At 32.6% G+C, this 144179-nt stretch overlaps 7 protein-coding genes and 1 pseudogene across 12 annotated transcripts; 3 read left to right on the top strand and 5 right to left on the bottom strand.

The window, feature by feature from the left end:
- Nucleotides 1–40367: 40367 nt before the first annotated feature.
- Nucleotides 40368–42876, bottom strand: LOC107950335 (laccase-2). Its single transcript, XM_016885159.2, has 6 exons — nucleotides 42695–42876; nucleotides 42454–42605; nucleotides 42139–42383; nucleotides 41915–42043; nucleotides 40871–41830; nucleotides 40368–40788 (listed from the first exon to the last, which is right to left on the bottom strand). The coding sequence occupies exons 1-6, from the start codon at nucleotides 42809–42811 to the stop codon at nucleotides 40658–40660; spliced, it is 1734 nt and encodes a 577-aa protein (XP_016740648.2). The 5' UTR covers nucleotides 42812–42876; the 3' UTR covers nucleotides 40368–40657.
- Nucleotides 42877–66715: 23839 nt separating this feature from the next.
- On the bottom strand, nucleotides 66716–69674 carry LOC121215539 (laccase-2). The gene is made up of 6 exons (XM_041090281.1): nucleotides 69489–69674; nucleotides 69248–69399; nucleotides 68933–69177; nucleotides 68269–68397; nucleotides 67225–68184; nucleotides 66716–67142 (listed from the first exon to the last, which is right to left on the bottom strand). Exons 1-6 carry the CDS (start codon nucleotides 69603–69605, stop codon nucleotides 67012–67014), a joined length of 1734 nt encoding a protein of 577 aa, XP_040946215.1. The 5' UTR covers nucleotides 69606–69674; the 3' UTR covers nucleotides 66716–67011.
- Nucleotides 69675–75130: 5456 nt separating this feature from the next.
- On the top strand, nucleotides 75131–76823 carry LOC121215538 (NADH dehydrogenase [ubiquinone] 1 alpha subcomplex subunit 6). 2 transcript variants are annotated; one of them, XM_041090279.1, is made up of 4 exons: nucleotides 75148–75514; nucleotides 75695–76034; nucleotides 76343–76397; nucleotides 76676–76823. In XM_041090279.1, exons 1-3 carry the CDS (start codon nucleotides 75486–75488, stop codon nucleotides 76352–76354), a joined length of 381 nt encoding a protein of 126 aa, XP_040946213.1. In that variant the 5' UTR covers nucleotides 75148–75485; the 3' UTR covers nucleotides 76355–76397; nucleotides 76676–76823. The 2 variants fall into 2 exon arrangements, with proteins under 2 accessions (XP_040946212.1, XP_040946213.1); XM_041090278.1 differs by lacking the exon at nucleotides 76676–76823 and having other exon boundaries at nucleotides 75131–75514; nucleotides 76343–76646.
- A 1878-nt stretch (nucleotides 76824–78701) lies between these two features.
- Nucleotides 78702–82959, top strand: LOC107950333 (uncharacterized). Of its 3 annotated transcripts, none has more exons than XM_016885154.2 (11): nucleotides 78702–79333; nucleotides 79503–79608; nucleotides 79713–79930; nucleotides 80339–80420; nucleotides 80571–80656; nucleotides 80909–81053; nucleotides 81144–81286; nucleotides 81362–81418; nucleotides 81510–81590; nucleotides 82456–82484; nucleotides 82735–82959. In XM_016885154.2, exons 1-9 carry the CDS (start codon nucleotides 79283–79285, stop codon nucleotides 81585–81587), a joined length of 966 nt encoding a protein of 321 aa, XP_016740643.1. In that variant the 5' UTR covers nucleotides 78702–79282; the 3' UTR covers nucleotides 81588–81590; nucleotides 82456–82484; nucleotides 82735–82959. The 3 variants fall into 3 exon arrangements, with proteins under 3 accessions (XP_016740643.1, XP_016740644.1, XP_016740645.1); XM_016885155.2 differs by having other exon boundaries at nucleotides 78719–79333; nucleotides 82732–82959; XM_016885156.2 differs by having other exon boundaries at nucleotides 78720–79333; nucleotides 81147–81286.
- Nucleotides 82960–89136: 6177 nt separating this feature from the next.
- LOC107950334 (chitinase 2) lies at nucleotides 89137–90388 on the top strand. Its single transcript, XM_016885157.2, has one exon. It carries the CDS (start codon nucleotides 89340–89342, stop codon nucleotides 90258–90260), a length of 921 nt encoding a protein of 306 aa, XP_016740646.1. The 5' UTR covers nucleotides 89137–89339; the 3' UTR covers nucleotides 90261–90388.
- A 342-nt stretch (nucleotides 90389–90730) lies between these two features.
- LOC107949972 (laccase-2-like) lies at nucleotides 90731–93310 on the bottom strand (annotated as a pseudogene).
- Nucleotides 93311–100532: 7222 nt separating this feature from the next.
- On the bottom strand, nucleotides 100533–104968 carry LOC107950331 (E3 ubiquitin-protein ligase SDIR1-like). Of its 3 annotated transcripts, XM_016885152.2 has the most exons (10): nucleotides 104753–104968; nucleotides 103355–103511; nucleotides 103197–103251; nucleotides 103025–103077; nucleotides 102704–102932; nucleotides 102453–102567; nucleotides 102299–102347; nucleotides 101659–101784; nucleotides 100775–100914; nucleotides 100533–100680 (listed from the first exon to the last, which is right to left on the bottom strand). In XM_016885152.2, the coding sequence occupies exons 2-9, from the start codon at nucleotides 103430–103432 to the stop codon at nucleotides 100789–100791; spliced, it is 831 nt and encodes a 276-aa protein (XP_016740641.2). In that variant the 5' UTR covers nucleotides 103433–103511; nucleotides 104753–104968; the 3' UTR covers nucleotides 100533–100680; nucleotides 100775–100788.
- A 14266-nt stretch (nucleotides 104969–119234) lies between these two features.
- LOC107950330 (E3 ubiquitin-protein ligase RDUF1) lies at nucleotides 119235–120900 on the bottom strand. The gene has a single exon (XM_016885147.2). It carries the CDS (start codon nucleotides 120533–120535, stop codon nucleotides 119450–119452), a length of 1086 nt encoding a protein of 361 aa, XP_016740636.1. The 5' UTR covers nucleotides 120536–120900; the 3' UTR covers nucleotides 119235–119449.
- Nucleotides 120901–144179: the final 23279 nt, after the last annotated feature.

The raw sequence follows: 144179 nt of genomic DNA, 5'->3' as shown, positions 1-144179 counted from the left end.
CCGAAGCAAGGTCGTATATTCTTCCACGGTGGGCACCAAGTCCACTTTTCCAAAAGTGAAACAACTGTAAGTAGGATTCCAAAACTGGGCTAGGGCTCGGAATAAATGCTTGTCCACTTTGACACCAAGTAGGTGAGGCAAGTCCCCGTAATCACAGTAAAACATCTGCTTGGTCCCGTCGTCCCATTGATCCCATATTTCCTTCATTTCTCGAAGATCATTTTGGACTACGCTGATACGGGTGAAGTCCCATAACTCTGATACGTACCCTTCTGCAAGACTATCGCCTTTCTCTCTCCACATCGTCTCAGCCCATAATCGTACAGCTGCATTGTCTTCTACTTTATCAAGAAACCTCTTTTCCATGATAAGCTTTCTATCTATACTGAACGTGAATCGACACCTCTTTTGAAATGAAAATGCCATGCAATCACAAACAAAGCAAATTAGATCTAGGATTTAAAGTAAACAATAATAAATAAAGCATCTATTCGGTAAGCACTAGGGTCTGGAATAGCTCTATCTCGGTGGGTTCTTATGGCTCGCTATGTGTGGTTTGGTTCTAAAGTAAGGGTACCTGAACCAGCAGATTCCTCGATCCTCACCCATTATAGGCTCATATGGACCGAGTTCAGTTCAGGGGAATACATTTCCCTATGGCCATGCGGAGATGAAAATCTCATGAAGACATAGGTACGGATGTATCCCGGAAGCGATTCACTATCCCATGCGGAGGTGAAAACCTCACGAAGGCGTAGTTTCTCACTCCCACTTAAAAGGTGTGACCAACGGTCATGCAATGGAATGTGCAGAAATATACACCTAAACTCTAAACAAAGCAGTAATTATAAACAAATAATAAAAGCCAAAATAAAGGCAAAAAGCAAGTTTTCAATTTTGACACAAAGACAAAAAGCAATCAACTCGTGGCTTGACTCTCTTATTTAATTTCCCCAGCGGAGTCGCCAAGCTGTTGACACCATTTTTTTTGATGAAAACGGGGTCGACTTGGATTTAAAAAAAGAATGAAAACGGGAGTCGCCACCAATCTTTTTTTGACGAGGTGTGATCGGGTCACCTCAAAAAGTGGTTGTTTTTAATAAATGATTTAATTTTATTAAAACAACGATTTTGGTCTACGAAATTCAGAAAAATGAGTGCGGGAGCCGGTTACGCACGAGGAAGGATTAGCACCCTCGATAATCCCAAAATTGGTACCTAGTTGATTAATTAGTGTTTTAGTGTCGAAAATTGAAAATTTGAAGAGTTTTTAAACAATGCGATCCTTAAAAGAAAATCTGATATCGTGAATTGAAACATAAGATTCTCTTGTTCCGAAGGAATATCACATCCAGCACGTTAGGACACGATACTCTAAACCATCGAAACCAAGATCACCTTATAGTTTAATGAAACCATACTTTGAAGCTTTAAGAGGATATTTGGCTATTTAGTCAAACGAGAAATCGAAACCCAGCACGTTAGGGCACGTTTTCTCGAGTTTCCAAACGCGAAATATTACCTTATTTAGAAAAATTTTCCTTTTGGTGTTTAGTGTCAATGCTTGACAAAACAATAACAAATGCGACAAGGTGAGCAAAGTAAAATGAGTAACAACAATGCAATAGGCAAAATGAAATGACGAGGCGATTACATAAACAAAGCATACAAATAAATAAATAGAACTAACATTTTAGAAAAAGCACAAGTGTGCATGGATAAATAAACAAACACCAAATAACAATGATGACAATAAATACAATTATGTAAAAAATGTATATATATATGCATGTATAATTTAAACCATAAAATAAGAAATATATATAAATTACAGAATATGAAAACATAGATAAGTATGTACATATATAAAATCGGTAAATATTATAAAAAATGTAAATGTGTATTTATATATTTACAAATCGTGATAATATAAAATATATGTATGTGAATTATAAAATATGTGAAATATACAAAAAGCATTTTTAAGAGTATAAAATATATAAGTATGTATATGATGTAAAATATGCATAAATATATGTAAGTATATAAGAATTATGAAATGTGAAAAAATATATTTAAGTAGGTATAAGTACGTATATCTACATATATATGTAAAAAATATAATATTAAAAAAGGGGTATATATATATGCGTAATATATATAAATACATATATAATATAATATTAAAACATTCACATAATATACATAATAATAATGTTGAAAACATCTATTAATAATAAATATATACTTATATGTATTAAAGATATATTCATAAATACAAAAACATATACTAATAATCACAATAGTAAAGATAAAAAATGTATACGTAACATAATGCGAAAATATATAAATGTTGTGATATCTAAAAACATATACATAAAAATGAAAGAAATATATGACGAATAATGCAAAGATATTTGTATGAGATAATGGGAAATATACGAATAGCACGATATTTACAAGTGTATACTTAATATAATTATTTAAAAAAATGATATAAATAAATGAATACATGAAAATAATACCCTATACACAAAAATACCTATACATATATACGTAATGAAATATGTGAACAAATATTAATATTAAAGAATATATAATATATGTATATAATAGTAGAAACGAAACAAAATATATATATATAGTTAAATATAATACAATAATAATAAAACAACAATGATAATAATATTATATATATAACAATTAATATTTAAAATTGAATTAAACAGCAAAAATATTATGAAATTTAAGGAAAAAAAAATAGATGAAAAAGGGATGAGATTGGATTAAAACCAAATCTTTGGGGCGAATTTTGAAAGAAATTAAAGGAGAATGGACTTATCAGAACGCGCGTTAAACTATGGGGGATCGAATAAGTAATTTATCCAAACACTTGAAACGACACCGTTGGAAGGGGGACTAAATCGCAAAGTGTAATGGATTTCAGGGTCAATTTATAAACAACGAATAACTTGATTGCGAAATATAAAAATGCGGAAGGGCCAATTGCGCAAATAGCCCTTCCGCTCAAAAACACGCGGATCCTGCCCTGGTGCGGGTCGGGTCGACCCGCCCCACGTCCGAAACGACGTCGTTTTATCATTAAACAGGGGGGACCAAAACGGTGCGTTTTGGTCCCCTATAAAAGCTAAGTTTTTTTTGAAAAATTCATTTGAGACCAGGTGAGGGAAAAAAAAAGAAAGAAAGAGGGAGAGGGAGGGCACGGAGCGATTTCCGCCCAAGGGGGGGTCACCGGACGGCCACCGGAGGCTCGCCGGAAAGGTAAAAATTTTTATTTTTTTGTTGACTCCTTTTTTATAAACTTATGCTATGTAAAGATATATGATAGATGAGTTTTTGAATAATAAAAAAATAAAAGAAACCTTAGATCTGACTGCCTTTTCTGTTTTCGGGTGTTTTTTCTTGCTTGAATCTGCTTTTACTCTCGTATTTTTAAGTAATGTTACAATCGAAAATGAAAGGAAAAAATCCCCAAAAAATCAAAAATCCCCCCTGATACAATTTTTGATTCGGGTTTTTATAACCCCTTTTCATCCTATTTCCTATTGTTTCTGTTCTGTCCCTTTGCATGGGATGGGCACAATGGAGGTAACAGAGGCATGGTGGTACAGAGGAGCAGGTGGCCGAAATGGTGGCATGGAGAGCTGGGCGTGGCAGACGAGGAGGCCACGCGAGGCATGCGGCGCTAGGGTTTGGGGCATCTTTCTGCCGAAAATGTTAATGTTGTATGGGCTGGGTTTTTAATTTTTGTTTCGGGCCATAGGCTACATTGGGCTTGTTATTTTCCTTTGTAATTGGACTGTTGTTTATCTTGTTTTAATATTCGGGCCTGGGCATAAAATTGGGCCTTACAATATGTATATATATAAATATGTTTCTTTTGCATGTATTTACACCTTAAAAAAAACTAATATTTTTCGTATATTTTAGACACATGTTTTATTAATTTTGATATTATCTTAATTATTTTAAACTTATATATTTTCATGGATGTATGTATATTTTTTTTTATTTCAGTTATTTGTCTATTAATTTATGTTTACATATATTTTTTATTATCTTGTCCATTTATTTGATATTTTGCAGGCCATTATTTTACTTATTTGTTCATATATTTGCATTATTTCTGTGCTATCGTAGTATTTATTATTGCATTATATATTTAATGTAGCATAACATTACATTTTACTCGATTTTTAAAATTAAACTTTTTCAAAATGGATATTCTTTTAATTAAAATAAAAACTCATTATTGGGAATTCAACACGTTGTGTCCTAACGTATTGGATGTGACGCATTGATTTCTCGAAATGAAGATTTTTTTTAAAAATCATGAAGGAAATATTCCGAGTTTGAGATTCTAAAGGAATTGTGCCCTAACGTATTGGGTGTGATTTCTTAAATCTTGGATAAGTGGATGTTCTTTTAAAGTAAAGGAAATATTCCGAGTTTGGGATTCTAAAGGGATCGTGCCCTAACGTATTGGGTGTGATTTCTTAAATCTTGGATGAGTGGATGTTCTTTTAAAGTTTTATTGTATAAGTATTCTGATCTAATTCATTTTGGGGGAAATTAGAATGTTGTGCCCTAACGTATTGGGTGTGGCATTTTTGCTTCTCTAAATTGAAAAGGGTCTTAATATGCAACGTTTTAAGTTTTTAAAGATTATATTTTTAAAATTTTCGACCTTAAGACATTAATTAATTAACTAGGTACCAATTTTTGGGCGTAATGAGGGTGCTAATCCTTCCTCATGCGTAACCGACTCCCGGTCCCGTTCTTTTAAAATTCGTAGACCAAAGTCGTTTTTAGGTGACCCAATCACACCTTAATAAAAGATTGGTGGCGACTCCCAACTTTCATTTTCTTTTTTTTTAAGTCGACAACCTAAAATTTTTTGTTTTCAAAAAAAAAAAATGGTTTCGACAATAATATTATGTAATTTTGAATAATAAATAAATTATTTTTTCATATAATTTTACTTATTTACATAATTAAGATGCTTAGAATTCTATTGAAGTGATAATTCTATGTTATATCAATAAAATTAGCACAACTTCTTTTTGTTATTTGCTTGTTTTGGATAGGTGTTTGTTATGTAATGTTTGACTCTGAGTTATGCTTTGCTATTTTGTTGTAACGTTGTATGTTGCCTTTACCTTGCTTTGTTTATGAAAGTAACCTTTCTGATAATTTAATTGGTAGGGGACTGATTCTCACTTTGGATAGGGATAATGTAAATTTCTTTTTGATTTACGAGAATGTTATTTCTTAAATAAAGGTAAGAATTGAGAAATTAATTTTTTTTATGTAATTGGAATGTTAAAATATACTTTTAAGATAAAATTATCTATTTTTTCTTATTTATTTTTCAATATTCTCATACAATATTTCTAACTAAAAATAAGAAAAATTATTTAATTTTTCATGAAAATTTAATCTAGATTCTAATTAAAACACATATCAAATACTTTAAACTTATTTTAAATTTAATCATATATTTATTTTGGATAAATATATTTATTTTATTTAAAATAAATAAATATTATTTAAATATAAATAGATTAAATTACATGTTTGTTAATAAAAAAAACCTTCAAAAATGTTAAATTTAATAAAAATTATTTTTTTATTTGATGAAGATAATTTCAAAAATTACTATATTTTTGTACTTTACCATGTGTACCAAATATTGATAAAAAAAGAGAGAGAGAGAGTAATATACACTTGTTGTCACACAACTATTACTAATTTTATTTTTTGGTCATCTAGCTATACGATTTTTTCTTTTTTGATCATTAGCGACTAAATGACTAATGAAAAAATGACGTGTTGGCTTTTAAAATTAACATAATAGCAACTTTAGCCATTAACATTTATACATTGTGTTAATTTAATCTTGATTCTTAAAGTTTTAACCTTCAATGTTTACACATTGTGTAATTTGATCCTTTTTGTAGTTTTTTCTTTTACGTCCATTTCACCTAAAAAGTTCTAAAAATTTAACAACTAATTTTGATTGAAAATATACAAAAAAAATTAGAAACACCAAAAACCCCATGATCATAATTTTCATATTTTCTCATTCTTTTCTCTTGATACTCCAATTCTTTGCCATTGAGTTGAAATCTAATAGCTAAGATGACTCGGTCTTCACCGGTTCACTCTTTAATAATCTTAGGCTCTGTTTGTTTGACTGAAAATGGTTTTTGAAAAATGATTTCTGGAAAATGAATTAATTTTCTAGTGTTTGGATGAATCAGTGTAAAATATTTTTTGTTGTTTGGCAGATTTCCTGAAAATATTTCAGGAAAACTGTTTTAAACGAAACAAACATACATTTGAGAATTTATTATTTTTTCATTGTTTAATTGAGTTTATTTTATATCTATTAAATTTATATTTTACATTATTTTTACATATATTGTAGCAATTTATTTATAAATACATCAAATTAAATACATTAATAATCATAAATTAAAAACAACCAAAGCAGATAGATGATTCTTAATTGAGTTATAAAAAAACAAAGAAAAACAAAGATTGAATAATAATAAATTAACTTCCAAACCATAATTAATATTACAAATTAGTAGTACACCGCATGATAACTACAATATTTTCCAAGTGCATAACTAGTAGTACACCACATGTTAACTACAATATCGTCCAAGTGCATAACTAGTATTACACCATATAATTGGTACTACATCACATTAAAGCATATATATCTTCAACATTGAGAAAATTTTTGAAGCCAAATTTTTCTATGCTTCGTACTTTTGACTAAGAAAGCTTTGGCCTCGGATTCACGATTTATAAGATAATCAAACACACTACAAATGAAGCCGTCATCAAATCCTTCCGCCTCCATCGACATCACTTCTTCGTAAAGATGTGATGTCTTATTCGCAGTAAATTGTTCCAATGCATTTACAATCTTACCAAGTTGTTCACCCACAAATTTAATTTGTTCATCAACAACACTTTCTTGAATATTTTTCTTTTACATTTAGATGTGCCAGATGAATATACATTTGTTTTTACCTCAACCTCCTCATTGTTCAGTCTACATACACTAAATCTTAGTTACTATCCAAGTCTATGTCAGCAAATGTTCTAGCAAAACTCTTTGTCGCCATATCTCTGCCAACATCCAAAGCCATTTCATCATAATGGACAATGCTTTTGTTCAAAAATGGTTCATACTTTTTGTGTTCCTATTGGATATTATACAAAATTAGGATAACAAGTAAAGAATATAATGCTGAGATATATTTAACATATATATAAATATATTATCATCACTGTCGTATCATATGCCGATTTATCACATGTGATCGTTTTCATGTTATCATCCCATCTAAAATCACATTCGGCTCGAATTGTGCATATAATTTGCTATTTATCACATACAAAATTAGGATAACAAGTAAAGAAGATAATGCTGAGATATATTTAACATATATATAAATATATTATCATCACTGTCGTATCATATGCCGATTTATCACATGTGATCGTTTTCATGTTATCATCCTATCCAAAATCACATTCGGCTCGAATTATGCATATATTGATTTTTTACAGTCCTCAAATGATTTTCTACATACTTAGAATCACATTGAATTTGGAATTTTTCAAAAATAACTGTGGTGGTATCAATAATTTATTGTATAAAAATTGGATTTAATTTAAAAATTGTAGATGGCAAATTATAAATTATAAAAGTAAAATATTTTGGAGAAATCATCTCAAGATTTCATTATACAATACATTCATTGGAACAAAATAATTTGTATTGCATTCTTGAATTATTCTAATTTAGAATGAATTTAGAAAAATACTCAAAAAAAGAAAAGAAAAACATTTAATGATAATTTCAATCACAAACTAAATGGAATAAATTCAAAAAAAATAAATAAATTACTTTTAACTCTCCAAAAAAATCTATGTATAGAACATGAAAGATTGCTTATATGACATTTTGTAAAATGGTACAATTATTTAAAAGAAAAATGCTAAATAAACACAATGTTTCAAGAAACTGAAACGTTTATTCCTTCCTCACCTTTCATAATACATATTTCTTTCCCTTTCTTTCCACTTCAGATTGGTGTATATAAACACACATATTTTAAATGTTTAAATATGTTATATTCTTTTCAAATTTCAAATTTAATTTTTATATTTTAATTTTGATATTTTGAGTCCTCCTCCCCTTTTTATTTAAAAATTTTGATCGTTCAATTTTACAATTATAAAAATAAAACAGAATAACTTTTTTATCCCACAATTTTTAGTCTTTTTATCAATTCAATCCTTACTCATTAAAGTACATTAATTTTATCACAAAATTAAATTTTTTATATTTTCTAAGAAATCCTAAAAATTTATAAATTATATTTTTTAAAATTTCAAAAATATGAAGAAATAAAAATTCAAATTCAAAAATAAAAAATTTTAAAAAATTCATTTAAAAAATTATTAAATTATAAAATATATATAAAAAAATTCCAATAGTTTTTTTAAACAAATGTGTTATTTACTTATTTAATGGTAAAATCTTGCCAAAGTTTGAGTTATTTGTTCAAGACATATTAAAGTCTAATTTGGACAAGTACTTTAATTTAATTAAAAAATTATACAAAAATCTAATTTAATATTCACGGAATGAATAGCTCAAACTTTGAAGAGATTGTATTACAATTTAAAAAGTAAATAACATAATTTTTTGAAAATTTGAAACCTTATATATATATTTTTTGAATTTTTTGAATTCTAAATCATTTTAAAAAAAGAATATATCTTAAAAAAACTTATTAGGATTTGTATTGAAAAAATATATATTTTAATTTTTTATAGCTTTATCTACTTTTAAAAAGTAAGGACCAAATTGACAACAACTTTAATGGTTGAGAGTTAAAAAATTATTCTTCCTTTTTCATACTTACAAAGTTAGACAAGAGGATGAATATTTTAAAATCGAAAAAAAATACAGGACTGAATATCTCAAAATCAAAGTATAGGGGTTAAATTTTAAAATTCATTATAATGTAGGGACCTCTGAAATATTTAAACCTATATATTGTATATATACACAAAAATGCCTTATTTATATTTGAAAATATTGACTGTATATATATTATTTGAAAATGATGATTATACATATATTTTAAACATACAACACATTCCACTTGTCTTTCTTTGAAAGTCGTGTCAGTGTTATTAGTTTTAGTGTTTTTTTTCCCTTAGTTGTTACTTTTGGTTTTCGTTTCCGGGAAGACGCAGAGGATGTTGATGCATTTGGGATTTGGTTTCGTGTCTGTGATATTGTTTCTGTAGTTTGATGGTGGCAGGGTTAAGATACAATTATTAATGGTTGATCAAAGTGATGCATGTCTTACAATCTAGCACTGGCAATATATTGGTGATTGCAGTTTATATCTCTTCTTCACTAGGCTTTTCAGGATGGACGCAAGATGCAACAATTCAATCAAAGTCTATTGATTTCCTGTAGTGGTTTCCTCCTGGCGGCTATACAAATGGGAACGAGTGGTTCAAATTGTCATTTTCAACTTGGCTTTCTCGGTTGTAATTAACTTTTGTTGCTTTGTTTTTGTCTATTAATTAAATTAATAATTTTTTCTTTTAAAAGAATTAAAGCAATAATGAATGGATTGGGCAAGAAAAATTGAAAACCGACCTTAATCCAAGTGTTTGGATGATTTTTAGAATACAAATTAAAATCACAATTAAATCACATTAATTTTTATTTAATTTAAAATTGACTTTAATTTTATATTAAAACTATATAAAAGAATGCCAGATAAAAGTTATTGACAAATTACTATTATTATTATTAAATATTTATGAAAAGAACTTTACTAATTAATGTCGAACCATAAAATAAAGCTTGAAAAAGTACATAGTTTGTCTTTGTTGAAGTTTTTTTTCGTCCAACAAAATCTTTGATAGAACTATTTTGCAAACTAACCAAGGAAATAAGAAGATCAAATTTACTAACGTCAAACAATCCTACCTTAGAGCAACCTAGTTCATAGAATGAATTCATTAAACAATCTTCTAACCCTTAATATTGCATAATTACTTACATTTACTCTCGCCAAATATCTTAATTTATAAATATAACCTCTTTTAAGAACACATAACTTAGCATTTTTAACAACCTATTTTTATCCAAAATTTTGAAAGAAGGTAAGACATGTTACTGCTTGAAATTCGAATGCGAAACAAGTCATCTGGAAATAAGCTTCATTCCTTAAAATCACGACAAATTTGAACTCGTCTTGTCCTTCAAATTTTATCCAATGATCATGTGACATTTAAACAATTATAAAATTATGTTATGACAGAATCAATTTGAAGCTGATTTTTATTAAAAATAGAGAAGCCTGAAAAAGGAAAATCAAAGAATCCAACTGACTCCTAATGCTGAGGGGATGGGACTTCCTCATGCGGCATATACCCTAATTAACAAATACAGATTCTCTCTCATTCATATTAGTAGGCTAATTAAGGGTGTTATAAGACGGTTAAACAATGTGTGTAGTTTGGTAAATACTAAATCAATGATTTGATTTTTCATCCTAGGTATAGGGTCCACCACACTTATATTCATAATCATATCATTGTGAATGGGACTAATTAGGCTAAGAATATGGATATTTTTGCAAACTAAAAACTTTTACAGCCATTAAAATCTATGTTTAGAGTAAAGATGTATGTAAATTAGATTTAATAAGTATAAATGGTAAAATTAAATATTGAATAGAATTTAAAATTTTTTTGATATATTATTTGAAATTAATTACGGAAAATTTAAAATTTTTATAAGTTAATATAATATGAAAATAAATAAAATAAATAGAATTAGTTGAAAATATTCTCCATTAAGTGATAAATTGTTTTTGTAACACCCCAACCCGTATCCCTCATCGGAACCGGGTTACAGAGCATTACCGGAGTTTGCAGATCAAACAGACAGAAATTTCAAACATTTCATATCATCAAAACAAGTCATCAAAGCATCATTTTAATCTAAATTATAAACATACCAAATCCAAATCAATTTGCCCAGTTCATGAGCACTTAAATATAGAATTAAATTCACATGCACCTATCTAGATTTAGTTCAATTTATCATGTTATAATATGGCTTCAAAAATAAACACATATTTATATGTATAAAACCAACCAAAATTAAACTTATAACCTCGTTTACAATCAAACCACAAAATAACTATTATTTAGATACCCTAAGTACATGCCGACACAAAGGATAAACATCACCATATTTGAGTTTGGGATCATTGTTGGATGCTGAATCGGCGATCAAAAGTTAAGTACCTAAATTGCGCATGGAAAACAAAACCGTACGCTGAGTATAAACTCAGTGCTATTTCTATAATCCGATATCAAAAGATATGAATTCACAAATATACAATCTAAATATTACAATAACCATATCACATTTCATTTGTTTCACAATATCTCAATTCTCATACTTACTATATAAATAGCTTTTCACATTTCATTATACAATTGCAATATTCATTCCATAGTCATTTCATGAGTATATGACTCATATATTCCATATATTTGCAACATATTTCACATTCTATTTTCAATTCACTATTTCACTTCCATTTCTCTTACCATACCATTTCAATATCAATTATAAAACTTTATTACTTATTTACCCCTATTAACACGACTTAGACTCGGAAGGATACACGGATCCAACCAAAACACACTAGTTTGGCACCCAGTGCCTCATTGGATAATTCAAAGTAATAATTTGACACCCAGTGTCTCATTGGTTAAACCGAAGTAAATTGGTACCTAGTGCCTCATCGAATTAACCTGAAGTAGTAAATTGATACCCAGTGTCTCATCGACTCGAAATTGAAGAAATCCCTGAACTCTTCCAATCCTATGACATGCCATCTATATCTGACTCAGCCCGATACAGTTAATAGGGTTTCAATTTACTTTTCAAATACAACCAATATTCATTTCAATTCAAATAATTAACATATTCAATATATATATCAATTCAATCAATATAAATTCAATAAATTCATCACATACTAAATCAATCTATTTCAATTGCAAAACACAATAATTCTCACCTCAACACTTACCGTATACATTAAATTGAATTATAACAATTAACAACTAAATTCGGATTATAGAAATACAAACCAAAACTTCCGAGCTATTCCTCGTCTACTTTATCTTTTCCCTTTTTAGTTGAGGATTCCGGTACAATGTTAGCTATGGAATTAAAACAATTAAAATTCATCAATACAATACAATTCAATTTCATATTGCCTATTTCAATTTTTACTCAACATTTGTCTAAATTCCAATTTAGTCCCTAAACCGAGACTAATTTTATTTCTTCACAATCAATTCTATATTTTCATTCAATTTCCACTTTAAACTAGATTTAACTTTCTAATTTCACTTAAATCCCAAAATTTCAAATTTTTCACAATTTATTCCCTATTACTCAAAATTTACAATATACTCTACATTAATTCAATCATTTTTCATTTCTAACTTGAAAATCTATCAATTTAGTCCCTAATACTAAAATTATTCAACATGAACAACACCTAAAAACTCAATGATTCCTAAAACTTTGACAGGGTCGGGTAGTATTTAATACCGGAATTTTAAAAACATAAAAATTACAAAAAAATGGACTAAATTAACTAACCAATTGAGCTTTGAACAATTGAAACCCTAACTTTCTCCTTTCTCCTTCTTTCTTTTTTCTTTCTGTTTCGTTTCACTTTGTTTCTTTTTCTTTTTCTATTTCTTTTATTTTGTTTTATTATACATTAATATAATATAATATAATATATATACTTAAGATTTTTATTTTATAATATATAATAAATTCACAAATATCTTACTTATGTCGCCTCAATTAATGTCAATGGCATAATTGCTTCTTTAGTCCCTTTAATTTTTCTTTAATCTATAATTCAACTTTCACCCTATATGCAATTTAGTCCTTATACCTAATTACTTTTAATTCAAGCAAATTCACTTAACTAAAACCTAATTAAATACACAACTAGCTTCTTAAATATTTTATTTACGAGCCTGATTTACGGGAACAGAGTCTCGAGAATGCACTTTTTTTAATTTGATCCTTTTTAATTAATTAACCATCGAAACATTAAATTTTCTTAACGAAACTTTAATACCACCTTAATGAAACTCCGTAAATATTTATAAAAATATTTACGCCTCAGTTTATAAAAACAAGGTCCCGATACCTTATTTTCTAAAACCACTTGAACTTAATAAATCACTTATATAACATAAATTATCAAATCAAAAACCTTTTTAAAAATCACATTTGACTCATAAATATTAAATAATAATATTTACGAACTTACTCGTCAGATTTGGTGGCCCCGAAACCACTATTTCCGACACCAATAAAAAAAACGAGCTATTACAGTTTTTATCTACTTATTATTTTTCACATTTTTTATAATTTTTTTTTATTTTAGACTATCAAATATGTGTAAAATATCAAACCATTGAAAAAAATTTCATTTTCAATTGATTTAATTTTTTTTCAACCGCGTATTAAATAGAGCTTGAGTTATTTCTCAATTATACAAAAAATTTCAAAATTTGACCCGAATTTGGTTTCATCATGTCCACTCAAATAGCTTATTTTACTATTTAAGAAATAAAAAAAATATTTAAAATATATAGTTTTATAATTAAATTTAAATAAAAATGATTTAATTTAAAATTTTACTCGAGCGGACACAAAGCTCAAGCCAAGCTTTTAGCCTAAGGTGTTTTATGATATGATCAATTAGTCAAAGATAAAGATAATGATGTGAGACCCAAGACCTAAGGTTCGATTCTATGAGTTGAATTCGAATCAGCTTCAACTTTCAGTTTGGATTTTAAAAGTACTCAAAAATAATTACAGAAATAGAAGAAAAGAAAAAAAAATTAACAAAAAAATTAAGGATGCATATTGTCACTCGAGCCCTCCAACTAATCATGTGAATTGGCAAATTCGAACTAAACAGCTTGTACCACCATCTCAACTAGACACATGATATTCCTCACCCTCCATCTACTTAGCCATCCTCAAATGTTCGACCTCCCAAATCAACCACTTGTCGTAGAATTGCTCGAATATAGATGAGACATCCTCTTTCCACGTGATCACTTGCTTGTTGGACGTGATGTATGGTTTGTGGGAATAACCCCCACGTTTGCTTTCATTCTCACATTTTGTTCCACTTTCACTTTGTATGTGTAGTAGTGGGACATGTTTTGGAGACTTTTGATGAGGAATAACCACGATAAATACTTCAAGCATAAGGTCTCTGCATACCAAAAATTAAAAAAAAATTCATCTAGTGAGATTTTTGAGTGTTTAGGAAACTTTGGCGATTTTTGTATTTTTGTATAGCTAAATTCGACATCCTCGTCAGTTGTTTGACACGCTCAAAAATGATGTTACAACGTTTGGATTTTTGACGTTTGGTTCAAGCAATGGACGGAATTATTTACGTTTGATCTTTTTCAGTGCACTTTAATATTTAAACTGTAATTTATGCTTGCATTTGGTATTAGAGTATAGTTAATCTCTACCTTGTCTGATTTTAAAAGTTTATAAATTTTCTCAAAATAACGATGTCATATTTCTTTGAATTATTTTTAAATATTTTTTTGAGAATTTTTATTACAAAATTTTGTACAAATTCATTGGATTTTATTAAAGTGAAATTTTTAAAATTAATTATGTTATAAATAATTTAGTGAAAGTTTTTAGAAATTTGTTGTTTGAATATTTTGTGCCTGAAGTAAATGTTTGTATGTGAATTATTTGATTATTAGTTACATACATTTTTTAGGTGCATAAAAATGTTTTTTAGACTGATTATATAAGGTATTTAGCAATAAAACTTTAGAATATATGTCCAGGGATCTAAATAATTTTATTTAATTAGAGAATTAGCCACAATAACTTTAATTAAATGAAATTATTCATTATAGTAAGGATCGCATAAGGTTGATAGATATTAATGTTGCATAACGTCTTAGCAACAATCTTAAATAAAATTTAAGGATTAATATCTAGTTAAGTGATTTTCATAATTTTATATAGTAAAAAACTAGCCACAACATTCTTAGTTAAATAAAATTATTAAAGTTAAAAATCACATATGGAAAGCATAGATATTAAATCTCATTGCATAATTTATTAAGATAAAATTATTAAATGATATTTCATAGTTACCCACAAGAATTATGAAAATGAATTTAATAATTTTTATCAAAATGATAGTAAATAATTCTATCATAAAACAGATCTAATTGAATTAAAAATTTAGACCACATGCAATTTTGCCGTCACTAGATTCATTATTTGCATAATTTGCATTGGTAAATTATAATTTATGTTTGCTTTAAAATTTTTTTAAGCATATATGTTCATTTATTTTGTAGTTTTACAACCTATAAATATGTCTGATAATAAAGTAGATATCCCTGAATTAACTAGTGAGAACTTTAAGTTTTGGAAGGAGAGTATTCTTCTCCAATTAGGGTGTTTGGATATTGACTATGCCATAAGGAAATCTGAGCCACACATTACTGAAACCAACACTTTGGTTGATCTTGCTCTGTATGAAAAATGGGAACGATCTAATCTCTTAAGTATCATGTTCATAGAGTGTAAGATTTCTATTGATGTTTCTTGGCTCAATTGAGCATTATGAGAATGTCCAAGAATTATTAATGACTATTGAGAAATAATTCAAAACTTCTCAAAAGTTATTAGTCAACATCTTAATCATGAAGTTCACATTAATGAAGCTCACTATCGTGAAATGTGTACCTTAAGAATTGAAAAATGTAATTGGGGTGCTCCAATTACACTAAATTCGGTGAGACTCACCAATTACAATAGTTACTAAATATACCATCATTGTGTAATTACAAGTAATTACACCGAAATTCAATTTTCATTTAAATCCCAACATTTTTCCAAGCAATTAAAGTGACAATGACCAATCAAATCACTTTCAACCAATCATAATTAAAGAATCACGTGACTGGAAATAATATAAGATAAATATTTTAAAAATAATTTTAATTAAAGTAAATTATCTAAGTAATCACCTAATCCCAAGATAAAAAATTATTTACAAAGCTGAAAACAATCCACTTATGATCAGATTGGTAAGCTGGCCTACTTGACCTTGGTGGCTTGACTCACCGTCTAACAGCTAAGCAAATGGAGTGTTTAAATCCTTATGGGTTTAAGCTTTCTTTAAACTCCAACTTGTTAGCTTCGGGTTTTCAAAATTTGTTCAATCATGAATTTCTCAACAGATCAAAATCGAAAAATTGCTTGAAGAGATCATAAATGAATTATCAATTTTTAAGAGAAGTCAAATGTAATTTTATTATTATATTACTTTGTAATTTCATAACTAATCTATTGTGTAATTATTTTTTGAAAATAATATTATATTTCTAATAAAATATTTGAACTTCAATATTTATAAAAGATTAGCCTAGAAAATAAAGTTGTTGGTAAACCATAGAGTTGTTGAGTACGTAACGTGAACGAGCTTAAGATCACTTAAATATAGGAACCAAAGAAGTGGACAACGATGACCGCTCAAAAGAGGGGGAAAAACATAGTTGGCAATTGGCAACCATCACAATCCTTTTATCCATATCATTATGGTTCCACTAAAGCAATATATGTATAGGAAGTGGTCACTTTTATATAATCATATAGAGAGACTTGAAAAGGATATTTATATATTACTAAAAGAATTCGTCATAAATTCGAATCTCCACTTTGTACTTTTAATTATTATTTGCATAAAATTAAGATGAATTTGAAATATTTGTAAAGTCCAAGACTCCATGTTGCTTAGGAAGTTACGAACTTTTAGTCATATAAATCATCATCTTAGAGTTGAGATAACCTAATAATAATAAATTTAATATAATTAAATTAAAAAGAGATAATGTTATATTTGGTATCTATATTTTTATAAAATGTGTAATGTAGTACCTTTTTATGGGGGATTAACTCTTTTGAGAGAACTCTTTGAACTATCGTCTTCGAGGATGTTGACCTAGCCCTTCAACAATGAAAGGTATTGTTCCTCTGTAACACCTCAAACCCAGCCTAGACGTTATGGTCAAATCTGGCGATGTCACATGGAATGGGATTTAAAGGCAAGATTGTCGAGTTAAAACCATTACAGTTAGTTAGCTTTTATTTAATTCGGAAAAAAAATAAGTACTAGTTGATTTGCGTTAAAACTTGTCTCTTAGCGGAAGCTTTTGTAACCAATTAATTTAGGAAAAATCGTTTCTATTTACAAAACCTTAGTTTTTACAAAAATCATGTTTCGCTGAGTAAGTTTTTTTAAAAAAATCCATAAAAACAGTATAAAGTCAAAAATTTAAAGCCAACTAGCCCATAATCCAAAAGTTACATCAAAAACCCCAAACAAGTAATAAATTCTATACATTAACGGAAAACAGTCTAAAATTTACGTGTGGCCACCACCGAGTCCTCTGCTGCACCGACCTGTCAAGTCTGGGGATTACCTGTATAGATTAAATAGAAAAAGAGTGAGTTTTCGCAAACTCAGTGTGTAATCCCCACAGAAAACATGCATACAGATATTCAATAGCATTCAGTTAGATACAGTTTGGGGCTTGAGCCCATCACAGAATGAGTTTGGGCCTTAGCTCGTTCAGATACAGTCTCAGAAATACATTAGGGCCTTGGCCCATATCAGATACAGAATGCAGATACAGTAAATCAGAATCCTACCCACCAGCCTCTTCACACTATCTCCGTCCAACCCTACACACCATGTGGGGATTAAATCAACCCACCCATCCCTACGCACCATGCTGTACCGAAATGCGACACATAATCAGAAGGTTGCAGCTAAGCTACTAGATAACAGGCTTAATAGCCTTTCAAACACTTCCTCCAAATATCATCAACCCACCCCGATGCAATACAACATGCAACATATGTCATGCCATTTTGAAATTAATAGTACATACATTCAAATATCATAAGTCATGCTCGATATAGAAATCAGATAGACAGATCACATATATAGGGGTCTAAGTAAAGCTTACGACCCTACAGTAGGTCCACAGTCGACTTGGGCGACCTGTGCAACCTTACAGAACTTTTCAAAAAAAATGGGCTCACATGTCTATGTGGCTTGCCCGTGTGGTCCCACACGCCCATGTGGCCCACTCGGCCCAAATTGGCCTTAGTTGCGTGATCCATTTTTAATGTAACCTGTGCTAGCTAAATATTCATATATGTTTTCAATATTTACTTATATGCTCCTTCAAAGCTGTCTACTTGAGTCAATGTTGCTAAATTATTTATATCTTAAGCTAAAAAATTCCAAATTAAGATCCGCTTGATGTTTTTGAAACTAGACTCAAATACCTTTCTACCATAAAATTTTTAGAGTTTTTGGTTCATCCAATAAGTACAGTAAAATCTTCAATCTTACCCCTATTCTGCTGTTTGACAGCTTCGACCTTTTTTTGCTAAAAATTAATTATCTATCAGTAAAAAATTTGGATGATGTTACCATTTGTTTCTATTGAAAATAGACTCATTAATAGTTTAAACATGTAAATTTTATCCCCTAATTATTTGTCTCCAATTTTTGATGATTTTCCAAATTCAGAACAGGGGAACCCTAATTCATTCTAATGTTGTCTCACAAAACTTATTATATCTCACGATTTACAATTCCATTACTTACACCGTTTCTTCTATGAGAAACTAGACTCAATAATATTTAATTCTATATATTTTTCATCCTATAATTCTATTTCCACAATTTATGGTGATTTTTCAAAGTTAGCCTACTGCTGCTGTCCAAACAACAAGCAATTTTCGCTTTTCGCCAATTTTTTTTTTTTTTTGCGTTTCGGGTACACACCTGGTTTTGTTTGATGCCAAACCAGTCCCCGAGCACTCCAAAGCCTCAAATTGAACAAATAACACTAATTTAATCTCACATAATGTGATCCCAAATCGAACTCGTATCGAGGTTTTAACCCATAAGTGACTAAACCTTACCTTCAACCGATGAACAATAATTCCCACACAAACTAAGACTCCGATTGGTGATTACGAGCCTTTGAATCCTCCCCTAATTGGCATAAACAAAACACTTCAGAAGAAAGTTAACAAACGAAGACAAATCACTTATCTAAAACTTACCAAACGATCGCAGACAAACATAGAGCTACACGAGGCAAAGTGGGAAAAGGAAAATCAAGAAGATGAAGGGTGAAAGAGAGCAAAAATTTGGTAGCAATGAAGAGAAAAACGGCAAGAGGGAGGAAGGATTTTGGGGAAAGTAAAAAAAAGATGAACGGAATATTTGATAATCACCCTAATCCCTTATTTCTCTCCATCAAACTCCCCACTAAATCCACTACTCAGATTTTTAGTCTATCTTAAACTCTCCTGGACGCACGAGCAAAAATAATGCCCACGCCAAGATTCGAACATAGGACCTCCTTCACACCAACACTCCACTTATCCACCAAACCACTAGGCCCATTCTGTTAATTATTTGCCAACTTTTACTTAAAAGCCTACTGACCAAAGATATGTCTTATTCATAAAAATACCAAAATTTGCCCAAGTCTTGACTTGAACTTTGGACCTCCCAAACACACCTAGAACACATAACCACTAAAGCAGAAAGATATTTTGTGTCACACATTCACAATACCCAAAAATAAAATTTTGGGGTGTTACAATTCTACCCCTTAAACAAAATTTCGTCTTCGAAATTTACCTGATCAGAACAGATGAGGACACTGCTGACACATTGCATCCTCAAGCTCCCATGTGGCCTCCTCAGTGCTATGATTACGCCATAGAACCTTTACCAGTGGAATGAATTTCCTTCTTAGAACCTTAACATCGTGATCCAGAATCTGAACTAGTTATTCCTCAAAGGTCAAATCTGACCTAACCTCAATCTCTTCAACAGGGACAATATGAGTAGGATCAGAGCGGTAGCGCCTCAACATGTCCTCCAGTATCTGAATCACCCTCTCAGACTGACCAGCGATTTGAGGATGGAATGCAATACTAAAGTCCAACCTTGAATCTAGAGCCTCATGTAACTTCCTCCAAAATCGAGACGTTAAACGAAGATCTCTATCAGAGGTGATCGAAATCGGTACTCCATGCAGTCTCACTATCTCAGAAATATAAAGCTTCGCCAGCTTCTGCAGAGAATAACCAGTACGAACAGATATGAAGTGGGTGAATATGGTCAATCGATCCACGATGACCCATATTGAATCCTTCTTAGTGGGTGTTAGAGGCAACCCATTAATGAAATCCATAGTTACGTGCTCCCATTTCCAAAGAGGAATCTTAACCGGCTGCAGTAAACCCGAAGGTAACTGGTGCTCAGCCTTATCCTGTTGGCAAGTCAGACATCTGCCCACAAAATCAGTAATCTCACGTTTCATTAAATGTAACACCCCAAACCCTAGCCACCAATATAACTCATGGAGGTCTCGGTACATCTTATTTCTGGCAGTATGCATAGCATAAGGGCTACTATGCGCCTATCTCAGTATAGCTTTCTCAAATCAGTATTATTTAGAACATAGATTCTCCTACGAAAATAGAGTACCCCGTCACTGTTCAGTCCAAAATCTGTAGTACAACCACCCTCAATCTGTCAGAATCGAAGACCCAACGACTCATCCTCTAACTGCTTACCCTTAATCTGCTCAATCCATGATGGCTTAACCTGAAGCTCGGCTAATAAACTACCATCATCAAATAAACTTAGGCGAGCAAATATCGCCCTCAAATCAGTCATAAGCCTACGGCTCAGTGCATCAGCCACCACATTAGCCTTACCAGGGTGGTACTCAATGAAGTAGTCATAGTCTTTAAGCATCTCAATCAATCTGCGCTACCTAAGCTTAAGTTCCTTCTGAGTGAGGAGATACTTGAGGCTCTTATGATCAGTGTAGATGATAAACTTCTCACCATACAAATAATGCCTCCAGATTTTCAATGCGAATACCACAACGGCCAACTCTAAGTCATGCGTCGGATAATTCACCTCATGGGCCTTAAGCTAATGAGACGCATAGGCTACCACCTTACCATCCTACATCAACACACATCCCAAACTGACATGTGTTGCATCACTATAAACAGTAAACTCCTTTCCAGACTCCAACTATATCAGTACAGGGGCCTCAATTAGTACAGTCTTGAGCTTCTCAAAGCTCTCTTGCTGCGCATCAGTCCAGTTAAACGATACACTCTTACGTAGCAGCTTAGTCAAGGGTGCTGCAATCAATGAAAAATCTTCTACAAATCATCGATAATATCCCGCTAGTCCTAGAAAACTGCATATCTCAGATACGTTCCTAGGTTGCTTCCACTCCAACACAGCCTCAATCTTTCGAGGTCAACTTGAATCCCCTCAGCTAAAACTACATGACCAAGAAATGTTTCCTCACGCAACCAAAACTCGCACTTACTAAACTTAGCATAGAGCTTTTTTCCCTGAAAGGCTGAAGAACGACTCGAAGGTGCTCATCATGCTCATCCTCAATCCTCGAGTAAACTAGTATATCATCGATGAATACTACCACAAAACGATCTAGATAAGGTTGGAACACTCGATTCATTAAATCCATGAAAGTTGCCAGTGCATTAGTTAGTCCGAATGGCATCACTAGGAACTTGTAGTGACCATAACGAGTCCTAAATGTTGTCTTATGAACATCAACCTCCTTAACCCTTAATTGATGAAATCCAGATCGGAGGTCAATGTTGGAGAAAACTAAAGCTCCTCGAAATTGGTCAAACAAATCATCTATCCTCGGTAATGGGTACTTGTTCTTAATGGTAATTTTATTCAATTACCAGTAGTTGATGTATATACGCATGGATCCATCCTTTTTCTTTACAAACAGTACCGGTGCGTCCCGTGGAGACATACTAGGGCAAATTAACCTACGATCCAATAACTTCTAAATCTGAGCCTTAAGCTCTGTAAACTCTTTCGATGCTATTCGGTAGGGGGCAATAGACATAGGAACTGTACCAAGAAGGAGCTCTATCCCAAAATCCACTTCACAATTTGGTGGTAAACCTAGTAGCTCCTCAGGAAAGACGTCCGAAATATCCTTTACCGTTCTGAAATCCTTAACTGTAGAGTCCCTAGAACCCGAAACACTTACATAGGCCAAGAATGCGTCACATCCCTTACGAACCAACTTCTCCACCACTAGTGCAGAGATCACATTAGATAAGTAGTTTCGATGTTCTCCAATCATGACTACCTCCATATCCTTCTCGACCAGGGCAGAAAGATCTCACTCCCTCTACGGGGCTATCAGAACTCTCAAATTATCTCTGAGGCCATCCACAAAGTGGATACATCGCTCATACTTATATGCCACCATACCTCGCACATAACGGCTCAGTCTCAGAAACTCGACCTCATACTAGGCCACTAATCGTTCCCCCTGTGTAAGATTCAAAAACTCCATCCTATGTGCATCCACACAACTAGCTCCGACATATTTCACCTGAAAGGCGGTTTTAAAGAACTCCCAGGTCAGACATTCGGGCTGAGTGCCCTCCTTAATGGTCAGCCACCACTGATAAGCCTCGTCTCGTAGCAGCGAGACTGTACCCTTAATTTCTGCTTAGGGGTGCAATCTAGATCATCCAAGATCCTCTCCGTGGCCTTAATCCAATACTCTGCCACATTAGGTGTGACCCCAGTGACACCCCTGAAGAGCTCAACTCTATTGGACTGGAGTCGTTCTGTAACAGACCCTCGGCCCTCAAATCCAGTATTGGGCCCAGCGACCCTCTCCAAAATCCTTAACGTAGCTTGTGACAATGCATCATCCCTAGTCATGCAATCTTGAGACCCAGTCTCAGTATCGAACAACATTGGCATCTCACCGTATCCAAATTTGGTAGGCTGCCCAATGACGAGGACTTAGCTTAAGCCCATCTACGGCCTTTACCTTAGCCTCTATTACCCCGTCTGCGGATACCTCGTGTGTTCATATCTAATCGAATTTATCTAGTATTATAAGTTTTATGAATCAGTTACAGTTTCAGTATTTATTAACAAATTTTTTATGTAAAACAGTATCAGTTATTCTGAGTTTGTTTTCGTAAATCGCAATTTCAATACAGTTTTCAGTTTCTCTACAATTTTCAGTATACACTAACTAAAGTATTTTCAGTACAGTTTACTATCTATAGTAGTTTAAGAATATACTATCCATAATAGTTTCAATTTAAAACAAATCATAGTTCAAAATACTTACAGGATCGACGCTGGAGATTCGGTGTACTATTTACTCAGTAAAAATATTTCAAATCATTTAGAAATCAAACAATTTTTCAAAAGCCCAATTTTTATAAAACCCATAATCCACAGTTGAGTTCTGCAACTTGGCTCTAATACCACTAAATGTAATACCCCAAACCCGACCTAGACGTTATGGCCGAATCTAGTGATGTCACATGGAATGGGATTTGAAGACAAGATTGTCGAGTTTAAACCGTTACAGTTAGTTAGCTTTTATTTAATTAAGAAAAAATAAGTACTAGTTTATTTGCTTTAAAACTTGTCTTTTAGCGAAAGCTTTTGTAACCAATTAATTTAGGGAAAACCGTTTCTATTTACGAAAACCTTAGTTTTAGAAAAAAATCGTGTTTTGTTGAGTTACAGTTTTAAAAAAAATCAATAAAAACAGTATAAAGTAAAAAATTTAAAGCCAACTAGTCCATAGTCAAAAAGTTACATCAAAAACCCCAAATAAGTAATAAATTCTATACATTAACGGAAAATAGTCTAAAATTTACGTGTGGCCACCGTCGAGTCCTCCGCTGCACCGAATCGTCAAGTCTGGGGATTACCCGTACAGATTAAACAGGAAAAAGGGTGAGTTTTCGCAAACTCAGTGTGTAATCCCCACAGAAAACATGCATACAGATATTCAACAACATTTAGTTAGATATAGTCTAGGGATTGGGCCCATCACAGAATCAGTTTAAACTTTAGCCCGTTCAGATATAGTCTCAGAAATACATTAGGTCATTGGCCCATATCAGATACAGAATGCAGATACAGTAAATCAGAATCCTACGTACCAGCCTTTACACACCATCTCCGTCCAACCCTACACACCATGTGGAGATTAAATCAACTCACCCATCCCTACACACCATGTTGTACCAAATTGCGACACATAATTAGAAGGTTGCAGCTGAGCTGCCATATAACAGGCTTAATAGCCTTTCAGACACTTCATCCAAATATCAGTAACCCACCCCAATGCAATGCAACATGCAAAATATGTCATGCCATTATGCAATTAATAATACATACATTCAAATATGATAAGTCATGCTCGGTATAAAAATCAGACAGACAAATCACACATATAGGGGTCTAAGTAAAGCTTACTAACCCTACATTAGGTCCACAGTCGACTTGGGCAACCCGTGCAACCTTACAGAACTTTTTAGAAAAATGGGCTCACATGCCCATGTGGCCTGCCCGTGTGGCCTACTCAACCCAAATTAGCCTTGGCTGCGTGATCCATTTTTAATGTAACCCGTGCTAGCTAAATATTCATATATGTTTTCACTATTTACTTATATGTTCCTTCAAATTTGTCTACTTGAGTCACTGTTACTAAATTATTTATATCTTAAGCTACAAAATTCCAAATTAAGATTCGCTTGATGTTTTTGAAACTAGACTCAAATAACTTTCTACCATAAAATTTTCAAAATTTTTGGTTTAGCCAATAAGTACAGTAAAATCTTTAATCTTACCATTGTTTTGCTGTCTGAAAGCTTCGACCTTTCTTTGCTAAAAATTAATTATCTATCAGTACAAAATTTGGATGATGCTACCATTTATTTCTATTGAAAATAGACTCATTAATAATTTAAACATGTAAATTTTAACTACTAATTATTTGTCTCCAATTTTTTATGATTTTCCAAAATCAGAATAGGGGAACCCGAATTCATTCTGTCCTTGTCTCACAAAAGTTATTATATCACGATTTACAATTTAATTACTTGCACTGCTTCTTTTATGAGAAACTAAACTCAATAAGCTTTAATTCTATATTTTTTTCATCCTTTAATTTTATTTCCACAATTTATGGTAATTTTTCAAATTTAGCCTACTGCTGCTATCCAAACAGCAAGTAATTTTGGCTTTTCACCGAATCCCATTTTCTACGTTTCAGGTACACACCTACTTTTCTTTGATGCTAAAACAGTTCTCGAGCACTCCAAAGCCTGTAATTGAATAAATAACACTAATTTAATCTCACATAATGTGATCCCAAATCGAACTCGTATCGAGGTTTTAACCCATAAGTGACTAAACCTTACCTTCAACCGATGAACAATAATTCCCACACAAACTAAGACTCCGATTGGTGATTACAAGCCTTTGAATCCTCCCTTAATTGGCATAAACAAAACACTTCAGAAGAAAGTTAACAAACGAAGACAAATCACTTATCTAAAACTTACCGAACGATCGCAGACAAACATAGAGCTACACGAGGCAGAGTGGGGAAAGGAAAATCAAGAAGATGAAGGGTGAAAGAGAGCAAAAATTTAGTAGCAATGAAGAGAAAAACGATAAGAGGATAGAGGGATTTTGGGGAAAGTAAAGAAAAAAAAAGAATAGAATATTTGATAACCACCCCCATCCCTTATTTCTCTCCATCAAACTCCCCACTAAATCCACTACTGAGATTTTTAGTCCATCTTAAACTCTCCTGGACACATGAGCAAAAAGAATGCCCACGCTAAGATTCGAACACAAGACCTCCTTCACACCGACACTCCACTTATCCACCAAACCAGCAGGCCCTTTCTGTTAATTATTTGTCAAGTTTTACTTAAAAGCCTACTGACCAAAGATAGGGCTTATTCATAAAAATACCAAAATTTGCCCAAGTCGTGGCTTGAACTTGGGACCTCCCAAACACACCCAGAACACATAAACACTAAAGCAAAAAGATATTTTTTGTCACACATTCACAATACCCCAAAATAAAATTTTGGGGCATTACATCCTCGGGGGAGAGTTTTACCCCCACTTTGCGGAGAGTTGTTTATGGTTTACGGAGGGGACACCTCGACCATATGTGGACGTACTGCCACCCACAGAAAGGCAACATGAAAGTGTCTTACCCTTGGTGAGATTCAGACCCTTGACCTTTTGGATATAGGTCAATTGTTGGGGTATATGGTCAATTGACCTATATCCAATAGGTCAGGGGTTTGAATCCTACCAGGTTTAAGACACGCTTATGTCACCTCTTGGTGGGTGGTCGTATGTCATGTATGGTCAAGGCGCCCTTCTCTGTGAATCGTATATGACTCTCTGCAAAGTGGGGGGAAAAATCCTCCCCCAGGGGACAATACCTTCCATTATTAATTGTCCGAGTTGGTGTCCCAGAAGACGATTTTACAAAGACTTCTCCCGGAGGAGTGGATTACATCATCAACATACCTATACTATTATGTCCAATATGGTATATGAACTATCAATTTGTGTATTATTTGGTACGTATACTTTCATAAAATGTTCAATGTGGTACTTGGACTATCAATTTGTGTACTATGATGGTACCAGGAGTTAACAACCTTAATAAATACTAAACCAACCAATGAAAATTCAATATTTTTTTTTCAAATCAACAATTTCACATGGATAAGTAAAATTATTAAAAAGTTAAGTAAAACAAAAAATGGAATTAAATTAAAAACAAATAACTAAACTTAAACAATGTGAGTTTAACTTAAAAAAAATCAATTTCATTGCTTGAAATTTTTCTCAATGGAGATTTGAACAGAAAAGTAGTTCTAGGTTTGGACTTACAATTTTTAACTCAAAACTGCTTCAATTTTTTTTAAAACCCTCAAATTTTTAATTTTTTTCTGAAATTTATACAAGGCAAAAATTTCCAAAATTCATGTCTCTTGCGGTTGAATAAAACTTGATTTCAACTATCATGGAATTCTCTAAATTTTGTTTCTGATATGTTTGGGTTCATCTTAAGCTAAGAAGGTAAAATTTTTGAAAATTTTGTTGGAGAAAATCAAGAATAAAATTTTGCAATTAAGATTTTATGGGAAGGAAACTTGATTTCAAATGGGAAACTCTTTGGAGAAGATGACTTTAGTATTTACTTTAATGGAGAATATGACTTTTTTTGCTTATGTAAGTTTGGTATTTATTTCCTTTTTTTATTAACTTATTGTGGTTTAGATTTAGTTATTTTTTTAAAATTAATTTAGTTTAATATTTTTTATTTACTTTTTCACATAATGATATATTATTCATGTGGAATTGATGATATGGAAAAAGAAAATTTTTCACATGCTGAATTTTAATTTGTTGGTTTAGCATTCACTAACAGTGTTAACTCTAAGCACCATAATAATATACAAATTGATATTGCAACATTAGTATGCAAAATGCCACAAAAAAGTATGACCTTTATTGGCGTTTCAAAACAAAAATGTCACTTGTAACACCTTATACCCGACCCGGTCGTCAGGTCCGAACTACAGGATGCTACATTCGTTGTTGGAGCAACTACGTTCAAATACAATTCAATTTAACCATTAATACATGCTAATAATTATATTACTTATTTAAAATATATTATACAATCATTTTTTGGTCTTAAACGAGCTTACTAAAGCTCTTAAGATGACTCGAAATCGAATAAGGACCAACTTGTAAAGTTTTCAAATTATTGGGATGATGTCACGACTTCGGAGGTTCCTCATTGCAACACAACTCACTTTCGATTCCTCGTTGCAGTGTTAAAGGCTCGATACCATGGCATGACTATCTGTTTTCAAATGGTACAAATTTTGGGACATCTAAGACAAAGTTTAAACACCTCAATTTCAGCCATTTCAATGATATGTCAATTCTATACATGCCAAAATTTGCCAAAATAATGATTCAAGTTAACATTAATCAACCACCTTTCAAAAACGACCAATTAGGATACAAAATTGGTTCAAACCTTAGGTACATGCCATTTATCGGAACAAAAAAACTATACAAACATTGGTGAGTCGAGTGTCGCGTTCTAGATGCTGGATCACTTCTCACAACCTCGAAATTCACCTATACTTGCGCACTAAACAACAAACTGTTCGCTGAGTGATAAAGATCAATGATATTTTCATAATTCAAGTCAATTAAACATTAATACCATCATGTATAACATATCTCTTGTAACATCTAATTTTCAAACAAAAATCATTACCATTCATGTGTCAAAATTGAGATTATGCACATTTATATATAAAACAAATCCATGAACAAGCACTATTAGCAATCAATGTAACACATCATATTTTTCTATCTATTTAACAACAATACATTCAATTTGAATACAATTACAACCATTTATTCGTATCATTATTCCATTTTCGTATTGAATCTATTGATTCTCCATGTTTCTATATCAGCCCTCTCGGCTCGTATAACTAGTTCCATTGGTCTTTCACATGCTATCGATATTCGTATATCTCATATATGCATTTATAAAATCAATCATTATTAAAAAATCATTATAAACATCATCTTACAAATTCACATTTTTTATTCCCTATTAACCTAACTCGGACTCGAACGGATACATGGATTTCAACCAACACACCAATTTGACACCCAATGCCTCATCAGAACGTTCGAAGTATATAGATTGTACCCAACGCTTATTAGTATAACTGAAGTAAAAGGTATGTAACGCCCCTAACCCGAATCCGTCGTCGGAACAGGGTTACTAAGCATTACCAGGGTTTACAAATTAATTATCAGACATTTTATTTCATCTAGCATTCATAATTGAAACCAATCAAAATCATACATATTTTCCCTTGAACGAGCCCTCAAGGCCCAAATTTACGCATTAGAAACACATAGGGACTAAGTCGAAAACTCATAAATTTTTTCGAAAATATTTAAAGTTTCTAACATTGCAGGGGTCACACGGCCATGTTTTAGCCCATGTCCGTGCTTGTGTGAGTATACTGACTTGGGTCACACGCCCGTGTGCTAAGCTGTGTGAGCATTTTGTTTTGTGCAAATTTAAGATACAGGGGACACACAGCCATGTCACCTGGCCGTGTGTCACACACGGTTGAGACACACGCTCGTGTCTCTGCTCGTGTGGATGAAAATAGACCATTTTACAAACCATATTTCTCACTCAATTTTGTGTCTATCTACAATCAACATTACACATATCAACAAGCCATAATTAGACATTCAAAATAAGCCAAAATAAGTGACTAAACTCAACACACTACATATAAGCCATCATTAAACAAAATACTTATACATGCCATTATAACCAAAATAAAAACATTGAAAAATACCGATAGAACCGATGGATAGTGTAATATATATCTGATAAGCTTCCAACCTAATCGAGCTTCCGATAATCTGAAAAGTAGAAGAAAACAAATACATAAGCAATGAATGCTTAGTAAGCTCATATAAACTTTAATCATAATACTTCCTTTTCAAATATAAAATTTAAACTTATCAAGAATAATCTAATATTGCTACCACAATACTCATGAAGTTATATTTAACAATTCACTAAGTGAATAAATCTACAGTATCACTTATACATAATATTCCTAGTATAGTAGGATTTTAAACAACTTTAACTCTTCCAAAATTTCTTTATAAGAAATTGCATAACTTAAAACTTACCACTCTTTCATGAGCACAAATATATTTTCATTTGAGCACTTACCCTTTCAACGCATCATATAATAAACATATTACCATTTAACCAGTAACTTGGCACTTATTTAAGCGTCACCAACAACACTTGTTAGCATACTTGAACATATTTCATACCAATTCAACATTGATAAACTTATTTTATCAACATAGCACACTTGAGTTTATTACTCATCACATCTTACATAATTTTCATGTATCAACATATCAAGATATTGATATATATACATATCATGACACATATCATTCTTTTACTATTTCTTCATATACATATATCATCCAAAAACAACTCCTATTATTTTACCATTCGAGAACAACTTACGAATATGAGTACATCGTTTTCAAAATCTCGAAGGCTAAATAGAAAGTAAACATGAAAGTTCGCAACAAATGCTGAACCTCGTTTTACTTGGGTAATTTGCCGTCAATTCATCCTTTACATTTTCTGTCAATCCATCCTTTACATTCGTAGTGCCATAACTCAATTATAGTCTTATCATTAGAATGCCATAGCCCAGCTATGATCTTACATATAAACACTGTCATGGTCTAACCATGGTCTTACGTTCATAGTGCCATAACCCAGTTATGGTCTTATCATCAGAATGTCATAGCCCAGCTATGGTTTTACATATAATCATCAAGAATTTAAAAATATAAATTTAAACCCCTAATTACCTTTTTACAATTTTTGATCATTTTCCAAAGTCAGAATAGGGGAACTCAAAATCAATTTGACCCTGTCTCACAAAAATTCATATATCTCATAATATGAAATTCTTTTACTTACACCGTTTCTTCTATGTAAAACTACACTCAATAGGATTTAATTTAATATTTTAATTAACCTCTAATTCAATTTCTACAATTTTTGGTGAATTTTCAAAGTTAAACTACTGCTGCTATCCAAAACTGTTTTAATGTAAAAGGTTAATAACCAAATTTATAACACCCTCCTTTCCTTTCTCTACAATATTTCCCATCACTTCCTGTTATTTCCCTTCACTAACATATCAAGAACATAGAACCTTATATAATAAAATTTTACTTTAACATCATTTTCATACTTTTTCAATAATATCAAACTCAAAAATACATTGAAATCTTAATGTTCTTACCTTATCCTATTGATTTCAATCTTTAACTTGATTTTCTCTCTCCTCTAGCTTCTATTTCATGAATCTAACTTGATATTCTAGCTCCCCATTGTCTCCTTATTATTTTTCTCTCTTGGTAGCTATGGAAATTCTTTTGATTTCTAAGTGAAAATGGTGAATTTTAGGTAAAAGGACCAAATTGTAAAGAAAGAAAAATTCCTTTCTTCTCTTCTCTTCTCACGTGGGTGCATGGAAAGATGATGAAAATTCTTCGTCTTTCTTTCCTTTTAGACTAAATAAAAAAATAATAAAATATCTCATTAAAATATTAATAAAATAATATTTATCTAATTAAATAATTATAAAATAGCATCAAAATATCTCTAATATCATCATTGCCTTCTAGAGTTCTCTTTCTTTCTAATTGACCAATTTGCCCTTTATGATCTTTTAAAATTCCATCCTTGAGTCATCACTTAATTTGGTAAAATTACAATTTAGTCCCTCATAATTTTTCACCTATTCAATATGGTCCTAATTCATCCATTTTCCTTAGTTTCTAGATCATTCCACCCTTAAAATATTTGCACGTTGGTCCTTCAACTTTTTCATATTTACACTTTAACCCTTAAATTTTGAGTATTTACTCTTGGGCAACAAAAATTTTCTCACTTTTGTGATTTAATCCTTTCTTGAATTAATATGTCATAATATACTTCCCAATATTGACATAACTCAAAATTTCCCTTTTTGTCACTTTATTTCCTTATTTTACTATATGAAGGATATTATCTTACTTTCTTACTGTAGTAATTTTCGGGGTATTACACGGTATGCCCAAAACTCATCAGAACATCCGAAGAAAAATATGCCCAACACTCATTAACTTATAGTTGAAGTAACTCGTACTCAATCTATCCTATGGCCTGACAACTATATCTGACTCTGCCCGAACAATTAATAGGGTATTCAATATCAAATTACATTATACAATCCAATTCATATATCATTTCACATGCAATTTTATAATCTCATTTCAATTCATCATAAATTTACAATTTTCTCATATCACATAAGATGTTTCAATCCATTTTTATATCACATACCATGTATTAATAAATAATGCTACTTTTTATTTTGTTCAATTCACTCTAATATCTCGATATTCAATATCATTCACAATGAATCAATTCATATGACAGTTATATACTCACCTTGATACTCAATCATGCAATTAACATGAATATACAAACAAATATATTGATATCAAATCATAAAAGTACAAATTGAATCCTTTCATCACTTGTTGATGACTCTCGCTTTTCCTTTCTCTCTCGACGGCTCGATGTCGTCTTTATGATAATTCAATAATAAAACAAGATTAGATGTCATCTAATTCATATTTAAATACAAAGTCATGCATATTTTTCAATATTTAGCATCAAATCGAAACCTGATTTCACATTATTTCATTAAGGAGCCTATACTTTCTATTCATATCATAATTTCATGACAGGTTTTCAATTTATTCGATTTGGCCCCTAATGTTACAAAGTTAACTAACAAGCTTATTTAGCCTTACAATTTAGTCTTTATCATGATCTAAGCTTAATATCTATCAAATTCTCATCAATTTCTAAACAATGGTAACTTGCTAAAAACTTTAAAAAAAATAACAAGTTGATAAATTGAATAGCTAAATAAAGCTCCTATGATCATAAATCTATAAAAATTAAAGAAAAATAGCTTAGGGATTTACTTGTAGTAATGGGGCCAAATGCAAGTTAACAATGGCATTTCCTTTTTTCTTCTTCTTCAATGGGTGGTAGGTTTAAGAAGAATATGACATATTATCATCTTTCACTAATTTTTCTATATATAGTTAGATTAAATAATGATTAGCTTAATTAATCATGTATATAGTTTAATTAATCTTATTTAGTTGTTTTAATTATAATTATATTAACTTAATGGAAAACATCATTACCATCAACTATATACTATTTAAAATTGGTTTATTAACCAATTTAATCCTTTGGATAATTGCCATTTAGGTCCCCAAGCCTTTTTTAATTAAAACTCAATAACGATTAAACTTTTATAATTTAGTCCCTGAGTTTTAATTAACTACTCTTTGACTAAATAACTTAATCGATCTTTATTATAATTACATATTAGCCATTTGGAAGAAAAGCTGTAAAATGTTGATAGAAAAGTTAAGTTGAAAAGAGTGAAGAGCAAGGAGGATGGGATGAAGAAGTGAAGTACGAGCATAAAGGAGAGTGTACATGAGTTGTTGGGAAATGTGTCAATATTGTAGTAAACATGTAACTATTTTCTATGTATTTTGAACAAAGAATAAATAAATAAAGTTAATTTCACATTTCATTGCTATATCTTTTGTGTTTTTGTCTTTTGTATTTTTCATACTTAGCAAAATTGTGACAAGAAAATATTAGCTTATTGATTGTCTAAATTCAAAATATTGATAATTGGCACTGTAAGAATGTTTACATTGCAAGAAAGACAACTTACTTCAGTAGATAATCTAAATGAGTCCATAATCCCGTAAAAAATCAAAGTAAGTGTCTTATTATGTTGTTTACTTTTTCAATTGGGGAGATGACTAGTCTTGGCTATCGGAGTAGTTAACTCCACAGGTGAAGACATAGATGTACTCATTGGAAGAATGATGCATTGGACTGGACCCAAGTTGAATTAATTCTTAATCCGTTTATAAATTAATTCACTTGTGACATTCATGGTGTGATTTACCTAAATCCTAAGTTAGTCACTGACCATGCGTATGCAACTCATGTGCTTTGATATAAGTGGAGGCTTATGCTCTAAAGATGATCGAGCCCATAGCTGGTATGTTGGGTACATGACTTGTGTATGACATGGCTTTACTAGTAGCAATGGAATTCATAGCTCAATTAAAGAGTTAACGATATTCTCTCATTGACATTGTGTGGATTAATAAATATGGAATGTGGCCACGAGTTGCTTGTTCTCGAACGAGTAATTTATCACAGTCATTTGTTGACAGTGATCATATTAATCATTAAGAAGACACAACGATAACAATGAGATAAAATATGATTGTATTGAGTGAATGGATTTAACTCAAAGGAATTAAGGATGTCATATGAGTGTAACACACACATGACAAGGTCATTAGACAAAGCAGTTGGATGAATTGCTTTCGTAAAGAGTATACAATAAGGAGTTTTCAATCATGGTACTTATTGTGGACTGACTCTATGATTAAGTAAATTGCAAATTATCGGAATGATGTTTCTGGATATAATTGCAATTACTATAGCCTAATTGTATATGTCTGATTGGTCTCTCCACTAGCTCAACAAAAACTCGATTGGACTGCATCTGAATCAAAAGGAAATTCTATGACTTTGGAATAATTTAATTGAGTTGATTTATTCGATGTGGAATTAAATTGGGTGGTCGTGAGAACTGTTCAACTAGAGAATTTGATTAAAGAATTTTCTTGAAAATTTAATTTTGAAAAATCTCAGTGATTTTTGGGAAAATTAATTTTGATCAAGCAAAACTAAATTAATCAAATTAATTAAAATAAATATGATATTTTTGGAAATTATTTTTCAAGTCAGAAATTTGGCCCAATGGGTAATTAAACTTGAAAATTGGACTTGAGATAAAATATTGGAATCGAGAACCAAAAACCTAGACCGAGACCTAAAATTGGTCGAACCGGGCCGACGGTCCAACCACCAGTTGAGCCGTCACTAGCACGAACAAAACTGGCTTGGGGTTCTGTTAGGGTGTCGCGCCTGCAATGATACCACCGGGCATGGCGATGCCAGGGCTATGACGACGACATTCCGGTGGCTGGTGGATGGTCTACTAGGGTGATTCTTCGGTGGTTGTGCAGTGGAAGAATTATACTCCTACTTGGACTCTACCAGTAATTTGATTTCAAATTGACTATTCAAAAAATAATATTATTCTAAAAGATTTAATATTAAATTTAATCTAATACTTAAGTATTATATTAATTTAATATTAAAGTGATTAAGTTTGATTTTAGTTGAACTCTCTAAATTCTCCTTATATAAAGAGAGCCTTAGGTCATTATTTTTTGCAAACTTAAATTCAAGAGGAAGTTATAGAGAAAAAAATATCTGAATAAATTATTTCAGAAGATTTCTAGAGATATTTTTCTTATTTACAACTTGACCCAGAAGTTTAGAGAAATTGCGAAATTGCCTCACTAGCAATTTTGTGAAAAATTTTCTGATTTGAAGCGAGCCCACACTCGACAGACGTGAACTTGAAGATAGCGGAGAAAACTACTTGACCAAAACTTTCATCCAAGATGAACCGAAAATGTACAATTTTGATTAAGTGTTTATTACTTTTAATATCACAATCAAGTTCTTGTTCTGTAAAACTTTTTAAAACTCTAATTTTTCTTTTAAACTTATTTTCCTCTGCGTGGAAAAGGATCCTTTACTTAGGGAGCGAGTGGGATATAAAGATGGGTTGATCTCCTTTGCCACATGTTGCTTCCTGATAAGTCGGTTGGTCACTCTTTGTTCCTTGTAAGATTTGAAATGTGGCATGAGGTTATTAGGTTACAAGGTATGTAAGTGACAAGTGATAGATGTCTTGTTGGGGTGACTTGGCTCTAGAGGTGTCCATGGGTCGGGCGGCCCGGCCTGGCCCGACGGCCCGTCTGAAATATGGGAGGGTTCGGGTAAAAATATAGGCCCGAAATATGGGTTTGGGCAAAAAAATGAGGCATGTTTAGAAAACGAGCCGGGCCTCAGACACCACTTTTTTGGCCCGGGTCCAGCCCGGCCCGGCCCTAATATAATAAATATGTACATATTTTTTTATTTTAAAATATTTTTAAAATACTTTATTATTTTTTTATTTTTAAAATAAATTTTAGGTGTTTATTAAAAAAATGGGCCGGGCCGGGCTCGGGCTTAGGAACTTTTTCCCGGGCCGAGCCTGAACAAAATTTTAGGCCATATTTCGAGCCGGGCCGAGCCCGGGCCTAGGTCAAGGATCGAAATTTTTTCTGAGTCCGGCCCGGCCCATGGACACCTCTACTTGGCTCCCCTCAAATGGAAAATTTTCCATATAAGTCCTATTAAATGATTAAGTTAAAAATAATTTATGGTAAAATTACACTTTAACCTCTCAAAATGAAAAAATTATGTTTAATCTCTTCAAAAATAATAAAATCTTAAATTAATACATTAATAAAAATTATGTTTTGATAACTATAAAATTTATTAGTCATATCCTTCCCTAAAAAAATTTCTGAATTTGCCTTGATGGCAGAGCATAAATGTGTAACTTATATAATGTAAAATAAAATCAATTATTATCTAGTAGACTCACAATCATTTTTTTTCTTTAATTTTAACTTGACAAACGTATTAAAAAACTGGTGTAAAATTTATTTATTTATTTAGAGAAAAAAATCCTATTTATTTTAATAGTAGTCTTATATTGAATGCAACAAATAATTAATAATTAAATATTTTCAATCAACTTAAAAATGGAACTCACTTGTTGTAATTTGCTGACATCTTTTTTTTATTTCTGGATTTAAACCACCAACATCCCTTGCTCCACTCTCTAAAAGATAAACTGGAACTCATGTTAGTATCCAAAAGGGAAAAGTTTTCTTTTCTTTAGCAAAAGGAGGATGAATTTTATATAAAGCAATTAACTGAGACGTCCACGGCACCTAACTTTTTTATTTTTAAATTTAGGAAGGCATTATTTGGGGTGTACAAGAATCCCCGCAAGCCTTTTGAAAAATCCCAAAAATAAAGTAGTTCTTAATTAAAGGCTTGTTTCAAGGGTTACAATAATTAATAATCATAAGGGCCAGACTATTAGGTTTAGTTAGTGAAGAGAAGAATTATCATTATTAACTCATTATCTTGAATCTTGATCCCTTCATCACAAAACAGTTCTCCATTGGACACCTGTATTTGGTTAAATATGGATTCCCCGAAACCATATGCTTCTTATATGGTTCATCAAGATTACAGGTTACTCTATTAACCTCCCAATATCTCTCAAATTTCAATTACTTGAACCAATATTCATCCCTCCCTTTCCTCTCTATATATACCTTCTTCATCCCATTACTGTCCACCCACCCGCCTCGTAGATGCTTAAGATCACTATGAGATTGACTAAGATACAACCAACCCATGTCACCTTTAGTTAACCGATGCCACTTATATAGTTAGCTAGTTTCTTTTATTCAATTATGTGACTAGATTTGATGGTCAACCCAACCTAGATAGCTAGGGTATTCTTTTCCTTTTTCTTTTTTTTTTGGGTTTTTGCATAATGATTTCTTGGGATGGGTTTGTTTTGCTTTAGTTGCTTTTGTTTAGCACTTTTACCATAGGTGGATTTTTTTCCCCTTTGAAGGGTTAGGGTTTTATACATTTATTGCATGGGGAGAGAGATCTCATCTTCTGTGATGATCAAGACTCAAGTAACTGGGTCAGTGTTTGCAGATGCGGCATTATCAAGATTCACAAACTTAGTATAGGGTTTCATTGGAGAGCCAAAGGGTGTGGTTTAGTGGTACCCCTCCACAAAATCACCTCCTTCTACTTCCAAGTTTTCCTTTCAAATATGGGAATCTTGATGATGCTGCATCAGCAAACATATTGGCTATACTCGTACTTTTTCTATTACAAATGAAAGGAGATTATTCCAAGTGAAATTCCCTGTTACACAACACATATATATTTCTCTGATTCTTTGCACCTTTGCTTGGAGGGTGCTGCAAAATCAGGTGATAACCCCCTTTCTTTTACTTGTTTTTTTTAAAGAACAACAACTTAATTAAACCTATTTGTTGTACTTGTATAAAGGGAAATATATATTTTTTAATAACTTAGATTTCCTAAATTTCCACCGTTGAAGACACTCTATAGGAGGTTTATTTTTTAACAAAAAAAAGAGGAAATACGAAGAGGCAATAGTCTAAGAAACTTGAAGATCTTGATATATACTTGTATAATTTTGTTCAAGTCAGCTCCAATTTCAGGTTAAAAGAAGTTCTTGTGTTTTAAACTGTGAAAAAGAAGCAGGATTCTAGGAATACTTAGTTCGGGTAGGGTTATGGTTTATATATATGGTTTAGTAGGTTGAGGTTGTTCATCCATTGAATTTGAGACTGGTATTAATCGAAAGACTTAAATTTATGCCCTTTGTCACTTTATCTGTGATTTAGTGACAGCTAGGGTTCTATCATTGATATTGTGAATTGTGTATTAGTTTATACAAGAGTCTCTATTTTGATGAATTTAAGAAAGAATAAAATAAGTATCATAACTCTAAAATATCTAATTTTTTCGAATTTTTCTTCCGTATATTTGGAGGATGCTAGGATGTAATACATGAAGACTTGAAACAACATGCATGCTTTTTATTTGTATATGCATATCTAACTAGTGTTTGAATAACTCTGAACTTTAATCACGCTGAAACAACTTGAAATGCAATCAATCTTGTTTAAGACACAAAACATTTTACTAAAATTTTTATGAGGTTAAGGCAATTTATTAAGGAAATTTGGGGAGATGCCATGAATTGAATAGAATCATGACCTGAGATCAGGTTCACACAAGTACCTTTCTACATTTTCACTTTGCATCCACTCTAAGGCAAACCAAGAAGTTGTTATCAGACCAGTTGTCAGACAAGAGGCACCCAGGAGAAGAATAGCTAGCATAATCCAGTTGCCCACCGTCAAGAAACCCAAAAAGGTAAAACATTTTGGCTCGGGTAATTCCCTTATAAAAATTTTTATTGTTGGAGTCAATTTGAATTTGTTAATCAAATTTTTTAAGAATAAAATTATTTCGTGTCTAAATTATTTGTTTGAGTTTTTTTTAACGTGACCAAATAGAATAATTTGTATGAAATATTTTAGGCTTTGATATTTTTTTTTTGTTTAAATCATCTTCGTATTCAAGTTTAGCAAATTTTGAATTATTGAACGTGACATGGGTATTCGATGAATTTTTTATATTATAAGTTTTTATTCAAAGACAAAATCCTTTTATATATAAATATATATTATAAATTGCTTTGTATTTATTATACAAAGGAACTTTACAATAAAAGAAATATTAAAAGTTACTGATTGAGTCCTAGTTTGATTAACATTAATATAGTTGTCGTGAGTTCGAGTGCGTTGAAGTGTATTATATTTCAATTGAAGGGTTGAAGGAGGAATTATATGAGTAATTTTAAACATTGTATCAAAAAAAATATTATAAAAATCTATAATAAGATTAATATTGTATGCGTAAACGTGAATGAGATCGTGATGTTTCACTTTCGTTTTTCGACATACAAGTATGTATATGTGATGTTTAACTTAATTTCTATGGGCAAATTATGTTTCTTATTTCGTTAAAATAAATTAATCAATAACATTTAAAGAATAATATATACCATACTTTCTCCTGCCCATGCTTTGTGCAGCTCACATGTTTCCATGTGATATTCTCAAGCCCACATCATCATCATCATCATTTTCTTTATAAAAAACAAATTACTAAAACCTAAATACATTAAAGAATTATTTAATTTATGAAATTTAAGATTATCTTTAATAAAGTATTGTAAGAATATATGATTATTTTATATGTTATTGGGTATATTATAATTCGTTTGGTTGAAATATAATGTTTTATTATTTGATTGATTAAATGAGATCATATTATTTACTTCTATTTTTTTAGGGCCCAAGTAGTTAGGGCTTTTCTTTAATCAAAGTCATAGGGAAAAAAAAAAGGACGATTATTATAACATATTAAGGTATAATTAACTAGACAAAATATATATATATAATAAATATAGTTAAAATGGTAGTTGAAAAATATATAAAATAATTAGAGAAATTAGTTAAAGAGTTTTATTATTTGTAAAATTAAAAGATGAGAATTTTAACACAATTGTCATCAGCTTAATCTTTGAAATCCAAACAAACGAATATTATTCACTTGAATTAAACTTATTTTTTTGGCTTATCGTTATAATTTAATTTCACTAATTAAATCAACCATTTTTATTTATAAAAATAATAGAAATTCAAGTTATAGCATCTTTGCTGCCTCTTTGGAGTAACTTAAATATCAACTGTGAAACTCGACAAATGGAGTGATAAAATTTTCAATTGATATAAATTTTAGATTGGATCAGTGAAGAAGCTTTACTCCTCTCTCTTATTCAAACACAAAGTGAAATTAATGTAAAGGAATCACTATCTGGATTTGATGAAATTTGGAATTATTATATCCCCAGCAATTGCAATCAAACTCTGGGTTGGTACAAGTCCAGAAACAGCTCCACCATTTTTGATAGGCAGAGTTAAATAAAATTAAAGCACTCATTTGTTCCATGCCAAGGTTGGCTTAGGCAAAATAACACACAGCAAAACCATCACATAAGTTACAACAAAACTCTCCCAACAAGGATTTGAAAGGGAACCAAAAACTATGGTTAATTATGGACGCATGTAAAGCTTGATGCTTCAAGTCCCAAAAAGGAATAGTAAAAAACTCAACACTTGGGAAGATCAGAGGGTGGAGGAGGCAACTTCTGGTTTGGGAGTTCTCCATCCAACACCACCCATGCCATTCCTAAGCCCCAGCTCTGATGAACATCAAAGTGACAGTGCATCAGCCAAACTCCTGCATCATTAACATATAATATCACTAAATGCATTCTCATCTTATGTTTTGAAGATAAAACTTGTATGATCTCAATTGTTACCAGGATTGTCTGCTTGAAAACGGATTGCAACCCAACCACCAGACGGCACCCCGACTGTGTTTCTTTCAACAGGATCAACCAGGTTGAACTTTGGAGGGTCGTTTTCAGGGTCAAAGTTTCCAAAACCCTGACCAACAACATAGAAGTTATAGCCATGGAGATGGAGAGGATGGCTCTCAGCACCAAGGATGCTTGTGTCCTGCAACACTACTTCCACGCTTGTATTGAATGGTATCACCACAAGTTTAGTACCATTGTTTACAACTGTGTTGTTAGGTGGAGTGCCTGTGTAGTTGAATGGAATCAGAGGGAAAGCTGGGAAATCAGTGGTGTAAACCCCTTTAGAATATTGGGAGAAAAAGTGGGATTGGAGGAGTGCAATTCTTGGGAGTGCAAAGGAGATGTTGTTCATTGAAGCTGCAAATTTTGTGGTATTTGTTGGTCCTTGGCAGGTCTGGTTTTTGGGGCAAGGCTTGGTTCCAAGACCAACTGTGAAGAAAAACTTCTTGTCTACTATTTGTGGGACATTGGCAGGGAACTTGGCGGTGGCTAAACTTCTGAATTTGCTTGTAAAATTGGCAACAAAATTTGTAGCATTGATAGCAGGCAAGCCTGGTTTAAGAAGTGGCCTGTTTTTTAAGCTACTGGATGGTGTTTCATATTCGAGAATACCAGCTACAGTAGTGTTATCAAAGGTGCCCATGCCAGTGGCATATGGTCTGGCTAACATCAAGAAAGTGGCATTGGGAGCTTTAGGTTTGGTTTTTAGAAGAACATTGGTGGTTTGTCCTGGTGTTATCATCAACACATTGATCTCAAAGGGCTTCACATACACTGCATCAGCTTCCACCACAGTTAAACTGTGGTCTGCAATGCTGAAGAAAAGCTCATCATTGAGTGCAGCATTGATCAACCTCAGAAGATATGTTTTCCCTGGCTTTACCTTCAGCTTATATGTATCTGTTAATCACAAATCACATGCATTAATATCCAAAGGGATATATAAATACATAGATACATACATGTGTGCAAATATTTATATACCTTTGGCAGAGCAATTGTACAATGGACCTGGGAGGCCATTGAAGGTGTAGGCATCTGAAACATTAGGGCCTCCCCCTGTCTGAAGAGACTGATTGATAACTGCCTCAGGATCAGCATTAAACCACTCTCCTGTAGTTAACAATGATTGAGTTAAATTGCCATCAAAGGACATCATATATTTGCTGCATTGCATGAAGAAGATATCGGTGATTCCGTAACATTACCGAACAAGATCGGGACTTCTTTGTAGGGCTTCACAAAAGGGTAAGATTCGTTTTGCCTTGGGAGGATGATAAGCGGTCCGTACACTGTTGCTCTAAGCCATGAAATGTGAGCATGCCAGAAGAGAGTTCCTCTTTGGCCGGTTATGGTGAAGTTGTACACGTAAGAGTGGCCAGTTTGAATGGGACATTGCGTGATGTATGATGGCCCGTCCGCCCATCCGCTCCGAAGCTGTCGAACTCCATGCCTGCAAACAACATTAATTTACCATATTCCGAAAGAGCTTAACCATAGAAACGTAAACAACTTATATATACCAGTGAATGCTGATATTGTTTGGAACATGGTTAACTACTTTAACGACTAAGCGGTCGCCTTCTCTGGCAATAACACGAGGTCCGGGGAACTTCCCATTAACTGTGACAATGCTCTTAGTGTGGCACAAGCGAGTGATGTTTTTCAGCTTTATCTGCCAAGGGAAAATTGGATGAGTTCTTGAGGATTACATCAATTACTTTCACCTCAAGTTACCCAAAGTAAACAACGCAATATACATACATTGAAGGTATAGTGCCTGGTAATGCCTGTGTGTTTTGCAGTGACAGCCTCAGGATAGGCCATGAAACAGCCAACAGCAACAAAAAGTATCATGACAATTGCTGGTGAAGTACCCATGTTTTAAGCTGGAAAGAAAATATTGAAGTCTTTGAAGGTTTTGCTCTTATTTTGGGATGATTCATGAAAAAAACTGTGGAGATATGCATGTTTATATAGTGACAAGATTGAACTATCTTTAAGTCCATGTTTGGTTGATTAGGTAATAAGATGTTGCAGGTTTGAGAAAGCAGAGATTTACCAACCAATGGCCCCAAGTGTTCACTGTGGAGTGTCATTAAAGTCTGTTAATCAATGTTTTGTCCTTGTTATGCCTGTCAACCGTATCTACAGACGCAAAATTTCACCATCCCCAACCATAATGCAGCTTATTGATGATGATTAACAATGGAATGAGAACCCTTTCTCAAAAAACCAGCGTATATTTACATGCATATAAAGAAAACCAAGTGAAAGTAGAAGAGGTAGTCCCATTTGGTTGGTGATAATAGAAGAAAATTCTTTGTTAAGATTAATGGAGCCTTTGAAAGATGTATTCTAAGATAATCATGTGGCTTCAGATGTTTTATTACCATTGAAGTAAACAGTGAAATAAACATCTCAACCACTGTGCATTTCAATCTGATGTCTTTGACCCAATTATATATATTTATCTTACAGTACTATAAAGGATTATTATTTGATGAATTATTAGGGGACTTTGTTTTAGTTCCCGAAGTGGAACTAAGAAACTGTATATGTCTTGATTTGTTTATTTTATTCTTCAATATTAATTAATGAGACTTGGTGTTTTTTAGTTTAAAAAACTAATGTATGAAATAATTGTTTAACTGTACATCTTGTCTTTTATCTAATATATTTGATAATATACATGCTTCTCAATTGGAGGTAGAGGTGATCATGGGTTGGGTTACTCGGCCTGGCCCAATGGCCCGCTTAAAAAATGGGAGGGTTCGGGTAAAAATATAGGCCCAAAATATGGGTTTGAATAAAAAACGAGGCCCGTTTAGAAAACGGGCTGGGCCTTTGGTAAGATTATTTTGATCCGGGCCGGCCCGAATTATATATTAAATATATATATTTTTTATTAAATATATATATTTTTTGGACTTTTAATCCGAATTATATATTAAATTTTTTTATTTTTTTATTTTTAATCAAATGTGGGCCAGGCTGGGCTCGGGCTTGGGCTCAGGCCAAGCAATTTTCTTTAGGGCCGGCCTGGACAAATTTTTAGACCCATATTTCGGGCTGGGCTGGGCCTGGGCCTAGAAAGCGAACCTAAAATTTTGTCTGAGCCCAACCCAGCCCGACCCATGATCACCTCTAATTGGAGTAGAGGTGCTCATGGGCCGAGCGGCCCGGCCCGGCCCGACGGCCCGCCCAAAATATGGAAGGGTTTGGGTAAAAATATAGGCCCGGGCTTGGGCAAAAAAATGAGGCCCGATTAAAAAACGGGCCGGGCCTCGGGCACCACTTTGTTGGCCTAGGCCCGGCCCGGCCCGACCCGAATATAATAAATATTTTTTTATTTTTAAAATACTTTTTTTAAAATTTTTAAAATTTTAAAATATTTTTAAAATACTTTTTTAATTTTTTTAATTTTAAAATATTTTTAAAATACTTTTTTAATTTTTGTTTTAATTTTTAAAATAAATTTTTGGTATTTATTTAAAAAACGGGCCGGGCCGGGCCCGTGCTTATGAATTTTTCTCGGGCTGGACCTGTGCAAAATTATAGGCCCATATTTCGGGCCGGACCGGGCCCGGGCCTAGGACCCATGCCAAAAATTTTTCTGGGCCCGGCCCGAACCTAGCCCATGAGCACCTCTAAATTGGAGGTGCTATCAGTTTCAGATAGAAATAACCTAGATTGAGTTGACTTAGGTTTTAAAAATTTTTTATGTTACGTTGAGTTGGAGTTATTTCGGATTTGGTTTAATTTCAAATTTGAATTTTTTGAGGATGAGTCATTTGAGTTTATCTATCAAGCTTTTTAAATTAGATTATTTTAAATTTGAATCATTTTAGATATTTTTTTCATTTGTGTTTAAAATCGAATTCGAATATTTTATATATATATTTTTTTAAATTTGACATTAGAATTTGAATCATTTTGAATTCTAATATTTATAAATTTGGATTATTTCTAATTGGGTTTATTTATTAATCAAATCAAATTCAATAGGTACAAATTTGGATTAATCAGGTAATTTTTCAATATAATAAATTATGCCACAGCTAACTGTATCTAATAAAAAAGGATACCATCTTCTTACAGCTTGCCAATCAACCAATTGAATTCAAATTCATCTTGGTGGTAATCATTTCCATAGAAAGGTCAGTGGGACATGCAAAATGGGTTGGTGATAACAGCTATCTCCAACCAAAGAGAAGCCATGGGTGAGTCGCAAAGCCAAGGGAAGACGACTTTTGACCCACCTTCCTTTTAAGCAACTACAGAAAAGATTAGGGTTTATGTGCAGCCTAGCTACTTCTTAATACTGTCAATAACCATACCAATCACTCAAAGCTTAATCATCAAGCTAGGGATAAACCCAGATTTAGCTAGTGTCTACATCAGTTTTATGTTTGCATATTCCTTTTATGTTTCCATGTTTACATCAGTTTCAGTCAGTTGCATACTGCAAAGTGCAAAAGTGGAATTGAACACATTTCCATGATTTATTTATTTAGTATGCTAAATTGGTGTTCTTGGTTGATAGCTAAGGTTTTTTTTTTTTTTTTCCTTTCACTACTTTCTTAATTTTTTTTAAAAATTTAATTGAACATGCTTTTTTTTTTTTGTTACAATAGGAGGCTTAAAGGAGCCTAAGCATAAGTATCATCCTTGCAGAGCATCATGCTGTCAGCTCCCTGCTTGTCTCGTTCATCAGAGTTCATAGTCACTCTTGGAGGTTCACCAAAGACACAAATATAAAGCTCTTCCAAGCCTTGCCATAATGTCAGCAGCCATATTTTGTTGCTGGCTTATATGTCGAAAAACAATCTGCGAATTCCTAGTGCAGAACCTCTGAATTTCTCTGATTTCAGAAAGCCGCTATCCAACCTTTTTAAAAAAATTAAATTTCACCAACAATCTTTTAAAAAAACTTAAATTATTATTATTTAACTAAAACATTAAATTTTTAAACATTACAGATAGACTTGTCCATCAATCAGGCCGAGTATTCCATCAACCAGGCTGAGTAGAAGCCCGAATTTAAAAAGTTTCCTGATTTGGTTCCATCAAGCCAAAAAACACTTATCACTATTTAAAAATAATAAATTATTTAAAAGATATTATTTTATTTTAATATTAATATATCTTATATTTAAATTTAAAAATTATTTAATTTAAATTTGAGTCGAGTTGAGCCAAGGACAAGATTTTTACCTAAGCCTAATTCAAGTTGGGCCACCCGATCCATGGACAAGTTTAATTACAACATATTTAACAATCCATATGTACTTCATGCTTCTTCTTCTTTTTTTGCATTTTGAGTATTTTATAATTTTAATTTTATTTATTTATATATTTTATAAGACTCAGATTGTAATATCTTCAAAACTCCCTTTAGTAGTGTTAATTTGGGTAAATATAAGTCGGATTTTTTAAAATAAATAAAATGTGAATTATTAATGTGAGAAAAGAAGATAGTAGAAGACAAAAATAAAAATAAAAAAAGATTGATATATCGAACAATATTAATTCATTAAATCGTAAAATTTCCTAAAATTTTATAAAATGTAGAGATTCAAAGCGTGAAATTAAAATATAAAAAGATTAAATTGAATTAATGATGGACAGCAATTATAATCAAAAGTGAAAATTTTAATTAAAGGAAAAACAGTGAAATTGTTGTCATGATTTAAATCATTAGATCTTATGAGAAATTGAAGAAAAAAATACTAGCCCTCGAAACTGGGACTTGATGGAGAGATTTCTTTTTATGTCAACATACTTTTATTTTATATTAGGCAAAGGTAAATTTAATCTCTAATGTTTACTTATTTTATTATTTAGTATTTAATTTTTAAAATTTAATTAAATTATTTTTTATGAAAAAATTGATTGACTTGTTAAAATATTAATAATATTGATGTGGTAATTTATGTGTCATTGTATGTATATTTCATTTCTAACATGAATAAATTTTTTAAAAGTTTTTATTAATTTTTTTAAATTTTTTTACTATTTTTTATAAATTATACGTGGACTGCCACATTAATGATCACAATAATGCCATTAAAAATTGTAATAGTTCAATCAATTATTCAATCCAAAAGCAAGCAAATTAACAAAAATTTAAAGGTTGAGGGGAAAATGACCCAAAATAATAAGAGTCAAAATGACAAAATAAATAAATATAAAGGGCTAAATTTATCTTTATGCATTTATGTTATTATTGTATAAAAAATGTTGGTAAAAATTATGACCCTTAGATTTGCTTGGGAATAAAGAATCAATCCTAACTGGATTTTTATTAGTAATAATATTTTTATTTTATATTATTATTTAAATTTTAGGATAATATTACCTAAAAGTATGGAGAACTTTCTCCATTCTTCTCATCTTTCTCACGTCTCCACAATAGTTGGAGAAGGAAGTTTTTTTTTTCTTTCAATCTAGTCCTCCATCATCATTAAAGGTCTTCCATGCTTAAAACCATCAATTTTAATGGAAATCTTTAGTAGAATCAAGATTCTCACAACCTTGAAAGCTTAGATTTTAGGTTGCAAGTGGTGAATTCCTGCTTGAAGAGAGAGAAAACTAGATTGTTTGAGAAACTAAAGTTCTAAGATAAGATTTTCATGATTTGTTAGAAGTATCATGTTTATTTCATATAGTTGAGCATGAAAGTGTGATAAGTGCGTAATTTCTCAATTTATTTGTGATATTTCTACCCTTGAATTATGCTATTTATGTTCTTAGTTATATTATTTATAGTTATATTTTATTTATTATAGATTTAGGGGATAATTAGAGAAAAGAATATTTAAAGTTTATTTTTGGCAAGTTTTTTTGTGTATTGGAATTTCGCACAATATATCTTTAGTATTTTAACCATAACTTAACCTATAAAACTCATTTTTGATCCTATAATATACCAATTCAAAGATAATTGAACGACCTAACCAAAGTTATTTCACAGCTTGAGCCCAAAAAATGTCAAAAAAGTGTCTAAAAATGGTCTAGAAGTTTGACACGAAAATTACCGAGAAACCTAGAAAAACTCTGCTTTATGTAATTAAGGGAAATTTTGTATTTTCTCCATTATAACATTTTCCTTTAAATAGATATCATTAGGTTAATATTTATACCTAGCACGCGACCTTAGTTTTATTTTATTTTAGTGTTTTATTTTCTCCATGAATTTCTAAACTTTTTCTACTTGAAGGGATTTCAAAGTTTGTTTTGGATAGTTTGTGAGATCTAATTATTCTTCATCTTTTCTTTGATATTTGATATTTGCATGCCTTCTGATTTAATTACAAGTATGCAGGTTTATTGAATATTGGATCTATATTCATCGCTTAGATTTATTTTAATACTAGCGACAAACAACATATGTGGGTATGACAGAGATATGCATTCTATATTGTGTGGGCATGTGATTTAACTTAAACAAACCCTGGTAAGGTAGTTTGTTGGTTAGAACTAGGTCTCTCTCGATCTTAATGTTGTCTGTAAGCTAAATCCTAAGTGCGAAGTTATAGGGTCGTTTATTAGTAAGAGAAGTAATTTCAAACGAGCTACCCCTTGGTTATCGAGATGATAATGAAAGATTGGTTGTTAGGTGCGACATCGACAACTGTAACTAGTTTATCAAAGAACACTAAAAACTATCTTTTCATTGGTGATAAAAATCACGAATCAAGCGAAGATATTACTTTTAGCTAGAGATTTGTCATATTGATTTTCTTTTAACTTCTAATTATTGCTTTTTTGCTAAGTTTTAAATTTAGTTTTCTTTAGTTTTGGTTAAATTTTAAGTTTTCTTAACTCCCATTCATCTTTTATTTTATTAATATTTATTGAATAAATAGAATTATCATCGGTCTCTGTGGATTCAACTCTATTCACTGCTATCTGTAAATTTCTTTTTAATTAGGAATTTAGTTTTGGTGGTTTCGACAACCGTATAAAGTGTCATTTGACGAGTATTTTGATTTTTTTTTATATTTTGTGGTGATTATATGAAATGAAATGAAAGAAAAAGAAGTGGATGCAAGAGGTATTGAGAAGTAATTTCAAACGAGCTACCCCTTGGTTATCGAGATGATAATGAAAGATTGGTTGTTAGGTGCGACATCGACAACTGTAACTAGTTTATCAAAGAACACTAAAAACTATCTTTTCATTGGTGATAAAAATCACGAATCAAGCGAAGATATTACTTTTAACTAGAGATTTGTCATATTGATTTTCTTTTAACTTCTAATTATTGCTTTTTTGCTAAGTTTTAAATTTAGTTTTCTTTAGTTTTGGTTAAATTTTAAGTTTTCTTAACTCCCATTCATCTTTTATTTTATTAATATTTATTGAATAAATAGAATTATCATCGGTCTCTGTGGATTCAACTCTATTCACTGCTATCTGTAAATTTCTTTTTAATTAGGAATTTAGTTTTGGTGGTTTCGACAACCGTATAAAGTGTCATTTGACGAGTATTTTGATTTTTTTTATATTTTGTGGTGATTATATGAAATGAAATGAAAGAAAAAGAAGTGGATGCAAGAGGTATTGAGAAGGAGAAACAAATAGAAAAAGCTTGAAGGAGGGTCAAAAAGAAGTTTTGTCAAGCCAATATTTGTAAATACTTTTTGAATTCTTCTTATCATATAAAGAAACTAGATGTAAGCTATACACTAATTTGGTAGCTATGTAAATATTATAAACTTGATGATTACATATATAAACATATATTTAGAAGTTGAGAAACAAATTATGAGAAGTGTTAATATGAGCAAATTAGAGAAAGAATTCAAGTGTCATTTACGTGTGTTCCTTGATATGTGAAATAAGAGATTAAATTGTAAAGTGTGGAAGATTATTGTGTGGATATGAAATTTTGAAAATTAGATTATATTTATAATGTAAATTGGGTTTATATTAGTGATAATGTCCATGTAGACAAGTCTTGAGTTTGTGGAATATAGATGGCATGAAATTAGGAGTACTTAGCGTGCTCATGAATTTAGCACTTCGATTCTCGCTTTTAACATTTCTAGTGTTTTGCAAAAATCTAGCACTTAATTATTCATGTATTTCATGATTACATTCTGTATATCTTTGTTGTTCACATAAGTCCACTATGGTAAGTGAAAGTGTGCTAATTAATTAACCTTGTTGCTAATATGAATTTTTATCTTTGAATAAAAGTTTTTAATCATGTTAATCATATTTATGTACTTATAATTATTTTAGTTCAACTTGTTTTTAGTTAGAATTTTAATGAAAGGAGTTGGTTTGTATTAAAAAAATAAAAATTACCATAAATTAACAATCTTTGCATTAAGTAAAAATTTCAGCTAATTTAGCAACATTCAAGATGCATACTTCTTACATTAAACCTTGAAAAAATGTAAATAGTTGCAATGATAAATTCTACACCCACTAAATTATATTATCACGGAGTAGTCATAATCAACTAGCAAGAATAGGAATTTCATCCAATTAATATTTGAATATAAACAATTTAGACTACCCAAATATTAATAATTGTTTCGCTTTTTGCAATTATTAACTTAAATAGAGCCGTATGAGACGTTATTTAATTAAAATGATGTTAAGTGTATAACCATTAACTTAACCTCCATCTTAAATATGTTCTCGATATGAGTCATCGCGAGATAATCTCAACATGAATCATATATGACTAGTTGTCCTCTTAGAGGAATCACACCTAATAAGCCCTCATGGTATTACTTATTGTAAGGTGTGGCCAGGGTAAAACTGGCTCAAAATATCATCAAGCTATCACTTATGGATCATTAATGGAGGTAATGAGTCTTATTTAGAGACCCTCTCCCACTCAATCTTTTATAAACATGCAAGGTTTTTTAATTCTAATTTTATGGATGAATGAGTAAATGTATAGATAATATCAAGTGGCATTCTTTCCTAACCTAAATGACATGCTTAATCATATATGCACCACATGCTTATCAATTTCATTCAACATACAATCATACAAGATATTATCAATAACAAATTCACAATTGAAAATAAATTGAATTTGACTAGCCAAAGTTTCCATGGTTCTATCCAAAGAAAAAAACAATTGTAAAAGGATTACAAAGTCTTCCAAAAGCATACTTTGTGCCTTAAACTTTTCCAGATAATCTACCTACATAAATACTCCACACTAACTAATCTATTCTCGATTAAAACTTTGTTTTTCATCATAAACCAAAAGTTAAAACAAAAAATATTTCACTTCCCTTAGTTTTTGAACCTGCTATTTAATATCAATTTTTTTCACAACGCCTGAAACTTTGGTCACGTGAAAAATCTAAAGTTTTTCATCAAACAAACTTTAGGAAGTCAATCCAAAATGTCTTAAACCAAAATATTGAATGTCGTTGTGTGTTGTAGTGCCTACCCTATACGTCAAGGCACCTATAGAGATCCTAGCGTATACGTTGTGACGCACGACCCGTATGTTGTGGCACTTCGAAGGCACTTGGCGCATGTGTAACAACACACAACCTACACGGTGCAATGCCCTTGGACGGTGAAAGCCCATGCTGTGACACTCCGCTTGAGTTCTCTTTCGATTCTCATGGACTTCTGCCCATTTTTTATGATCTCATACATGCTTTCTCTAAATATGATTTTTCCGTGATGTCCAAAACTTTGACCACATGAAAAATCTAAAGTTTCACATCAAACAGATTTCAAACACTAGATAAAAAAAACCTGTCATGCTAAAATTCAAAGTTCCCAATGATGTGTGTTGATTTGACCATTGAACTGGTATATCATATCCGTTTCAAATTTCGTCACAAGATTCCTAGCCCGTTTTTGGCTTATAAGATTTTCTAATTGCTGAAAAATAAAAAATCTACATGGAGATGATAGTCTACAGCCTAATTCTAGTAATCACAACTTTGGAAAAATTACATAATAACAATGATTATATAACAAAAAAACATCAATTCATTGATAACATGTTAATTTGCATAACTTTTTGTATTTAATTCGGTTAATCTTTGAATTGATCCCTGCTTAATTCGTGCTTTTATGTTTTAATCTTGTCAGGGATGCAATTGGGATGCTATGAGTAAAAAACGAGCAAAAAAAGACCAAATTGAAACACAGTCAATACAGTGAGGCCGAATAAAAAATGTGGAAAAAGTCAAGGACTCATTAGATTCTTTTGACTTTGTAAAAGCCAAAATTAGAAAAAAAATCTTATTTTATTTTTTATTTAATTTTAATTATATGTTGAATTGGTTGAAGCCAAAATTAGTAAATACCATGTATATAAATAGGCCTTTAATGTATTTAGGGAAGACACATTTAATTTTACATTTTGATTTTCATTTGGAATTAAAGAGGAATTATTCTTTTTCTTTTCTTCCGATTTGAGCGTGAGCATTTGTTACTTTCATTTCCATTTCTTTGTTCTTTCAAAATTCGTTTAGTTGCCTTCCAAGTCCTTTCCTTTCCCAATTTCCTCCATTATCTTCAAATCACCTTTCATAACCTACAAAGCATGATTAAATCATACTTCACTAAATTCCATCTTAAATATAGGCTAGTGTTCTTTCTGATCGGGAATCGTGAGATACGTATCCATACTAAAAATATTTTCAATCGGTATTCACATTTTTCCTAAGTATCGAGACTGACAACTTATCCCTTAAAGTTAACTTGATTTCAAGTCAAAAAGTGCACGTTGAGTTGGAGTCGTATTTGCTAATAGTTAGAGAAATGAGTCGATCGTACTGTATTCGGATCTCCGAGAACAAATCAAGGAAGAAGTGATCGGTTTAAACGACCCACACGATTGAGGCCATTAATTCGAGTTGGATTCTTCAGAGCATAAGGCTGTCGAAATCTTGAATCAGAAACACGTGTATCTCGATTAGATAATCTGTAAGGTTTGGTTTGCAGGTTGTACCGGGACCAGCTACGAGAGGAAGAATTAGTGGTTAGGACGTTCTTAACTGCTATAACCAGCTTATTGTTTGGAGGAAAAAATTAATTTTCAAGGATTGATTCAAAAATCTGGAATCCGCCAAGTCTAAGGCTAAGGCTTATTATCTTTGATTACAAAATCTGAATTTAATTTCTAATTTATTTAATTATTTATTTATGTTGTTTCAATTATTTAGTTTCTAAATATTTCAAAACTCCCCTGATTTATTTGTTTATTTTTCAGCAGGTCCGTTTAGAGTCGTAGGCACGACTATCAATACGATATAAATTCTAATCACAAGTTAAACGCGAAAGTTTATTATAACACCAATCCCTATGGACTCGACCCTACTACCACTCTTTACTACTATTTAGAGTTATTTTGTAGGAATTATTTTTGGTGGTTTCAACACCCATCATTCACATATATCTAACGAAAACATGCATAACATTAAGACCACTTTTTATCAATTTAATCAAACAAGAGAAAGAGGAATAAATTTGGTCTCCAATTTATACTAGTAGACATAACACAGCTTGACTTTGATACCAATTACTTAAAAAATAGGTTATGAAAAACAAATTTAGCTACACAACAGAATTTCAAAATTTTACATAAAACAAGATATTGGTTGTGATATCTATAGTAAAAAATTTCATCAAGTTTAGTACTTGTCTTTCTAAGCTGAGTAGATTTGTCGAATCTTGGATCTAGCACCCAAATCCTTTTAACATTCAACTGAATAATCTTCTTTACTATTCTTGAACCCTCAAATGCTTAGAGAGTGGGCCTAATTTTAGAACTAAACATAGGATGAAAATTGAGACTCTCAAGTGGAAAAAGCCAACTTTCTCTAGGAAAAATCCAAAATAAAAGCTTAATCTCACAAAATTAAATTATAATCGCCAATGATTATTCAATTATAATCTCACAAATTTGAAGTACAAGTACTCACGGAAAATAAAATTTATTTGAGTTCAAAAAAATAACCCAAATCAAATTTTCACTAAAATTCGATAGAGTATGTAACATCCCCTTTTTTAGTGGTGTCAAGAATAGTAGTTACGTGACCACGATTCTGGCTAGTAAGTCAATGTTTTATTGATTATTTAATATTTATAGGGATTTTATGATGTAGTATTCGAGTTTGATTAAGAAATTTTAATCTTTAGTTAGGTAATTAAGTAAAAAGGACTAAATAATTAAAGTTGTAAAAGTTAGTGGTTATTAGTTAAAAGTAGTATAAAGCGTAAGTACTTGAATTGTTGACCTTATATGGTAAGTAGACAATTATTAAATATAGTGGACGGTCATGGTTGTTAATTTATGAAATTTTGAGTAATTTTTAAGGGCAAAAGGGTAATTAAGTTAAGTGTAAATTAAGTAAAAGAATTATCATCTTTCTTCTCTAAATTGCTGAAATTGAAAGGGGAAAGAACCACCACAGAAGGAGCTTTGTTCGGTTAGCTTGTTTTCATTACATGATCAAAAGACAAGTGGATCATTTGTTAATCGTGGGAAAAAGAAGGTCGTCGAGTAATCGTCTTCGGTTTTGGGTAAATATCAGGGTTTGGTAAGTTTCTATTAATGTCTGGGTTATAATTTGAAATTAATATTATTAACTGTACTTATATATATTGAGTTGTCACTATAGTGAATAATTAGATTTATAAGAAGTAGAAATGAACTTTTAAAAAGATTTCGATGGATCGAGTAAAAGATTCATACGAGAAATTTCTGTATGAAAATATGTTCTGGACTGAGCTCCTATATGTGTTACAGACTCGGGTTAACATGAGACTCGGATTTAGCCCAATTTAGCTATCCATTGTCATTTAATATGTTTACCTAGCTCTGGTCAAGCTAGTTTATCTATGTTGTCACTAGTTTAACCCACAACGGTAACCTGACGCAACCAATCTGTACTTGACCAGTTATTATGAGCATTATATGTTTTTGGATTTACGTATATATTGAATACTTTTACAATGATCCATCGGAATAATAAAAGTGATCTAACACGAAATTGTTTCAATGAAGTATAACAATCTATGAATTCTGAGTATTTGTATGTTTAAATGTTACTGACTTTGAAATTCTGAATCATGTTGAAACAATGTTGAATTTCAATTAATTATATGCTCACAGTTGTTTAATGAACATAGAAAGTAGAGTATTGGTTTTTGTGGAAGCTTACTAAGTACTTCTTATACTTACTTTCGTTATTATTTTTTTATGTAGACTTTGACATTTTGGAGCACATTGTTTAGATAGTCGGAGCACACACACATCTTCCTTCATCACCTTATAGTAGATTTTGAAGTCATGACTTTTGGTTAAACATGGCATGTAATTAGAGTGTTGTTATACAAATGTGTGAACATGATTTAATACCTTGTTATTATATAATCTTAATACTAGTTTAGTGTTTATAGTAACATTATAGGTGTCTTTTGATAATATTTGAAGTAGCTTATGATGGTTTAGTTTTGGGTGTAATGGATAATATGAAGATAAATTGTATAGTTTAGTTGAATTATCATGAATGAATGTGATTTGTTTAGTTTTTGAAATGTGGTGTCAATGATGGTACATTGGCTAGTTATATAGGTGATTGAATGGATGAATTATTGTCTTTTGTGGTAAAGTAACTTTTTGGCATGAATTGAATATGCTAAGATAAGATTTTTACCATTTTTGAGATAAGTATCGATACTTTGGCATATGGTATCAATACTTGACTAAATGAATAGTATCTAAATAAAACAAAATGTCAAAATGGTATCAATTTTAATTTGATTATCGATACCACTAACTAATTATTGATACCATTTCTTGTCAAAGAAAATTAAATTGAATTTTTGTATCGATTTTTCTAAAAGTTATCGATTAGGTATTGATACCAACTACGAAACTTTCATTTTTAGCTTTAAAAATTATTGTTTTGAGATTAAATTCTTTTATATGATTAAAGTTTGCAAATAGATGCTCTTGGAGTTCTAAAATCAAATTATATATATTAGTTTACATGTGATTGATGTTCTAAACTATTCTATAACCTTAATCTGATTGAAGCAGGTCATTCTACTAATATCATTAAAGGTAGATATCATAAAACGGTTTAATTCTTAGATGTTTATAATTAGAATAGTCTTGTTAAGTATCCAAGTTTTAACTTTCAAGAGGGGATAAATAGTGATAATTGTAATTATTTGAAAATGTAAAAGTTCTGAATTATACTATAATCCTCGTAACTCTAATCTCACGGTCTAGACGGGTTATGAGTGTAATATTTAGTGGTATCAGAGCTACGATTTAATTGGTTCTAGAACTAAAGATAGCGTATATTGAGTCTAGAAGTACATGCTATATTAACCAGTAAAGTGTGTGATGCTCGTAAACTAATCTGACAATGTTTTCTTTTATAGATTATTAAATGACCTATAGAAATAATCCTGTTGATAATGATGAAGTTGAAATTCATGCTCCACGTTCCAATGAAGGAGCAAGCCAAGAGATGTCTGGATCTCAATTACCTGGAAGTGGAGATCGTAATGCTTTCTTTCAGATGATGAATGAGGTGTTTACACAGTTTATGCAAATTAATCCAATAGCTTCATAACCTCCACCCCCTCTTATATCTGTCTTGGCACCCGCTTGTCCTTAGAATATAACTCAGGTACCTGTTCATCGACCTACTACTGATAAAATTCGTAAATGTGGAGTTGAGGACTTTTGTGGATTGTACAATAAAGATTTGGCTAAAGCTAAATATTGATTAAAAAACGTGCAATGTGTCTTTGATGAATTGAATTGTACTCCGAAAGATAGTTTGAAATATACCATTTCATTGTTAAAAGAATATGCTTATTAATGGTAGGTTACTCTAACGACAGTAGTTTCGAAAGATCGACTAAAATGGGAATTTTTTGGATAGAAGTATGTAAGTTAGCTATATTTGGAGGACAAGAACCGTGAATTCTTATATCTGAAACAGGGAAGCATGTCTATTGTTAAATATGAGCGTAAGTTCGTGAGTTTGAGTAAGTATGCTCAAGAACAACTAACTTCTCAAGCTGAAATGTGTGCTAGATTTGAAATGGGATTGAATAAAAATATATGGGCAATGGTGGGAATGTTTGAAATTAAAAAATTTGTGGTATTATCTAAACATGCCCAGGAAATGGAAGCAATTTGGAAAGACAAAAAGCGAGCTAAAGTCAAGAAAGAAACTTCGAGCAAACGAAATGACTTCAGAAATTTTTCTGCACCTTAACCAAAGAAACCAAAGGAGTACAGTAGTCAATTTGTTCCTACTACTGGGAATACAAGAAAAAGTACATACAGGCAGTTTCCTTCAAAGACTCAAGCTACCTTAGTGGCAAGTGCCGATAACATTCGGAACACGAACACTTCTACCTATAAGCACTGTGGAAAATTTTATTTGAGAGAGTGTAGGATCAAATCAGGGGCATGTTTTCGCTGTGGCTCACATAAAAATTTAATCAGATAAGGTCCAAATAAAGTTGAATCTAGTTCAGAATGAGTTGACAAATTTGCACATGCATCATAGAGGGGCAGAAAATCGAGACTTGGAAATACCTCTGGAATGAGTCGTATAGAATTGCGCAATACAACTTTTAAGTCTGAAGGTAGGGCACCAGCTAGAACTTATGTGATTCGAACTAAAAAGGAAGTTACGAGTCTTAACGTCATTGTTGGTACCTTCACTCTTTTTGATGTTATTGTTTTTGCATTAATTGATCCTGGATCCACACATTCTTATATATGTACAACAGTAGCTTCAGAAAATAAAATAATCATAGAGTTTACAAAATTTGATGTTATAGTGTCATATCTAATAGGTCAGAGTGTGATAGTTAATAAAGTTTATAAAATTTGTCCACTGAAAATCTAAGGTTACGAATTTCCTACTAATTGAATGTTGTTGCCCTTTGATGAGTTTGATGTTATTCTGGAAATTGATTGGTTAATAGTTAATGATGCAGTTGTTAGTTGCAAACAAAAACAAATTGTTTTGAAACGTTTGAATAGAGATTTGGTTAGTATTGAAACAGAACAAACTAGTTGTACGCCCAATATGATATCAGTTCTAATTGCCCAGAAGTTTATCTGAAAAAGTGCTGAAGCTTTTCTGGCTAATATTTTAGATACTCGGGCATCTGAATCAAAAATAGATCAAGTTCCAACATTACGAGAATTTGTGGATGTCTTTTCGAAAAAATTATCAGGATTACCACCAGAAAGATAAGTTGAGTTTTTAATTGATGTTATACCTAGAATCTCTCCGATATCTATAGCCCCGTAAAAAATGGCACCTGCAGAATTAAAAGAGTTGAAGTCTCAGTTGTAAGAATTATTAGATCATGGATTTATTAGACCGAGTGTGTCACCTTGGGGAGCTCTTATTTTATTTGTAAAAAAAGAAAGATGGTATCTTGAGATTGTGTATTGAATATCGACAGTTGAACAAAGTGACAATAAAGAATAAATATTCGTTACCCCGAATTGATGATTTGTTTAATTAGCTAAAAGGAGCGATTGTATTTTTGAAGATTGATTTACGATCAAGTTACTATAAGTTGCAAGTCAAAGAGCCAGACCTTTCGAAAATAACGTTTAGAACTCGATATGGCCATTATGAGTTTCTAGTCATGTTGTTCGGTTTGATGAATGGCCTTGTTGTGTTTATAGATTTGATGAATAAAGTGTTTCAACCACATCTGGATCAGTTTGTGGTAGTGTTTATTGATGACATCTTGATCTATTCAAAGAGTAAAATTGAGCATGATCGGCATCTGAGAGTTGTATTACAGACTTTACATGAAAAGTAGCTTTATGCTAAATTCAACAAGTGTGAATTTCGGTTATTTGAGGTTGGATTTTTGGAGCATGTGATTTCTCCGGATGGTATACATGTTGATCCAAACAAAATTTCAATAATCATAAACTAGAAACCTCCGAGAAATATTATAGAGGTACGTAGTTTTTTGGGTTTAGTAGGTTACTACCGGCGCTTTTAAAAAGTTTTTCAATTATTACTTCACCGATAATGAAACTAGTACAGAAGGATGTTCAGTTTGTATGGACTGAAAAATACCAGCAAAGTTTCGAACAACTGAAACAGATGTTAACTGAAGCTCCAGTGTTAACTGAGTTTGGAAAAGAGTTTATAGTTTACAGTGATGCCTCGCTGAATGGACTGGGTTGTGTACTTATGCAGGAAGACAAAGTGATAGCTTATGCCTCACATCAATTAGAAACTCATGAAAGAAATTATCTGACACATGACTTAGAGTTAGTTGCGGTTCTATTTCAATTAAGGATTTGGCTACATTATCTCTATAATGAAAAATGTCATATATATTCAGATCATAAGAGTTTGAAATATTTGATGACACAAAAAGAACTGAATCTTCATCAACGAAGGTGGCTTGAATTATTGAAAGACTACTACCTGGTTATATATTATCATCCCAGTAAAGCCAATGTAGTTGCAGATGCCTTGAGCGAGAAATCTTTATTTTCCTTAAGGGCATTGAATACTCGGTTGACTTTGGTACGAGATGACTTTATTCTAGCTAAATTATATGTTAAACCGACGTTTATTCAACGAATTTTAGAGTTGTATAAAAATGACCTTGAATTAAAACTAAAGCTTGAATTAGTCGAAAATGGCCAGACTACAGAATCCAGTATTGGTGATAATGGTAATTTGTATTTCAAAGGCCGATTGTGTATTACAGATGATAAAGTATTGAAACGGGATATTTTGAGTGAAGCTTACAATAGTATTTTTTCTATTCACCCGGGTAGTACAAAAATGTATAATGATTTGAAACAAACGTCCTGATGGTTAGTCCGAACGAATAATTCAAATTCTTGAAGATATACTGAGATGTTGCGTTATTGAGTTTGAAGGCAGTTGAGAGAAATTTCTATTCTTAGCTAAGTCTGCTTACAATAACAATTATCAATCAAGTATCAAAATGGCTCCATATGAGGCTTTATATGGAAGAAAGTGTAGAACTCCATTGTATTGGTCCGAGCTGAGTGAAAGAAAAATAGTTGGTACTGATTTGATTTAAAAAACTGAAGAAAAAGTCAGGGTTATTCGTGATTGTTTAAAATTCACTTTTGATTGACAGAAATCATATGCTGATTTGAAACGAAAAATATTAAATTTTAAGTTGGGAATGAAGTATTTTTGAAAGCCTCGCATTAGAAGAAAGTGTTACGATTTGGCAAAAAGGGAAAGCTTAGTCCTAGGTTTATTGAGCCGTATGAAGTTCTAGAGAAAATTAGACCTGTAGCATAATGTTTGGCTTTACCACCAGAGTTAGAGAAAGTTCACGTCTTTCATGTTTCGATGCTTCGTCGCTATCGTTCTGATCTGTCACATGTCCTAGCTACGAATGAAATAGATCTGTAGCCCGATTTAACGTATAACGAGGAACCAATAAAGATTTTAGCTCGAGAGGTGAAAGAACTACGGAATAAATGAGTTTCATTATTTAAGGTATTATGGCATTGACATGGAGCTGAAGAAGCTACGTGGGAAACCGAAGAATCAATGAAACCTCAATACCCGAATCTTTTCTCTGGTAAGATTTTTGAGGACGAAAATTCTTTTAGGAGGGAAAGTTGTAACATCCCGTTTTTCAGTGGTGCCAGGAACAATGGTTTTAGGACCACGATTTCGACTAGTAAGTCAATGATTTATTGATTATTTAATATTTATAGGGAGTTTATGATGTAGTATTCAAGTTTGATTAAGAAATTTTAATATTTAGTTAGGTAATTAAGTAAAAAGGACTAAATAATTAAAGTTGTAAAAGTTAGTGGTTATTAGTTAAAAGTAGTATAAAGCGTAAGTAATTGAATTGTTGGCCTTATATGGTAATTAAAAATTATTAAATATAGTGGACGGTCATGGTTGTTAATTTGTGAAATTTTGAGTAATTTTTAAGGGCTAAAAGATAATTAAGTTAATTGTAAATTAAGTAAAAGAACTATAATCTTTCTTCTCTAAATTGCTGAAATTGAAAGGGGAAAAAACTACCATGGAAGGAGTTTTTTTTTTTGGTTAGTTTTTTTTCATTGCATGATTAAGAGAGGATTGGATCATTTGTTAATCGTGGGAAAGAGAAGGTCGTCGAGTAACCTTCTTCAATTTTGGGTAAATAATAGAATTTGGTATGTTTCTACTGATGACTGGGTTATAATTTGATATTAATATTATTAATTGTACGTATATATATTACGTTGTCACTATAGTGAATAAGTAGATTTATAAGAAGTAGATATGATTTTTTGAAAAGATTTCGATGGATCGACTAAAAGCTTTATATGTGAAATTTCTATCCGAATATCTATTTTTGACCGAGCTCTTGCATGTGTTGCGAACTTAGGTTAACATGAGACTCAGATTTAGCCTGATTTAGCTATATGTTGTTGTTTAATACATTTACCTAGCTCTGGCCAAGCTAGTTTATCTGTGTTGTCATTGGTTTAACTCGAAACGATAACCTGATGCAACTAATCTGTACCTGATTGGCTCTTATGAGCATTATATGTTTCTAGAATTACTTATTGAATACTTTTACAAAAATCCATCGGAATAATAAAAGTGATCTAACACAGAATTGTTTCAATGAAGTATAATAAGCTATGAATTTTGAGTACACGTATGTTAAAATGTTACTGACTTTGAAATTCTGAATCATGCTGAAACAAGGTTGAACTTCAATTGATTATATGCTCGTAGCTGTTTAATGAACATAGAAAGTATAGTATTGATTTTTGTGGAAGCTTACTAAGTATTGCTTATACTTACTTTCGTTATTATTTTCTTATGTAGACTTTGAACTTTTGGATCACGTTGTTTAGATCGTTAGAGCTCACATACATCTTCTTTCATCACATTACTATAGATTTTGAAATCATGGCTTTTGGTTAAACATGGCATGTAATTAGGGTGTTGTTATGCAAATGTGTGAACATGATTTAGGACCTTGTTTGTATATAATCTTAATGCTAGTGTAGTGTTTATACTAACAATATAGTTGTCTTTTGATAATATTTGAAGTAGCTCATGATGGTTTAGTTTTGGGTGTGATGGATAATATGAAGATAGATTGTATAGTTTAGTAGAATTACAATGGATGACTGTGAATTGTTTATTTTTTGAGATGTGGTGTCAATGAGGGCACATTGGTTAGTTATTTAGGTGATTGAATGGATAAATTATTGTCTTTTGTGGTAAAGTGACTTTTTGACATGAATTGAATATGTTAAGATAAGATTTTTACCATTTTGAGATAAGTATCGATGCTTTCTGATGGTCACTAAATTAACTAAAAATACGGCAAAGACAAGCGCACCTATCGAACAATAGTATAGCTATGGTGAGTAGGGAATATCATATTCACGAAGACTAAATGTACTAGTAATTACCGTCTTCTTATTATTTAGCCAACAAATTGGAGTGATTGTGTTTTAATCTAAAATTAGTAAACTAATTTAACTAAAAACGCAACAGAGAACGAAATATGAAAATAATCGAAGATAACCAATGAGGTAGATAACCTATTATTATGAATATGAATTAAACGATTTATTCACTTTTTGCTTGATCCGTAAAAATCCCTAAATTACGTTAATATCTCTTTCGAGAGTAAGAACAACTGACTCTAGGTTAATTAATTGAAATCTCTTCTTAATTAAAATCCATATCATTGCATTGACTCAATCTATGGATTCCTTTATTAGATTTGACTCTAATCTGGTAAATTTATGTCATCCTATTTCTAAGATTGCATGCAACTCCACTCAATTATGCTAGATCTACTCTTAAATAGGGCCTTTTGTTCCACTGAATTAAACACATTAAACATTAATTAATATCCTAGAAATATTAAAACAAGAAATACGCGTACATAATTGAGAACAAGAATCAAGTATTTATTGCGTAAAAATAAAAATTAAATAATAGGATTCATCATAGGTTTCATCTCCCCTAGGTATCTAGGGGATTAGTTCATAATCCTAAATGAAAACATCTCAAAGTCAAAAAAACCTCAAGACATAAAAAAACTCAATAAAACTTTGAAAGAAATTAAAAGGAGATCTCCAATCTTGATGGGGATCCGCTTCCTAGTTGTCTCTGATGGTGTTCTTCGAGTGTTTTCTTCGATCTTCTTTGACTACCCCCTTAGGTCTTCTTTTAATAGGTATTTATAGACTTTAGAATGCTCAAAAAGCCTAGAAATTGAGTTTTTCTACATATTTGGGAAGCAGAATGCAAAACTGACATGGGCTAGCACATGGGCGTGTGGCCAAATTGTGTGGCTTACATGAGCGTGTGCCCATCCAGTGTGGAAATGCCCAGGCCGTATAGATCTTGAAAACAGCTCTTTTTTGTTTGATTTTGGCTCGTTATTCGCTCCTTTTACTCCCCTATGCTCACCTAAGTATAGAAACATGAATTTAAAGGATTAGGGGCATCAAATTCACTAATTAATCATCCAAAAACGCATCAAGAATGAGATTAAAATATGGTACTTTTATAGCTTATCACTTTGGCATATGGTATCGATACTTGACCAAATAAACAGTATCTAAATAAAACAAAATTCCAAAATGGTGGTATCGATACTTTTCATAAAATATCGATACCACTAACTAATTATCGATATCATTACTTTTCAAAGAAAATAGAATTGAATTTTGGTATCAATTTTTCTAAATGGTATCGATTAGGTATTGATACCAACTACAAAACTTTCATTTTTAGCTTTAAAACATATTGTTTTGAGTTGAATTCTTTTATATGATTGAAGTTTGCAAATAGATCCTGTTCCGTAACCTTAATCTGATTGAAGCAGGTCATTCTGCTAATATCATTAAAGGTAGATATCATAAAATGGTTTAATTATTAGATGTTTATAATTGGAATAGTCTTGTTATGTATCCAATTTTTTGCTTTCAAGAGGGGATAAATAGTGATAATTGCTATTGTTTGGTCATATATAATTAGTGCTAAACTAATTTGTAATTAAGTTTTAACTACTCCTATATTAATTCCAAATTATTTGGTCATAGAGTTAATCCACTAAAATTACCTTGTCATTTATGTGTTACCCTCATAAGATATCCTTAGTCCTTTTCGGTTAAACCCTATTCACCCAACTCGATCCTATTTTATCTCATGGTCATCATTGTATCTTCTATGATGCAAAATATCATTACTAACAAATAGTAATGATAATCAAGAAAACATAAGCCCAACCTATGCAAGGACTTACATTTTTCAACTGCATCATACCTGAAGGGGTCCATACCTCTATTAGATAAATAGAGCCTCGTGCTCCTAATGTAGAGCGATAACTATTGCTACCGTGGAATTCGCGATCACACATGAGTTCCTTGCCTTCCAAAAAAATGACTGCTAATTGACACTAATGCTAATGGGGACCATTGATCAAGAAGGACTCCAGAGACTGCAATCAAATATATATATATATATAGAGAGAGAGAGGCAACTCTTCTAGTTGCGCCTCTAAACTTACTATGCTACCCAACCAACTGATAAAAGGTCTAATTCAGTAGGGCTAGAGGCACGAAATGCCGATCAAACTCGTTAAAGGAAGCCTAATCAAAGTAGGCAAACAAGAAGCTCTGACTGAGTTGATGATCCCAAACAAATGACCTATATCTACATTCATTTTTCATAATTCATGCAATGCTACCATTAACTCCTTATTGTGCTATGATTTCCATTATTGTAAGTAAAGCCATGTCATACATAAATCATGCACCCCGTATACAAACTTTTGGCTCCAATACAAAATGAGCACAAAATTTCAATATATCAAAGTACATGAGTTAGGTAACATGGTCAAACACTTAATCGGGATTTGGGTGAGTCACACCGTGAATGTCACAACTGAACAAATTTATAAAGGAATCTAGGATAAATTCTACTTGGTCTAGTTTGATGTATTGTCAATCCAAACAATTACACTTATGTCTTTATTTCTTGGAGTTAACTGCCCCGATACTCGAGATAAGGTCTCGCCCTAATTGAACATATAAACAACATCATAGCCTTTATGAATCAATTGCTCACTTTGGTTCCCATGGTCTACAAACAATTTAGATTACCTATTAATATAAGTTATTTTCTCGCATCATAATCCTTTCATATAATGCAACTTAATATTAGTTAAACCTTTAGGTAATCAATGATCTAATATTTGCTTATTTCATTTTGTTTTTCATGCAAAAACCATTGAGGACAATCATACAAAGACATGATAAACTAATTATGGAATTTTATTTATTCAATCAATTTAAAAATTACATGTAGAATGACAAAATCACAATACTAAAGGCACAAAATCCTAACAATGGCATCTCGAGAACTATCAAGAACAACCCCTTAAAGACTCGCACTAGGAAATGAGGGCAAGACTCTCTCTCTCAATATTATGTGATGTTTGACAAGAGTTTTTTTGACAATTATGTTCGTATTTTATTAAAATAAAAAAAATTTAATGATCAAGAAAAATAAATGATTTTTTTTTAAAAAGAGAAATATATCAGGTTTTCTTCTGCCCATGCTTTGTGTAGCTCAATGTTTCCATGTTATATTTTCAAAGCCCACATAATCATTAAGGAATTAAAAAAAACTCTTTTAAACCCTAAATACATCAAGATTTTTTTTTGGTAAAATAGCAAAAGCATAATTAGCTAGTTAATACATTTGATGTTATAACCATCCTCGGGAATTTCCTGTGCGCGCCGAATTGCGAGCCATGCAATAGAGTTTCTAATGTAGCCGCCATTTAGATGTCGAATCTTTGTTGTAGAGTTAAAATATCACTCCCTTTGGGTTGCAACTTCCAGTGTACATCAACTTGGCCATGGAAAAGCCTCTTCCATTTCTTCTGAAGGTAATGTAAATTGAATGATGAAAGTCAGAGGTGGAATAAGTTTATTTACTCAAGTTAGAGGTGGAATAAGTTTATTTACTCAAGTTGCTACTATCTTAATAATTTTAATTATATTACCTGAATTGATTAATTAAGGTTAAATGTTTAAATTAGTTAAATTTTTTTATTAATTGCTTACATAAGAGTCAAACATATTTAAATGATCATATAAGGGTTTAAGTTTTAAAAAAGTACTCAAATAAGAGTTTCTCATACACTTCAACTCAAGTTGTAGTAAAAATTAGATGGATGCTAACGTATCTAAAATAAAACACATGACAATTGAATTTAGATATTACTTGAAAAGAAAAGAAAAACTAACAAAACATGATTTTAAACATGATATATAATATTTAAAAAGCACTCATATCTAAGCACTTTCGAAAAAATTTGAACCTTTAGACCATAAGTACTAAAAAAACTATTATTATTTGTTAATTTTATTTTTTTTAAAATTTAAATTTATTTAATTAATCAATATTAATTAGGGTGAAAATATTCTTAAAGAGAATTGATTTAATTAGCATGATATTAATTATATTTAAAAAAATGAAATAACATAATTTTATTGGATTTCTAAAAAAAAAAACTTTTTGAATGATCTAATATAAATATTGGATAACATCACTAACCGGTTTACACAGAGTACCTATTACTAAAGCATCCGCAACTCATCATTTGATTTTTTTTTTTTTTTGTTGAATCAAATCAACAGTTTTTGTTTATAAATATAATGGAAATGAAAACAATAAATATCAATAGATAAAAAGTAGGATTGTTTATCTTAAATGAGAGGGATTTGATGAAATTTGGAATTATTATATCCCCAACAATTGCAATCAAACTCTGGGTTGGTACAAGTACAAAACCAGCTCCACCAATTTTTGTTAGGCAGATTTAAATAAAAAATTTTAAAGCACTCATTTGTTCAATGCCAAGGTTGGCTTAGACAAAATGACACACAGCAAAACCGTTACATAAGTTAACAACAAAACTCTCCCAACAAGGATTTAAAAGGGAACCAAAACTTATGGTTAATTATGGACGCATGTAAAGCTTGATGCTTCAAGTCCCAAAAAGGAATAGTAAAAAACTCAACACTTGGGAAGATCAGAGGGTGGAGGAGGCAACTTCTGGTTTGGGAGTTCTCCATCCAACACCACCCATGCCATTCCTAAGCCCCAGCTCTGATGAACATCAAAGTGACAGTGCATCAGCCAAACTCCTGCATCATTAACATTTAATGTCACTAAATGCATTCTCATCTTATGTTTTGAAGATAAAACTTGTATGATCTCAATTGTTACCAGGATTGTCTGCTTGAAAACGGATTGCAACCCAACCACCAGACGGCACCCCGATTGTGTTTCTTTCAACAGGATCAACCAGGTTGAAATTTGGAGGGTCGTTTTCAGGGTCAAAGTTTCCAAAACCCTGACCAACAACATAGAAGTTATAGCCATGGAGATGGAGAGGATGGCTCTCAGCACCAAGGATGCTTGTGTCCTGCAACACTACTTCCACACTTGTATTGAATGGTATCACCACAAGTTTAGTGCCATTGTTTACAAGTGTGTTGTTAGGTGGAGTGCCTGTGTAGTTGAATGGAATCAGAGGGAAAGCTGGGAAATCAGTGGTGTAAACCCCTTTAGAATATTGGGAGAAAAAGTGGGATTGGAGGAGTGCAGTTCTTGGGAGTGCAAAGGAGATGTTGTTCATTGAAGCTGCAAATTTTGTGGTATTTGTTGGTCCTTGGCAGGTCTGGTTTTTGGGGCAAGGCTTGGTTCCAAGACCAACTGTGAAGAAAAACTTCTTGTCTACTTTTTGTGGGACATTGGCGGGGAACTTGGCGGTGGCTAAACTTCTGAATTTGCTTGTAAAATTGGCAACAAAATTTGTAGCATTGATAGCAGGCAAGCCTGGTTTAAGAAGTGGCCTGTTTTTTAAGCTACTGGATGGTGTTTCATATTCAAGAATACCAGCTACAGTAGTGTTATCAAAGGTGCCCATGCCAGTGGCATATGGTCTGGCTAACATCAAGAAAGAGACATTGGGAGCTGTAGATTTGGCTCTTAGAAGAACATTGGTGGTTTGTCCTGGTGTTATCATCAACACATTGGTCTCAAAGGGCTTCACATACACTGCATCAGCTTCCACCACAGTTAAACTGTGGTCCGCAATGCTGAAGAAAAGCTCATCATTGAGTGCAGCATTGATCAACCTCAGAAGATATGTTTTCCCTGGCTTTACCTTCAGCTTATATGTATCTGTTAATCACAAATCACATGCATTAATATCCAAAGGGATTTATAAATACATAGATACATACATGTGTGCAAATATTTATATACCTTTGGCAGAACAATTGTACAATGGACCTGGGAGGCCATTGAAGGTGTACGCATCTGAAACATTAGGGCCACCTCCTGTCTGAAGAGACTGATTGATAACTGCCTCAGGATCAGCATTAAACCACTCTCCTGTAGTTAACAATGATTGAGTTAAATTGTGTTGGTGCAAGAGGCAGCAACAAAAGAGAGAACAAGAGCACAGAACATGAAGCAAGGTGCAAGAAGCATTTTTACTTGCTCACAAATGTGCAGCAAGGGAGCTAATGGCTGATAGCTCATTCAGCTCATTCATTCAACTAGAAAAAACATACATTTATAGTCAAATACATCACCAAATAGTCAACTAACCCCACTAATCAGCATTGGGACTATTAAAACATTGCTTGTACACATAAACAAGCCACCTAAACTAGTCATTCAACACCTAATGCATCAAGTTGTCATCAACTTGTCCATTTTAAACAAGATTAATTAGAATGAAACTAAAGAGAAACCTTGCTGTTACAGCAAGCATATGTGCTGCAGCATGTCATCAAGCTGCATGCACTTCAACCACAAAATGTAACAGCAGCATGGTTGGCCAATTTCCAATAAATTGCCATCAAAGGACATCATATATTTGCTACATTGCATGAAGAAGATATAGGTGATTCCGTAACATTACCGAACAAGATCGGGACTTCTTTGTAGGGCTTCACAAAAGGGTAAGATTCGTTTCGCCTTGGGAGGATGATAAGCGGTCCGTACACAGTTGCTCTAAGCCATGAAATGTGAGCATGCCAGAAGAGAGTTCCTCTTTGGCCGGTAACGGTGAAGTTGTACACATAAGAGTGGCCAATTTGAATGGGACATTGCGTGATGTATGATGGGCCGTCCGCCCATCCGCTCCGAAGCTGTCGAACTCCATGCCTGTAAACGACATTAATTTACCATATTCCAAAAGAGCTTAGCCTTAGAAACGTAAACAAGTTATATATACCAGTGAATGCTGATATTGTTTGGAACATGGTTAACTACTTTAACGAGTAAGCGGTCGCCTTCTCTTATAATAACACGAGGTCCAGGGAACTTCCCATTAACTGTGACAATGCTCTTAGTGTGGCACAAGCGAATGATGTTTTTCGGCTTTATCTGCAAAGGGAAAATTGGATAAGTTCTTGAGGATTGTATCAATCACTTTCACCTCAAGTTACCCAAAGTAAACAATGCAATATACATACATTGAAGGTATAGTGCCTGGTAATGCCTGTGTGTTTTGCAGTGACAGCCTCAGGATAGGCCATGAAACAGCCAACAGCAACAAAGAGTATCATGGTAATTTCTGGTGAAGTACCCATGTTTTAAAGCTGGAAAGAAAATATAGGTGGAGTCTTTGAAGTTTTGGCTCTTAATTTGGGGTGATTCATGAAAAATACCTGTGGAGATATGCATGTTTATATAGAGACAAGATTGAACTATCTGTAAGTCCATGTTTGGTTGATTAGGTAATAAGATGTTACAGGTCTGAGAAAGGAGGGAACTTCTAAGCTATGGCCCCAAGTTTTCACTGTGGAGTGTCATTAAAGTCTGTGAATAAACGTTTTGTCCTTGTTATGCCTGTCAACTTTATCTTTATACACAAAATTTCACCATCCCCAAACTTAATACAGATTACCGATGATGAGTAACAATTCCACGAGAACCCTTTGTCAAAAAACCAGCATATATTTACATGATTACAAGGAAAACCAATTGAAACTACAGAAGACAATCCTACTTGGTTGGTGATAATAAAAGGAAATTCTTTGTTAAGATTAATGGTGCCTCTGAATGATGTATTCTAAGATAATTATGCGGTTTCAAATGCTTTATTTCCATTGAAGTAAACAGTGAAATAAACATCCCAACCACTGTGCATTTCTACTGATGTCCTCAATCCAAAATACCCTAAGATTATTATTTGATGAATTGTTAGCGGAGATTTTTTTAGTTTCCTAACTGCAATTGAGAAACTGTATATGTCTTGAATTCTTCCATATTAATTAATGGTATTTGGTGTTTTTTTAATCTAACTCTTTTATCTAATTTATATATATATTTCTCAATTGGAGGGGTTAAGTTAATTTTGAATGAGATAAATTTAATACATATAGTTTTTAAAATTTTCATGATGAAATCAATTTCGATTTGGGTTGCTTATTTGGATACAAAACATTTTAGGGTTGAATCATTTAAATAATTTTTAATTTTGGATTTGTGTCCTTTTAAATTTTGTTATTCTTTTTTGAAACTAAAGTCGTGTTATTTCGAATTTTGTCATTTGAATTCAATTTTAAAGTTAAAATAGTTTTAAATTCAAATAATTATAAATTTAGATATTTTTTAACTCTATGATAATTTAAATTCAACAAGTACAAAAAGATAATCTATATAAAATACACAGCTAAACTATATCTGATGAAAAAGTTTACCATCTTCCCACGGCTTGTCAATCAACCAATTGAATTAAGATTGAGATTGATGGTGATGATTATTTCCATGGAAAGCTCACTGGGACATGCAAATTTGGTTGGTGACAACAGCTCTCCCCAACCAAATAGAAGCCATGGGTGAGTCGCAAAGCCAAGGGAAGACGACTGTTGAACCATCACCTTCCTTCTAAGCAACTCTACGCATGATTAGGGTTTATGTGCTTAGCTACTTCTTAATACTATTAATAACCAAACTAAATTACTCAAAAGATCAAGCTAATGGATAAACTAGACTTAGCAAGTGTCTACTTCCAAAAGGCTTTTGTGAAAAATTAGTTTACCATTTAGACTTTGGCATGGAGTTACAACTTTTTAATTATTAGTATTAGATACGAGTATATAAATTAAATTTAGAGGATCACAAATCTATTCAATTATGTGTCAAATGTAAATATTTTTATATAAAAATTTGGTTGGATTCGAAATTAAAATTTTATAATTTACTATGAGGGAAATTTTCTTTAAAACATATTATTTCTTTGTTGTGCAGAACAATTACTTAATATTGTTCTCATAATATAATACCTTAACTCCAATAACATTTTTTAATTTATCATTATTCCGTTAATTTTAAGGTTAAATTATTAAAATAATCATTTTTGTTTAATTCAGGTTACATTTTAATCATTTATGTTTGAAATGTTACGGTTTAGTTATTTACGTTATCATGTTGTAACATTTTTAGTCATTGAGCCGTTAATTGTTATTAACGGTGTAACTATTGGCTGACGTGTCACGTTAAATCATCATTTCAAAAAAAAATTAGGTTTTAAATTATACAATTGGTCCTCATACTTTTTCTTTTCAAGTAATTTAATTTTTTTTATTTTTTTTAACTTTCCTTTTTTTTTCTTTATTTTCTATTCTCTTCTTCTCCCTTGGGTTTCCTCTTTTTTCCATTTCTTTTAACGACGTTTTTCTATGTTTTCTATTTATTAAAACTAGTCCCTATACTTTTATTTTTTTGAACAAATTAATTTTTTCGAGTGAGGCAAACTTATGGACTAGTTTTAAAAAATGGAAAATATAGAAAAACTACATTAAAAGAAATGAAGAATAGAAAACAAAGGGAGAGGCAGAAGAGAATGGAAAATAAAAAGGAAAAAAAGAAAAGTTAAAAGAACATAAAAAAATTAAATTACTCAAAATGAAAAAATATAGGAAACAATTGTAGAATTTAACCTAAAATTTTCATTTGAAATGATGATTTAGCATGTCACGTTAGCTTACCGTTACACCATTAACGGCAATTAACGTATCAGTGACTAAAATGTTACAACACGATAACGTAACTAAAACACAACATTTCAAATATAAGTGACTAAAATATAATTTGAGACAAATAAAAGTGATTATTTTAATAGTTTATCCCTAATTTTAAATTGCACCAGTATAATTTCCTTGAATTATTCCCGCAAACATTTTTATCCAACTTTAAGATTGCTCATTCCCTTCTTTTTATTATTAAAAGTTGAACCCAAATTTATAAAATGTTTGTATATTCTTATTTAAATAATAATCAAATATATAAAAAGTTTCACAATTAATTGTTAATAAAATAGTTTTGAAAATTTTGTATAAAACATCTTTTTCTCTTTTTATGGTCAAACACGTTAAATATCTTAAACTCTTTATTCACCATTATAAATAAGTGATTGCTCAAGAGTTAAGATGTTGAATTATTGTATGTAGCTTATATAATTTTTTCCCATAATATATGGTTGTCTGTTGTCCTTCTGCACTTGAAACTTTTATTGCCGCAGGTTACCATTGTAGCTTTAATTTATAGATTGAGTCGGACTCAGGTGCTATGATGAAGTGGAGCTCCAACATCAACTACAAGCCTTGGGGGATGTAGAAAAATCATTCATCATTGTATTAACCGTTGCAAGAAAGTAACTTATCAAAATTGATTAATGGCGGAACTCTATGAGTGATTTTCTTGCGAAGCAAGCTGAAGCTTATTTCTTGGTAGTAAGTGATTATGGGATGCAAGATTAACTCCTAGGTTTTTTTTCTATGATTTTTTTGTTGTAAAAATAATATAATAATGGTTTGTCTCGATCTAACATCTTTGATCTAATAAATTTTTTATATTCGATTCGATCTGATTTTTAAAATATGTTTCTCTAAGTGAATTGATATTTATTGATAGACTTATTAATTCCACAATATCAACATAACCCAAAAATCTTTTTCAATATATTGTCAACTTTCAAATATGGCAAGTTGCTCTCTGTCGCAGTGATAATAAATATAGATACTTCCAGAAATACATAACAGCCACTTCAAAAATTTGCCTCAACATAAATATTTATTAAAAAATCCAATAAGGTTAATTATTTATTTTTATTAACTAATTTAAAAAAATTTTAAATTTTAAAATGGAATTAAATTACCAAATATTTACTAATAACTTTTTTTCACACTACTAATCTTAATAGATTACGTTTTTTTGTGGAAAAGAGATCAATTTTATTAAACTACTAAATTAAAGTCTGATGCACAAAAAGTCCATAGGCATAGTCCAACCCTCAACCCCCCCCGACATTTAATAGAATTTCAGTAAACCATGCATCAAATGAATGTATATACTCTTTATAAATCACTACACCAAAATAGGTAGTATTTTTAGCGGCGTTTTTCGGGAAGCGCCGCAAAAAACCTAAGCCCGACGACACCAATTTCTTAGCTTTTTGGGGATTTAGCGGCGTTTTTGGCGAAGCGCCGCTAATGCTCAGGGCTTTAGCAGCGTTTTTGGCGAAGTGCCGCTAATGCTAAGGGCTTTAGCGACGTTTTTGGGAAGCGCCGCTAATGCTCAGGGCTTTAGCGGCGTTTTTGGGAAAGTGCCGCTAATGCTTAGGGCTTTAGCAGCGTTTTTAAGAAAGCGCCGCTAATGCTCAGGGCTTTAGCGGCATTTTTAAGAAAGCGGCGCTAATGCTCATGGCTTTTAGCGGCGTTTTTGGAAAAGCGCCGCTAATGCTCATGACTTTTAGCGGTAATGCTCAGGGCTTTTAGCGGCGTTTTCTAAAATGCGTCGTTAATGCTCAGGGATTTAAAATAATTTAAAATATTTGTTAAAATGGAAAAAATTAAAATACTAATATTTAAAATAATTTTAAAGTTTTTTTTGGATACAATACTGAATTTTTAATTTATATATTAAATAATTTCTTATATAATCGTAAAAGTGATAGTATTAATTTTAAAATATTGAATTAATTATCACTACAGTTTAGAGCTTTTGGTTTAGGGTATATGGTTTAGGGTTTATGGTTTACGGTTTAGGGTTTATGGTTTATGGTTTATGGTTTAAAGGCTAGGGTTTAAGGTTTAGAGGTTATGCGTTAAGGGTTTATGATTTTAGGGTTTAAGTTTATGGTTTAGGGTTTAGATTAACTAGTGTTTTCTAAATTATATATTAATTAATTTCTTATATAATTGTAAAAGAGATAATATTAATTTGGTTTTTCAAAATCGTGTAAAGATTTGGTTCTTCAATATAAGCTATATCTAAGGATATCCCCATCTTATCCCATCCCGGTTCATTATTTTTAGTGCTCAGTTCATTTTTTTATCCAGTTTAATTTTTTGCGTGTTTTGCCTTGCCCCCGCCATGATCAAATAATTATATATGGATTTAGGGATTATGGATTAGGGATTATGGTTTAAGGTTGGGATTTAAGGTTTAAGGGTTAGGAGTTAAGGATTTAGGGTTTAAGATTTAGAGATTCAAGGGTCGGATTAGGGTTTAGATTAATTAGTTTTTTAAATTTATATATTAACTATGTTCTTATATAATTGTAAAAGAGATAATAATAAATTTAATATATTAAAATTACGAGTATAGTTTATATTATTTAAGAGATAGATAATAGATAGACTTTATGTATATTGAATGGCTAATTTAGGGTTTAAGGTTTATTTCAGATTTGTTAAATGATACAATTTTATACAATCAATTAATGCTTTTATATTTAAAAATATTTAATCTAAACCATTTGATATATTTGATATATTTAATTATTTAATTTGGATAGGACCAAATTATAAGAAAAAAATACAAAAATAAAAATGAGATAAAAATGATATGGATATATAGGTAATTATTTAATTTAGATAATTCTAACTTAATAATTAATTACAACCATTTTATTTTTTTATTAAAATATACGATATTTATTTTGAGATTACTTAATTTTTTTAAATAAAAATTTAATTTATAAAAAATAATAAAAATATTTTATAAAATCACTTAACTAATAATTTTTTAACAGACAAAATAAAAAAATTTTAGTAGAGCAAAATGACGTCTTTTCGTTTAAAATAAAATAATTTTTTGTGGCTTTTTTATAACAAACCAGTTTTCCATTCCAAACCCTAACAAACGTTTAACAAAAAAACACCCTTTCTTCATCGTTTTGAACTCCTCCATCATTTTCTCTACTTCCCCTTCTTCTTCTCCTCCAATCAGTTATCCGCCGTTTCAAGTGAATACTTTTCATTTTTCCTTTAATTTTTCCCTAACAATAAGCTCATCACTCCCTCAATCTTGTTTGTCGTTTTCAAATAGACCCCTTTCTCTCCTACTGTTTCTGCCGGTTATTTTTGTTGGAGATGTTGGGGCTGCTGTAGGGATAAGACGAGGTCATTGAGGAAGAATCAAGCGTCGTCAAGCAGTATATTGAGAAACATTACAAAAGGCAGATGAAGAATCTTCAAGACAGAAAAGAGAGGTATGGTTTCCTAATCTTATGCTTAAATTTGCTAATACAAGTTGCAAATATATTAAGAAACAACAATATTTGAGTAAATAATTATACCCAGAGTTGAGACTGAAAATCTTAACTAAAGCCCGGCTCAAAACCTCTATCCATCTATTATCTATGGACTAATCTACTGCTATTAAACGGCAGCGTTTGGGCTTCTGGAGTCTTCACATTGATAATAGGTGTACTAAGTTCATTTCCTCCCACATTATCCCTCTCACCTCCTGACTCAAAAGTCACTGAACGAGTCGAGTTCGAACTCAGATTACCCAAAATGGCATTCACATTGAGGAGTGTGAAAGTACCGCCTAACTCAGCGAGTTTGGAAGAAGCAAGGAGCCGGGTCTTCGATTTCTTTAGACAAGCTTGTCGATCAATCCCCACTATTATGGATATTTATAACCTAGACGACGTCGTCACCAAATCCGAGCTCTGTTCTTTCATCTCCTCTGAGACCCGTAAGAACTCTCATGTTACTAACCCTAAGGTCCGTTCCCCAATCTCTCCGTTTTAGATCCTTTTTATCTAATTTACTTTTTTATTTGTTAAAATTTTGGGAAATTGTATCTTTCCTAGGGTTAGGAAAATATTGTATTGCTTGCACTTAATTTCTGGAAATAAATAAAATTTATAGCTAATTTGAATTAAGAGAAATTAAAATAATGAAAAATAAGATTATTCAAGGAATGGTCATTAACCTATTGAAACCGATGCTTCTGTCATTTTTGGTGAAGCTTTATATATACTTTCTATCCATTTGGATGGTGAAATTTGCATTCTTTGGTGCTGATGCAGGCCCATGCATGAAGTTACATATTCAACAGAAGACAAACCTAAACTTCTTAGTCAGGTGTATGATAGGTTTGTTTGTCAAATAGAAGTGTATTTTCTATCTTGTAAATTTTGCTTTAAGAAGTGTACATTATACCAAGCAAGCAAATGTACATTTTTTTTCTGAAATCTGTCATGTTTACATAATGTTCTTATGCCATTTCTTCAGTACCTCCTTCTATAAAAAGGTAGTTGCTTGCTTCTACCTTCAGTTTTCCCATACTTTGCTTGTTCATGTAAGTCTTCGTAATTATCATTTTCTAAACTACTTTTTCGTTTCTAAATTATGATGCTTAGTTAGTGAATCCGGAGAGTGGCTATAATTATAGAGCTGTCAAAAGATGGACTTCACAAAGGAAGCTGGGTTACTGCCTATTGGACTTTGATAAACTAAGTATTTATCTTAACACTTTGAATCAATCATTTGTTTTCACTACACCAAAACAGGCTTTTAGCGGCGTTTGGATAAAAAACGTCACTAAAAATCAAGCTTTAGTGGCGCTTTTGTAAAACCGCCGCTAAAGGTTGAGCATTAGCGGCGTTTTTTGAAAAGCATCGCAAAAAGCGTTTTCTAAGTTTTTGGGGCCTTTAGCGGCGTTTTTGTGAAAGCGCCGCTAATGCTCTAGCCTTTAGCGGCGTTTTTGAGAAAGCGCTGCTAATAATAATAAAATCTAAAACCATTTCAATTATCTCATTCTTTGATATATTCTCAAGTAATGTTTCAATTATATTTTTTATTATAAGTTAAAAAAATTGATATTTCGTTGTATTTATTATATATTGGTCAAATTTACATTTAAATGATAACAAATAATATTGTTTAATACAAAATGTTTTTATTAAAGAGAAGTCATCCTAAGTACTCCTAACTATTTATTATTATTTTTCAATCACAGTTTATTTAAACTACTTTACTAGAAAAATATATTAAATTATGAGTAAAATAAAATATCATAAAACTTAAATTGTTGTGTTGTAAAGAATAAAAAATAGAATAAATTTTTACAAGAATAATAAATTTTGATAGTTCGATTAAATAAATCAAAGAAAGTAATATAAAACACCAAATATCGTGATAAATAATATTATATATTGATAATTTTATTACCAAAAATAATTTTATATTTAGTTAATCAAACATGAACACAATAATGACCTAATAGTACCTACTCAATATTTAACACCCACTAGAAATTAATACTAGCTAGGTTTTTTAGGCTGAGAAAGGGTTATAGGAAAATATTATAAAATTTATTAAATATTGAATTTTAGAAAATAATTAAGTGAAGTTGGGATTCAATTTAGCTAGTAGAGTCGGTGGGGTTAGTTGGACGATTTGCTCCCGAAAAGAAAAAGCTGCTTGTTTTTTCTTGATAACAAAAAGTGTTAGCTGGGTCGGTGGGATTTAGGGTTTATGAATTCAGTGTCAGGTTATGGTTTAGATTAATTAGTGTGTTTTAATTTATATATTAAATAATGTTTAGGGGTTCAGGGTTGGGTTAGAGTTTAGGGATTAGGGATTCAGGATCGGGTTAGGGTTTAGGATTTAGATTAATTAGTGTTTTTTAATTTATATATTAAATAAGGTTTAGGGGTTAGGGGCTAAGGGTTTTGGGTTAAGAGTTAGTGATTTAGGGTTTAGAGATTCGGGGTTGGGTTAGGGTTTAAGGTTTAGATTAATTAGTATTTTCTAATTTATATACTAAATAAGTTCTTATATAATTGTAAAAGAGATAATAATAAATTGTAAAGAAATATCTAGCAAAATAAAATGGAAGAAATCATTCCACATCGAACATCTAGCAAAATAATTATATTTTAGTTAGGAAGAAATATCTCTAATAAAATGGAGATTAGATCGGAAATGAATAATATAAAATCATGATTAACGTCTCAATCTTTAATAGAAATTTGATATGTGAGAGATTAATTGCTTACATTGGATAATTCTAACTTAATAATTAATTACAGTCATTTAATCATTTTTTTCTTATAAAAATATACGATATTTATTTTGAGAGTACTTGATTTTTTTTATAAAAATTCAATTTATAAAAAAAATAATAAATGTTTTATAAAATCACTTAACTAATAATTTTTAACAGACAAAATAAAGATTTTTAGCATAGCAAAACAGTGTCGTTTTATTCCAAATGAAATACTTTTTGCGGCGTTTTTATGAAAAAGGCAGCAATAGATAAGCAATAGCGCCACAAAATAAAATTTACTTTTAAAAAATTGCGCCATTCTATCTAGCAAAACAATGTCGAGCAATAGCGGCGTTTTTATAAAAAAACGCCACAAAATAAAATTTACTTTTACAAAAATAGCGCCATTTTAAAAAAGTTCCCTCCCCCAGAAATCCCCAACTTCCCCCCCTAAAATCCCTAATTTCCCACATCCAAGAAAGAAACCACTTATTCAATTCTGTGTTTCTTCCCAACTGAAGCCAAGTCAGTTGTTGTTTGTTCTTCGTCTTAAAACTCCCAAATTCCAGCAAAGGTTTTTCGGTTTTAGAATCTTCGCGACGCGGCACACAGTGCTGTACATATGCTTGCGAGAGAGATGGCGATAGATACCGAGCAAAAGTCACCCTCCGATGGCAAAGTTCGGGGAATTTTTAAGCTGCCTTTTCGCCAAACCGGGAATAATACCAGAACTACTCCGTCTTTTTCTTCAGCGTCTAATCTATACGTTCAAACTCAACCTCATGCCAAAGGATCGAATCATCACGGCTCTGCCATTTCGGTTTCCTCCAAAGGACGCTTGACATTATGATTTTATAAGGCTAACAAATAAATAAATAATACTCAGCGTTTTCATCACCAATTATAATATTTCTTTGCCCTAAAATTTGGGGATTTTGAATCTGTAGTCTTTGACTGGTTCAATTGCAATACAATCATGGGATCTGTCGATGAAGAGAGATCGCTGTTGGAAGCTGAATTTGATCGGGTAATTTTCCCCCTTTGATCTTTTATTTTTGGTGGTCATAAGATTTTGATCATTTGTTCAAATACACCTTTTAACACTGAAAAAATTTCTGGGTTTGTTGTTTTTTCTTGTTAAAATTCTTTATCTTGGAGGTTATGTTATTTAATGTTTCAATATTTTATATTTCTAGGCTGAAAACAGTGGGCTTTACACTGGGGATGGCTCTGTTGACTTTAATGGGAATCCTGTTTTGAAGCAAAATACTGGAAATTGGAAAGCATGCCCTTTCATTTTCGGTGAATTATTATAAATTTATCTATTTTCTCTTCATTTAAATGAGTTTTACTTTATTCGAGTAAGGCTTATCTTATTTCTGCAATTTTCTTATATGGAATTATAGGTAATGAATGTTGTGAGAGATTGGCTTATTATGGGATAGCAACTAATCTTGTAAGTTACTTGACCAAGAAACTACATGAAGGAAATGCATCAGCTGCAAGGAATGTGACTACTTGGCAAGGAACTTGTTACGTTACACCTCTCATTGGAGCTGTTTTAACAGATGCATATTGGGGAAGATATTGGACAATTGCTGCTTTCTCCACTATTTACTTCATTGTAATATAATTTACCCTAACTACTATTTTTATTTTTTGCTTTAGATGTTATTGTTTTATGCTTTAATTAGTTTTTTTAAGTACTTATCATGAAGTTGATCTTGCATTCAACTGCAGTAGAGTCTTTGGCTGTTGTTTGTTTTCATTATGCCATTAACCCTGATTTTGATAAAAATAATATTGAGGCCCCTATACTAGGTGTCAAATTGCATTTTTCCCCTTCTACTAAAAAATGGATAATTTAGTCCTTGTACATTAGATAAAAAATCAAAGTGGTTATTTCTGTTCAAAATTTCATTCATTTCTATGTTAAAAACTAGCATGGCTGACAGAATAACTAAATGGCAAGTCATAACTTCAAATGCTTTGATGAATTCCATAACGAGTCCTTTTGTTTTTGTTGGTTTAGTTTCAAACAACTGCACCAAAGAGCTGTTTCATGCGCCCTCCAGGTGCCATTCTAGCCCCCGGTGAGAGCATCATAGTAACGGGTAAATGTTTTTTTGCACGCTTATGCATACCCTTCACTTTTGGTTTTTATCATGCTTTGGCACTTGGCAGACATTTGTTTAGCTTATTTTTCTTTATCTTTTGAAACATTCTTATGAATTTCTATTTCTGTTTTTGAATGGATTTACTAGTCTTCAAGTTCGTGGAGCCTCCTGAGAACAATGAAAAACAGATGGATCAAAAGAGCAGGGTTAAGTTTAAAATCATGAGTCTTAAGGTGAAGGGTTAAGTAAATCATGAGTAATTTACTTACTGTTAGGTTCCTCTGTTACAAAAGTAGGTGCATGATACAAAGGGAGAAAAAGAGAAAACACTGACGAACTATATGTGTGGCTAAGTGTCCAATTGGGATTAATTAGTTTCGCCTTTCTCTTGACGTAGCTGGAAGGGTGAACTTTTAATTTGGAAATTACTAGTTTGCCAGAAAACCCCTTAGTTAATGATTGAATGCTTGTGGTTTTGAATGCAGCCCATGAGCATGGTCTTGCCAGGTGTTGTTGGGTTTAAACTATTAGGAAAACTGAGGGATGGTGTGACGGCTACTGATTTGGTGTTGACAGTTACTCAAATGCTAAGGAAGCATGGGGTTGTTGGCAAGTTTGTGGAATTCTATGGTAGAGTCTTCAATTCAGCCTCTATTTTAATACGGATTCATTGTTTCTGGGCTGCTTCACGTAGATATTTCCTTCCACTTCTATATACAGGAGAAGGCATGGGTAAATTGTCATTAGCTGACCGTGCCACTATTGCCAACATGTCTCCTGACTATGGTGCAACCATGGGATTTTTCCCTGTGGATCATCTCACTCTGCAATATCTACAATTGACTGGCAGAAGTGATGAGACTGTAAGTCCTTGGTGTGTATCTTTGTTTCAATTGATCTATTGACCCTTGATTTACTGACTTATTGCAAAAATGTAGATTGCTATGATAGAATCCTATTTACGGACTAATAAGATGTTTGTAGACTACAACGAGGTAAATATACACCATATGTTCTTTCTTCTATAGTTTGATTAAAAAATGTTCAGCATTCAGTTTCTTACTGAGAATTTTTCTCTGAACTCAGCCTCAGATTGAGAAAGTATACTCTTCTTACTTGGAACTGAAACTTGAGGATGTTGAACTCTGTATATCAGGGGCCTAAGAGGTAAAAGTTTTCCAGACATAAAAATTGGAACCTTTTATAACATGAAAAACTGTCTTATTTCTAATATTCCAAATGTGGCATGTCTAATATTCCAGCATTTAGACCTGCATGACATGTATATACTAACTCTACTAGTTTGACTATTTATCCGTCTATTTAGTTTCGAATTTTCGGTAAGTCGGTTCTTGCTTTTTCTGTAAAAATTAAATCTTTGTCTGTTTTCCTAAACCATTTGTGGAAGCTAAGGGTAGAATTTTTTTGGGGGGGCGGTCTAAAATCAGTTCTCATTGCTATTATTTTCGAATAAATTATTTTTTTTCTAAACATTTTTATATATTTCCCATTCTGTGTATTCTTTATTTTGCCTATTTTAGTCATTTCATTTATTCCGATTGGTCCTTCAGAGTTCTAACTTAGTAACATATTTGTGCCTACCTCAAGGTTAGCTGACACTTAAATTATAATTTGTCTTAGGCTTATGTTGTAATGTTGTTGAAGTTCTTTTGGTATGTTATGTTGTATGCAATGGTTCTAAATTGTGATCTAATTGTGTAACATTTCCTAGGTAATGCTATTCTTTAATCTTAACACAAAACTAAGCTATGGTTTCTCATGTTCTCGGGATGAGGTGTCCATTGATATCTATTTTATTTCTCGCCTGTTTAGTTTTATTATGTTCTAATTTCCATTGTCCCTTCAAGTATAAAGAGCTTCTTTTTTGTAAAAAAATTCGCATGCTAACAAGCACATTAAGCTGTACAAGGATATGCAATTTTCAGTTATAACATTGGACTAATATTTTCTGTTTTTCTTCATCTTGAGTTGATGTGTACATGATTTATTGAAAAAAAGCTTTTCGTTTCAGGTAAATAATTCAAGAGGTGCCGAACATAGGTAAGCTGCTTCTTAAGTTTAAGCCTCTTCATTTAACCTTCAGCCAGGATGTTTCTTAACATATAGAAATTGTATTATTAATTTTGTTGATGTCACTTTGAACATACTCATCTCAGACATGCCTTCATACCCATATCTGACATGTCTTTATACTGACACCTAACACTCATACCTAAGTCCGAGTAACATGGTTCTTTTCTTTTTCAAGTTCTAAATTGTTTAACAATAGGTTCTTTGTTTTCTTAAGCAGGGATGATGAAGATGATTCTGTTGCCAAGATGAAGGCAGCTGAGGAAGCCTTGGAAGCAAAACAAAAAGTAACAAATAGCTTGTCTGCTACCTGTTCTTTTTTTTTTTTTGATCATGTTTTATAATTTTGTGACAAATAGTTCTTGGTACTCTGAAGATATTTATGGAAAATTACCCTATGATTCTATTGTATTTATATTGCATGGCTGCACCATGTATTTCTTAACTAGTTTGATAAATTTTATGTGTGGTGTTTAATTTTTCGTTACCGTCTGTGTTTTAATTTTTCATATGTATTATTTATTTTAGTTTTGATTCTAATTTTTTATTTTTACTTTAATGTTTATGACAACTTGAGTTCTAACTTTTGGATTTTAATTGTGTTATTAATTTATTATTTTAAATTCTAAAATTAAATTTATTAATTTTTATATTTACTTTTAAAGTTAAAATTTTCATAGAAAATTTAATTTAATTAATATTTTTATTTATCCTAAAAAAATAAATTTAAAGTTGAAATTTAAAAAATAAAACATAATATAATATTTATCATAAAAATAAATATTATTTGATTAAAATAATTTTTTTAAAGGTTATATTTTTAGCGGCGTTTTTGCTAGAAGCGCCGCTAAAGGTCATGATTTTTAGCGGCGTTTGTGGGTAAAGCGTCGCTAAAGGTCTTGGTCTTTAGCGGCGTTTGTGGGTAAAGCGCCGTTAAAGGTCTTGGTCTTTAGCGGCGTTTGTGGGAAAAGCGCCGCTAAAGTTAGTGATGCGTTCTTTAGCGGCGTTTTTCTGGCGCTTCTAAAAGCGCCGCTAAAGGTCTAGAAAAGCGCCGCTAAAAGCCTGTTTTGGTGTAGTGTTTGCATGATATATTTATTGCAGGTAAGTCCATGAAACAATTTTTTATCCTTGTAGTTCATGTTTTATTTTGATTTTTCTGTGATTAAACTCTAGTACTCAGGGCAAAAGTTGTTGGGATGTAAAATCTATTGTCTATCTGCCTAAATATATGACAAAAGGCGGAAGTACATATTGGAGATACTCACATGCACATTCATTCGTTAGAAACACGATATCTAGTTATTTGTCTTTGAACTGAGTTGGATTTTTCCATGCTTATGTAGGAACACATGCCCTATGCCCTATTTTCGCTTAAGGACCGCCAAGGAAATTCTGAAATTGAAAGCTGATTAATCGGATGTGTATGCCGGCTTTCATTAACTACTTTCGAAGGTCTTACTAGGAATTGAAATGGTGTGCAAAGAGATTGCTTCTTCTGATCTGATTTTTCGATATAAATACTGGAAAAATATGGATATTTCTTGTCAGTTGCATTTGCTGCTGTTAGTAAAATAGGATTTTCTTCTTAGGATCTTAGTTTCTTCACTTGTATTAGACTCAGCAATGGCTTGCATTGCATTGGTGTAGATTTTACAATTTTTAATTTTTATTAATTATTTACGTTTTCTTACTTTTATTAATTTTTATTATTATTTAAGCTTCCTTTATTTGCCTTCTTTTATCATTTTCATAGAAAATTTAATTTAAATAATATTTTTTATTTATCCTTAAAAATAAATTTAAAGTTCAAATTTAAAAAATAAAACATAATATTTATCATAAAAATAAAATTTATTTGATTAAAATATTATTTTTGCATGATATGTTTTTAGCGGCGTTTTTGCGAAAAGCGCCGCTAAAGGTTTGTTCTATAGCGGCATTTGCGACAAAAGCGCCACTAAAGGTTGTGGTCTTTAACGGCATTTGCGACAAAAGCGCCGCTAAAGGTCGTGGTCTTTAGCGGCATTTGCGACAGAAACGTTGCTAAAGGTCGTGGTCTTTAGCGGCGTTTGCGGCAGAAGCGCCGCTAAAGGTCGTGGTCTTTAGCGGCGTTTGTGGCAGAAGCGCCGCTAAAGGTCGTGGTCTTTAGCGGCGTTTGTGACAAAAGCGCCGCTAAAGGTCATGGTCTTTAGCGGTGTTTTTAGAAATAAACGCCGCCAAAGTTAGCGACGCATTCAATAGCGGCATTTTTTGCGGCGCAAATACTTTTAGAAAGCGCCGCTAAAAGTCTGTTTTGGTGTAGTGAATTCGCAAACCAAAACAACATTCAAACCAAATACCCCTTACCCAGCTACATCCAGAAAAGATGTGTTCAGTAGACTCCTCCATCCCGCACAGCAAACATAAAGACGTTGGAGAACAATTCCTCTTCCAAAGATTGAGCCTCTATGGAACAGCATTAGAGCATAACTTCCGGTAGAAAACTTTCTAGCTGCTCGGGACTTCCATCTTCCAAATAGTTTTCCACAATTTGGTGTCCATCGAATGAGAGTTTGAGGGTTTCAACATTTAATTGGCAGCAAAAACAAAAGCAATTGAAGGCAAGGAGGGTATAATACTTCGAACGAATAATAGCAAAAATTTTCACTCTATGAGGCAAATGGCGGGTTGTAGGGGAAGCGATAAGAACCACGACAATCGGTAAATAAAATTGCAGCAAATTGATGCACAATCGGTCATGCTAGTTGCTCAAAATTAAATAGAAACAATCAGATCAATGGAGAGGAAAAGAAAGAAGCAAAAATCCAAATTAAATTCTTGCAACAAATAGCATATTAAAGGACGGGAAAACAACTGATTTTTTAAAGGGTAAACTATACAAGTGGTCACCAATTATACTTGTGTTTCTGTTTTAGTCACTTAACTTTAGAAAATTTCAATTTAGGCACTAATGATTGAATTCATTGCTATTTTGGTCATCTGTTAAATTGATAACGTGAAATTATATATTCCATCAATTTCATCCTAATTCTAAATAATTTAATAAATTTAACTCTTCAGATTTACAAATTCTATCAATTTGATCCTCAAACTTCTTAACCAAAACTTTTAGCTTTTAAAACAAAAGCGTTTCACATCTATAAAATTGTAAAACTCAAAAACGAAAAAAAATTCTCTCAACTAACGAGCCATTTTCCAAGTCAATTCTTGATACCAATGAGTTTATCTTGAAACTTTAATTTTCTTTTCTTTTTTTATTAGTTTTCTTCTAAATATAATATTTTATAACTCTTTGATTGATAAAATTTTGGCTAAAACAATGGAAAAACCTTTAAAATGAACACTTTAAATTTACTCTTGTTGTTAACCATATTATATTTCCTTCAAGATACTTAAAAATAATCCTCGAAGTTGCTCCTTGAAATTAAAAATTAAATCCAGAGTTAAAAAATATGACTTTGAAAAATCGAATCGTTGAATCAATAATTATATAAGAAAATATTATGAACCATAAAAAAAAAGTGAAAGAATTAATTGAATTTTATTTTGTTACATTGATAATATATTTTGTTTAATTTTATAAACTAATTAAGAGATTTTTATGTGTTCTATTTGTTTTTAATTTTTAAGTCCACAATAAACAATATGTATCACTAATAACCTGATTTAGTGTCAAATCATTATCAAATTAATTAAAAACTGAAATTATGCTAGTTAAAAGTGAAAATTATCTTTTACAAATATTAGATTATTATATAATTTTATTTTATATATTATATTTTTAATATTTTTAATTTCTATTATATTTAATGGTGTTTTATTTTTTTTCAGTACAAATGACAGTCAATTAATGTCAATTACAATTCAGAGAAATTCCTAAGTAGCAAAAAGGATAATGCATCCAAGTCTCCATGTAGCAACGCTAGAGCTAAGTCTGGGGGTTCTTTAAATCTCTGTAAACTATTAAGGTTATGATCAATTTAGCCATGTGGTCAATAACTTTCTTGTGGCCTCTAGGAATATGTCGAATTCGCGCACTCCACTTGCGTTTTAGGAACTGATCAATTAGTTGTGGCTCTGTCATTCTATTAACAGAAGTGCTTCCAGTCATAATCGATTCGACTACCATTGCATTGTCACATTCTAGATCCAAATGGTGTTTTATTAATTTCTAACACTAACTTCTTAAAAATATAATCAAAAAGGGTTGTGTACTAAATTGGATAATTTTAACCATAAAACAATTCATAGACGTGGAATGCCTCTATTTTAAAAGCTGAAAGTTTTGGTTAGGAAGTTTGAGGATCAAATTGATAGAATTTGTAAATATGAATAGTTAAATTTATTGAATTATTTAGAATTAATATCAAATTGATAAAATATGTAAGTATTGAGGACCAAATGTGTTATTATACCAGTTAGAAAAAAGGTTTTCCATTATTAATTTTATGGGAGATGACCAAAACAAGAACAAATTCAAAGATTAGTATCTAAATGGAACGTTTTTAAAATTCGGTTACCAAAACAGGAACGCGGGCAAAGTTGGGTCACCGTTTTGTATAGTTTACCCTTGTTTAGACATTAGCAGCTAAATTTTAATGGTATTTTGCACCAATTACGCGATAAATCAGCAAGCAAATTGAAGAAGAAATCGGTAACAATTCGCAGCAACAGTAGCTTATACGAGTCAATAAAGTCAGCAAAAGAAAACAAAATTAAGTTGATTGATGTGAGCTGCAGTTAGATGAAATAATCGGTGCATTGAAGGGAAGAAAATATGGCAGCAAAATACGGTAATTATCTGGTGCAAAACAACCATAATCGAGCAGCTATTTTGGTGCTAAACGGTAAGCATACAGCAGCAACTTAAATGGGAACAATCGGTGCAATGGAGGGAAATAAAGTAGCAAAAAGAACTGCATTAAAACCAGCAATAATAGCGAAGTAATGGACTGCGGAACAGCTGGTCACTAATCACTAATAGCAGCAGCAAGAACAGAGACAACGTGACAAATTTTAGTGTTTTCTTGAAAGCAAACAACAGCTAGCTGATGAAGCAAATAATTGATGAATGGCGTGGGAAATTTGGAGGTCATTTGAGCGGCAATTGAAGTAACAATTAAGGAACATAATCGATGATGGATGGAGTGAATATGCAGTGCAATGGTTGTCAAAAATCAAAACAAAGAGTGTGACAATATAACGAACATCAAAGCTACAAAAGAGACAAACAAATAATACTAAAGAATGGAATTGAAGAGCTGATCAGAAACTGTTTAAAAGAATATGAAATCGACAACCAATGGCCATATTATGGGGTTCAAGCTTTCCAATCGAATGATGCTTGAATCTTGAAAAGAAATTCAAAGAGAAAAACTGGAGATCAATTTACCTTATTGAACCCTTGGATCAGCACCCGAAAATCAAAGAAACTCTTAGCTGAGAATTTTTCATCATCTTTAGAAGAATCAATAATCGGCTCACTCACGTAAACTCGAAAGTGTTGGTGTTATTAGCAAATGAAGAGAGCAAAACAGAGAAAATTAGCAATCCAATTTGACTTGTTATGTTTTTCATCATCTTTATCAAATACAAATTATACAAATTATCCCACTAAAACAATGTTGAAACTTGGAAAACATTGCTTGTAAAATAAATTAACTAAACATGTCATTCAACACCTAAACACATCAAGTCATTACCAACTTAGTTCTTCCTAACTATCTTAATATAAAAAACTGAAGAAAAGATTAAACCAAAAACATCGATTTTCTGCTCTTCAAGCCAACTAGCACTTCATCTTACAGTTCGCCTTATTGTTGATCAGCTCACACTTGGTCAATCCGCCAGGCTTAAACAATACGCGGGGCTTAGTCTTAGTCAATACGTCGGGCTTGCACATTTGGCTTACACTTGCTGGCTTGCAGTTTTGCATCTCATCAAGTGAGAGAGCTGTCGCATGGATGACGAATTTAAAATTTTTGGTGTAATAGCCATATAAATCCTCTTGATTCGTCCATTGTTCAATTAAGTTCTCAAGCTTTAAAATTTGAAATTTCTCATTCACTCCAAGCCAATCCCTAGCCAAAATAGCACTTGATAATTTTTAACTTCCAAGAATAAATTTTAACTCTGAAAGTAATTTTTTTAAAAATTAAATTTGCTTTATAAAAATTAATTTCCGATATACCTCGTATTATTTTACCAAAATTTCGTGAAATTTGACATCGAAAATTTTGGTGCATTAATTTTTTTTTTTAAATTTCTAAGAATCTGAAAACAAAGTGGAGAATAAACAATTTATAATGCATCTGTTAATAAATCCATTGCATGGTATTATTATTTTGATAAAAACACACACACAAAAATATCAACCAAAAAATATCAACCAATTATATGACCGTGTATTGAATACAATGATATTTTCTTATCGTATCTAAGAGCAATAGATTGTTGAAATATGACATTAAACATATATTCAAAGGTCAAAAACTGCTCCCACATGCCTTGTCGGGCCAGGTAAGTCACTGTTTTTGGCTTAATTAGCTATCATACCCCTGCAACAAGACAAATAATATCATACCCCTGCAAGCAGCTTCATTTATATTCCTGGTATTTTTTGATAAATCTCCAGGGCCAAAATAGTAGCCTATTTGTGGTGATTAATGATCCCAAATTCATACTTACAGCAACGGCAAACAAACACTTTATTTATATAAATAATCTTCCCATGTCCTCAAACCTTTGTATTCTGCATTCTAATGCCTATATATTAACCTTTTTACGAGAGTTATTCTTCAACTCAAAGCCTACATCACAGCAGCAATGGAGTTTTCTAAGCTTCTCATTTCCCTTTTCATTTTCCAAGTTTTCTTCCCTTGCCATATGTCAATCCAAGCAGCTCCTGCGAACTCGAACCTTTTCCGGGAATACATAGGAGCTGAATTCAACAACGTTAAATTCAGTGATGTTCCCATTATTTCAAATGTTGAATTCCACTTCATTCTCTCATTTGCCATAGACTATGACAGTACCACAGGCTCTCCTTCTCCAACAAATGGGAAGTTCAATGTCTTTTGGGACTCCGATAACCTCAGTCCTTCCCAGGTTTCTTCCATCAAGAGTACCCATTCAAATGTTAAAGTAGCTTTGAGCTTAGGAGGGGACAGTGTGGGAGATGGATATGCTTACTTCGACCCTTCCTCTGTAGATTCTTGGGTTTCCAATGCAGTTTCTTCACTCACAAATATCATCCAAGAGTACCATTTGGATGGGATTGATATTGATTATGAGCACTTCAATGCTGACCCTGACACTTTTTCTGAGTGCATTGGGAAACTTATAAAAACCCTCAAGAATAATGGAGTGATCTCTTTTGCTTCAATAGCTCCATTTGATGATGATGATGTTCAAAGCCATTACAAGGCTTTGTGGAAAAGCTATGGTGACCTCATTGACTATGTCAACTTTCAGTTCTATGCCTATGATCAAGGAACAACAGTCTCTCAGTTTATGAATTACTTCAACACCCAAAGCTCTAACTATAACGGTGGTAAGGTTTTAGCCAGCTTTATAAGCGACGGGAGCGGTGGCTTGACACCGGAAAACGGATTCTTCACTGCCTGCAGTAGGCTGAAGAGTGAGAACAAACTCCATGGCATATTTGTTTGGTCTGCAGATGATTCTAAGAGAAATGGTTTCCGCTATGAGAAGCAATCACAAGCTCTACTCGCAATTTCCCACTAGTATTTCTCTGTTATCTCCTTTTATAAAAGCACTGAATATGAGTTAAATTTACATTAGGGAATGTAGTGATGTACAATGTGTATTGCTTTCTTTTGTATAAATATATACCATAGATCTGATGTGTGCCCCTTTTCAACGCTTAAAGTGGGATTGTTTAGCGTAAAAGAGAGGGATTTGATGATATTTGGAATTATTATATCCCCAACAATTGCAATCAAACTCTGGGTTGGTACAAGTAAAAAAACAGCTCCACCATTTTTGTTAGGCAGATTTAAATAAAATTAAAAATAAAGCACTCATTTGTTCAATGCCAAGTTTGGCTTAGGCAAAGTAGCACACAGCAAAACCATTACATAAGTTAACAACAAAATTCTCCCAACAACGATTTAAAAGGGAACAAAAATTTATGGTTAATTATGGACGCATGTAAAGCTTGATGCTTCAAGTCCCAAAAAGGGATAGTAAAAAACTCAACACTTGGGAAGATCAGAGGGTGGAGGAGGCAGCTTTTGGTTTGGGAATTCTCCATCAAACACTATCCATGCCACTCCTAAGCCCCAGCTCTGATGAACATCAAAGTGATAGTGCATCAGCCAAACTCCTGCATCATTAACATATAATACCAGTAAATGCATTCTCATATTATGTTTTGAAGATAAAACTTGTATGATCTCAATCGTTACCAGGATTGTCTACTTGAAAACGGATTGCAACCAACCACCAGACGGCACCCCAACTGTGTTTCTTTCAACAGGATCAACCAGGTTGAACTTTGGAGGGTCGTTTTCAGGGTCAAAGTTTCCAAAACCCTGACCAACAACATAGAAGTTATAGCCATGGAGATGGAGAGGATGGCTCTCAGCACCAAGGATGCTTGTGTCCTGCAACACTACTTCCACGCTTGTATTGAATGGTATCACCACAAGTTTAGTGCCATTGTTTACAACTGTGTTGTTAGGTGGAGTGCCTGTGTAGTTGAATGGAATCAGAGGGAAAGCTGGGAAATCAGTGGTGTAAACCCCTTTAGAATATTGGGAGAAAAAGTGGGATTGGAGGAGTGCAATTCTTGGGAGTGCAAAGGAGATGCTGTTCATTGAAGCTGCAAATTTTGTGGTATTTGTTGGTCCTTGGCAGGTCTGGTTTTTGGGGCAAGGCTTGGTTCCAAGACCAACTGTGAAGAAAAATTTCTTGTCTACTTTTTGTGGGACATTGGCAGGGAACTTGGCGGTGGCTAAACTTCTGAATTTGCTTGTAAAATTGGCTACAAAATTTGTAGCATTGATAGCAGGCGAGCCTGGTTTAAGAAGTGGCCTGTTTTTTAAGCTACTGGATGGTGTTTCATATTCAAGAATACCAGCTACAGTAGTGTTATCAAAGGTGCCCATGCCAGTGGCATATGGTCTGGCTAACATCAAGAAAGTGACATTGGAAGCTGTAGATTTGGCTCTTAGAAGAACATTGGTGGTTTGTCCTGGTGTTATCATCAACACATTGGTCTCAAAGGGCTTCACATACACTGCATCAGCTTCCACCACAGTTAAACTGTGGTCTGCAATGCTGAAGAAAAGCTCATCACTGAGTGCAGCATTGATCAACCTCAGAAGATATGTTTCCCTGGCTTTACCTTCAGCTTATATGTATCTTTTAATCACAAATCACATACATTAATATCCAAATGGATATATAAATACATAGATACATACATGTGTACAAATATTTATATACCTTTGGCAGAACAATTGTACAATGGACCTGGGAGGCCATTGAAGGTGTAGGCATCTGAAACATTTGGGCCACCTCCTGTCTGAAGAGACTAGTTTATAACTGTCTCAGGATCAACATTAAACCACTCTCCTGTAGTTAACAATGATTGAGTTAAATTGCCATCAAAGGACATCATATATTTGCTACATTGCATGAAGAAGATATCGGTGATTCTGTAACATTACCGAACAAGATCGGGACTTCTTTGTAGGGCTTCACAAAAGGGTAAGATTCATTTCGCCTTGGGAGGATGATAAGCGGTCCGTACACAGTTGCTCTAAGCCATGAAATGTGAGCATGCCAGAAGAGAGTTCCTCTTTGGCCGGTAATGGTGAAGTTGTACACGTAAGAGTGGCCAGTTTGAATGGGACATTGCGTGATGTATGATGGCCCATCCGCCCATCCGCTCCGAAGCTGTCGAACTCCATGCTTGTAAACAACATTAATTTACCATATTCCAAAAGAGCGTAGCCATAGAAACGTAAACGACATATATATACCAGTGACTGCTGATATTGTTTGGAACATGGTTAACTACTTTAACGACTAAGCGGTCGCCTTCTCTGGTAATAACACGAGGTCCAGGGAACTTCCGATTAACCGTGTCAATGCTCTTAGTGTGGCACAAGCGAGTGATGTTTTTCAGCTTTATCTGCCAAGGGAAAATTGGATGAGTTCTTGAGGATTACATCAATTACTTTCACCTCAAGTTACCCAAAGTAAACAATGCAATATACATACATTGAAGGTATAGTGTCTGGTAATGCCTGTGTGTTTTTGTTGAAGTAATGGTCAGCATGCAGCAACCAAGACTATCGAAGGCACTACATGCAGAAGCTGCTGGTTCATCTAGTCAGCAAGCTGTTTATGTTTCATTTTGTAATTTTAAGTTAGAGTAATGTAACTTAGTTGCTTTATAACTATGTTAGGTTTATGTTTGATGTAATTTTGATGTTGATTGAGCTGATAAATCAGCTTTGTTTATTTGTTCAAGCTAATTAGCACAAGTTACTATGTGTATTAGTGGTAGTAGGTGAAGTTTAGGTCAACCTACTGTTTTGTCAAGATTGTAAACTTGTTTTATGTATTGGCTTTGTGCCATATTTAGTTTAAGGAATGAATTCAACAAGTTTTCATCCATATGCTCTCTGTTTTTAGCTTTGCTTCAAAATCTATTTGAGTTTTCTGCATTGTTTCTGCTGCAAGTCACGAGACTTGCTCAACAAGCATTCTGTTGAAGCTTGCTGCTGTTGCACTTAGATCCAACAATTGGTATCTAGAGCCATATTCTTAGAGGACCTGTTGTAGTTCAGTATCAAAACGATGGCATCATCAGGCTTTTCACCAGCTTCACCACCTGTCTTCAATGGAGAGGGCTTCAACATTTGGGCAGTTAAGATGAGGACTTACCTGCAGGCATTCGACCTATGGAAAGTTGTTAACTCAGATGCTGAGCCAGCACCTCTTCAAGCTAATCCAACAGTTGCTCAAATAAGGCAACACACTGATGAAAGAACAAAAAGGCACAAGGCCATGTCATGCATACAGAATTGTGTGACAGATGTGATCTTTATGAGGATCATGGCCTGTGAAACACCAAAGGAGGCTTGGGACAAGCTGAAAGAAGAATTTCAGGGGACTGAGAAAACAAGACAACAACAGCTGCTCAACTTGAGAAGAGATTTCGAAAATCTCAAAATGAAAGAGGAAGAAACAGTTAAGCAATACTCAGATCGGATTATGGCTGTTGTAAACAGCATAAGGCTCCTAGGAGAGCAATTCAGTGAAGCTAGAATAGTTGAGAAAGTCATGTCCACTCTACCAGAGAGGTATGAAGCTAAAATTTCATCCCTCGAAGACTCAAGGGACTTGACAACTATCTCCTTAACTGAGCTAATCAATGCCTTGTATGCACAAGAGCAAAGAAGAGCCAGCAGACAAGAGGAGCACCAGGAAGGGGCTTTTCAAGCCAAAGAAGCCTCGAGTATCAAAACTCACAAAGGCAAAAAGTTCTGGAAAAATAGGTCTAAGCCTGATGTTGCTAGGAGCAGTGACCAACTCTGCAGACATTGTAAAAGAGCTGGTCATCCAGAAGATAGATGCTGGTTTAGACCAGATGCAGTATGCCAACACTGCAAGAAAAAAGGCCATGTTGAAAAAGTTTGCAAGAATAGAAGCAAACCAAGACAGAATCAATTTCAGCAACAAAAGGTAGAAGCTCGAGTAGCTGAAGAAAGCAGTGATCAAGAAGAACATGTTTTTGCTGTGTCATATGCAGCAAATCAGAAGAAAGGTTCAAAGGACTGGCTTCTAGACAGTGGGTGTACAAACCACATGTCACCAGATGCAACTATCTTCAAAACCCTAGACAGAACCTGCAAAACCAAAGTAAAAATTGGAAATGGTCAGTTAATTAATGCTGAAGGAAGAGGAGATGTGCTGATTCATACCTCTACAGGTGGCAAAATCATTTCAAATGTACTTTTGGTACCTGAAATCGATAGGAACCTTCTCAGTATAACTCAACTACTTGAGAAAGGTTACTCAGTTGTTTTCAAGGAGAAAGAATGTCAAATTTTTTATCCAAGTGGATCAAACCTTATAACAGTCACCATGACTGATAAATGTTTTGAAGTAGACTGGCCAAATGACTCACATTCAGCCTGCATAGCCTCCACTGATGACTCAAGACTCTGGCATCAGAGGCTTGGACATACAAACTACAAATCCATAGCCCGCATGGTCAATGAAGGTCTGGCATAAAATTTCATCGATTCAGTGAAGAATGATGAGCTTTGTGAGATATGTCAGCAAGGAAAATTGGCAAGATTGCCATTTCCAACAAGCACAACATGGAGAGCATCAGAGAAGCTCCAGCTTGTGCATACAGATGTGTGTGGACCAATGAAGACTGAGTCTCTCAAAGGAAGCAGGTACTTTATTCTATTTATTGATGACTTTACAAGATACTGCTGGATTTATTTTCTAAAACAGAAATCAGAAGTTCCATCTGTGTTCCTGAAGTATAAAGCTGCTGTTGAAACTGAGTCTGGTTGCAAACTTAGAGCAATGAGGTCAGATAATGGAACTGAGTACACCTCAGCTCAGTTCCAAGTCTACTGTGAAGAAGCAGGTATCAAACACCAGTTGACTAATGTGTATACACCCCAACAGAATGGGGTCAGTGAAAGGAAAAATAGAAGCTTGATGAACATGGCAAGATGTCTTCTGTTTGAGAAGAATTTGCCCAAAACTCTGTGGGCTGAAGCTGTTAACACAGCAGTTTATCTCCAAAACAGGCTCCCAACCAAGGCTCTGGCTGAGAAGACTCCATTTGAAGCCTGGTTTGGGTTTAAGCCATCACTGGCTCATCTCAGAACTTTTGGTTGTCTGTGCTACACTCAAGTTCCAGCTGAGAAGAGAAGCAAGCTAGATAAAAGAGCTCAAGCAGGGATCCTGATCGGCTATAGCTTGGTTAAGAAGGGCTACAGAATCCTAGAACCTGCTACAAACAAGATATTGGTTAGCAGGGATGTTGTTTTCAATGAAAAAGGACACTGGAATTGGGAGAAGGCTGAACCAGAGGCAGTGGCTGAAGATCTGGCAGTGGACCAAGTTGAAAATGATGAAAACACATCTGAAATGGATGTAGATGATGTTCCAATCAGAGGCACTCGATCACTGGCTGATGTTTATGAAAGAGCACAAGTGGCAACTGTTGAACCAAGTTACTTTGAAGAAGCAGAAAGCCAGGAGGACTGGAAGCAAGCAATGATTGAAGAAATCAGAATGATTGAAAATAATCAGACCTGGAGTCTGGTTGATAGACCAACAAACAGGAAGATTATTGGTGTTAAATGGGTTTATCGAGTAAAGAACAATGCAGATGGTAGCCTAAACAAGTTAAAGGCTAGATTGGTTGTGAAAGGCTTCAGTCAAAGGTATGGATCAGACTACTTGGAGACCTTTGCACCAGTGGCCAGGCTAGACACTATTAGACTGCTAGTTGCCTTAGCAGCACAAAAACAGTGGCTGATACACCAACTTGATGTAAAATCAGCATTTCTGAATGGATTCCTTGAAGAGGAGATTTATGTGGAGCAACCTCAAGGTTTCAAGGTGTCTGGCAAGGAAGAAATGGTGTACAAGCTCAACAAAGCCTTGTATGGCTTGAAACAGGCTCCAAGGGCCTGGTATAGCAGAATAGATGGCTATCTGACCAGTCAAGGATTTGAAAGAAGTCTTAGCGAGCCAACTCTGTATGTTAAATCAACTAGTGCTGAAACTCAGCTCATTGTCTCAATATATGTCGATGACCTACTGGTGACAGGAGGAGATCATGAGATGCTAAGCAGCTTTAAAGCCAAAATGCAACAGCACTTTGAAATGTCAGACTTGGGATTGATGTCTTACTTCTTAGGCATGGAAGTAACTCAAGCTAAGAATGGGATTTGGCTAAGTCAAAAGACCTTTGCTATGAAGGTTCTCAACAAATTCTCAATGGAGAATTGCAAAGCAACCAGCACACCAGTTGCTGTTGGAGAAAAACTCTCGAGCCAAGACAAGCATGAAAAGGTTTGTGAAACAACCTATAGAAGTCTAGTTGGATGTTTGTTGTATTTGACTGCTACTAGACCTGACATAATGTATGCTGTGAGTCTACTCTCGAGGTTTATGCATTGTTCGAATGAAAGTCATTTTAGAGCTGCAAAAAGGGTTCTAAGATACATCAAAGGAACTTTGTCCTATGGAATGCAGTTTACCAAGGCTGAGAACTTGAAGCTAGTTGGATATTGTGACAGTGATTGGGCTGGTTCCTTGGATGACATGAAGAGCACTACAGGTTATGCATTCAACATAGGCTCTGCTATGATTTGCTGGAGCTCAAAGAAGCAGGGAGTAGTGGCTCAGTCGACTGCAGAAGCAGAATATGTGGCTGCTGCTGCAGCAGTCAATCAAGCCATATGGCTTAGAAAAATTTTGAAAGATATCAATCATGAGCAAAAGGAAGCAACTGAGATAATGTGTGACAACCAATCAGCAGTTGCTATTGCAAAGAATCCTGTTTTTCATGGAAGGACCAAGCACTTCAACATCAAACTTCATGCAGTTCGAGAAATGGAGCAAGCTCATGTTGTTAAGCTGATACATTGCAGTTCTGAAGAGCAAACTGCTGATATTTTAACAAAAGCACTAAGTGTTTCCAAGTTTCAACACCTGAGAGCTAATATGGGAGTTTGCAACATGCTAACCAAGGAGGAGTGTTGAAGTAATGGTCAGCATGCAGCAACCAAGACTACCGAAGGCACTACATGCAGAAGCTGCTGGTTCATCTAGTCAGCAAGCTGTTTATGTTTCATTTTGTAATTTTAAGTTAGAGTAATGTAACTTAGTTGCTTTATAACTATGTTAGGTTTATGTTTGATGTAATTTTGATGTTGATTGAGCTGATAAATCAGCTTTGTTTATTTGTTCAAGCTAATTAGCACAAGTTACTATGTGTATTAGTGGTAGTAGGTGAAGTTTAGGTCAACCTACTGTTTTGTCAAGATTGTAAACTTGTTTTATGTATTGGCTTTGTGCCATATTTAGTTTAAGGAATGAATTCAACAAGTTTTCATCCATATGCTCTCCGTTTTTAGCTTTGCTTCAAAATCTATTTGAGTTTTCTGCATTGTTTCTGCTGCAAGTCACGAGACTTGCTCAACAAGCATTCTGTTGAAGCTTGCTGCTGTTGCACTTAGATCCAACAGTTTTGCAGTGACAGCCTCAGGATAGGCCATGAAACAGCCAACAGCAACAAAAAGTATCATGACAATTGCTGGTGAAGCACCCATGTTTTAAGCTGGAAAGAAAATATAGGTAAAGTCTTTGAAGTTTTGGCTTTTAATTTGGGGCGATTCATGAAAAAAAAAACTGTGGAGATATGCATGTTTATATAGAGACAAGGTCGAACTATCTGTAAGTCCATGTTTGGTTGATTAGGTAATAAGATGTTACAGCTTTGAGAAAGCAGAGATTTACCAACAACCAATGGCCCCAATGTTCACTGTGGAGTGTCATTAAAGCCAATTAACCAATCTGTTGATGATGATAAACAACTTCATTAGAGCCCTTTTCTCAAGAAACCAGCATAAATTTATATGCATATAGAGAAAACCAAGTGAAACTACTGGAGATATTCTCATTTGGTTGGTGATACTAAAAGAAATTTCTTGGTTAAGATTAATGGAGACTTTTGAAAGATGTATTGTAAGATAATCATGTGGTTTTAGATGTTTTATTACCATTGAAGTAAACTGTGAAATAAACATCCCAACCACTGTGCATTTAGTATATATGATGCCTTTGACCCAAAATATAGCTGATATATAACTTAATATAGGATTATTATTTGGTGGTCATAAATGGTATTAAGAAAACGTCATGTGTATAATTTATTTATTGCTTTTTAAATATCAAAGGATACTCAGCATTTCTTATTTTTATTTGTAAAGATTTACCAAATAATTGTTCTAATATATATCGTTTTTACGTAATATATGTGATACTAATAATACATATACCCAGCTTTCTTATCTAATGTTCTTACTATTGATGCTTTGATTGTAAGTGTAGGACTATAGGACGGGGTGTATAAGGAGAGTTTACTGGTTTGGATTTGTTTGTTTTTCACTTTCATTTCTCTGTTGATTTCTCTTTGCTTAATAAAGGTATTTTACTTTCAAAAAATATAATAATATATATACTTGTCAAATAAACATTTTGGGTTGATTTTGGATTGGGTCAATCTGAATCGAGTCAATTTGAATTTTAAAATTTGTAGTTATTTTGCATTTGGGTCAATTTTGAATTTGGATCCAGCCATTTTGAGTAATAGGTTTGAGTCTTTAAGATTTTCATGTCAAGTTTTTCAAATCAAATCATTTCGTGTTCAAAACATTTTAGATTTTTTCATTCATGTTTAAATTTAAGCTCGAGTCATTTGAATTTTGTTATTCAAGTTCAGATTCAAATCATTTTGGATACAAATAATTCTTAATTTAATTTTGAACTATTTAACTTTTTTATCAAGTTAAATTAGGTAAGTATAAAGTTAAATTAACTAAACTGTATTTGTGTTGAGGTCAAAATTGAGGGATACATGTATGTATGTTGATGGATTATGCTAGAGCTAACTGTATCTAATAAAAAAGGTTAGCATCTTCCCTTGCCAATCAACCAATTAAATTGAGATTCACATTCATGGTGACGGTTATTTCCATGAAAGGCTTACTGGGACATGCAAATTGGGTAGGTGATAACAGCTCACTCCAACCAAATAGAAGCCACGGGTGAGTCGACAAGCCAAGGGAAGACGACTCTTGACCCACCTTCCTTTCAAGCAACTCCAGAAATGATTAGGGTTTATACTTCTTACTGTTGTTAATAACCAAACCAAATCACTCACCCACATTTATCAATTGTCTAGATCCTCAAGGCTTTTGTGAAAAATAGTTTATCAATCAGACCTTGGTACGGAGTTGGAATTTTTCAGTTGTACCCACCATAACTCTTGTAGCATACAATCCTTGTTACACATCATTTATCAAAACCCTAACATGAAAATGAGACTTGTAAAATATGTAGGGTTAATCGCTATTTAAAGGTTTTTTTTTTGTGATTTTTAAATGTGTATGAATATATGTGTCCAAAATTATCAAATCTACCTACTCTAAAGCATCTTCATACTAATAATGGAGATTTTTTACGTGTTTGTGTCCCATTTTTCTAGTTAAATTAACATAAAACTTCTCAAAATAGATTATTGATTTCATTCAGCAACGTTGCCTGGAGTTGTTGCATCAATGGCAAAGACGATCCCTGGACAAATGGGAGCTAGAAACTGCAACGCTAAAGAGTAACTGCAAAATTCTTTTACGATGAAATTGTCCAAGGATTCCTTCCTGCATATACCTTGGAACCTGAAAGCAGATTACTTAATTTCAGATCAGCAGTTTTCACGCAATAATAGCCTGCAAGATGCCACCATGAGTAGCGCAATCACTTCGCTTATCTGGTTAGGTTAAAGATCACTGTGTCATTGGCGGAAATACTGGATTGAGCCAAGTTTTTCCATGGATGATTATGTTCGAACTTGTATATAAGTCCTCCCTTCTGCAATGTAAAAATCGAATTAAAGGTCAAACCAATAAAGATCCCTGCTGTTGGTTTAACGGGTTGAATCAGTCGATTGTATTGAAATGAAGAACTTAGATATCAAATAAATAGGTCTATTACTAGATAAATATTAAATATAACAAATATTTAAACAAAGTACATAGTTTATTAAATTTGATCGGTTTGAAAGATTCCTTAATTGAAAGGTATAGACTAAACCGGATGGGCAATCAATTTTCGATTAAATCAACCCATCTTGTCGAAGTGTATTAGATGAGAAAACTACAAATAAAAAACAAATAAAGTAGATTAAAGAGGAAAGCGAAGTGGAAAAGAAAGGTACAAATCTATCCAAAAGGAACTGATGACCTCGCACAAAGTGTATTAGATGAGATCATATGGGATTTCTCCAGTTCAAAGGTACAAGGCTGAGAATGATGAACATATACCCTTATTTTTCTTCAAATGAATGCCCAAGATAGATAACAGACCAACCCTGGAGGATATTTACACACCACCAAAACATTAACTATTTGTATGTAACTGCAAACATGATTGATATGCTTTACTGGATATACAGATTATATTACTTGGAGGATTCAAGTTAAACCGTGTCTGAATCATCAGACTCACTCCCCCTGTTTTCCTGCCTTCTTGAGCCCATTTTGAACTTACATACAGGGCACGTGCCTTGTTGCCGCAGCCACGGATCGATACAACTGGCATGAAACTGCAACATGAGATTGTTATCAGTATATGTATATAGCTGTTAGTGTTATACTAACATCATATAACAGAAATGACCTCAGGACATGAAAGATTTGAGATTTAGGAATTAACCATTAGCATCTCAACCAAGGACTAAGCATAGAAGCACCAGCAGCCCGGCACACAATCAAGAATCATGAAGAATTGAGAAATGTTTGTCAAATTAAAAGAAGAAAAGTTGAGGCCAGACTTTGAAATGATGGTGGTAAAAGGTCATCCATTGAAGGTAGGAAAACAGACATTTACACTTCCTGCGAATCAGGATCTAACTCAAACATTTACAAATAAGAATATTTATTTTCTCAAAGTCACACCCATGAAAAACAAAACTGCCAAAATCGGTAATGGTTTCACAGTTTACAATTTCCACAAATAAAACATGGGAAATAAAAAGAAAAAATAGTTTAGGAAAGGAAACTCGGAAACACTTCATACTGTTACTGCTAAGAGTTGGAAAAACTGCATATGTATGTTACAAGATTTCTACCATTCTATAACTATTCATATACCTTAAGTAATCACTATTGCACTATGTGAGAGATTATTTGGTGCAATTCATTGGACATTGGAGATGATGAAAATTGATTGTTCTTTTTTTTTCTTGGGGTGGGGGGGGGGAGTGCGGGTTAACACGTTCGTCAAATAACAGTACAACATAAAATCATTAGATGACAACAGAAAACATGGGTAGACTGTAAAATAGAACCTGATGCAAACATGGCAAGCTCCGAACAAGCTCCCCCCTGTTAACTTGATCCAAGCAAATAGTACAAGTTAATTCATCTTCTGAAGCCTTCATACCCCCATCACCGGTCCTAGAATCTTGCTTCGGCTGTGCAATATGTACATATAGTTCAGAAAGATGCAGACTCAAGACAAATTGCCTTGGAACACTTAAATGCTCTCTCTGATTAGGTCAGCATTGAATATGAAAAGGAGACAGGGCAGGGTGGTTTTTGCTCACCTTGACCCCAAAAGTAAATAATATACCTGACCTGATATGTCACAGTTATCATTTTTTATACCTTTTATCAAAACATAATAATAGTACAATATAATAAATATTAACTAGGCAGTGAAATCCCAAAAAAATTACACTGCATACTATTTCAAAAACCCACCCTGACCCAAACCCGATTTCAAAAAGAAAATCTGACCCTTTCAGGTCGGATCGGGTTGGAACCCATTGATTACAGGCTTTTTTGCCATCCTAGAGGTATTGACTTGTTTTGTTACCAAGATCTTCTTTGAAACCTAAAAAATTATTAGAACTTGAAAACTGAACGATCACTATTATTATTTTCTAACTGAGAGCAAACCAAAAACTCAAAATTATCTACAGATACCTCAACTGGAGCAGACGAAGATGATGCCTGCTTTGGTAATGATCCAGCACTGCAAAAATAAGAAAATTAATGTGATTATGATTTTGGTCAAAAGAAACTCAGCTGCTAGTTCACAACTAAAGCAAGCTACCTAAACATAAACATTTATGTGTACCTCTCTGTTCCAGGAACCTTGTACTTGTGAACGGGTAAAGCATTTATCTCTTCCTCACTCATTGAAGGAGTTGTGGAAACATTATCAGAATCCAATGCTCTGAGGGTTTCATAATCTAGAGCAGAAGTAAGCAAAGTGATAATCTTCATAAAACCAAATGAAATACAAACCAAAACACTCCTTGCATATCTGTCAACCATGTTAAAACCAACCCATAGAATCCAAGGAGTAAATATTGAGAATCACCATACCCAGATCGTCAAATTCACGGTCAAGAAGTGCAAGTTGGAGTCTTAGTCCTTGTAAGCGTCCTCTAGTAGCAAAAGCAATTGATGGTGGCATGTGTAAACGCAGCTCAGTATGACCAAGCAAACCACTAGCTGCAGCAGCGTGAGCTCGGGCCTGAGCTTGAAGTTGTTGACAAGTTGCATACATCCTTAGACTCGTAGCCATTAGAAAGACACCCACTACTAGCCAAAGCTGCACAAAGAGACATAGAAGATAACTACATGACTTCCATGTATTAATAGTCACACCACCATGCTCCCAAAGAATGTATAGTGTTTACATACCAGAAAGTTTGGTGACATTTGATGAGAGTTTAAAATCATGAACAGCAAAAGAACTGCTGGAAACAAACAAGAACAGATTAGAAATGCAAATTAAAGGCACAACAAGGAATGATTAGAGGCAAAAGTTTTAACAGATGCAACGGAAGAAAACACATGCAACTAAAAACATCACCTGTGACAAGAAAGGCCAGCGAATTAGAATTAACTGGTCGGGCTGCATGTATGCGCTGGAAAAAAAATTGTGCAAGAAAAGTTCAAGCCCCTTTATATAGGATGATAAAATCTGGCCAACCAAATGATAAGATGTACTCATATGGTTAAGCAAAATACCACAGCTGGACGTTCAGGAATAAATCCTGAAAACCCACTTTCAATATCCCCTCTAGTCCCTCGGAAAACAAAACTCATTGTTGCAAAAAACCAGAATTTCCACTTGTCTAGAAGGAGGCAGATGCGAACAACTTCTCCTCTTGAAAAATTTCAAATCCTATGATATTACAAATGTGAATCACAGTTACAAGCCATTCCAATAATAAAAAAGCATAGATAGCCAGTAAATCATGCTTTATTAAACTGAAATTTACTCAAAATATAACGATTGACATGGTCTATTATTAAGCTGAAACCACTTTCCTTGATAAGAAGGAAGTTGTAAAGCTGATAACACATCCTGATTACTTTAAATATAATTTTCTATATAGAATTCTTAGAAGAAGATGCAAACTAGTATTTAAATATAAATAATGAAATCAATTTTTGCAACACTTCTACTCGCAAGCTGACCATTTCTGAGCCAATGCTTTTCTGGAGGCTCAAATAGAATACTTTTTTTCCAGCATATAATTACAAAAATGCATCAACCTATCAACATGCTCTAAGCTCTCAAGGGGTCTGTGGTCATTACAAAACCAGAGATTTCATTATTGTTAATGCAGATCATGACAAGAAAACGTTATCAATCCCCAAACTCAAAAGCAAAAGCACTACAAAAGGAATTGGAATCCAACATGGGAAAAGAAATAAAAGATCATAAATTTCAGTGGGAACAAAGTCATTGTAAATTAGTAATCCCAAAAGGCCATTACAGATAAAAAAAATCAAGACCTAACCACCCAATTGACTGATTCAAATGACATTAAAGCCTAACAAAGATGACCCACGAATGAAATCCAACAAAGTTTAACACCAACATATCTCTATTTCTCAGTTCCCATATAAAGTAACTTAAAAAGCGAATGCACAGAATTGTTCATATATCGCAATGACATTTACCTTGCCAGTAGCACTATTATTATAGTAATTAAATTCTCTTTAAAGCCCCAACCACCCTCTAAACTAAAGTTAACAATAAATTATGCTAAGTAAGCCATACTTTACACATACTCAGAAGCAAAAGATTCAAAGTTTATGATTCAAATTCCTTTCCTTTTTAAATCTTTTGAACATTAATAAAATAAATCACATATAAAGACTGAATCAACCGCAAAATCGAGCAAAAGGAATAATAGAATTTTAAATATATTAACACAGAGGACCTACATTGCTCTATGTGAATCAATATCTCCAAAAAAAAAAATTCCACTTTCCAGGTTTTCGTTGAATGATGAGAAACCGAAAGGAAAAGAAAAAAGAAAAATCACCGGTTTCCACCGTTTTCTCAGAAAACAAACAGAATTCGATGCGAAGAACCAAAGAAAAGCCAGAAAATAAGTTTTAAAAAGAACTTACTCAAGAAAATTGAAGATCAATCGCTAAAAAGACAAAAGGCCGTCCTATTAATTGCAAAACACGAGCAATTTGAGAGAAAAAGAACATAAAACTTGCAAGAAATTCTTCTGCGCTCTTTTCCTTTGTCCGAAATGAAAATAGCAATTTATCTTTATTCATTTTTCATTTTTTTAAAATTTTTTTACGGAGAGAGAAAGCTCTAGAGAGTGACACGTGCACTTGGTTTGGATCTGATCGTTGCCACGTCTTGTTGACAGCGTGAATGACTTAATATCAGCCGTTGGATCTGTCATTTGTGGTTTGGAGCTTCGTCGCCAAATCAGCATCCATACTTCCAAATATCTGTATTCTTTTCTGAACAAATAATTTTATTTTTTTAGAAGGCATAATGAAAAAACTGTCTCAATTGATATGATTAAAATCACGATGTTTTAGAGACTAATGTTAAAATCTAACAAAGAAATTGGAAAATAAAACCACATCATGTAACAATTGGGAAGGTGCAGTGCAAACATCAGCAAGCTAAAGTTCACTATAAGTCGATGTATCATAGTATAAAGATTATTTTAGTCCATCTACCACTAAAACCAACATTTTAATCCACATATGTTTGAAAAGTCATTTTAGTCAATGACTTTGGCAATAAATAAAATATTAAATTAAATTTGAAATTTTACTTGTCATAAATCTCACATGTTTTCTTTTTACGAATTTTCGAGTGAGTACTTATGTACGTATTTAGAACAACACCCACTAGTCATGCCATTCATGAGTTAGAGACTATTGGAGAAGATCCAATTAGTTGAAAGCAAAGATTGAAGTTATGTGAGAATCCAAAATTAATCTCGAAGGATTCCATAAGGTCAACTTCGTCTGGACTTTTAGAGATTCTCCGACCAGTTTTTTGGGTAATCCAGGTGCCTAAATTGTAAAGCTTCAATTTATCTTTGAAACGGGTTTCGAATCATCAGATTTTAAGGCCTATAGCCATAAGCTCATTTTCATAAAACAATGCAATTCCTTATGGGAAGTTCAAGATTAATCGTTGGGTTCCATAGGGGTAACTTCAACCGGACTTATCAAAACATTCTGGCCACCTTTTAGTGTGATTCTTCTATTCAAATAGTAGATCTTCGAGCCTTATTTTCAACGTTTCTTGAATCACGAAAGTTCAAATTCTATATCCCTACAGACAATTTAAGTTTAATTGTAAATCAACTTCTCCAACTTGTGAAAATGGATCAAAACACATTTAAGTACTAGAGTATCGTGATGTATTGTTCTTAACTATCCAAGCGGATCAAAACATACTTGTATTTTTTTCAAACAAATTAGTTTAAATAAATTTTCATTGAATACATTAATAGTCTTTGTATATTGTCTTCAACGATTTTGCACGTAAAGCAAAATGGAAGCAAATATTGGCTCGCTGGTTATCTAACGTTTAACTACTACTAAGCGGTATTACGTGGTCAAATCGTAATATGGAAAAACAACTTGTATTAGTAGATAAATCTAAACATGTCTTTAGTCTAATAAAAAATGAGCAAACCGATTAAATACTAACATGTCGGCTATCAAGTCCAAATAATGGCGTGCTTTGTTTTGAGCATTGAAGCGGATGACCCTAGAAGATAAAGACATAGATGTGACTGACTGGACTAACAATACATCGGACAGGACCCAAGTAGAATAGATCTTGCACCTATTTATATATTTATTCACTTGTGACGTTCGTAGTGTGACATACCTTAATCCTGAATGAATGATGAAATATGTATGTGTGACTCGTATACTTTGATGTAAGTAAAAGCCTGAATTCAAATAGATAATGAATCGAAAGTTGATGCGTTGGGTATATGACTTCTGCAGTATGTAGCATCATTCACAATAGTGTTCATAACCCAAGAAATGGGTAAATGATGTCCTCTCATTAGCATTATATGGTAGATGAAAAGTAAACGTGGTCACAGGTCGTTTTTCTTTGTGGCGAATGACTTAATTACTATTTGATAGTAATTGACTTTTCAAAAAAGAAATGGTAATGATTGCCATAAGATAAAATAGAATCATATTGAGAGAATAAATTTATCCCAAAGAGATTAAGGATATCCTATGAAGGTAACACACTTAAGACAAGGTAATTGAATGAGCACTTATTAAATAGTTTTCGTACTGATATGTAATTAGGGAGAATTCAGCCACGATACTATAGTGAAATGACTTCATGACTAAATAAGTTTATAATTAATAGGCGAAAAGCTAAAACTTAATTATTAATTATTTGAGCCCTAATTATATATGTTCAATCGATCCTTTCATTAGCTCGTTGAAACCAAAAATGAATTGCATGTAGAACTAAATACATAGAATTGAATGAAAATGATGAAGTTAGATAAATAAACCGCATTAAAAAATGAATGCTACAACCCTAGTAGTATTTACTAAGGTGTGCCGCCCACCCCTCTCCTATTTAGACTAGGGAGTGCTTTCTATTTAAATAATATTATTTTACAATGGCTTGTTTAACCAAGATTTTTCTATCCCTCCCTATAAATAGATGACACTTGTTGACCTAATTCACACACTTATTGATTATTGAGTTATCATCATTCTACCAGAAAATAGTTGTAATTTATTTACTTGAGAATAAATTTTATTTTCTGGGAGTTACGATCTTTACCTGTTTTTATTGAAAGAATTATTTTCCTATTGAAAGTAATAATATTGTGTTTTGTTTTGTATTTGATTCGTGTTGCTTGAGCCCACACTCGGTGCAATTTATGGTATGATGATAGTGAAAAAGGGTGTTTGGTTGAAAGTCAAGATCGACTTGAATCTATCTCTGTAACAGCCCGATTCTAGGTCTAGTCGGAATAGTGGTTTCGGGACCACAAATTCGATGAGAGAAAATATGATTATTATTATATTTTCATGGACTACAATTTTACGGAAAAATTTCGTTCGAAAATTTCGACGTTTGGGCACTCAATTTAGTCAAAAGGACTAAATTGTAAAAAGTGCAAAAGTTGAGTTCTACATGTTAGAAGTGTCTAATTGTTATGAAATTATAAATTGGGGGTCCTTATATGGTAATTAGACCATTGGTTAATTGATGGACAAAAATAGACATAAGAAATGGGTGAAATAGATTTTTTTAAATGGGGGCATTTTAGTCATTTAGTAATAAAAAGAATTAAAAAGGGAAAAAGATGGCAAAATGTGCTCATCTTCTTCATGGTGAATGAAATCAGCAAGGGGGAAGCCATAGTTAGGGTTTTTAAGCTTCCAAGCTCAATAGTAAGTGATTTCAAGCCCCGTTTTTAATGTTCTTTACGTTTTTGGAGTCCCGGTAACTTAATTTAGCTTATTCTATCAATAATTCGTGTTAGGGTTCATATTTGGAAAAATACTCATAGGTGAAATGTGTTTATTTGGCTGTTTTATGGTGGAATATGAAGCTAGAAATTATGTTAAACAACTTTTGCTAAGCGATTTTAAACGAAAACGGGTAATTTGACATAATCGGTAAAAATAGTTAATGTTCAAAAGTATGTGTTAGAGTGAGAATTTGATGTTGCCATAGAAGCGAAAAATGTTCAGCATGTCATAAAACCTAAGAATAAGTGATGAAGTTTAATTTCCAAGCTTAGGGACAAAAGTGTAAATATGTAAAAGTTTGGGGACAAAATTGTAAATTTTCAAAAATTTGGGTGGAGGATTATTTTAATAAATGTGAACATTAAACGAGTTAAATTTGCTATTACAGATCAAGAGAGATGGGAAGATTATCTCAAACGAGGAAAAGAAAAGATAGTGGAGTGAATTGCAAAATTATGATATTTTGCACCAAGGTAAGTAAGCATGTGACTTAATGTATTATTTTGATATTATTTGATATGTGTTGAGATTTATTTGAATATAAAATAAATGTTTGGCAAGATTCCAAAAATGTTGTTAAATTGGGAAAGGTGGTAAGGGGTTGCAAAACACGGTTTTTGGTTGAACACTCGGAATAGGCCGGAGCATATTGCATATAAAGGGGTTGCTGTGTGCTGATTCCCCGATTCATTGGTGGTTGCTAAGTACTGATTCCACCGTATTTTAAATGTGAAAGGGGGTTGCTAAGTGCTGATTCCCCCAAGGGGTTGCTGTGTGCTGATTCCCCGATTCATTGGTGGTTGCTAAGTGCTGATTCCACCGTATTTTAAATGTGAAAGGGGGTTGCTAAGTGCTGATTCCCCCGAGGGGTTGCTAAGTGCTGATTCCCCTATTCATTGGTGGTTGCTAAGTGCTGATTCCACCGCATCTAAAATGTGAAGGGGGTTGCTAAGTGCTGATTCCCCCAAGGGGTTGCTGTGTGTTGATTCCCCGATTCATTGGTGGTTGCTAAGTGCGGAATCCACCGATAACGGTTAACATTCTGAGTGTTCAATGAGTAAATTGGGAAGGTGAATATTCATATATGTGGTGGATAAGTTTATGGGAGGAATATTGGGTTTGATACTTAATCAACCCATGTATAAGATGAGAGGAAAATCAAAAATACAAAAAGAGACAATTTGAATGCAAAACTGTTTTGAATGGCAGCAGTTGGGCAACTATGAAAAATCACCATAAATGGTGGAAAATGAATTAGAGGTTAAATAATATATGAAATTGAAGTTGAATGAGTCTATTTTCATATGAAAGAAATAGAGCAAGCAAAAGAGTTGTATTTTTGGAGATATTTGAATTTTACTGAGACAGGGATGGATTGATTTCGAAATCTCCTGTTCCAACTTTGGAAAATCACCAAAAATTATAAAAAAAATAATTATGGCTTGAAATCTATATTCCTGGATTATTTTTTGAGTCTATTTTTAATATAAATAAACGAGAACATTTTTTGAAACTTTTACAGAGAGTTATGTGAATTTTTGTAAGGGGAGGTCAGGACTGTCGGGCAGTGAAACAGGGGAATATTTAAAGAATAAAATGTACTAATTGGCTTGACCAAAAATTCTGAAAATTTTATGATAGAAATATATATGGGTCTAGTTTCATGGAAAATTTATGGAATTCAATTTTGAGCCTTGTTGCTCCGGATAAAAATAAATTAGTGGTCATGACGCAGAAAACCAGCTTGCTGGAAATTACACAAACAATGAAATTTATTTGTGAATAAATTTATACTATGGTGTAGTCATGTGAGAAATTTATTTATTTGTCATATGTTTACTTACTAAGCTATACGCTTACTCGTTTTTATTTTTCTCTTGATTATAGTGATTTCCATCAACTCGGAATTGGGACGGAGTCAGACAATCATCTACACTATCATCCACGTTTGTGTATTTTGCTACTAGTATTCCGGAAATTATGGCATGTATAGATGACTTATGTAATGGAGCGTCACCATGTAAATATATGTTATGGTTCGATTTAAAATGTAGTGTTTATTAATGGTTAAATTGTATATGTTTATACAACTGAACTTGGTTGGAATATTGAATTGTGTTTGAAAACTTGCAGGAGGTTAAAGCAAAAATAAGCAGAAATGCTGTCGAAATTTTTTAAAAATTTAGTAATACCTCATACCCTGTTCTGATCGGGAATGTGGGTAAGGGGTGTTACAATCTCGCACAAATCACAAGTACTTTTTGGTAAAAATTTTATTGCTATAAATATCATAAACCTACTCGATTTTGAAAACTTTAAACTTCTGCTATAACTGCAAATCATTTTCTTAACCGAATTTTGCAACATGATCCTTATGTCTTAATAATAACACCATGGAAGGATCTCCACTTAGTGCATCAAGTGTTTAGCTCTAATATAAATTGAGATTTTGTTTATTTTGCCTTCCAAAATTTTGCTCAATTGCAATTGGATAAACTTAGTAAGAGTTATAAATTAATACATAAACATCAAATTTTTGTTACACTGGCACAAAGAGTAATCCTGATAAAAGGCAACATTCACAATGTTCCTAGGTTAATTCGAAGTTACTTCAAAGAGAAGAATACTCATTTTGACTTAGGAAGCTCTACACTGACCTTAGGGTATTCTTGGACAACAAGCTATCGAATTGGTCCTAAAACAAAGTAGCAAAGAAGATAAGAAACGACAAAACAATAATCAAAAGAAAGAAAACACAAAAAAGAGAATGAAATAATCAAATTAAAGAAATAAACCAAATTCGGATGGAAGAAGTGCTTCTAGGTTGCCAATCTTGAGTCCTCTAATTAAAGAAGGATTTTGGAACAATTTTATGGCCTTTGGGGATCGACTTGTTGTTGGAGAAACATGAAAACAAGTTAGAGACTTGAGCAACAAGAATAAAATAAAGAAAGCAAAAGAAAAATAAGTGAAGAAGTCGACATAAGGGATTTAGGATGTTCAAAAAGGTGTTACTTGTGTCCTTAAGAATGATTAACTTAAAAAGTGTTCCTTGCAATCAAAGAAATAAGAAAACAAAAAGATGAATAAGTAAAACCAAAATTCAAGTAATACAATGGAAGAAAAACAAATTAGATTCAATAAAGAATGGACAAACTAAGCAAAAGAAAGAATGGAAGATAGATTGTCCAATTGAACCCTTTGAGAATGATTTTCCAGCAAACTCAATTATACGGCTCTAATAGACCTTCCAAGAAAGATTTCTTGAAAACCCAAAGTTTAAAGAACTTCCCCCAAAATATTTATAAAAAAAAGATAAAGTTAAAAGAATCTTCTGAGATAAAAAAAACAAGAATTACATATTGCAAAGATAAATGAACTTCAGAGAATACTTTATTTAAAAAAATCAAAAGCTTACATAATGAATGAAAAGAATGCCTTATGTAGGCTACATAAAACAACTAATCCTACTAGAAGTAAATGTCTAAATAGCTTGAGAGATAAGAGTTTGAATGAGTTAGGCATCACATGCACTTGAAGAAACTCAAGTAATTAAGTCATTATTAGCTAAATTCAGCCAAGATACAATAAAAGACTCAAGACTCAATTTTGACCTATATAACCCAAGTATGAATGGAGTCAAATGAAAGAAATTGAAACTTAATGGATTTAAACATAATTTGGCACAATAAAGTAATAAAGAATTGAAATAAGGCTTACTAATATAGAGAATTGACATTCAAACTCTTTAACACGTTATCAAGATCGAGCAAGCCCACTAATGGTCAAAGAATCCAAAATAACTTATCAAAAATGTATATATAAGGTTTAGTCCAAGAAACTCAAACACACAATCAAAATAACCTAAAAGAACTAAAAAATTCAAAATATGTCTAAGGTTTATCAAGAATATTCAAACATGGTGAAAATAACAAAGACTCTAAGCAACCATAAGATGATCTTCGAATAAAGGATTATGATAAAAAGACTCAAATGGATGAAATAAGAGAAACAATAAGAAAGAACATTTGAACTAGAAGAAAAGAAAGAAAAACCAAAATTGAAAAGTAAAAGACTTGAAACTTACTTAGGAGATCTTCAAGAAGACTTAGACAATTCTTAGAGAAAATCTCTTTAAATGAATGGGAATGAGAAGAGAATGAGAAGAGAATGAGATTTACTTGCTATGTATAAAGCTAAAATTAACCAACTCTCTATATTAACCAATCAAATGATGACACATGAAAAACATGACAACTCGTTGACTACTCATTGAGAACTGAACAAACATATGGATAAATTAATTAACTTAAGACAATACATGTCTTAGGATCCAAATGTTCCAAAAATTTCCCAAAACGAAAATGATATATCTTAAAATTACATAAACTCGTCAAGTCATGCCCGAATTTCAAGAAACTCAAGATTAATCAATCTAAGCTTGAATTCTTCAAGATTATTGAACGTTGACACATGTTAAGTGTAACAGCCCGGTTTAGACTCTAGTCGAAAGTGGTTTTGGAACCACAAAGCCGAGTCAAAATAATATTTTAATATTATTTTTAGTGTCTACAGCATGTTAATTTATGTGTGTGAAAATTTCGTGTGAAAATTTTATCGTTTGTGTGTTTGATTTAAAAAAAAGGACTTAATCGCGTAAAATGAAAAAGTATCGTGCTATTTGTTAAAGTGTTAAATTGCTTTAATTAATTAAAGGTTAAGTCATTAAGTGGATATTTGACCATGGAACAATGTAGTGAACGGTTATGGGTTTTTGTTATATGGTTTTCTAATTAAATTACAAAGGTTAAAATAGTAAATGGTATATTAATAAGAAATAAATAAAACAAATCAATAAGTTAGTGGGTGTTCATCTTTTATGGCCCAATGTGAGAAGAAAAGGAATCCATTTACTTTGTTTAAGGGTTCGGCACTTTGAAGTTAAATTTGATGTATGAGTTTTGTTCGGTTTTTGATAATTTTTACGTTTTTTAGATCGTTGCTTTGTGTTTTAGCTAGCCCATGCTTTAATTTTCTGATTGGATGATGAAGTTGAGATTTGCCGTTGTTGATAGCTTGATGATTTTTTTCTTTGATGATGAAAATAAATATATGTTGTTAGATTATTATGTGTAATTGAGTAATTTTTGATAAAAATGTGTATTAAGGATTAAATTGTGAAATTTATAAACTTATGGGTCAAAATGTGAAATAAATGAAATAAATGGGCTGCTAGGGACCTAAGGAGAATTCGACCTAACATGGGTTTAGTGAAATTTTGAGTATTTTGGGTTGTTTTGAAATAGGAACTAAATTGTAAAAATGTGAAATGCTAGGGGCTAAAGTGCAAATTGCCCAAATTGTGTATTTTCAGATGAATTTGAGTGAATATGTTATTAAACAAATCAAATTTGAATTAATTTAGATCAAGGGAGAAAGAAATCGAATTTGGAGCGGGGGAAATCAAAAGTAGTCAAATAGCCGTTCTAGTCCGTTCGCCTCTGTACAAGGTAAGTTCATAAGTAAATAATTGTTGTTAGTTTATATGAAAATGTATTTAATTGTGCCAAATTGAATTTTTGTAACTATATATGAGTTTGTCGAATTGATATAAGTGTGGGAGAAGTAGATACGAGATTGAATCAATTGAATTACGACGTCTGAAAGCCTCGTACGAACCATAGGAATAGTTAGGATATATATGTCATGACATAAGATTCCGATATGTGATTTCGTGTAAGACCACGTCTGGGACATTGGCATCAAATTGAGATTTACGTGTAAGACCCTGTCTAGGACAGTGGCATCGATATTTGATTAGATGTAAGACCTCGTCTGGGACGTAGGCATTGTACGAGCTTTTCGAGTTATCCGAGTATCCTTATTGATTCTGAATGGTTCAACAGGCATTGTTAAGTAAAGATCGAGTGTGAAATAAAGTTAAATGGCTCAGGTACGTGCAGAATTAAATGTTCATGAAAATAGGTAAGTATAATACTTAAGATGATGATATGAATTATTCATGTTAAAGGTGTGACTATTATGTGCATGAGTTTTTTCATGTTCGGCCATATTGATATAATTATGCTAATGTTCATTTGATAAATTATTTGCTTATAACTTACTAGGCAATTTAAGCTTACTATGTGTGTGTTTGTTCGTTGTTTTATAGATTTTTGGAAAGTTAGTTATGAACTCGGGGATCGTCAAATAAGTCTGTCACACTATCGATCTCTATTTCGGTATTTTAAAAGCTTGAAACTTTGAACATATGGCATGTATAGGCTAGCATTTGTTTTGTTTAGTCTTGAAATGTGTATATATTTAGCCATGCGAAAATGGCTTAATCTTGATATTACTGTTATGTGTATTCGGTCATAGCAATAGCTTATTATGGAAGTATATTTCATGGTGTATATATATGTGGTATTTGGTTATATGGTTTGGTTTGATTAATAAGTTAGTTGATGGTTGTGTAATTTTGGTCATGGTATACTCACGTTTTGCTAAGTATGTTCCAAAACAAGTATGAACGGTGTTTTGGATATATGTCTTGGTTGAGTAATGATATGAATGATTTATAAATAGCTCATTTAGTAAGCTGATACATGATTTGATTTGCAATTGTGGTTGGTTTTGTGTTTCGGCTCAGTGAAGAGGTAAATTGATGAAATTATGTTCAATTGTGTAACGGTTATTTAAATTGGTCTCTAATGGTTAAGCATGCACATATTATATGCTTGAATGAGTGAGTTTTTAGGTACGGTTCAAGATGAAAATGGCATGAATAATTTTTGGAGGCTAAATGTGATGACTGAATATTGGATTAATAGATTTGGTTGTGTATATGAAATTTTGGCATGGTACATAGCTTATGAATTTGGCATATTCAATTTTGATTATTGAACTTAGAAAATGGTTAAGTATAGTTAAATGGGTAGTGTATGAAATGGTTAGTTTTACAATTAAAATTTGGTCATTTAGAAATTGCTTGTATGTACTTGTATAATTTTGCCCATTTTTCCATGTGATATAGTTCAGCTTAAATTAATATGTACATGAACAAAGATCGTAAATAATTTATATTGATATTAGTTAATGTTATGAATTGATATGGTTAGTTGTGGTTTAAATATGTGCAAGTGGGTAAGTTAATATAATGGAATTTATTGTTGTAAGTTGAGTATATGAAAGTGACATATCATTGATGTTTATTTAGGTGTCCAAATGCCTTACTATATAGCCAAAAGTTTCGGCTAAAGGAATTATAATGTATATATATTACGATATGATGTTTTATAATAGTAAAATATGTTTGGTTAGTTGGTTAAGTGGTACCCATGTAAGAATTTTATAAATTTATGACATATGGTTTGAATTTGGTTTTCATGTGTTAGTTTGATTAAACATTTGATGTGGAATGGCTTTATGATTCATATATTCGAATCTAGTATAAATGATTTGTGGACATTCGAGTTTAGTAATGTTACAAATGTATTTTTATTCTTTGGTGAATAAAAGGTGATAAATGATTGTGTTGAATTGTATTTTTTACGGTAATGCCTCGTAACCCTAATCTGACGACGGATACGGGTTAGGGGTGCTACATCAAGGATCGCCACACATGTCCACATCCAAGATTCTCGATTTTGGACTAAGATTTCCAAGAATCGAAATCTTTGTTTTCTTGATTTGTGAAATCTTCAATGTTGCTCATATGAAACCAATATTCGATTTCTTAATTTCCTTGAAACCAAGATTTGGAATCTTGATTGTTTTTTGCCTCGATCTCAACTCCTCCAAGCTTGTTAAGCCCGCTCATCTCAATTTCTTGCACAACCAAGTGTAACTTAACTCAAATCTACCTTGATTTTGTGCCTGTGATTAAACCTTTAAGGAGACTAAGTTGATAACTTTGTTGGGATGTCGAATAGGCTTGTACACGGGCCTTGGTGCCATTCTAAATCAACAGGTACAATCTGAGATTCAAATCTAACTCACTGACCTAGTTGCAACCTTCTCCTATACTTCAATCTTGATCACTCTCTCACAAAGATTTTCCCCTAAGAGCTTAGCTGTAAATTGAACATAAAGAACAATTTACTTACAACTAATATGCACTAAAATAAGTTTCTAACCTGAATAGAATAAGTACTCTCTTAATCTCTTATTGTAAAACAAGTCTTTTGTTAAATAGACAATATATTACATTCTAAAATATAAACAAGGTGAATCTCTAATTCCTCAAAAGTAGCATTTGAATATGTCTTCTATAATGAGTAAGACGACAGAGATCATCTCAATATAAAGTCCATTGGAAAAAAAATCTCTTCATTTATTAGAACTTCGGTTACATTGAAAATTTTGATACATTCTTTTCTTGACTTGATTTTTTTTCATGATATGTCTTCAATAATGGATTGCTAAAAATCTTCAAGAGTGTGTTTGGATGAAGAATTTTAAAATTTTGGAGAGTTTTAAAATATTAGCATTTTAGTGTTCATCAATTCAAAGTGCTAGTAATTGTAGTTGTTTTGTTTGGATATATAATTGCTTTAAGAAAAATTAGGTTATTGGAATTTTATAAATTTTAAAAAATAATTATGAAAGAAGAATAATTATATTAACACAAATAATATTTTAAAAAATACTCATTATGGAAACTATTTGATTCGTAAAAATTTATAAATATTTTTAATAAAATAAAATTTTAAAATATATACTAGAATTAAATAAAAAAAGTTTTTTTTTATAATTAGGGGTGGGGTTGCTTGGGATCAAACTCAATCTCTCATGTCTACAACATAATACCATAATACTATTGGCAAATAACAAAGATTTTTAGATTTTAAGTTTTTTCTCTCATAGTGGGACCATATGTGTTACATGAAATAAAATTATGAGGAATTTTGAAAAACCCTCACTTTATATGGAATTTGAAAAAAGAAGGGGTAAACTACACTGTTAGTCACTGAACTATGAGTAAATTTTCGTTTTGGTCACTTAATTAAAAAAAAGTTATAACTTGGCCACTAAATTATTCAAAAGTTTTCATTTAAGTAACTGAACTATGCAAAAGTTTTTATTTAAGTCATTGAGATATTAAGTTTTTTTTTTAAATTCTGCTAGTAAGTTCCAAGTGACATTTTGACAATTGATACAGTGGATCAATACCTATCGACGAGTAGAAGAACATATCTTAGATCCACTTCGATCTAAAGGTCAGTGTCAGTGATTGAAGAAAAAAATTATTTGAATTTTAATTTGCAAATTCGTGACGTCCAAAATTGTTTGATGAAAATAATTAAATTATAGAAGAGAAAGGGAAATAGAACTTTCTATTGGTGCAGGCATTGCAAACAGAGAAAGTCCTATATCATCAATTTTATAACCTAATGACTTAAATGAAAAGTTTTGAATAGTTCAATGACCAAATTGTAACTTTTTATAATTAAGTGACCAAAACGAAAACTTACTTATAGTTTAGCGATTAATGACGTAATTTACCCAAAAAGAAATCGAGCTACTGAAACTAATCCAAACAAATTTACTTTTAAAATTTTGAAAACGTTGATGCAAATGAAATCTCTCCAACAAATCTCTCAGTCAAACACACTCCAAGAGTGTGTTTAAATGAGAATTTTAAAAAAATTTTGAAATTTTTAAAATGCTAGCATTTTAAAATTCATCGACACGAAATTCTAGCATTTGTAATTGCTTTATTTGGATAAATAACTGATTTATGAAAAAATAAGTTATTTTAATTTTACAAATTAAAAAATATTAAAAATAATAATATAAAAAATATATCATTATATTTGCAAAAAAAAAGTTTTAATAAAATAATTATCAAAATTAAATAAAAATGATAATTGAAAAAGGAAACATTGAAATCCCCTCGTCTATTTACCAAAACATCAATTTTAGGCCTATAAGATGTTCACTAAATTACAGTAACGTGAGAATCAAACTCTTGAGCACCTAATTAAAAATAGAGATAAGCAACCCCAACATGATTTCTAATACAAACATACATTCTACAAGTATGAATAAAAATGGAAAGAGTTGAAACCCTAAATCTAGTGATTAAGAAAAAACCTTAGGATTCAATCAGTAGTTTGTTAGCGAAGAAAATTTAAAATAATTTTTATACAAAAAAATTAAAAATGAATTGGTAACAGCAACAATACTTTATTTTCTAAAATAAATTAAAAAGAAAAAGATGATTGATGACAACAATTTAAGGCATTGATCTGATGTTAACAGATGATCAAATAAAAGAGTTAGTCGGTGGAGCCTCTTTTTCTCTCTATGCCATTTGAACACGTCGCCCTTTGGTTTCATTTGTTCATTTTACTCAAATGACCTAATTCTAGTAAATAAATTTGTTTTCTGTACCACCATGATATTAGAGACAAGGTGACCTTCTGTTTTGCCTCTCATAGAATGAGAAGGTGTTTGGATATTCCACCAATTTCTGCATTTACATTTTGGTTTTGCCAGCTTGCTTTCTAGTCTTCAGAATCAAGTGATCTTATACACACTCCGTTTCACACATATAAGATTTTATTCTCTCAATTTAAGATTAAAAAATATATATAAGATTTTTATGCATTGCACTTCTCAAACCAATTTTATAGAATAAGGTTTTAATTGTGCCTTTCTCCAAAGTTGACTTAAGCTCGTTACTGTTCAAGGTACTAAGTTTTCGACCCGTTAAGGCAGCACGTATCGATCCATAACACACAAACATGATTAGTACGCAGGCAGGTTGGAGCAACTAAGACTGCGTCGGATAGTAAAAATTGGGCATGCTGTATCTCGCCCTAACTAAAACCAAAAGACTACTTTATGCTATATTTCCAGAATTTTGGATATCAGCATGAAATCCTCCTTTCTCAACCTTTCCCATGAGAACTGAAACAAGTAATTAGATCCTCTAATTAACTCAAATCCTGTAATTATCCAAGTAAACACATGGAAACCTATGTTGCCCAATCTTCACCATTGCCTTCAAAAATTGACAAACTAGAGATATTTTTGCTTTTGATTCCATTCCTTTCTTCCTGCTGTCTAATTAACAAGTTCTTAGCAAACCATCTAGAAGAAAATAACATGAAACTGCATTGCAACCTGAAATCAGAGACTCCAATTCTAGGCAATTAATTGGTATTTACAATAATCAAAGAACACATTTCTTTTCATAAAACCCCATAAAAAATTTGGAAGGAAAAAAAAAATACTTGGCTTTCTCTTTCTTTTATGTAATTAATCTAAATATAAAAAATATTGTTATTACAAAACAGAGCTGGAGCTTTAGCTTAAGCTTAAGATTCTTGTGAACCTACGAAACATAGACGTTGAACCACTTCTGGTCAAACCACCGGATTCTTCATTTCCACGGTGAGACGGCTGAGACCTCAACCCCCTCAAAAACGACGTCACATTTCTAACAACTCTCCTGAACCCATTCTCTCTTCTTCTTACCCCGACCCCCAATACCCTCCTCGCTGCTCCATGACCCGAACCCGACTCCGATCCCGATTCCCCAAACCCACCGTCCATCTCCGTGTATACTACCGGCACTTCCCTTTCTCCCCTGAACCTTCCCACCGCGAAAACCCCACCCGGTAACCTCCATATGCTCAGCCCCACCGTCTCTGATGCCTCGTCGCTCGACTCGCTCCGATCCGACGGCAATTCGTGACGGCAAAGTGGGCACGAGTTCCGAAGCGCCAGCCATGGGATGATACAATCTTCATGGTAAATATGCTTGCACGGCATCTCCCTCGCTTCCGACGCGAGCTCGAAAGGTTCTTTACAAACGGCGCAGTGGGTTTCAGAACAAACATGGGCCTTTTCTATTTGAATCGTCGGCATTGATTCGATTGCCGATTTCGAAGCCGGCGGGTTCTCGGGTTGACCCAGTCCGGTTATTTCGATCTGGGAAAGCTGTTCCAATAACCGATCGAAACCCAAACCCATTAGAGATTCGGACATCGAAGTCGGTATGGGTCTTAAACCGGACCCAGATCCGTCATCATAGAAGAACCCAAACCCGCTGTTGATGTTGCTGTTCCCGTTGGTGGAGCCGTTCTCGTCGTCGGTGGAGCCACGGAGGACGATGATCGGATTGATGTTTGACCGGTCAACAGAACCACGACGATTCCTACGAAAGACGAGATTTCGCGCCCGATTCGAATTTTGACGGCTATTATCGTTGCTGGTGATCATGTACATAGCTGGAAACCGACGGTTGTGATTATCCGAAGATTCGATCTCCTCGATGAAGCCTCCGTCGCAGTACGGGCAGACAACGGCGTCGTTTGACCCGCTATCCAAAACCACCACACGAACCAGACGGGTGCAGCTGTAACACCAATACGAAGACGTTGAAGACATGCTTGACCCCGGCGAGGATTCCAGATCCAGAAATAAAGGCAAATTTAAAAAAAAAAAAAGGATTTTCGGTGCAGAAATGAGCTTCAGTCGCTTTTAAAGGGAAACGAGGCCGCCTTAAAGTTTAAACGCCGTAAGGAGTGTGAATCCAGGTGGCTGTTTAGGATTGGAGAGAAAGACAAAACTTAACGGGGTTAACAGATTGACCGGTCAATTGGAGACTAAGGTTTAGGGTATAAATGGGGGGGTTAACAGTGGGGGTAAAAGGAGTTAAAATCTGAAGCTGTAAAAATGTCGGGACGCCGAGTTTGAAAATTCAAACTAATAGGCCGAGTAATGAGAGGCGCGTGTGACGTGGTGAGCGTGAGAGGACAACTGGCAGGAACTACTAGGAAGATTCTTTAAACCGAGGCAAAAGAGTGTGTTGTTATGTGCTTGGTTGGCGCGTGAAATGGACCCACACTCTTTAAACTATAAAAAATTTGTGGACAAAAAATGATTATCCAAACTCTTATGAAAATTTTTTAATTAATAAAATTCATCGCTGAACAAATCTTAATATGAAATTTCTCGTGGAGCCGGCTGTTTCTCACTCCTCTTTATTTTAACTCTTAATTTTATCTCCAAAATATTAATTAAAGTATATCTACCTAAATTATTAATAAAATATTTAAGATGTTATAAAATCTCAAATTAAAAAAAGAAAGGTTTTTTTATTGCCTTTTTGAGGGTGTGATCAAAACCTAACTTAATGTAAAAAATTTGCACTTTGCTCTTTAAATCGATAAAACACCAATTAAGCCAATCAATTGAGAAATAATTAAAAATCTATTAAACAAATATTCATATAATTTTTTTATAAAATATTATTATAGTATGATTTTAACTTAAAATACCTTCATCTCTAAATTTTCAACTTAATCTTTCATTTAACTTTTAAATATATTTTATTCAAATACTTTTTACATTATTTTTTCCCCACCATAAACATCATCTAATTAAGTATTTAAATTTCTGACATCAAAACATAAATTGGGAATCGTGAAAATTAGATAACGACTAAATTAATGAAATATATGTATTTAAGTACAACAAAACGTGTTATTTGTAATACTAATATTATCATTTAAAAAACCGAAGCATGAAATGAATACTTTTTAATATCTTTTTTAAATAAAAACAATTTATTCATTCAAAGTAGTATGATAATTCATAATTAATATTGTAAAATATCAGTTTATACATCATAATGTTACCATGATGACATTTCGTAGGTTCATTTATTTAGCATTTCTTGTTTTATTATTATTTTTCCTTTTTTAAATTTTGAAATTAAAAACAAAAAATACCAATCAAATATATATTGCAATAATAATAAGCAGGTATTACTAATAGGTTGTCCCCAAGTACAGACCTGTAAAGAATGAAAGTGATATTTTGTGGGTCAAAGTTTAATTTTTTTTAGAAAAACAACTTACAAATGTTAAATTAAGTCAATTGTAGTTGGCCAAAAACAAAAACTCAGGTCTTCCTTCTTTCCAATATGGTCCAAATGGCAAGCAATTTCAAGGAATGTGCTTTTATTTGGAGGAGGAAAGAATGCATAAAATTGTGATTTTTAATATTTTTAGTTGGATTTAAATTTTTTCAGGAGGAGGAAAAATCTAATTTTTCATTTCCTTATTGAAAAATGATAGATTACATACAATTTTCTTTTTCTATTTGGAGAGGATATTTGGTCTCTGGTATTTTTCTGTCTTCTTCTGCTATATTGTTGAGCTGAATTGTTTCTAAAGATGCTTGTTTTTACCTTACATGTTCCCTTAATTTTGAATTTTATTACCTAAAGCAGCCAAATTTGCTACATTTGAACTATTGTCTACATGTGTTAAACGTGCGGATATTTTCTTTTAGATAAATGATATCCATAGTAACTCAACAATTCAATTTTCTTTTTTAGTTACTAGAAGTGGCTGGCATAAAAAATAAGATGTTAATTTAGTATTGATTCTAAAAAAAAATTAACAATTAACGTTTGCATATTGTGTAATTTCATCCTTTTCGTAATTTTGCTCTTTTTTTTTTTGTGACCATATCACCTAAAAAGCTTTAAAAAATTTTATCAACAACAATAGAAACACTTAAAAATCTAAAATCATAAATTCTCCTTTTCTCATTATTTTCTCTTGATACTCCAATTATCCACCATTGGATGGGAAACTAATGGTTGAGATGAATCAATCGCTGTCGATTCACTCTTCATTAGTTTTATAATGTTCACTTGAAGACTAAAGTAAGAATGTGTAAACTTTGAGGATTAAATTTATTATTATACAATTTTAAAAAATTTTATTGAATTATAAAAAATAAAAACTAATAATTGAGTGACTATTAATATAAAAAAAAATTTTAAAGAGCAAAAACGTGAGGATACAAAGCTCCCCCAGTCGTCCTAGCACGCATAATGGGCAATAAACAGTCTGGTATTTGTTGGCATTTAACATACAAATAACTAGAAAGTAAAATATCAGCATTAGAGGGTTTTGAAAAATGGTTCCCCAATCTAATGAGCATATTGGTAAAGATAGAAGCCATCGAAGAGAGTCGTACCATTTTGAATAAGAATATGTAGTAATGGATTAGATAAATTTAGATTAAGATACTGATTTTAATTACTAATATTCTATCTCTTTTAAAGACAATAAAAAAATTAAATCATATAAAAAATAACACAAGAAAAATGTACATAGAGAAATAACAATAAAATAAATAAATTTCAGCTTGTCATTTTCCTCTATGACTTGCAAGTATAGGAGAGCACTGTCAAATTATAAATTACATCGAAACATCAAACTCACAGAAAAAATTTACAATTTTAAAATAATGAAATAAAACTTGAATACAAAATATAAATAAGTTAATATAAATCTAAGAAATAACTAAAAATAAGTAAAATAATTATTAAGAAAATAAAATAAGCAACTAGCTAAATAAATAGAGACAAATAAAATATAAAAAAAAACTAAATTAATAATTGAACTGTAATGCAAGAGAAGTCTTAGTGATGAAATTTATCTTCTCTTAATAGGGTTTACTCATCAAATCAATTTTAACCTTTAATATTTATATTTTTTTGTCAATTTTACCTTTATTCTTATTTTTTATGCTAAACTTGGCCCTTAACCTCTTAAAAAAAAGTCAAATTTGACCATCAACTTTTAAAAAAAAAAGTTAAATTGTCGTTTTTTTAACAAAAATACTGACTAAAATGTTAAATTTTAAACATGATAATCTGCATATACTTTATACTACTTTTTTAAAACTTTATGAACTTTTTATATATTTTTTTGAATTTTTTTATTTTTTATTTTTTAAAATTTAAAATTATTTTTTGACAATGCATCTAAAATTATTTTTTGACAATGCATCTAAGAAAAATAGTGTCATGTCAGTATGAAAGACATGTTAGCTATCACATGGATTATCAAGCCAACATTGTTAAAAAAATTAATGGTAGGAGCATACCAAGAGACAAATAGATCCATTAAAAAAACGATTTGCCTCTTTTTGAAAGGCTAATAGTCAAATTTAACTTAAAAAAAAGGGCCAAACTAACAAAAGATGTAAATGTTAAGAGTTAAATTTAACGTTATGCCCATCTAATTCAATTATTGATAAATCTAAAATACACAGCTAAGATAACCATCAAGATGCAAGTATTTGCATTGATGTATAGCTTATAAGTGTTTAGAAATCCTACATTGATTCATATCATATAAGAATTAACAAGACCGTAAACCATTACTCTCTTCAACCCTATTATCTAAATTGGTGTATATCTTATAGGCAACCCAACTGGTGTATATCTTAGTGGGTTTAGGTAACTATTCAACTAGATAGCTAAAGTTAACCACACACTCTCAATGTTTAATTCTCTCTTAGATTATTCTTTAATCTAATTGTCATTTAGATTAATTATGAAGAACAAATTGAACACTTAATCTTGCCACTAAAACTCATCTCTAACCTATTTTGATTAATAACTCATTAACTTCCAATTCCCTCCACCACTATTTGAGCAGTTAGTTCATAATGAACATTGAAAAAAATAAAACTAATAGACAAGCATAAGAACAATAATTGAAAAGAGATTAAGAGAAAAGAAAATCTTATTAAATCATTGTAGCTCTAATCTTGATCTAAGCATTGCTTTGACAAACGTTAGCACGGCAACTACAATTACTTCAAAAGAAACTAAAAAGAAAACCTAAAAATAAAAATCAATGTCGATTCCTTACACAAAAAAGTTCTGTAACACCCCTAACCCAAATCTTCGCTGGAATAGGGTTATGGAGCATTACCAGAGATTACGGAACAGATGATAGATATTTCATGACATACAATGTTCATATCATAATTCAATTATTAAGCCCCTTATAAGAGTCCTCAAGGCTCAAAATATACATTAGAATCGAGTCGGGACTAAATCGAGAACTCAGAGAATTTTTCGTAAAATCTCAAAAAATTTTCAAGGTGCAGGGGACACACACCCGTGTGGCCAGGCCGTGTGGGTATTCAAAGTAGGGACACACGACCGTGCTCGCTGTATTTTTCTAGTATACACCTCTTCCATCTTTTGAGCACGATCTGACAAAACAACAAATTTTCGTATTTTAGTGGCCCTAATCATTATTTTGATTTCATCATTCAGCCCTTCTTCAAACAAAATGCATATTTCTTCTTCGGTTGATACAATTTCCCGGGCATATTTGCTGAGGTATACAAATTTTCTTTCGTACTCGGCTACCGATTTGTTTCCTTGATGCAAGTCAAGAAATTCCCTTTTATTTTTATCTAGTTATCTCTTGCCAACATATTTCTTTTTAAATTCACTCTAAAAGAATTCCCAAGTGATTTTCTTTTTCGGCACTACAACCACTATAGTCGACCACCAATTATATGCTTCCTCTTTCAGTAAGGAAACAACACATCTCAGATAATTATAAGGTGAACAAGCTATTTCTTCAAAAACTCTTATTATGTTTGAAAGCCAATATTCAACTTTCACTGGATCATTTTCACACCTTCCCCGAAATTCTTTGGCCCCACACATTCTGAGTTTTTCAACCGGATTACATTACTGGATTTAGTCACTAGAGGAGGTGAAGGTGCAATTGGCGGCTCTACAGGTGGTACAGTAGGGGGAGGAGGTTGTTGAGCTGGATTTCTCTCTTGCATGAATTCATTAAACCATTGATTCAAACATCCGAAGAACATATTTTTAAGTTCTTGTTCTTGAGCCGGAGGAATTGGGATGTTACTACTTGTCCCATGTTCAGATATTTGTACTCTACTATTAGCTTCATCCTGATTAGCATGTTCAGATCTATCAGACATCTTTACAATCTATAAGAAAAACAAGGGTTAGATCGGATCATACACATCACACTATCACAGATTTATATGGCATGTATTTTTAAATATTTTATACACTACGTTCATTCTGAGAATCGACTAAACTGAAGCTCTGATACCAATAAATGTAGTACCCTAACTCAAATCCATCGCTAGAACAGGGTTATGGAGTATTACCAGGGATTATGAAACAGATAATAGATATTTTATGGCATACAATGTTCATATCATAATTCAATTATTAAGTCCCTTATAAGAGCCCTCGAAGCTAAAAATACACATTAGAATCGAGTTGGGACTAAATCGAGAACTTAGAGAATTTTTTGCAAAATCTAAAAAAGTTTCCAAGGTGTAGGGGACATATGCCCGTGTAGCCAGGCCGTATGTCGCACACGGTCGAGAGATACGCCTGTGTCTCAGGCCGTGTAGGTATTCAAAGTAGGGACACATGGCTGTGTCCCAGCCTGTATCCAAATTAGGGTGGCTACTAACTTGGGTCACGCGGCCAAGCCACACGCCCGTGTGCTAGGCCGTGTGAGCATACTAACTTGTATAATTAAGGTGCAGTGTTGATACAGTCAAGTCACATGCCCGTGTGCTAGACCGTGTGCCACACACGACTAAGACACACGCCCGTGTCTCTACCAGTGTGAAAATACCTAAGCATTCTGTTTCTAAAATTTAAAGATGCAGGGGACACACAGCCTGAACACATGACCATTTGCTAGGCCATGTGTCATCCATGGCTGAGACACACGCCCGTGTGGATGAAAATAGGTCATTTGAAGGCCACTTTTCTCACTTATTTTGTTATCAACCTATACACAACATTTCAATACATCAATACATCTCAAACAAATAATTAACACAAGCCAAAATCACGTTTTAAGCATAACATAACATCACAAATACTCAATTACTTAAATTTACCTATTTAATCCATTACATTGGTTTATCAAAATCTACTTCTATTTATATATATACAAGCATATAACATTGATAACCATATTTTTAAGTAGTTCATTTCCACTCCAACCCTATACATGCCATATAAACCAAATTTTACGTTGCAAAAGCTACCAAATTAAGTTGGATAGTGTGACTTGATGTGTTGATGATCTCCCGACCTCACGTTAATCTAGAAGAACATTAAACAACACAAGTAAGCTTAATGAAGCTTAATAAGTTCAATAGGTTAAACATAAATCTTACCGTACATATTATAACAAATCATTTAAATAAACTATTCAACGTACATTTCCTGCCAATCATAACTTTAATTGATGAACTCACTAATCTCAGATCAATACCAATCATAACATTAAGTCTTTATACATTAATTTCATACGTCATTTACCAACCCTTATTGAATCGGAGAACGACTTATGGATATGAGTACATCGTATTCAGAAGCCCGGAGGCTGCACAGAAGCATATAAGTGCTAAACAGAAACCCGTAAGGGTTGAACGGAAGCTCATAGGAGTTGAACGGAAACCCATAAAGGTTAAACAGAAACTCATATGACTTAACAGAAGCTCGTGAGAGCTAAACGGAAAGTAAATATGAAAGTTCGTAACTAATGCTGAACCTCAACTTACTTGGGTAATTTTCCGTCAATTCATCCTTTGCATTTATCGTCAATTCATCCTTTGCCACAAAACAATTGTACTCAATCCCGCATTCCACTCGTTTTAAACATTCAATTCAATTTCATAATTTAACAATAATTTTATTTTCAACAATAGATATGAATAAATATATAATAACATTCATCAATTTAATAAATAAACATTAAAGGTTAACCACACGAACTTACCTGGGTTAAATTGTAAGATTTGTAGTAGTTCAGAGACTATTATGCTAATTTTCCTTTGTCACGATTATCTACGGGCTCTTGATCTAAAATATAAAATTATTCATTCATTAGCACACATTTCTGTTTCAATTCACTTGTCAATTACTACCCTTTAATTTTCAAAATTACATAATTACCCTAATTTTTACAATTTTTGCAATTTAGTCCCTTACTAGTTAATCTATCAAATAAACTAATTTTTTCCTCAATTGACAATTTATCTAAATATTCCAGGCTATCATACAACCCTTGATAGAAAAAAATTTAATTCTAAACCCTAATTCTTTAATTCATCACAATTTGGTCCTAAAATCAATTTCTATCAAAGTTATTATGTAAAGTCATCATATAACAAAATTAAAGCTTTAAATCCAAGTTAATTTATCAAAAAAAAATTCAGTATTCATCAATGGTAACTTTCAAAATTACCAATAAAATAAAAAACTAATGAAATAGATAATTAGACCTAATTGTAAAATTTTTAAAAATATAAAAATTTAAAAAAAAGAGCAAGAATTAGACTCACATGCATCAAAATATGAAGAACCAGCATAGCAATTTTCTCCCATGGCTGTTTGTCGAAATTTAGAAGATGAATAGCCTAAAAACTTAAAAAATTTTTGCTTTATTTACCATTTTGCCATTGAATGACTATATTTTATTAATTTTCTTACTTATGCCGCCACATCCCTTAATTTTAGGCTTAATTGCTTCTTAAGTCTTCTCTTATTTATTTATTAAGCCATTTAATCACTATTTCCTTTAATTTGCAAGTTTTGCACCTTTTTCAATTTAGTCTTTTTTATTTAATTACTTATCAAAACATTAAAATTTCTATCGAAACTTTAATACTACCTTAATGACACTCCATAAATATTTATAAAAAATACTTACAGCTCGGTTTATAAAATTGAGGTCTCAAAACCTTGTTTTTGAAACCACTTTACCTAATAAATCCTTCTAAAACACAAATCATCAATTCAAAAATCGTTCTAAAATCACACTTGACTCATAAATAATAAATAATAAATTTTTTGAACTCACTCGTCGGATTTAGTGGTCTCGAACCACTGTTTTCGACACTAATGAAAGTTCTCTCCAAACTAAGGCCCGATAATGGTTATGTATGCCCTTGGTGATACATGCACGGACAGGGTGAGTGAAACTTATTATATTCCATTCACCGAAACAGTCAATTTTCAAGTTTGGAAAATTATTCGACTTGCAATGACTTTTTGGATGGGATTTAGACATTTTTTGGATTGAGATGCCTTCATAAAGTTTGAAGATCTATCTTTTAGCTTCAAAACACACTGTGAATCACTTGATTTCGAGTTCAAGAGCTTAAATTATGACCATTTTAGTGAAGATTGTGTGAGCAAAATTTATGGACAAGACTATTACAGAAATTACGAGTTTCAGGCTTTTAATTCGAGTTTAAATCATATTGGGTTCAAATTTTAAGCTTAAATTTTATTACATATGAGCCCAATATTTTATTTATTCGGTATTATTATTTTATTATTTATTTATTCTAAATTTTGGATCTTTTAAGTATTTTAAGTTATATAGGAGTTTTATGTTTTTTAGTCAAATAAGAAAATCTAGTTTAAAACTACTTCTTGTTTAGATTAATTAGAGTTTCAGTATACTTAAGTTTTATTTGGATGGACTTAGCTAGCCTATATAAAGGCCTTTCCATTGTTCATTAGGGACACAATTGTTTTTCATTAATAAAGTTTTCAACTCTAGGAGTTAGTTTCTTTGTGCAAGATTTCTTTTTTGTGATTTTTAAAAGTAATTTTCTTCTCGGTTTTCTTCAAAGAGTCGAAGGAATTCATTCTTCATCCTTTAATTTTCCAAGGAATTATTTCTTAGGGGGTTGATTAGAGTCATTAATTGATTTTTTTGGGGTTTATATCTCAAAGGGTTCAATTGGACACTTGTCCATCTATCTATCATACCCATCAATTTACTCGTTTCATCTTCCACTTTGTTTTTTTTTTGTTTATTTCTTTCTTTCTTATTTTTATTTATTCTTTGTTCTCAAATTTATTTTAGTGTTTTCATTTTCTTTATTTGTAAATTTGTTTATTTCTTCTTTATAGGTCAGATCTGAATCCTTCTTTCTTAAGTCGGACAACTTGAATGCGATCCTGTTCCACACCTGTCCATATCACTTGTGTTAAACTCAATTAGGGCTTACTTTGACTTAGGCGTGAAGAAATAAAATCGGGTGCAAAAAAAAAACGGAGCAGCCACTTTGTGCTGCACAACCCAATATGTCGCAGTATGCATATAACTACAGGACACCTGCAATTTTTCTCCCTTTTTCAACCTTTTCTGCTTGTATTCAACTTGCTTCTCATATCAAATTGAACCTAATTAAATAAAAAAATCTTATAAAATGTCTCTCGCTTAAACTTGCACAAATTTAACTAAAAACAAGTAAAAATAATATAAAATGTAAATATGATGCAATTCATGGAATCTACTCTAATTATACAATTAAATGCAATATTTTACTTAAAATCTCATATAAATTTAAGTGATAAGAGTAAAATTAGATCTATATGATGAGGATTAATCATATCCCCACAGTTAAACTTTTGTTTTTCCTCAAGAAACACAATGACTCTAACTAAAATGCATCTTACGAAAAATTTAACTCATCGTACTCCGACACTTAAAATTTTGCTTGTCCTCAAGCAAAACAATGACTCTAACTAAAATACATCCTACGGAAATATTTAACTTAACTTTAGCAATTGGAAACATAATTATATACAACTAGATGTCATGAACAATTGTAATGAATAAAGTCGAATTCTCATAAGCCAAGTGAAACATGCCAGTAATAATCATTAATGAAATTAGAAAGAATTAGAAATAATAGGTCTTCATGCTCGTGTGCGCAACTATTTTTTTTCTAAAAATATGCAAGACATCACCAAATTCATGGTAATCAAGAGAAACAACCGTGTTTAAGCATATTTTTATGGTCACTTAACTTCTTTGAATTGAGCCTAAATTTGATTCTCGGGTAAACTATAAAAATGGTCACTAAACTATTGGCTAAACTATTGGCTTCGTTTTATTTTGGTCATTGAACTGTTAAATTTTTTGATTTAGTCACTGAGCTTTTAAAAATCAAATATTTTGGTCCCTTAAAGCTAATTTGGATTTTTTTTATTGGTCTAAATTTTATATTTAGGATTAAATTGATATAATGTGTAAACGTTGGGATTAATCGAGGGATCAACATTCGTAAGAGCGATCCAGAATGGGGTAGCTATAGGGCGGTCCATTGCGGAAGCTCAATGCCATGCCTCTCGATATAGTGGGTCGCTATTGCCTTAAAAAATGCCATGCTCTGTGTTATTTACTCGAGATGGGCCCGTATGATTGGGTCTTTACTCATTGGGATTATTGGAGTTGCCTTCTTTTATTGTACCCTTGGTGGTTTAAGTTGTGGCTCCTCCATCGATCCCATAAGCTCGTGATCTCAAGTATACTCTCGATATGCCGCCACTTGTTCATTATGATCCTCCACTCGACTTGAGTGCTTGTTGTAGAACTACTAATAAATGGTATCGTTCAGGATGCCTTTCGATAGGTAGGTTGACTCTTCTATGTCTATGTTAACCTCTGCTCTCCTACACATCTTTATAATGAAATACGAATATTGTAGTCCCCTTGTATGGCTATCCGCGTTTCTTGTCATGTTATGATAAATATGGTCTCCCACATTTATCTGTTGTCCTTACAAAATGGCATACAACAATAGAGCATGATCATGGGTAACTTTTGTGGTGTGCTTAGTAAGGAACAATTTTGCAAAAATAAAATACATCTATGTAACACCTCAAACCCGACCTAGACGTTATGACTGGATTATAGAGGTTACAGTAGCCACCGAGATGGCTAAAATGCTCGCACCTTTCTAAAATAATTTTTAAAGTCATGAAGTTGACTTGTGAAAAACTCATTTTATTTACTTTAGGAAACTTACTGGTGCTAACCAATTTATTTCCAAAACGTTCATTATTTTAAAGTCGAGTAACTTTAGAAGCCCTATTTTTAAATTAGTCATTTTTGGAAAACTTATTTGTGCGATTTGATTTGAAACGAAAAAATCAATAGCTCATCAAAATTTTGAAGATGGTCTTCATAATCTATTAACAGTAAAATCATGCATCGCATTTTTATCTAACCTACTAAAACCCAACATCAAAGTCCAAATACCAAAGTTTAAGTCCAAAATGTTAACCATTAGTTCAAAAAGTCCATAATTAAGAAATCATTTAAAACTGATTTACTAAGAGAATCTGAATCAGAGCTCCTTAATGCCAAGCCTAATCTTAATCTTAAGGATTACTTGAGAAAAATAAGATAAACAGAGTGAGCTAAAAGCCTAGTGTGTGTCATAGCATACTGGCATATCAAATAAAACACAATGAACAAAAATATATGTCTTATCAAAATAGATATCGAATGACATGGCATGCTTAGCAATGGAAAGTATTAGACAGATCAGATCCTACCCCCAACCACTATAGACCATTTCTAACCAACCATCACACCAAACAGGGTTACTAAGAACCCATCCATCGAACACACCAGATTGTGGTCATAAGCCACCAGAGTATTATGCAAACGAGCTTCCAAATATAGTGAGGAAGTACTGCTAGAAACAGATATTGCAAATTAATTGCCAAAATCAGAATTACGGATAAATCGCCAGAATCGTAGATCATAGCCTACTAGAGCTTCCTCCATATCATACACATACCCCAAACCCAATGTACATGTAGATGGCATAACTCAATTAAACATAATCAAACCAGGCAGGCTCATTTACAGTTATAAAAACTCAAAATCAGACTAGTAAGCACATACAAATTAACAAATCAGAGGCTTGCTCATAGGCATATTCAAAATTACTGAACAGAGACATTCTTGTACGTACATATATATGAACCAGCACACGGATTTACTACATGAACCAACATACTTTTAGAACATATGCAACAACGACATACATGTCAAATTATGTTTACCAGACTAACGTATCCACATAACAAAAAAATATTGTTGCACTCATACATTTGGCCAACGCGGTCTTATCAAACCGTTCTGGATAGGCCCAAACGCCCGTGTTCCGTGGCTGCAAACATTCTGTTGCCCTTGAAATTTACGAATTTTTAGTTTAAAGACACACACTTGGTTACTTTTGGGAGGTTGGCATTACAACAACAGTACACATTCTGCACAAGACATCAACCTCAACCAATTAGCAACCACATATACAACTGATCTAGGGCATTCGACCCTTGGTCCCTTAGAACATTCGACCAAGTATTAGGGCATTCGACCCTAGTATAGCAAACACAAGCCAACCCCTGAAACGAGGACATTTGGCTACTTACCCTTAGAAAAATAGATTGTTGAAATATTCAATTAGAATGAGGGGTATGTGCTGTACGTTCCTCACCTAAACAGAACCACAAAAACGGTCAGACGATAAACTCATCGACCAAACTAAATGATTACATACCTTCCCTGTGAAAGAAAGAAAAACAATACAATTATGAGGAAAATGAACAACACTTATGAAAAATATGGATACTATACCAAGACACCCTATTCACACATGGCCAGTAACAAAACAAGAAGAAGCGAAAATACAGGAAAAATAAGGTCTGGATGATAGCAAAAATAGTAGGAATAGATGAAAATGGAGGAAGAACAATAAAGAAAAGAAGTTTCCAAAATGGAAATATGCAAAACCAAAAGAGAAGTAGAGGGAGAGGGCAACAAGAGAGAAAATGTTGTTTAGCAACAAAAGTGAAGAAAGAAAAGAGAGTGGAAGAATGAAGGGGAAAGTGGGGGATGAAAACTAGGGAGAGATTCTAGGAATCATCTAAAAAATTTCAAAATAGATGTTTCAACTTTGAGCACAATGAGATTCAAACTCAGGACACAAGGAAACTTACAACCCTCTTTAACCACCAGGCTAATGCCTCATACTTGTTAACAAACATACAAAAACTAAAGAAAAGCTAGGCGTGACAAACTAGTTTTGGGGACAAAACTAATAAATATTTTTAAGGGAAGGGAATCAAACATAGGACCTGAAGCGCAGAATCAAACACGTAATCACTGAACTAAATCAGTTTACTTGTCATAATTAACACTTAAATAAGTTATAGCATTTAGGGCGTGACAACCTAAATTTTGGCTACTGAGAACATTATTGATTGTTTGAATCCTATTGATTCTTTGGTGACGAATTTTCGAACCCAAGTTCCTCCACCTTCAATTATAAAATTTATAATCTCGATATTGTCCACCTTTTCTTCATGAAAATTTTTGTAAAAGTCTGAATTATATTGAGGTGTCTTATGAATTGTCTCAATCGCATTTGAAGAGACATACATGAAATTTTCCCTCACAAAGACCTTTTGGTCTTGCGCTTCAGGAAAATTTGTGTAAAATTCCTGAATGACTAGGATAATTGTAGGTCTAAAGGGTTATTATCAAAATGTAGACCACTTTAAACACTCGACCCTTTTTATGATTGCGTCGTGAAACAATTGCATGGAAAATCAAATCCACACTCTTGGATGAGTGGTTTATCCAATTTGTCAATCCGTTCGACGATTTTCCCTGAGATGAATCATCTTTTTGGAGTAATAGGAGATTCATTGACTGCCTCTAGACTTACTAACGTCTAGAGTGTGAATACTACAACTAAGGATATGAAATTGATGCGGTGTTCGCTAGTATACGAGTCAGATTGTAACATGGTTTTTACAACGAAGTAGGTGAGTACTCCGAGGATCGTACTCAAAGGAGGCGAGTGCTAATTTAATATTAACCTAAATGTAAATAGATCTAATCAGTACTTTAGAGAAATCATATTACGACAAAACAGAAAGTAAAAGAATTTTAGTTTTATAAGAAAAGAATAAAACATGCATGAAATAGTGAAAATAGAAAACTAATGTGTAACTCAACCAAGTCTAAGCATGGGTGATTAGCTCACTTCGATGGTCATCAGTAATTCCTATTTTGAGTTTCTACTCAATCAACTAGTCATTACCCTAGCAGGATCACTTGATCTTCCACTAAACTAATGAGTCTCCAAGAACTACATATCTGTCAATCTTACAGTCTAGACCGAATTGGGTTAAGGGTTTCACGAATAAGTAATATCAATTTTGGGTTAATTCTTACTTAGATGACTTCCTAAGGTTGTTAGGCCTAGGGTTTAAGTTCTTCCTATCCCAAACAACTGATCTGCTAAGAAAACTCTATATATAAATTAATCAATCGCACGTCCACTAACTAATCCTAATTGTATTGATTAATTGAAATGCAGAAATCCACAAAGTGTTTGGCTAAATCCACAAATCAGATTCTCCGAATGTCATGAACGAAAATAAAATGAAAATAATTCCTAAGTCTAAAAAGAACTAAAAACTAAAAACCAAAATAAAAAAAAGTCTAAGTTACAGAAGAGGTCCCTTATCAAGTGTTTAATAAGCCTATTTATAATGTTAAGGTTGGTCGTTGTCCTCAACCCTAGGTCGGCTGATGTTTTCATGTTAATTTTCATTTTTCTGACAAAAACGCCATAAACTTATCAATGTTTTCACGTACAGGGTTGATGTTATGACATCCACTACCTATGTCACAACATTGAAGGTAGTTTGCTTGGCTCAAGTTCAACTTTAGGGGTTGGCGCGACATCCACTAGCTATGTCGCGACACCAAAGGCAGACTTGGTATTTTGACACTCTGTTCACTATGTTGCGACATTGAACTTCTTGTATTGCAACGTGGTGACCAGCCTTGAGTCTTCATGCCTTTGAATGGTGTCTTACACACTCATTAAGTATGTTAGGCTTCCTTTAGGCCTCTTTCGGCCCCTAAGGTCATAAAATGACTCAATTACACTTGTTATTAAATGAAAACTAATATTGGAAAAACTAAATAAAACATAGTAACTTTGCTCATATTCAAGCTCCTCAAGTATGAAAACTAGTTTAATCTGCTACAACGAATTGCAATAGATCACTCGCGTTCCACCCTTCTCCAAGAAGTTGCTCATTTTCATAAAGCCATTCAACCAGTTCCGTAATAACAAGCAAACAATCACAATTCTATAACCAATTCAAAATCTGAGTTCTTTACTCCATTTATAAAAATCTTAACAAGTATGCAAATACTTAGAGATTAGAGAATGGATTAATTTCACCTAGTTTTGTTGTCAAATGTACGATAGTCTCACCATTCGTTCCTGTCAACCACTGTATTATCCTCGTCAGAGAGTTGGTTGCTACACTTAAAAGAAGAAGTTTAGTGTTTGAATTAGAAAATCTCTAAATAAAACATGAAAGAAACTAATGACTGATGAAATAATGATGATTTAGAACCGAAAACCCAATTAGAACTGGATTTGTGAGGCTTTGGAGAGTGGAGAACGATGAAAGAAAAGTGTGATATGGAGGAGCCTTAACCCTAGATGTGCTAATATAATAGCCAGCACGTCGCGACATGGAATATTGGGGTTATCGCAACGTCGTGGCTAAATTTCAAATTCCAAGGTTGTTACATCACTACTTTTCGCAATGTCCAAAACACCGTGTCTCAACGTCAAAAAGCTAGTCACGATGTCCTAACTTTCCTTGTCGTGACGTCACTTAATATTTTGCAGTCGTTGGGCTAGCTCGTCATGACTTCTTGAGGGGACATTCAGACATTTGGCTAGTTTTTCGCGACGACATATTCCTAACTCGTCCCGATGTGACTTAATGTTCTGGCCCTTTTCGTGTGCGAAAATTCAAATTCCTCGATTCTTTGTTTCTTCCACTTTTCGAGCTTAACAACCACTGTGAAAAAAATTTCTTAAATTTTGACCTAAAACAAAATAAAATAAAAGCAAATAATTGAAAATTTAAGACCAAAATAAATTTAACAAAGAAACCACTTTTTCAAAATCAGGATGATTTGTATCGTCATCGTAGAAGAACTTTTAGCTAGTTTTTGACACTTTGATCCATCGCTTGTTCTTTCGGTTATAAATGCAAATCGGCCTCCTCGGTTGAGTCCACTTATGCTGCCTTATTTTCGATCGACACGACATTCACATTATGAGCCATTTGATGCCAAATTTGAGCCAACCCCAAACTGTATTTCAGGGTATTATTACCTCGAGCTTCTTAACCCCAATGTCATGTAAAAATTTGGTTGCACGAGCTTTACTTCTATCATCGATTGAGAATTGAACGAACTCATTGACTTATTTGATTGGGATTTCCCCAATTATGGCCTGAAAGTGTATAAACTCTTTTAAATTTCATTCAAAAATGATTGAAGGTCTATGTTAAAAGTTACTTATATGTATATACCTATTGTTACGTTAATTGGACTGGAGACTATTTCAATCATATTCAACTCGTCATCATAGTCTCCAATCCCAAACTCTAACTGAACTTTATCATCTAACTCAACATGATCAGAGTTGGGAACTGTTGGAAAATAATCCAATTTGAAAATGGGTTTCTTGCACAGTGAAAAATTAAAAATTTGAAATCGACCCGGCTTGTGATATTTATAGCAATAAACCTTAAACTAAAATTGTACCTGTGTTTTCGGATAAACAAATCCTTAATATTTTTCAACTTTCAACCAAATGATCTTCTTCTTTATTCTCGTACCATGAACTGCTTCGAATGTGGGGTTGAACCAATTGCATCAAAACATAGAATTAGAAAAAGTTTTCTTTCCTTTTGGGGTGAAAACAAAATTTTTCTCTTGTGTAATAGAAACCGATAGAATTGTTTTTCTGGAAAACTATATTTAATAGTTGAGAATAAATTCTCTCTATTTTTTAATAGAGTAAAAATCTCTCAAAGTTGTGTAAATAGCTCTACCGATGCCATCTATTTAGAGGGAAAGAAGGTAGAGCCCTTGTTGAATTGTAGATGTTTATTTCAAATAGAAAAACAAATTCCTAATCCAACTAGGAGAGGGAGATGGGCTAATAGGGTGTGCTTCCCTTTATATGTATTATGATGGGGATTCAGGCCTCTCATTGTATTGGGCCCAATTATATGTGTTTTCTAGACTTTTAATCCAACGTTTTATAATTTAATCCAACCTAATACAAATTTTTTATTTTCTAAAATAAACATTAATTTTCCAATTAAATAATTTTCTGATATCAATTTTACCCCCAGTAAAATTATAACGATCTAACCCTAGTAAAATTTCCAAGAAAATATATTCAATATTTCACATCTCAACTTGTTCACTATGACCGGATGATTTATTTTCATTTTTGGTCTTTAAAACTACGCAAAAATAGAAAATCATTCTTCCGATCATTTCGTAGTAATCCATGTACATTTGCAAATGAATCATTTCTCATTTTCATTTCCATTTTGAGAAAACCACATTCATTTCCAAATTATTCCATTTCTCCATTTCGGAGAAAACCACAATCATTTATGAATGTTTTTAATTTCTTTATTTCTAGCCATTCTATTCATTTTCGATTCAACACGCAATTCATTTTTTTATTTTAACGAGCTAACGTAGGGACCAATTAGGCATATGTAATTAGGATCAATTGATTTCAAATTAAGTTCCAAATTTTTGCCTATTAATTATAAACTCATTTAGTCATGAAGTCATTCCACTATAGTATTGTGACTGAGCTCTCCCTAACGACATATCATTACGAAGGCAACTACACTGTACTTGTCCAATGACCTTGTCATAAGTGTGTTACCCTCATAGGATTCCCTTGATCTTTTTGGGATAATATCTGCTCTCCCAATATGATTCTATTTTATCTCATGTTAACCATTACATCTTCGTTCATGAAAAGGTAAATACTATGAAATAGTAATTAAGTCATTCATCACCAAGACAAATGACCCGTGGTCACGTTTACTTTTCATCAACCATGTAATGCCAATGAATGGATATTATTTACCCATTTACCCATGTCACGAGTTATGAATTCCACTGTTGTGAATTACGCTACATACTGTAGAAATAGTACACCCAATGCACCAGTTTTCAGTTCCTTATCCATTCAAATTCAGGCTTTTATTTACTTCAAAGTGTATAAGTCACGCATAAATAGTCCGTCATCCAATCAGGATTTAGGTATGCCACACTATGAATGTCACAAGTGAATAAATCCACCAACGGATTCATGATCTATTCTACTTGGATCCTATCTAATGTACTGTTAGTCTAGTCAGTCACATCTATGGCTCTATATTCTAGGAGTCATCCATTCCGATGCCCAAGACCAAACATCTCCTCAATTGGACTTGATAGAAGACAATTAGTCTTTTAATCAATTTCTTATTTCTGATTAGAATAAGGACATGTTTAGGTTTGTCTACTAATAAAAATTATCTTTTTGCATTACAATCTGACCACATAATATCTCTTAATATTAGTTAAACATTAGACAACCAATGAGCAACATTTGTTTCCATTTTGCTTTGCGTGCAAAAACAATGTGAGGGTAATATACAAAGTATTAATGTAATTCATGAATAATTTTATTAACCAATTTGTTCAAAAAATTACAAGTCTACATAAATGAAAATACAACACTTAGTGCACTATATCCAATAGGAACATCATGCACAACCTCTTCCATTGGAATTTCCACCTTTGATTGACTTTGGAGCAATTCCATCATTTGTTTCAACTGGTTTTGGATTCGCTCGAACATATGTTGGCATTCTCGCCAATTCTTTCCATATCGAGGCTCTATTTAACCAATTCGATTCTCCTTCGTGTACGTATCATTGGTCACACCACTTGTATTCATCATCATCCGTGATTAAATTAAATAGTTCACAAGGCTCGTTTTCTTTCGACTAGTGTTATTTTAGATCACTATCTAGCTCATTGTCTTTCGACTAGTATTATTTTATAGAGTAACCAATTTAATGACAATTTTATAGTCACAATCCCCAAAAACGATGCCAACAACTTGACCGCGTCCCAACACACGTACACTGGGAATTGTAAATATGCAATTAAATCTAACAATTATAGTGCGATATCTGCAAGTATACAGATCAAAATGTAATATAATTAGTTTACAATAAAACACTTGGAAAGTATTCCGAGGATCGTACCCAAGGGATTGCTATATTGGAGAAAATAATTACTAAATCAATTACGTGAAAATAATTACTAATCTATTCGAGTCATGAATTAGCAGTGTAAATTCTAAATTGGTTTAAAGAAAAACTAATTAATTAAAACTAAAAATAACCCTAAGTTAAATTATTGAATTTCCTATTCCTAGTTTCACCGATGCGAGCTACTTGGCCTTGAATAATTTGAATCACTAATTATTAGCTAAGCAAATATTTGACCTTAATTGAGTTAATTACCACTCTTGACTAAGAATACCCTTTTGGTCTCATCCTCACTAAGAGTTACCATTTAAGATACCCTTTCGACCTCACCTAGGTATACGAATACCTTTTCAGTCTCACCGTTTAATAGAAGTCTCACAAAGGCTTACACAACAGGATACATTTTTGGTCTTATTTGTCTAGATGTTCTACTAGATTCATCAATCCTAGTATACTAAGTTCTTTGGCAGTCTTGAATAAGCACCTAGTTTTAGATAATTAATTACTTAATCGAAAAATTATATAAATAATCAATTTATGTGAAATATGGATAAAGAATAAATTTATTTTGTTATTTATACAAATAATAAATTAATCAAATTAACAATAGAGATATGGATAAATAGAATAGGGAAAAGAATGCTCATGGATAGATCGATAGAAAAGCGCGATTCCGAAATAATCGCTGCTCATAATTGTTTCAACTTTTGGATAGTAATTTTCCAACTAAGGAAACATAAAAGAGAAATTAACTAAAGAATAGAAATAAAAAATTTCAAAGTATCAAAATCTAATCAAGTCTGAATCCCCTAATTATGGTTACAAAGTGATTTATATAGTCTAAAATTGAAGTACAAGATGCCCATCTAGTTAAAACAACAATTAGGGCTTTAAACCCAAAAAAGAACCTTAATTGCCCCTTGAAAATGCAATTACCATAGGGTTGAAATCACCACAATGTCGTGACATGGAACTTTTGCTTGTCGTGAAGCACATACCGTTTGTGGCTGCTTCTTGTTTTGATGTTCAATGCCATGACTTCCATAGCCCGATGTCTTGACATTCACTCTTGTGTCATTCCCTAAGATATTTTCAACTCGATCTTTGATGTCACAACTTTGGCAGCAATTTCATCTTGAAGTCGCATCTTTAGCTCTCAATTCAACCTAAATGACCACATAACCTTATTTAAGTATCAAAATATCATAAAGTCTATAAAAAAAGCATAAAATACTACTCCAACTGTGGAATAAATAAACATTAAAATGACTAAATTTAACTATGAAACAAGCTAAAATTATATGAAAAAGGATGTAAATAATAGTGTAGTTCGTGGCAGTTCAATATGCGCAATCACTTTACCATCCTACATTAGGACATAGCCTAAACCATTCAACAAAGCGTCACTAAATATCAAAAATTCTTTTCCTGATTCTGGTAGAGTCAAAATCGATGCTTCTGTCAACATTACCTTCAACTGCTCAAAATTTTCTTGACATTGATCATTCCATTCAAATGAAACATTCTTTTGCAGGAGTTTCGTCATAGGCAAGGTTATTTTAGAAAATCCATTTACGAATCTTGTAATACCTAGCCAAACCAAGGAAGCTTGGAATCTCAGATACATTCTTTAATGTTTTCTACTGAAAGGTAGCTTCAATCTTTTTATAATCACCTCGAATTCCTTCAATCAAAATAACGTGCCCCGGAAATACCACTTCAGTTAGCCAGAACTCGTATTTACTGAGCTTTCCATAAAATTGCTTTTCTTGCAAAATCTGCAATACAATTCTCAAATGTTCACCATGCTCCACTTCTGACTTTGAATAGATCAAGATATCATTAATGACTATCACTATGAACTGATTCAAATAAGGTTGGAATATGCGGTTCATGAGATCCATGAATGTCTCCAGAGCATTTGTCAGATGGCATCAAAAGAAATTCATAATGAAAATAACACATATGAAACACTATTTTTGGTACGTCATTATCCTTCACCTTTAATTGATAATATCCCAAACTCAAATCAATCTTAAAAGGACAGGGGCACCTTTCAGTTGGTAAAATAAATCATCGATACGCGATAGAAGATATCAGTTTTTAATTGCCAGCTTATTCAACTATCGGTAATCAACGCATAATCGCATCAGTCCATCTTTCTTTTTGGAAAACAACATTGAAGCTCCCGAGGACGACATACTAAGACATATAAAGACACGATTTAGAAGGTCTTGTAACTATATTTTTAGATCATTTAACTTCATTAGTGCTATACGGTACGGAGCAATTGATACTAGAGTTGTACCAGGGTAAACTTCAATATCAAATTCGACCTTCCAATTAAGAGGTAATCCTAACAATTCTTCAAGAAAAACGTTCGGGAATACGGACACTGTTTTAATCTTATTTATCTAATTTTCGTCTGAGTTTGAGTTAATAATGTAGGCTAAGTATGCTTCACAGCCTTGATTTAGGAGTTAATTAGCTCGAACTGATGAAATGATAGGAGTCATACCACTAGATCTGATGCCTTTGACTTCGATAATCTCACCTTCTAGATTTTGAACAAAAGATTTTTTACTGTGACAATCTAGAATCACACCATGCTCGGTTATCCTGTCCATTTCTAGAATTACACAAAAATTCCCAAACGACATAATCAAAAATCTACTAGAAATGATATGTTCTAGATTTCTAATGGACATCGTTTGTAGACTTGGTCAACGAGCACAGTTTTCCAGAATGGACTCCATACAACTATTACAACATTTGACATTTCTGAATTCAAATTTTTCGATTTCACAGAACTAAAATTTATATAAGAGTGGGAAGAACCAGGATCAATCAAAGCATATACGGACACTGAATATAAAAGGAATACACCTATTATGACATCTATAGCATCTCCTTTTATATTCGAGCTATAGATGTCGTAGTAGGTGTATTCTTTGCACTTATACTCCTGCTGAAGCTGTAGATTTAGATCTCTAAACTGCTAACTCAGTCCCTTTCCTAAGCTACCCCTCGATACAGAGCCGCAACGAGGATTTCTCTGACCTCTAACAGTAGGAATGGACCTTTGGGTAGAAACGGGTGAATCAACACCATTTTTCGAAGAATCCTACACAAAATAATCTAGTGAACCACATCAGAAACACGCCTCGGTCTTCTTCCAACACTCTCTCTTATGTCTTTTTTCACACAGATCACACCTCAGAATATCAACATCTCTAGTTGTGCCTCTCACGCTGCCTGCTAACACTCTTGGCTGATGTTCCCGACCCTTTTCTGACCTGGCAGACCTTAGAGTCAATCTCTAAGACTCCCAAGACTCTCTAGCCCATAGACAATAGATGTGAGTTAGAAGTCTCGACTCATTTTTTTGAAAGTTTGGGAGAATTCAAGTTTCTTATCAAGTCCCATTGCTTGCTCGACCAGTTTTTCCCATTCAGTCATATTAAGAAACTCTTTTATTTTCTGTGAAACTAATTGAACTCTAAGGTCGTCACGTAATCCCCAGAGGAATCGCTTACAACATTCTTCTTCTGTCGGCACTAACTCTAGAGCATATTTACTGAGCCATAAAAACTCATGCTCAAAGTCGACAACAGAGATTTAACCCTGCCTTAACATCATAAAATTTTATTTTCGATCTTCCAAATTCAACTCACCAATGTATTTTTTCTGGAATTCTAACTAAAAGAAAGCCTAGTTAATCTAAGCAGTTGACACATGTCGAGTAATGAACCTCCATTGGTACGCCTCCTCTTTCAAGAGGGATACATCGGATGTGACACACTCATGCGGAGAACATTTGAGTTTTTGCAACAACTAATTTGTCGACTCCAACCAAGCTTCAGTTTACAAAGGATCAACATATTTCAATCTCTTAAATTCGGTCGCCTTATATTTACGTAACTGCTTTATTAGGGCTCACCGAGTTGCAACAAATGGAGCAACCTGCGAAGCAGCTCCCGCTACTCGTTGAAGGACTGCCACTATGGAGTAGAGAAAATTTCTTTCTTTTTGTCGAGGGCTATTATTTCTATGTTATCGAGCACTGGCTGGATCAATGACAAGTGCCTCAATCCCAATCCTATTCTCACTTCCTATGGAGTGATCACTGTTATAAATATCATCACCAGTATCATTTTTCGATTCCTCTAACATCTTTAGCTATAAAATAGA

Source organism: Gossypium hirsutum, chromosome D03 (assembly GCF_007990345.1).
Source record: "Gossypium hirsutum isolate 1008001.06 chromosome D03, Gossypium_hirsutum_v2.1, whole genome shotgun sequence".
Classification (NCBI taxonomy): Eukaryota; Viridiplantae; Streptophyta; class Magnoliopsida; order Malvales; family Malvaceae; genus Gossypium; species Gossypium hirsutum.
The sequence above is the reverse complement of the archived record's forward strand: the minus strand, read 5'-3'. Positions and strand labels throughout refer to the sequence as shown.

Coding starts and splice junctions, on each gene's coding strand:
- LOC107950335 (XM_016885159.2), bottom strand. CDS start 42,811: ATGGGTACTTCACCAGCAATTGTCATGATACTTTTTGTTGCTGTTGGC. Junction 42,606..42,694: donor CCAGGCACTATACCTTCAAT/GTATGTATATTG, acceptor TTCCCTTGGCAG/ATAAAGCTGAAAAACATCAC. Junction 42,044..42,138: donor AGAAGTCCCGATCTTGTTCG/GTAATGTTACGG, acceptor TGTTAACTACAG/GAGAGTGGTTTAATGCTGAT.
- LOC121215539 (XM_041090281.1), bottom strand. CDS start 69,605: ATGGGTACTTCACCAGAAATTACCATGATACTCTTTGTTGCTGTTGGC. Junction 69,178..69,247: donor AACAATATCAGCATTCACTG/GTATATATAACT, acceptor TGTCGTTTACAG/GCATGGAGTTCGACAGCTTC. Junction 68,398..68,932: donor AGAAGTCCCGATCTTGTTCG/GTAATGTTACGG, acceptor TGTTAACTACAG/GAGAGTGGTTTAATGCTGAT.
- LOC121215538 (XM_041090279.1), top strand. CDS start 75,486: ATGAAGAATCTTCAAGACAGAAAAGAGAG. Junction 75,515..75,694: donor CTTCAAGACAGAAAAGAGAG/GTATGGTTTCCT, acceptor ATTAAACGGCAG/CGTTTGGGCTTCTGGAGTCT.
- LOC107950333 (XM_016885154.2), top strand. CDS start 79,283: ATGGGATCTGTCGATGAAGAGAGATCGCTGTTGGAAGCTGAATTTGAT. Junction 80,657..80,908: donor TTAAAATCATGAGTCTTAAG/GTGAAGGGTTAA, acceptor TTTTGAATGCAG/CCCATGAGCATGGTCTTGCC. Junction 81,287..81,361: donor CTGGCAGAAGTGATGAGACT/GTAAGTCCTTGG, acceptor GCAAAAATGTAG/ATTGCTATGATAGAATCCTA.
- LOC107950334 (XM_016885157.2), top strand. CDS start 89,340: ATGGAGTTTTCTAAGCTTCTCATTTCCCTTTTCATTTTCCAAGTTTTC.
- LOC107950331 (XM_016885152.2), bottom strand. CDS start 103,432: ATGAGTTTTGTTTTCCGAGGGACTAGAGGGGATATTGAAAGTGGGTTT. Junction 103,252..103,354: donor TTCCTGAACGTCCAGCTGTG/GTATTTTGCTTA, acceptor TTTTTTTTCCAG/CGCATACATGCAGCCCGACC. Junction 102,348..102,452: donor AAGGTTCCTGGAACAGAGAG/GTACACATAAAT, acceptor TTATTTTTGCAG/TGCTGGATCATTACCAAAGC.
- LOC107950330 (XM_016885147.2), bottom strand. CDS start 120,535: ATGTCTTCAACGTCTTCGTATTGGTGTTACAGCTGCACCCGTCTGGTT.